This window comes from Capsella rubella, unplaced genomic scaffold (assembly GCF_000375325.1).
Source record: "Capsella rubella cultivar Monte Gargano unplaced genomic scaffold, Caprub1_0 scaffold_5, whole genome shotgun sequence".
Taxonomy (NCBI): domain Eukaryota; kingdom Viridiplantae; phylum Streptophyta; class Magnoliopsida; order Brassicales; family Brassicaceae; genus Capsella; species Capsella rubella.
In genome coordinates this window covers 11,819,811-11,938,923 of record NW_006238919.1, presented here as the reverse complement: position 1 = coordinate 11,938,923, position 119,113 = coordinate 11,819,811, and the positions used below count along the sequence as shown (strand labels likewise).

General features: G+C 36.4%; 38 protein-coding genes, 2 non-coding genes and 1 pseudogene across 53 annotated transcripts; 28 read left to right on the top strand and 13 right to left on the bottom strand.

Moving 5' to 3' along the window:
• Nucleotides 1-2,908: 2,908 nt before the first annotated feature.
• On the top strand, nt 2,909-4,159 carry LOC17884728 (putative F-box protein At4g21240). The gene has a single exon (XM_006292473.2). It carries the CDS (start codon nt 2,909-2,911, stop codon nt 4,157-4,159), a length of 1,251 nt encoding a protein of 416 aa, XP_006292535.2.
• A 110-nt stretch (nt 4,160-4,269) lies between these two features.
• LOC17887438 (TPR repeat-containing thioredoxin TTL4) lies at nt 4,270-7,213 on the bottom strand. 2 transcript variants are annotated; one of them, XM_006290613.2, is made up of 7 exons: nt 6,221-7,213; nt 5,941-6,136; nt 5,660-5,844; nt 5,217-5,553; nt 4,933-5,134; nt 4,736-4,842; nt 4,270-4,627 (listed from the first exon to the last, which is right to left on the bottom strand). In XM_006290613.2, the coding sequence occupies exons 1-7, from the start codon at nt 7,117-7,119 to the stop codon at nt 4,475-4,477; spliced, it is 2,079 nt and encodes a 692-aa protein (XP_006290675.1). In that variant the 5' UTR covers nt 7,120-7,213; the 3' UTR covers nt 4,270-4,474. The 2 variants fall into 2 exon arrangements, with proteins under 2 accessions (XP_006290675.1, XP_023639155.1); XM_023783387.1 differs by having other exon boundaries at nt 4,541-4,627; nt 4,976-5,134.
• A 6,671-nt stretch (nt 7,214-13,884) lies between these two features.
• LOC17884982 (ketol-acid reductoisomerase, chloroplastic) lies at nt 13,885-16,996 on the bottom strand. The gene is made up of 10 exons (XM_006290737.2): nt 16,619-16,996; nt 16,432-16,524; nt 16,183-16,248; nt 15,929-16,069; nt 15,608-15,835; nt 15,371-15,488; nt 15,150-15,289; nt 14,912-15,079; nt 14,666-14,821; nt 13,885-14,437 (listed from the first exon to the last, which is right to left on the bottom strand). Exons 1-10 carry the CDS (start codon nt 16,913-16,915, stop codon nt 14,069-14,071), a joined length of 1,776 nt encoding a protein of 591 aa, XP_006290799.1. The 5' UTR covers nt 16,916-16,996; the 3' UTR covers nt 13,885-14,068.
• Nucleotides 16,997-17,338: 342 nt separating this feature from the next.
• Nucleotides 17,339-19,808, top strand: LOC17886535 (uncharacterized protein At1g03900). Its single transcript, XM_006291512.2, has 7 exons — nt 17,339-17,620; nt 18,252-18,283; nt 18,575-18,748; nt 18,838-18,869; nt 18,947-19,037; nt 19,138-19,249; nt 19,325-19,808. Exons 1-7 carry the CDS (start codon nt 17,483-17,485, stop codon nt 19,643-19,645), a joined length of 900 nt encoding a protein of 299 aa, XP_006291574.1. The 5' UTR covers nt 17,339-17,482; the 3' UTR covers nt 19,646-19,808.
• LOC17886258 (pentatricopeptide repeat-containing protein At3g58590) lies at nt 19,797-22,191 on the bottom strand. 2 transcript variants are annotated; one of them, XM_023782771.1, is made up of 2 exons: nt 20,632-22,191; nt 19,797-20,385 (listed from the first exon to the last, which is right to left on the bottom strand). In XM_023782771.1, exons 1-2 carry the CDS (start codon nt 22,106-22,108, stop codon nt 19,883-19,885), a joined length of 1,980 nt encoding a protein of 659 aa, XP_023638539.1. In that variant the 5' UTR covers nt 22,109-22,191; the 3' UTR covers nt 19,797-19,882. The 2 variants fall into 2 exon arrangements, with proteins under 2 accessions (XP_023638539.1, XP_006290415.1); XM_006290353.2 differs by having other exon boundaries at nt 19,797-22,191.
• A 2,117-nt stretch (nt 22,192-24,308) lies between these two features.
• Nucleotides 24,309-27,838, top strand: LOC17885440 (carbon catabolite repressor protein 4 homolog 2). The gene is made up of 11 exons (XM_006290719.2): nt 24,309-24,862; nt 25,078-25,822; nt 25,912-25,998; nt 26,080-26,163; nt 26,239-26,325; nt 26,417-26,503; nt 26,619-26,672; nt 26,769-26,860; nt 26,968-27,082; nt 27,169-27,316; nt 27,411-27,838. The coding sequence occupies exons 1-11, from the start codon at nt 24,705-24,707 to the stop codon at nt 27,554-27,556; spliced, it is 1,803 nt and encodes a 600-aa protein (XP_006290781.1). The 5' UTR covers nt 24,309-24,704; the 3' UTR covers nt 27,557-27,838.
• An 81-nt stretch (nt 27,839-27,919) lies between these two features.
• On the bottom strand, nt 27,920-31,868 carry LOC17886538 (DEAD-box ATP-dependent RNA helicase 52). The gene is made up of 7 exons (XM_006290664.2): nt 31,696-31,868; nt 30,523-31,323; nt 30,345-30,428; nt 29,734-29,976; nt 29,075-29,242; nt 28,813-28,926; nt 27,920-28,718 (listed from the first exon to the last, which is right to left on the bottom strand). The coding sequence occupies exons 2-7, from the start codon at nt 31,231-31,233 to the stop codon at nt 28,107-28,109; spliced, it is 1,932 nt and encodes a 643-aa protein (XP_006290726.1). The 5' UTR covers nt 31,234-31,323; nt 31,696-31,868; the 3' UTR covers nt 27,920-28,106.
• Nucleotides 31,869-32,470: 602 nt separating this feature from the next.
• Nucleotides 32,471-36,121, top strand: LOC17885166 (carbon catabolite repressor protein 4 homolog 1). Its single transcript, XM_006290722.2, has 11 exons — nt 32,471-32,941; nt 33,186-33,924; nt 34,074-34,160; nt 34,257-34,340; nt 34,414-34,500; nt 34,590-34,676; nt 34,795-34,848; nt 34,936-35,027; nt 35,143-35,257; nt 35,360-35,507; nt 35,616-36,121. The coding sequence occupies exons 1-11, from the start codon at nt 32,784-32,786 to the stop codon at nt 35,759-35,761; spliced, it is 1,797 nt and encodes a 598-aa protein (XP_006290784.1). The 5' UTR covers nt 32,471-32,783; the 3' UTR covers nt 35,762-36,121.
• A 327-nt stretch (nt 36,122-36,448) lies between these two features.
• On the top strand, nt 36,449-37,523 carry LOC17886297 (protein YLS3). Of its 2 annotated transcripts, none has more exons than XM_023783399.1 (3): nt 36,449-36,817; nt 36,921-37,007; nt 37,100-37,300. In XM_023783399.1, the coding sequence occupies exons 1-3, from the start codon at nt 36,478-36,480 to the stop codon at nt 37,186-37,188; spliced, it is 516 nt and encodes a 171-aa protein (XP_023639167.1). In that variant the 5' UTR covers nt 36,449-36,477; the 3' UTR covers nt 37,189-37,300. The 2 variants fall into 2 exon arrangements, with proteins under 2 accessions (XP_023639167.1, XP_006292695.1); XM_006292633.2 differs by having other exon boundaries at nt 36,455-36,817; nt 36,924-37,007; nt 37,097-37,523.
• On the bottom strand, nt 37,316-38,062 carry LOC111830720. The gene is made up of 2 exons (XM_023783400.1): nt 37,979-38,062; nt 37,316-37,716 (listed from the first exon to the last, which is right to left on the bottom strand). Exon 2 carries the CDS (start codon nt 37,706-37,708, stop codon nt 37,508-37,510), a length of 201 nt encoding a protein of 66 aa, XP_023639168.1. The 5' UTR covers nt 37,709-37,716; nt 37,979-38,062; the 3' UTR covers nt 37,316-37,507.
• LOC17887272 (F-box protein At3g58530) lies at nt 37,980-41,807 on the bottom strand. 3 transcript variants are annotated; one of them, XM_023783398.1, is made up of 13 exons: nt 41,623-41,807; nt 41,477-41,536; nt 41,289-41,372; nt 41,039-41,169; nt 40,881-40,956; nt 40,661-40,731; nt 40,387-40,473; nt 40,226-40,298; nt 39,943-40,010; nt 39,790-39,858; nt 39,600-39,705; nt 39,389-39,485; nt 37,980-38,062 (listed from the first exon to the last, which is right to left on the bottom strand). In XM_023783398.1, exons 1-12 carry the CDS (start codon nt 41,791-41,793, stop codon nt 39,420-39,422), a joined length of 1,062 nt encoding a protein of 353 aa, XP_023639166.1. In that variant the 5' UTR covers nt 41,794-41,807; the 3' UTR covers nt 37,980-38,062; nt 39,389-39,419. The 3 variants fall into 3 exon arrangements, with proteins under 3 accessions (XP_023639166.1, XP_023639165.1, XP_023639164.1); XM_023783397.1 differs by having other exon boundaries at nt 38,027-38,111; XM_023783396.1 differs by lacking the exon at nt 37,980-38,062 and having other exon boundaries at nt 39,128-39,485.
• A 379-nt stretch (nt 41,808-42,186) lies between these two features.
• On the top strand, nt 42,187-43,966 carry LOC17886917 (protein WHAT'S THIS FACTOR 1). Its single transcript, XM_006292812.2, has 2 exons — nt 42,187-42,484; nt 42,570-43,966. The coding sequence occupies exons 1-2, from the start codon at nt 42,207-42,209 to the stop codon at nt 43,546-43,548; spliced, it is 1,257 nt and encodes a 418-aa protein (XP_006292874.1). The 5' UTR covers nt 42,187-42,206; the 3' UTR covers nt 43,549-43,966.
• Nucleotides 43,707-47,577, bottom strand: LOC17887408 (DEAD-box ATP-dependent RNA helicase 11). The gene is made up of 7 exons (XM_006292579.2): nt 47,396-47,577; nt 46,160-47,013; nt 45,971-46,054; nt 45,402-45,644; nt 44,941-45,102; nt 44,713-44,826; nt 43,707-44,498 (listed from the first exon to the last, which is right to left on the bottom strand). The coding sequence occupies exons 2-7, from the start codon at nt 46,880-46,882 to the stop codon at nt 43,995-43,997; spliced, it is 1,830 nt and encodes a 609-aa protein (XP_006292641.1). The 5' UTR covers nt 46,883-47,013; nt 47,396-47,577; the 3' UTR covers nt 43,707-43,994.
• Nucleotides 47,578-48,583: 1,006 nt separating this feature from the next.
• On the top strand, nt 48,584-52,426 carry LOC17886074 (serine/threonine-protein phosphatase PP2A-4 catalytic subunit). Its single transcript, XM_006291462.2, has 11 exons — nt 48,584-48,829; nt 49,519-49,575; nt 49,714-49,797; nt 50,073-50,144; nt 50,349-50,420; nt 50,676-50,716; nt 50,988-51,054; nt 51,409-51,600; nt 51,710-51,799; nt 51,888-51,995; nt 52,084-52,426. The coding sequence occupies exons 1-11, from the start codon at nt 48,737-48,739 to the stop codon at nt 52,147-52,149; spliced, it is 942 nt and encodes a 313-aa protein (XP_006291524.1). The 5' UTR covers nt 48,584-48,736; the 3' UTR covers nt 52,150-52,426.
• Nucleotides 52,427-52,525: 99 nt separating this feature from the next.
• On the bottom strand, nt 52,526-54,892 carry LOC17886756 (lipid phosphate phosphatase delta). Of its 2 annotated transcripts, XM_006291149.2 has the most exons (8): nt 54,466-54,892; nt 54,278-54,373; nt 54,111-54,185; nt 53,886-54,016; nt 53,469-53,572; nt 53,262-53,390; nt 53,070-53,185; nt 52,526-52,989 (listed from the first exon to the last, which is right to left on the bottom strand). In XM_006291149.2, the coding sequence occupies exons 1-8, from the start codon at nt 54,637-54,639 to the stop codon at nt 52,567-52,569; spliced, it is 1,248 nt and encodes a 415-aa protein (XP_006291211.1). In that variant the 5' UTR covers nt 54,640-54,892; the 3' UTR covers nt 52,526-52,566. The 2 variants fall into 2 exon arrangements, with proteins under 2 accessions (XP_006291211.1, XP_023637831.1); XM_023782063.1 differs by lacking the exon at nt 54,466-54,892 and having other exon boundaries at nt 54,111-54,171; nt 54,278-54,363.
• A 355-nt stretch (nt 54,893-55,247) lies between these two features.
• On the bottom strand, nt 55,248-59,138 carry LOC17886854 (eukaryotic translation initiation factor 3 subunit C). Of its 2 annotated transcripts, none has more exons than XM_006290519.2 (4): nt 59,071-59,138; nt 58,353-58,431; nt 56,515-58,269; nt 55,248-56,347 (listed from the first exon to the last, which is right to left on the bottom strand). In XM_006290519.2, exons 2-4 carry the CDS (start codon nt 58,374-58,376, stop codon nt 55,439-55,441), a joined length of 2,688 nt encoding a protein of 895 aa, XP_006290581.1. In that variant the 5' UTR covers nt 58,377-58,431; nt 59,071-59,138; the 3' UTR covers nt 55,248-55,438. The 2 variants fall into 2 exon arrangements, with proteins under 2 accessions (XP_006290581.1, XP_006290582.1); XM_006290520.2 differs by having other exon boundaries at nt 59,044-59,132.
• Nucleotides 59,139-59,461: 323 nt separating this feature from the next.
• Nucleotides 59,462-62,226, bottom strand: LOC17885253 (IQ domain-containing protein IQM6). The gene is made up of 9 exons (XM_006292785.2): nt 62,195-62,226; nt 61,729-62,101; nt 61,532-61,646; nt 61,363-61,428; nt 61,179-61,267; nt 60,994-61,081; nt 60,655-60,894; nt 60,431-60,532; nt 59,462-60,346 (listed from the first exon to the last, which is right to left on the bottom strand). The coding sequence occupies exons 1-9, from the start codon at nt 62,196-62,198 to the stop codon at nt 59,690-59,692; spliced, it is 1,734 nt and encodes a 577-aa protein (XP_006292847.1). The 5' UTR covers nt 62,199-62,226; the 3' UTR covers nt 59,462-59,689.
• A 1,020-nt stretch (nt 62,227-63,246) lies between these two features.
• LOC17885743 (EEF1A lysine methyltransferase 1) lies at nt 63,247-65,106 on the top strand. The gene is made up of 5 exons (XM_006291580.2): nt 63,247-63,648; nt 63,775-63,933; nt 64,427-64,508; nt 64,593-64,746; nt 64,847-65,106. The coding sequence occupies exons 1-4, from the start codon at nt 63,307-63,309 to the stop codon at nt 64,742-64,744; spliced, it is 735 nt and encodes a 244-aa protein (XP_006291642.2). The 5' UTR covers nt 63,247-63,306; the 3' UTR covers nt 64,745-64,746; nt 64,847-65,106.
• Nucleotides 65,107-65,317: 211 nt separating this feature from the next.
• Nucleotides 65,318-68,620, top strand: LOC17885244 (rhomboid-like protein 15). Of its 2 annotated transcripts, none has more exons than XM_023782487.1 (13): nt 65,318-65,452; nt 65,930-66,095; nt 66,298-66,601; nt 66,858-66,890; nt 66,980-67,071; nt 67,160-67,233; nt 67,431-67,525; nt 67,603-67,672; nt 67,758-67,927; nt 68,001-68,043; nt 68,136-68,201; nt 68,281-68,355; nt 68,446-68,620. In XM_023782487.1, the coding sequence occupies exons 1-13, from the start codon at nt 65,429-65,431 to the stop codon at nt 68,449-68,451; spliced, it is 1,218 nt and encodes a 405-aa protein (XP_023638255.1). In that variant the 5' UTR covers nt 65,318-65,428; the 3' UTR covers nt 68,452-68,620. The 2 variants fall into 2 exon arrangements, with proteins under 2 accessions (XP_023638255.1, XP_006291244.1); XM_006291182.2 differs by having other exon boundaries at nt 65,320-65,452; nt 68,142-68,201.
• A 103-nt stretch (nt 68,621-68,723) lies between these two features.
• Nucleotides 68,724-69,633, bottom strand: LOC17887055 (universal stress protein in QAH/OAS sulfhydrylase 3'region). 2 transcript variants are annotated; one of them, XM_006293185.2, is made up of 4 exons: nt 69,369-69,633; nt 69,147-69,256; nt 68,947-69,065; nt 68,724-68,857 (listed from the first exon to the last, which is right to left on the bottom strand). In XM_006293185.2, exons 1-4 carry the CDS (start codon nt 69,631-69,633, stop codon nt 68,740-68,742), a joined length of 612 nt encoding a protein of 203 aa, XP_006293247.1. In that variant the 3' UTR covers nt 68,724-68,739. The 2 variants fall into 2 exon arrangements, with proteins under 2 accessions (XP_006293247.1, XP_023638256.1); XM_023782488.1 differs by having other exon boundaries at nt 69,147-69,235.
• A 602-nt stretch (nt 69,634-70,235) lies between these two features.
• On the top strand, nt 70,236-72,176 carry LOC17887555 (MATH domain and coiled-coil domain-containing protein At3g58440). Its single transcript, XM_023783194.1, has 4 exons — nt 70,236-70,382; nt 70,455-70,618; nt 70,740-71,533; nt 71,629-72,176. The coding sequence occupies exons 1-4, from the start codon at nt 70,282-70,284 to the stop codon at nt 72,034-72,036; spliced, it is 1,467 nt and encodes a 488-aa protein (XP_023638962.1). The 5' UTR covers nt 70,236-70,281; the 3' UTR covers nt 72,037-72,176.
• A 1,243-nt stretch (nt 72,177-73,419) lies between these two features.
• LOC17886140 (MATH domain and coiled-coil domain-containing protein At3g58410) lies at nt 73,420-75,035 on the top strand. The gene is made up of 5 exons (XM_023783193.1): nt 73,420-73,526; nt 73,620-73,749; nt 74,128-74,146; nt 74,545-74,834; nt 74,913-75,035. The coding sequence occupies exons 1-5, from the start codon at nt 73,420-73,422 to the stop codon at nt 75,033-75,035; spliced, it is 669 nt and encodes a 222-aa protein (XP_023638961.1).
• A 1,249-nt stretch (nt 75,036-76,284) lies between these two features.
• On the top strand, nt 76,285-78,140 carry LOC17884725 (MATH domain and coiled-coil domain-containing protein At3g58380). 2 transcript variants are annotated; one of them, XM_006292414.2, is made up of 6 exons: nt 76,285-76,350; nt 76,461-76,578; nt 76,686-76,812; nt 76,931-77,094; nt 77,208-77,419; nt 77,585-78,140. In XM_006292414.2, exons 3-6 carry the CDS (start codon nt 76,706-76,708, stop codon nt 77,987-77,989), a joined length of 888 nt encoding a protein of 295 aa, XP_006292476.1. In that variant the 5' UTR covers nt 76,285-76,350; nt 76,461-76,578; nt 76,686-76,705; the 3' UTR covers nt 77,990-78,140. The 2 variants fall into 2 exon arrangements, with proteins under 2 accessions (XP_006292476.1, XP_023639211.1); XM_023783443.1 differs by having other exon boundaries at nt 76,299-76,346.
• Nucleotides 78,141-78,972: 832 nt separating this feature from the next.
• On the top strand, nt 78,973-80,533 carry LOC17887417 (MATH domain and coiled-coil domain-containing protein At3g58370). The gene is made up of 4 exons (XM_006293031.1): nt 78,973-79,100; nt 79,202-79,362; nt 79,541-79,839; nt 80,129-80,533. The coding sequence occupies exons 1-4, from the start codon at nt 78,973-78,975 to the stop codon at nt 80,531-80,533; spliced, it is 993 nt and encodes a 330-aa protein (XP_006293093.1).
• Nucleotides 80,534-81,412: 879 nt separating this feature from the next.
• On the top strand, nt 81,413-83,090 carry LOC17885264 (MATH domain and coiled-coil domain-containing protein At3g58360). 2 transcript variants are annotated; one of them, XM_023783442.1, is made up of 5 exons: nt 81,413-81,475; nt 81,547-81,696; nt 81,797-81,954; nt 82,234-82,460; nt 82,557-83,090. In XM_023783442.1, exons 2-5 carry the CDS (start codon nt 81,584-81,586, stop codon nt 82,959-82,961), a joined length of 903 nt encoding a protein of 300 aa, XP_023639210.1. In that variant the 5' UTR covers nt 81,413-81,475; nt 81,547-81,583; the 3' UTR covers nt 82,962-83,090. The 2 variants fall into 2 exon arrangements, with proteins under 2 accessions (XP_023639210.1, XP_006292664.2); XM_006292602.2 differs by having other exon boundaries at nt 81,428-81,696.
• Nucleotides 83,091-83,519: 429 nt separating this feature from the next.
• LOC17885680 (protein RESTRICTED TEV MOVEMENT 3) lies at nt 83,520-85,256 on the top strand. Its single transcript, XM_023782819.1, has 4 exons — nt 83,520-83,724; nt 83,802-83,968; nt 84,160-84,386; nt 84,522-85,256. The coding sequence occupies exons 1-4, from the start codon at nt 83,615-83,617 to the stop codon at nt 84,924-84,926; spliced, it is 909 nt and encodes a 302-aa protein (XP_023638587.1). The 5' UTR covers nt 83,520-83,614; the 3' UTR covers nt 84,927-85,256.
• A 296-nt stretch (nt 85,257-85,552) lies between these two features.
• Nucleotides 85,553-86,393, top strand: LOC17884948 (MATH domain and coiled-coil domain-containing protein At3g58280). The gene is given in 2 exon segments (XM_023782820.1): nt 85,553-85,762; nt 85,866-86,393. Coding segments are annotated over 2 exon segments (549 nt in total). The 5' UTR covers nt 85,553-85,633; the 3' UTR covers nt 86,286-86,393.
• Nucleotides 86,394-87,053: 660 nt separating this feature from the next.
• LOC111830756 lies at nt 87,054-87,162 on the top strand (annotated as a pseudogene).
• A 752-nt stretch (nt 87,163-87,914) lies between these two features.
• Nucleotides 87,915-89,251, top strand: LOC17885822 (MATH domain and coiled-coil domain-containing protein At3g58340). The gene is given in 5 exon segments (XM_023783294.1): nt 87,915-88,021; nt 88,104-88,261; nt 88,498-88,757; nt 88,867-88,911; nt 88,913-89,251. Coding segments are annotated over 5 exon segments (909 nt in total).
• A 433-nt stretch (nt 89,252-89,684) lies between these two features.
• Nucleotides 89,685-90,774, top strand: LOC17886293 (putative cysteine-rich repeat secretory protein 61). The gene is made up of 2 exons (XM_006292712.1): nt 89,685-90,023; nt 90,337-90,774. The coding sequence occupies exons 1-2, from the start codon at nt 89,685-89,687 to the stop codon at nt 90,772-90,774; spliced, it is 777 nt and encodes a 258-aa protein (XP_006292774.1).
• A 681-nt stretch (nt 90,775-91,455) lies between these two features.
• On the top strand, nt 91,456-92,093 carry LOC17886682 (MATH domain and coiled-coil domain-containing protein At3g58280). Its single transcript, XM_006292831.1, has 2 exons — nt 91,456-91,593; nt 91,689-92,093. The coding sequence occupies exons 1-2, from the start codon at nt 91,456-91,458 to the stop codon at nt 92,091-92,093; spliced, it is 543 nt and encodes a 180-aa protein (XP_006292893.1).
• A 633-nt stretch (nt 92,094-92,726) lies between these two features.
• On the top strand, nt 92,727-93,827 carry LOC17887522 (MATH domain and coiled-coil domain-containing protein At3g58280). Of its 2 annotated transcripts, XM_023783470.1 has the most exons (5): nt 92,727-92,845; nt 92,931-93,085; nt 93,222-93,283; nt 93,352-93,519; nt 93,615-93,827. In XM_023783470.1, exons 1-5 carry the CDS (start codon nt 92,727-92,729, stop codon nt 93,825-93,827), a joined length of 717 nt encoding a protein of 238 aa, XP_023639238.1. The 2 variants fall into 2 exon arrangements, with proteins under 2 accessions (XP_023639238.1, XP_006292234.1); XM_006292172.1 differs by having other exon boundaries at nt 93,245-93,519.
• Nucleotides 93,828-94,760: 933 nt separating this feature from the next.
• On the top strand, nt 94,761-96,019 carry LOC17886313 (MATH domain and coiled-coil domain-containing protein At3g58280). Its single transcript, XM_023783458.1, has 4 exons — nt 94,761-94,861; nt 94,987-95,141; nt 95,250-95,542; nt 95,639-96,019. The coding sequence occupies exons 1-4, from the start codon at nt 94,761-94,763 to the stop codon at nt 96,017-96,019; spliced, it is 930 nt and encodes a 309-aa protein (XP_023639226.1).
• A 768-nt stretch (nt 96,020-96,787) lies between these two features.
• On the top strand, nt 96,788-98,263 carry LOC17887339 (MATH domain and coiled-coil domain-containing protein At3g58270). 2 transcript variants are annotated; one of them, XM_006292135.1, is made up of 4 exons: nt 96,788-96,897; nt 96,977-97,134; nt 97,323-97,624; nt 97,859-98,263. In XM_006292135.1, exons 1-4 carry the CDS (start codon nt 96,788-96,790, stop codon nt 98,261-98,263), a joined length of 975 nt encoding a protein of 324 aa, XP_006292197.1. The 2 variants fall into 2 exon arrangements, with proteins under 2 accessions (XP_006292197.1, XP_023638456.1); XM_023782688.1 differs by lacking the exons at nt 96,788-96,897; nt 96,977-97,134 and having other exon boundaries at nt 97,331-97,493; nt 97,569-97,624.
• A 2,509-nt stretch (nt 98,264-100,772) lies between these two features.
• LOC17885776 (protein RESTRICTED TEV MOVEMENT 3) lies at nt 100,773-102,368 on the top strand. Its single transcript, XM_006290364.2, has 4 exons — nt 100,773-101,039; nt 101,145-101,305; nt 101,521-101,768; nt 101,843-102,368. Exons 1-4 carry the CDS (start codon nt 100,933-100,935, stop codon nt 102,248-102,250), a joined length of 924 nt encoding a protein of 307 aa, XP_006290426.1. The 5' UTR covers nt 100,773-100,932; the 3' UTR covers nt 102,251-102,368.
• Nucleotides 102,369-102,726: 358 nt separating this feature from the next.
• Nucleotides 102,727-105,090, top strand: LOC17886013 (MATH domain and coiled-coil domain-containing protein At3g58260). The gene is made up of 8 exons (XM_006292372.2): nt 102,727-102,836; nt 102,939-103,105; nt 103,259-103,476; nt 103,579-104,004; nt 104,135-104,212; nt 104,417-104,536; nt 104,662-104,869; nt 104,987-105,090. The coding sequence occupies exons 1-8, from the start codon at nt 102,727-102,729 to the stop codon at nt 105,088-105,090; spliced, it is 1,431 nt and encodes a 476-aa protein (XP_006292434.2).
• Nucleotides 105,091-105,482: 392 nt separating this feature from the next.
• Nucleotides 105,483-106,021, top strand: LOC17886060 (MATH domain and coiled-coil domain-containing protein At2g42465). Its single transcript, XM_006292961.1, has 2 exons — nt 105,483-105,539; nt 105,617-106,021. The coding sequence occupies exons 1-2, from the start codon at nt 105,483-105,485 to the stop codon at nt 106,019-106,021; spliced, it is 462 nt and encodes a 153-aa protein (XP_006293023.1).
• A 710-nt stretch (nt 106,022-106,731) lies between these two features.
• LOC17887543 (MATH domain and coiled-coil domain-containing protein At3g58210) lies at nt 106,732-107,851 on the top strand. Its single transcript, XM_006290238.2, has 2 exons — nt 106,732-107,191; nt 107,283-107,851. The coding sequence occupies exons 1-2, from the start codon at nt 106,790-106,792 to the stop codon at nt 107,688-107,690; spliced, it is 810 nt and encodes a 269-aa protein (XP_006290300.2). The 5' UTR covers nt 106,732-106,789; the 3' UTR covers nt 107,691-107,851.
• A 621-nt stretch (nt 107,852-108,472) lies between these two features.
• Nucleotides 108,473-109,785, top strand: LOC17885066 (MATH domain and coiled-coil domain-containing protein At3g58200). The gene is made up of 4 exons (XM_006292143.2): nt 108,473-108,579; nt 108,636-108,796; nt 108,945-109,237; nt 109,343-109,785. The coding sequence occupies exons 1-4, from the start codon at nt 108,473-108,475 to the stop codon at nt 109,751-109,753; spliced, it is 972 nt and encodes a 323-aa protein (XP_006292205.1). The 3' UTR covers nt 109,754-109,785.
• A 2,217-nt stretch (nt 109,786-112,002) lies between these two features.
• LOC111830776 lies at nt 112,003-112,090 on the bottom strand. Its single transcript, XR_002834118.1, has one exon. It is a non-coding gene; the product is annotated as a small nucleolar RNA Z102/R77 (small nucleolar RNA).
• Nucleotides 112,091-112,190: 100 nt separating this feature from the next.
• LOC111830775 lies at nt 112,191-112,277 on the bottom strand. Its single transcript, XR_002834117.1, has one exon. It is a non-coding gene; the product is annotated as a small nucleolar RNA Z102/R77 (small nucleolar RNA).
• Nucleotides 112,278-119,113: the final 6,836 nt, after the last annotated feature.

Below are 119,113 nucleotides of genomic sequence, written 5' to 3'. Positions count from 1 at the left end.
AAATATAGTTAATGCAAATTTATATTAAAGTGTGAGTTAAATGTAGAGATCTAATTAATTGTGTTTTAATTAAATATATAATTTTCAGTTTTAAAATTAAGGGGGAATCTCAAAAATACCCCTTTTCCAATACCACTTTTAAAAATACCCCTCTTTCTAATTTTATCAAAAAGTCACAATAAAAATTGAAATTTATCAATAAAATATGTATAAACTTATATTTATAGACACAAATTATCTTTACATGTGTGTAAATTTATATATATATTTCATAAGTACCGTATAAATACCTTTTAAAAATCATATAAAAAGCTTATAAAAAATGTGTAAACCTTTTAAAAACCTTATAAAAACCATATAAATGCCGTTTAGAACCTTTTAAAACCTTCTAAATATTTGGATTTAGTCTCCCAGTAGTAATGATGATCTTGATGTACCTTATCAACCATATAAAAGTTTATAATTTTTCATATTTGAAGAAGGGTATTTTTGAAAATGAATAGAAAAGAGGGGTATTTTTAAAAAGGGGTACACCAAAAGGGGTATTTCTCAAAAAATTTCTAAAAGTAAAGTGAGAGATCAATATATATGATCAATTGTGTTTTATTTGTGGTTTGTTTCACTTTCTTCTTATTGGTCTATTTTTCTATAAAATGTTATTTTTTTAAATTATGTTTTCAACTAAACCAAAAATAAAACACATTTAGATATATATATTAACTGACACTTTAATATAAACCTAATGAAAAAATTATTTTAATCAAACCATAAATAAGAAAAAATTTGATCATCTATATTTATATTCAATTAAAACACAATTAATTATATACTTTTATCTCACACTTTAATATAAAAACTGAAATAATATAAATTTGCATTCACTATATTTTTGTACTCAATTTTAGTCAACACTCAATAAATTAGAATTAATTCCTACAATTTGTTCTTCTAAATTGTAACTCTCGTCACTTCTCATCTTATAAATACTCATTTTCTCATTCTCTCATTCCCTCCTCCTCGTCACTCTCTCATCTTACAATTTGTTTTGTTTTCTGTTTTTTTTTTGTTGGTTGTTTTTTGTTGTATGAGTTAAAAAACAAAATTAATTTGCATTGTAAAAGTTTAATCTAAATTTTAATTTTAGTACTATATGATATATATTTACATTGTTTTATATGACACTATTTGGATTGTTCTTCCAAATATCTTGAGAGTAGGAACAACTGAAAAATAAATGCTCTAATGTTTCCTCATCTTGATTGCACCTCTTGCAGATATGAGAAATGCAAATACCCCATCTTTTTAACTCAGTAGTTGTAGCAAGAGCATTGGAAAGTATTCGCCAGAGAAAATGCTTAAGCTTAGGAGCCACTTTCATCTTATAATTAATCTCTCTCTCTCTCTCACATTCTCTTTCACTACATTCATGTATCTTAAATATTTTTCTATTTTTGTGTTGTTATATGGATTGAAAATCAATAAAAGTATCTTTCTAAGAATTTGATCTTAATTTGTTTTAGAAAGTATGATATATATCAAACATAGTTTCAATTTTTATTTCTAATGCCTTATTATGCATACTTTTTCAATTTTTATTTCTAATGCCTTATTATACATATGTTTTCATACTTATGAGTATGAATGAAGAAAATATGATATAACACATAGGTAAAATAAAAGTTTTGATTGTTATATAAATAAAAGTTTCAATTTAAACCTTTAACAAATAACTTCTTCTATTTTTTGAAAATTTCAAATAATATTTTGTAATTCATTTCAATATATGTATAATTATATTTAGTTTTGATCCAATAGATTATTATAATATTTAATTTATTAAAAATTTGAGGTCTAACTGTTTAAAAATAAACAAAAAGTACTTGGTTTTAAAAAATTGGTCTTTATTTTTTTTTATCATATAGTTCATAAAAGTTAAATTTTGTTTAATTCATTCATCAGTTGAACAAGGTTTTTTCTAACTTTTCACCACGTTACTACATTTGGGGCACTTTGTTGATGACACGTGTTATCCTTTATTTTTAATTAATTATTTTCATTTTTATTTCTAACTAAACATTTATGTCAATCTTATTTCCAAATAATCATATAATTAGGTAACAATTAAAATAAAATTTTTATGAAAAAGTTTTTATGAGTAAAATTATTAATTGGGATCCAAAATTCATTTGTGTAAAGCAAAAGATATAACTAAAGTTATTTTCCTATAAATATAACTTGACATCTACTTATGAATCCAATTTTTAATACCTAAAGTTCTTTTGCCAAAAAAAAACAGATTATTTTATAATAAAATTTCATATTGCATATATATATATATATATATATATGACTTACAATCACATAATTAAAACATCTATTTTACATAACTTTTTACATTTTATAACAAATTTTTCATATCAAACAATGATATATATATATATATATATATATATTAACTATAGATATAATTCTTTTGTAACATGTGTTTATTATATAAGCCCATATAATATATATAGGATCATGACAATTATCGGCTCATATATAGTATATAATTAAAATTAATTAGATTCACCTATGATAGATTTCCTCTTTTCTTTACCACTAAAAAAATAAAATATATATCCTCTTTTTCCTAACAATAAATAGATTTCTTTTAATATCTAATTAGATGTATAGAAAAATATATACAAAATAACAAAAGATCCCGTACAAAATCTTATGATAAAGAAAAATATATACTTTCATTAAAAATTTTACAAATCTAATACTTATAAAAAATTCTCACATAAACTAAGTTTGAACATACATATCATATATCTTAGGCCATCAACATTTTCTGGGTTTATATATATCTACCTAAGATTGTTAAACGACACCGCAAACTATATTAAGACTATAACGAGTCATGATGGAAATAAGAGGAGATAAGAAGACAAAACAGATCCAAGCAGTAACAAGGCAAGAAGAAGCATCACTTGGCGGCTATTGGATTCCGTTCGATCTGACGAGGGAGATACTTGTGAGTCTGCCCTCAAAATCTTTGATGAGGTTTCGATGCGTCTCAAAGCAATGGGCGTCTATCACCTCCGATCCAGACTTCATCTACTCTTTCACGAAACAGTCGACATCATCGTCATCAACTACTTGTCTTAGCATGCTAAACTTCCAAAAACATGACAAACTATTGTTCTTGTCTTTTCGGGCGCAACAAAAGAATGATCATAATCTCTTTTCAGAAACTCACGTGGAAAAATATCGGCTCACTCTTCAGAAAAGAGATAGATACGCACCTAATTTTCAGTTTCAGTCCGTCCATGGTTTGATCTCTTTCCATTACTTTGACCATGTTGTACTTTGGAATCCTACCATTAGACAATACGTTACCTTTCACAAACCAGGGAATCCGGAGCTAGGTATACAAGTGTTAACAAAAAGCTATTTAGGATACGATCCTATTGGAAATACGTATAAACTACTGAGCATGACATATGGCAGCATTGATGCTGATCCTCGTGTTCTGACATTGGGAGCTGGTGAATCATGGAGACATGTCAAAGATTATCCTAACCGTTTTTTGTCATCTAAAGGGTTATGCATCAATGGCATCTTGTTTATTATTGTAAAGAATTATGAGATTCATAGGAAAGAAATTATGAGTTTTGATGTGAGGACTGAACAGTTCAAGATTATCCAAACCCACACTTGTATGCGGTGCCCGTGCATTGAAGTGGAGACTAACCCTTCACTAGTTAGCTACAAGGGAAAACTTGCTTGGCTTATCTCAGAATCAGCGTTTTACAAATTATGGATTCTTGAAGATACTGAAAAAGAAGAATGGTCGTGCCAAGATTTTCATATACCATCTCCTCTTGAAGTTCCTAGTACTGTGAAAGGCAATTACTTTTTAAGTGACGTCACAGAGGATGGTGAATTTATTTATGTTTCGGTGTCATGGCAAGACAAAGAGATTTATGTGTCCTACTACGATCCCAAGAGAAAAACTAACAGGAGGATCAAAATTATTGAAGATTTTGATGATGATTTTTGGCTCCGTAAGGGATCAGCATGTCCTCACGAATGGGAATTCCTTGGAACTTTTCCGAATCACATTGAGAATCTCTTGCCTGTAAACAAAATTACTTGCTCACCTTCTCTGTGATTCTCTATTTCTCTCTTGAATAAATGTGTTAGATTTTGTTGTGCCCATTTTTAACTCATTGAGCTTTTGTCCTATAATAATGCTTTGTCTTACTATATTTCTATCTGATCTATTAAAGAAAATTAATCCTTTGCAAAATAAGTAAACCCAAACGAACCATTTCAATTGGGCCAATTTTTGAGAAACATTTTCCTCAGATTGATACAATCGGAGCAGGTTTCAATAGAGTAGAACAAAAACAAAAGAATGAAAAATTTCAATTAACATATGGCTCTTTTGGATCAATTTACGTTCGTGAATGAGAAGAGAGATGTGTTATAAGAGGAAATGAGTAACCGAGTCCTCTAGTAACTGATGACTAGGACATACCATTTCCTTCACTTTCTCTCCCTCCTTATAAATTTTAAAGGTTGGAACTTTCTTGATGCTCTCTGCTTTCGCCAATGCCAAGCTCTCCTCCACGTCCACCTATAGATTATACCCGCGTTAGACCAGAATCGAAAACCTTTTTTTTTTTGCGGTAAATGCTACCGCAAATGCAATGGGAATGTACTAGCATAAGAATAAGTGTCTTGCCTTGAAGAAATGTACTAATGGATACCGTAAGCATAAGGTGTTGACAAATGGAGATATTGCTTCGCTTTGTCGGTTTGATGATGATTTGAAATGAAACACAGAGATTCCTGAAAAACGTTACCATTTACCTATTTTTAAAGCAATGAAAGGAATTTTTGAAACTTGAATTTGCAATGAGTTACTTAATTCCTTTATACCGGGAAGTGATGTTGCAGTCTTGAACTTATCTAAAGTCGATACCTCTTCAACTTCGTTATTGAATCCCAGGTATTTAGGCTCTTCGGATTTGTTCGATAGAGCGGTCTTTGCTCTCTGTAAAGAATCAGCAACCTCGCTGTCTCCTGGAAGTTCATTTCTCAATACTTCATAATCTCTAACCGCATCCTCCCACCGGCCAAGCTGCATTAAACATAAGCTAACATCGTCAACTAATAGTACTTGGAACCTCAGTTTGAAACCTATTCAGTTACTTTAATCAAACCTTTCCATATGAAGTAGCTCTTCGGAGAAGAGCCTTGGTGTAACTAGGCTGGATTCTTAGCGCTTGATTACAATCATCAACGGATTTCTCCCACATACCAAGTTTAAACCAACATGCCGCCCTATTACAATACAAAACCGAGTTGAAAGCATCAAAGTTGAGTCCTTCCCCATAAGCCACACTCGCTTCCGAGTATCTCCCTGAACTAAAGAGCTCGTTTCCGCTGGTACGAGCTTTCGCCACATTTTTCACATTGTTTAAGACCGATACTACCTCAGGATTATTGCTAAGATCAATTGTGATGGCTCCCTCCGCCTTTACAACTGCATTCTCAAATCTGCAACAAACCTATCATCTCTAAATCACTCACCCAAGAACCATACAACACTACTACTAATAAAGAATCAAAACACCTTTCGAAGTTTAAGTATTTCGAAGCTCACCTTCCTAACGCCATATCAACTTGAGCCTGAACACATAGCACATAAGCATTGCATATTATACCGAACAGTTTGGCAGGAGATTGAGTACTATGACGATGTTCCAATCTCGGAATGCTGGATAGACACAAATCCGAATCCTTAATCTGATGAAGCCGCAAAAAGGCTTCTGCTTTACAAGCTACAAGCTGCACAAGATCAAACCTCATTGTTTTTAAAGATCCAAGTCTATTGGCCGAGGATGGAAACACAAAAAGAGGCAATGCCGCATTTCGATCTCTAACCTGAGGAGAAGAATCAGCTCCATTTGCAATGGCTGCATCGATTTCGCTAATTACCGTTCTCCAGTCTCCAATCTTTCGAGCCTCGGTACACAGCCTGAGCTGCTTCTCAAGCGTCTGCAACCGCTGCAAATCGGCCTGATCGGGACATTGCCCGGAAAAACAAAGATGACGTCTCGCATTTTCAGCTTCCCCCAATCTAACACCAAAACAATCAAAGATTACTCCTTTTTCGATCAAAACAATTGGTTTCGAAATTGAAAGTAAAGATTTTTATTTAGACCTGAGATAGAGAGAAGCGAGTCTCTGGTGAGCTCTAGCGTAAGAAGGATCAAGTCTGACAGCTTCAAGGCATTCTTTAACAGCTTCCTCTAACCTCCCTGACGCAGCCAACGCCGCCGCACGATTGCTCCTGTAAGCTGGATTTTCCGGCGACAGTGAGATTGCTCTGTCGTAAAGAGCCAATGCCTCGGCGTAGTTCCCTTTCCTATACATTTCGTTACCGGCCTTCTTCACGTCCTCTGAGTCACTCATCCCCGGCGCTCTAGTAGCGTGGTTCGTCTTGCCGACACCGCTGCTGCGTATGATGTTGCCGTGGCCGTAATTGGCTGTCCCCGCGCATAGAGTCTCGGGTCTAACGGAGGCTCTTGTAGCCATTCCTGTTTTTAAGATCCTTCCCGACGGACAAATGTTTCCGGTAGGTAAAACGCCGGGATTCGGCGACGTGGCACCGCTCCCACCACCGCGAGAACCGTTATTGCTGACCGGAGAGAAGCCTAAACCGGAATAAATCAAGGGCGTTCCAGCAGAAGCGGATCTTCGGTGACCCTGTCTCGAACTCCGGTTCACGTTTCCGGATCCGGGTTTAACCGTACTGGTCTCGGTCAAACCGGAAAGCTCGCCGGAGTGACTCCGTCTAGCAGAAAACTGAGAAGTGACAGCGGGTTTACCGGAGGCAGAACCAGAGGAGCTAGAGCTGCTGCCACTGGCGGCGGGAGTGGCTGCGGCGGAGGCTGAGCCACGTGGCCGCAAAGGAGAGACCGGGGAACCGAAATCGAGTTCTCGGAAGTCGGGTTTGTCGATGACGTCATCGTCTCGTTGGAAACTCAAAGAATCGCGGAATGTACGGGAAATGGAGTCAATGGAAGGTTCTAAAGAATGTCTTCTATAATGTGACGACATCTTTGGTTAACCCAAAAAATAAATCGTCTCACACAGAGATAGGCTAAAAGAAGGAAGAAGGAAGAAGAAGAGTTATAGTGAAGAGAGAAAGAAGAGAGATCTTGTGATATATAAAAGGAAGCGGAAGAATGAGAATGAGAAGGAGGAAGATGATGGTGAAAACCACAAAAATAATTAATATTTTAGATTACCGTTAAAATATCTGATTAATTAACCAAAACGACTAATTCTGTGTTTATTTTTTTAAAATAAATAGTGAGAGACATTGATCTTCTAGTTTCCTAGAGCTTCTGTTTGTATATCACGCACGAGCCTCTCTCTTATCCTCCCCTGCCTTCCGTGTCTTTCACGGCTGCTTCTCCCTAATAAAATTACACTTAAATTTTTATGAAATTTTCATTTTCAAATTTTAATTTATTTAGTACTCCATATTATTAAATTTAGTGGTACTCTATATATATATATATAGATAGAGACTAATGTGTCTGTATGTAAGTTTGAATTTTAAGTATTAATTATATGTTTGAACAGAATCTAGATGAAACTTGTATTTGCCGACCACGAAATTCGTTAAAAAGTCAAAATATAATTAGTACTATTGTATGGTTTTTCGGGTAAATGCTTTTAATTTCTTACAGTCAATACTCATTACATGTTTATGATAAAGGACAATCAGAAAATATAATACACAATACGTGATAATAATAATAATACGGTTGTTATTATGTGTAATGAGAAATATATATACTGTAGCTTGAAATGAAAAATGCCACCTCGGATTTTAAAACCCAGGTACGTGTCAGAGTCAGAGACAACAAAAACTGAGGGTTAAAATCGTCTTTTGAGGCATGTTGTATAGGCAATTTTACTTCGGTACCGTACTGGCTCTAAGAAAAATTATGAATATAAGGAGTTTTGAATTCTATAAGCATTTCTTACATACGTATACACAATATTTTTTGTATTATACATTAAGACGAAAATGAAAGAAAGATAAAGAGAGCAAAAAAAAAAAAAGAGAAAGAAGACAAAATAAAGCAAAAGAGAGACCGAAGAAGGCTCATATCATTTACTACAGATGCATAGCTGGCAGTGTTGGATTAATAAGACAAAAATAATAATATAATTTAATTAAAAAACATCAATCAATGTTCTGATCTAATATTACCCCTCATTGCCATCTATAATACGGTGGTTCTGATATACTGTAGTGGTACTTAGGAAACGGTAAATAAGGGGGAGGGGGGGGGGGGGGGGCAAAAGAGTAAAAGAAAAGGAGGACGCTGGCCACGTGCAGTGTGACCATGCCAGGTGCCAGCTGGTTTCGCCTACAGTTTTGCCAGCTAAGCACGCCGAATGCATTTAACGGAACCGGACGGAATATAAATATATTATTACCCAAAGGGGCAGACAGATGCATTCGGTCCCCCACTCCCGCCGAACCGATATGGGCTGGTTTATACATTACACACCCCTTTCTCCATACCGGATTTTCCTTTTTCTGCCTCCAATTTTTTGGATCAATCGAACCGGCTTTTTCTAAAATTTTATTTTCTTCCTTCAAACCTTTGACCAAAACTAGCATGTATGTGATATAAGTAGAGAGAAACATCAAAGTACACACATACATATTCATAAGCAATTCAATTATATATGTATTGGTCCCCGACTGAAGAAGAAAATATACTCCAGAAAGAACAATATCACCATTTATACTCTCAAATATATGAACATAAAGTATGTACGTATATACAGTATTCTACACATGATTACAGTGTACAGATTTAAAAGCTAAAAAGGAAACTTAAAATCAAACTAAATTGGAACACTAGTATTATGTTAACAGTCACAAACCCAACTAGAAGCAAGACAACAAATTCAATATATACTGGAAAAAATATACAAAATTGCACATCAGATCAGAATTTATAATTCTATGCATGTTGACCATCACATAATACATATAGATATATAACAGTTTCTAGTTGCTAGCACATAACTAATTTGACGCTAGTTAGCATCAAACTTTGTTTCTTCCAATAATTGTTTCACATATATTACCACTCCCTCTCTCTCTCTCTCTCTCTCTCTCTCTCTCTCTCTCTCTCTCTCTCTCTCAACATGCATTCTTCTTCTTTCTAAAAAAAAGAGTTTCTCCTTAGTAGGAAAAGGTAGCAAAGTAGTACGTACCGATGTTGGCCGCAACATTTGACCCAATGAGAAAACGACAAAATACGAAGGAAATGGAAGAGTAAAAATATTTCACAGTGCAAATTGAGTAGTAATTTAATTAATTAGCTGGTAATTACGGTGCTTTACATCCTATGCTTTTATTGCTTGTTTATTATACTCAGTACAGTACAGTATGTAGTAAATATAATAACAAGAGATTTAGGGTCAAAAGGAGAAGGCAACAAAAAAAAAAAAAAGAAGAAGAGAAAATCTCCTATTCCTCCTGTTGGGGAACATAACTTTTATTATACTGTACACAAATTTTTATTTTTTTTTGGTTTTTTAAAGGAGAATTAAAATCAAAGTTGTAATCGATCGTAATTTCTCTCAAGGCAAATTATGTCCCCTTAATTATTGTTGGTGGTGCTGTGCTGGACGAATATAGATAGACCCACACTTGCAGTGAACTTATCTTTAAATAATTCGAACGTGACGTGTGTGTGTCTCTTACCCTGATTTTTTCACACTATACATAAAACTTAAAATTACAAAATTTTAAGCTAATCACTATTTAATTGGGGGGGGGGGGGGGTAAAATAAAACACAAACCGTACGTCACACATTATCAGATTATCAAATCTTTTAGAAGAAAATATTGATATGATTTCTAAGCAAAGCCAATAAAAGTTTCAGACAACATACAAATATGCTTCTATTTCTTCAATCAATAATATCACGTAATTATATACACAAACGACACACATGCATGCATGGGTTTATATTTCTCAAAAATTACTTTCATGCAAATCCCTTTATTACATTTGAACGGCACCGGCACATCACCAAAGCTGTTCCTAAACTCACGTACATCGGTACATGAAACATCGATCTCGGATGAATGTAGTTGTAATAGTTGCATTGGTTAAAACTTTCCCCTAATCGTCGTAAGAAATCTATTTTAACTGGACGTACGTATATGCTTTTGCTTTGGTCACCAAACGACTATATATGTTTTATTATAGTTATGAAATCCGTATAGTTTGTCAATTCGATTTTTCTTTACTAAAAAACACTCACATATGTATAGGAAGTGTTGAACAAAAAAAAAAAAATATGTATAGGAAGTGGTGTACAACATATATGCATACCCTAGCTATAATTGGGTCATCAAGGAGAAAACTATTTCGAATGCGTGAGTTGGAGACAATTTTATTATTATTAATTAGTCCGAAAAATCATCTACTTGTTTAATTCAAAGAATTATTCAGACATTACAACGATCTAGCTAGACACTTAACAATAATAAAAAAACAAATAGTTCTAGCAATTATTTATGTAAGCATATCACATTATTTGTATATATTATGTTTTGGTCTAACGGTATCCTTAATTAATTATATGTAAATTAATAGAGAGTAAATAAACACAATGATTCTCGATATACCACAATTAATGATTCTCGATATATACCACGACAAATAAACCACGTATGGGTATTATCTGTTTTTCTATTTCTTACTATTATCTTTTTTTTTTTTTTTGTCAACATCTGTGGTTTTCTAATTAATCTTTTTTTTTTTTAACGACAAACGACGCTTGGTTAAGCTCGATCTTAATTAATGGGTCATTAAGAGTATCCAATGTTTCATATTTTAGCTTTTCATAATCCAAATGATGTCAGCGAATACACAGTAAGCAATAATATATGTAGATCGCATTACCGTCCAACTCGCATTTTTCTTCAATAAAAATGTTGCACGTTTCATCGAGAGAGACTGCTAATTATACAGAATTATATATTAATCTGATTCTAATAAGATTTACTTTTTTCATGTACAGTACAAGACTACAAGGTATGCGAAGACAAAATACATATAATATCATGTTGATTTGTTCCAAAGATGTCGTTCGAATTGAACATTTTCTATTACTCTATTGTTAACCAATTGAATTGTATTAATTATATTGTTTTAGTAGTCTTACCCTTACGTCATGGTTGATGGAAGACAAAACGTCAATAAGTTTTTCTATAACTCAAAACGAAGATCGATTTTATACGATTTTTAATTTTGTGCAATTCTCATGTTGCATGTATATATATATATAAATATATATATTTTCTAAACATAATCTGTTGTATTTATATTATTATATATATCATTATATATTTACGTATAGTCGAGAAGTTTTGGATTTAAATTTCCAATTTTCTTAAACCAGAAACTAATTTGTATCATGATTATTCGATGCATGTTGAAACTAGCTCGTAGTATTCATTTTATCGTGGTAATTAAGTGACGTATGCGAAACTTAGACCTAATGTAAATAGTAATATTTTGCATCTATAGTCATATGAAATAGAAATAATATTAGCAAGTTGATTGGTTTATAATCCTAAATTATGCAATTATATAAGTACTTAAAAACAAAATAATCAGAGTAACAACATTATTAGAAATACTTCTTATTGGTTGCCACCTGAGGCTATATGCTCGAGCATGTGTGAGCATATGCCCCCAAGCTGTGAATTATCTCCTTTATCTGCATCATCGATCATCGCCATCATGATCAATATTAACAGATTAATTATAAGAAGTTTATTAAAATGTTTTTATTTAATTCATTTTTGGTTACTTATAATGATCATGAACGAGGAAAAAGTTCAAGAGCTTTTAGTACAGTATGCACGATTTATGTGCTGTTTATTTAACATCTCACATGCTAGTTTATTGGTTTTTTAAGAAAAGTTTTTATCTATATGAAGTTTACTTAATTAAACAGGAAATATCTATGAAGAGTATTAAATGAAGTTTCGAGGATATTAACCATCTTAAATATGATCATCACGTCTGTTTTTTTTTGTTTCTTTTAAATATAGTTTATATATATAGGTTTTTATTTGTATATATGGTGAAAATGATGGGTCATATATACTGTACTCTTGTGGTTTGATCAAAATCATGGTTGAATTGGTATTAACAGAAATAATCACAAGACATTGGTGTCAAATCAATATCATATATGATAATGATTTCACACTAAACACCAAGATTTGTTTTGTCTTTTTAACAAAAACAAAACGCAAAGATTTTGTCTTATAACAAAACTAAAAGTTAATAAATTGAAAGAGCGTATTGGTCCAGTCGTGGGATTCCACGACTAAGTTACTACTCATTAAAGCATTTTTTGTCCTTCCAAAAATAACTAAGTTTATCATAATTAGAATCATGCATTTTAACATCTTAACAATAATAAATGTAGCAGTTAATCCTTTCTAACATCTTAAGTTTTTTTCTTTCTTTACTAATTGGTATGCCTAGAAATAAGAGATGCATTACTCAGTATACGATATCGATCTGTATTTTGGTTAAACCTAAAGCATAAATGCTTATGACAATTGGAAGACAAGTTTGAAGTTAGAAGATAGAAGTTTGTTTTTAGTGTTTTAATTCTTTTTTTTTTGTGTGTGTGTTGGTGTTGTTGGGATAAATGAACATGAAATGTGGGAAAAGAGTTATACAATATGATTGGATACACATGTTGGTCTTGTCTTTCTCTAGTTCTTGAAACCACACTACCATATGATTGCAGAATTTTTTGTTATTTCTATATTCTGATTCTTTCTCTCTTTGTTTTCTTTTTATCAAGCATTCTGGATTTATATATAGCTCTCTCTCTCTCTCTTTTTTGTTTTGTGAAGAGGGAAAGGGAAAAAGACTTGACATATAATGAAAATGTGCAGAAGGAGGGAGAGCACATGTCATTACATGTGATTCTAATAATTTAGATTCTTTCATTTCACTGTAAAAAAAAAAGATAGACAAAAGCATTTTCCTCTGCCAAGTTCCTCCTCTTTATCTTTAAATTTGGAAAAAAAAAAGAAAAAAAAAACACAAATTATTTTTCCTTGCAAGAATAGCTATATTTATTTGAAATTGGAGACTTGCTAGTGAGAGTAGTGTGGCTACATAGTATAAAAAGATATATTTAATCAATTAAAATCTATCTGGCAATTGCAGTGAAACTTGTACAGTTTTATACGACCTCCCTCCTTTATTCTATGTTTCAATCATTCAACATAGAGGAGATACAGGTTTCAACCAAAGTTTCAAAGTCTTCTTTCTATTGAAACCTGCAGGGATCAAGTTCTTTTTAAAATCTACGAAGCAGCTAAACCAAAAAATTATTATTCTAATCTCAAACTCTCTCAAGTCTCAACTATAGATCCAAAAACATTACACGAGATTTAGCCAAATGTTGTAATATCTACTACAGCTTGGGTTATGGGAATGTAAAACATATCTTCCTATTTAGCTCAAACTTCAAAAGCGTTGAATTTGAAGATTAAATCTCTCAACAATATTAAAAACAGTAAATCAGACAGATTAACATCATCAAATCCTAAACTCTTTTTAAATCCGACATGACAAGGGACGCTGATGAGAAGCATTGTTCCCATCTCAGTTATCGAATGAATTTGGAAGCACAATCACATGTAGCCCAGTGGATAAAAGAAGAAATAAAAAACTATCCCAACTCGAAATGACCCTATTGGGGTACCTAACTAGGCTTGCAAGTTGGTTTACAAGAATATAGTAGAAAAGGAAGTTTCATCTTTATTGATTTAAGTAGATTTAAGCAAAGAGACATAAAGTTATTCAAATCCTTGAAACAAAACAGTCACGACTCACGCCTAAAACATCCCAAACTCAGCAGACTTACTTAAAACTCAGCAGATTACAAAGTAGAGACTCTGACAGACTTTTCAACTCTTCACTTAGTTGCTAGATTGACGCAACTCAGGTCGAACAAAGTCTGCATCAGCTGGCACAGAGATATCAACGGTAGGCCTCAACTGTGCGCAGACCTCTATGGCACCATGGACTGGGTCTGAGAAGAAGTTGCTGATCAGGTCTCTGTTGATCGCTGCACCACTGTCCACAGCCACAAGCGCTTGTTGGGTCAGGATGTAGTCAAACCGTGGGGCCCATTTCCTCGAACCCAATCTCGCTGTGGTCGAGCAGTTGTCAACCATGAAGGACACTCCCCTGGCGTGCATAAATGGGTTCAGAGAGTCCACAGATTCTATCACACTCTCGTTGATAATTTCTGAGTAAGAGTGACCTTTCTTTCTCAAGATCTCAATCTACACAAAACCCAGTAGAAACCATGATTTATATATTCTGAGAAACGAATCCAGAACAATCCAAGTTGACGATAAATATATTAAAAGCAAATTCTTGTTTATAAGAACTTTTGATTAAAAATATATATTATAAAATCTGAATGAAAATTGAAACTGAACCTACTCTGCATGAAAATCCAAACCAAATCAAAACAATGGTGGGCACACCAGATATAAACGCAAACATACCTGAGCCATCATAAGTGCTACATAAACTCCAGCGGTGAAGGGATATAGTGGACCCAAGTCACCGGCGGGTCTGGACTTCCTGACGCTTTCACCCACCTTCCACATTCTTGTCTGATCAATATTTCCCATTGGGAATGCTGGCAAGCCTTCTTTTTCCTGTTACAAGTTAGAGAATCCATCAAAATTCCTGCACAAACTGTGTTTTTGACTAAACGCACCAAAAGGAAGGTTCAGAAGAGTCATTACATAGAAGCGACGACCGGCTAAGACAACACTTCGGATTTCACTGCCACTTTGTACATCCTCGTAACATTCATAGAGAATCTCCATACAAGGATAGAAGGATGCGCTGTATGCAGTCTCAAAATCTTTTTTACCTTCTTCAGACAAGGAGTTGTACACAGCCAACATTCCCTGATGTTCACAATTCATCAGAAACAGATATCAATTTTTTTATTCCGATTCGGTCTCTACAGATACTAACCTGGGTAGAGATAGTCCTTGAAATTGTTCCTGTGATACATTCTACTGTGTTCTTGTAAGCCAAGTCTTCGCTCATCCCATTTTCGGTGTACCTTCTAAATAGGGACTCCACAATTCCATGAACAGCACCAAGCAATATGCCTTTTAACAGAAAAGAAGAAGATATGTTTAAGTATGGGATTTGAGCGATAGAAAGACAGTTCTACTAGAGGCCCAACTCACCTCTTTCTCCAAAGATGTCACTCCTGTACTCTTGTTCAAGAGTAGTAGCAAAAGTAAAAGGAGAACCAAGAGCTACAGACCATCCCAGTGCAACATCTGCGGCTCTACCATCAACATCCTGCCAACAGAATAACATAAGTAGTGGTGAAACAAATGTAACACATGAGGTATCAGAGCTTTCGCACCATTGAAACATAAAAAAATAGATTTTGCAGTGGATATAAAGAGATAGAAAACCTGGTGGACTGCAAAACTGGCGTTAATTCCAGCACCGTTGATTTCTTTTCCTTGGACGTATAGCCTCCTCACAGAAGGACCCATTCCCTTAGGGCACACAGCGACCACACTGAAGTTCTTTGGGAAATCAAGTCCCAAGGACTGTAAATGCCCTAGTAGAAACCCGTGTGATAAACCAAGAATGCTATTTGGCTTCATGTGAGCGAATATTTTCTCATAGTTATCAGCCTGCAAAAACAGGATACAGTAAATTCAATGTATACAGCTAAGAAAGCAATACCTCAACAAGTTTAAGATATATTTGTAGCAAATTGTAATTACCTGAGCAGCATCAGAGATCAACAACAATACAAGATCGCTGCCAGAGATAGTTTCCCAGATATCACCCAAAGTACCACTTTCTTCAGTGAAGCCAGCGCTACGTGCCTCCTCAAATGAGCGAGACCCTTTTCTGAGTCCAATCTACGTTAAAGTAGAAAAAAACAAGAAACCATGTCAGAGCATAGCCTTTCAAGTAACAGCATAAAGCCAAATAAATAAAAGCAAGGAGTCAACTCGGCAGTTGAAAGAAATACCTTAACAACAATGTCAGACTTTGCCTCTACAAGTGAATCTCTCAAATTCTGAGCTTGGGCAGGTCCCTGTACATAGATTACGAGCTTAGTACAACAGATGTAGGAAAAAGAACTTGCAATATGAAAATGAACACATTTATTTCCTTTTTCTGACCAATTTCACTTTACATGCCGTAACCAAGATTCCATATCCACAATCAAAAGTACAGAACACACGCACAAAATAAAGAGACCCAAAAAAGTAAATACCTGAGATCCCCAACCAATCACACCAATCTGCTTAACCCCCTTGAAAGCATCTGGAAGATGCTTGAATAAATCCCTTCCTCCTCTCACAATGTACTAAACAATCATTAGCAACAAAAATACAAACATTAGCAACAATCCAAAAACACATCAGCCAATCATTATAGAATTCCCACACAAATTCGAATACCTCTTCGTAACCAGCAAGGGATACTTTCTCCTTTTTGAAGACAGATGTCTCGAAGTCGAGCGCGAGAGGGGCCTTGACCGCTGACGAAGAAACCATACGAGCGGCAAGGGAGGAACCAGTGGCGGAACCGACACCATTTCCAGCGACGGTAGCAGTTAACGACCTCAGCGACTTGGAAGAAGATGAAAGGAAACCAATATTGGGCAGAGCCAAGGTTCTAGCTTTGGAAGACCTTAGGGTTTTGGATGAAGATGGACATGAAAGGGAAGGAGCGATGGATGAAGTCGCAGCCGCCATTTTCTCAGAGGTAGCAAATTGACTGCGCAAAGAGAAGAGAGCTCTCAAATTAGGGTCACACACTCACAACTCACAAGTGGAGAAATTTATTAATAAGCACACACATGTTCACCTACTCGTCACCACCAAGAGGCAGATATTGCTACTAAAAAAACAAAATATCAAAACTAAAATTATAGTGGGCTATGGCCCATTATTTAAGGCCCATTAAGGGTAACTTATAATTGCTCTTTCTCTATTGGTTGGTTGATCCATCAACTGCTTCTATGTTGACTTCCTAGCGGCAGACGAAGCACACGTGTCTGGTGTCTACTCAAGGTTTAGGAAAGTCAATGTAATGGACGGTTGAGATTAAAAGTAATTAATAAGATCGGATGGTTTTGAGGTAGCTCAGATCGGAGTTATGGTACACTAACAAAAACACACCTAACGCGAAACCTCTACGTTTCTTCGTCTTCGCGACTTGTGAGATTGTTGTAATAATCACAGTTTGGCAAAGACTTCCATTAAGGATTTTACGGGTGTGTTTGATCGATTCAGTCATCTGGGTTTCTCTCTATTTCTGAGATGGATCAAGCTTCGTCTTCTTCGAGTATGAAGGAAGACACGAAATCTTCCACTGATCCTGTGACCGTCGATGATAACGAGGAGAGAGAAGCTATAGAGATTGCTCTGTTCCAAGTGCCTGAATGCTATGTTTATTTGGTAAATTTTCCAACTTTATTAGGTTATAATGAGATGGGTTTTTTGGATAATTTGATCGATTTTGCAACTTTTATGCTCAAGTTAAATCCTTTCTTTGTAAGTTCACTTGTTGATGATTTTTGGAGAGGGTTTTGGATCTGATCATAAGTTAGAACGTAATTTTGAATCTGGTGGTATAGATTTCTTTCAATGGTGTTGAGAAAAATGATCTTAATCTGTGCATTTGTTGAAGTTGATTACTTGATCGCCCAAAATTTTGTCTCAAGCTGGTTTAAGGGCGTGATGTATTGCACATTTTTAACTATCAGAAAGATTTTTGTAAAAGAGTGTGATGAGAAGTTATCTATGGCATGCTAAGTGGTTTCTTGATGAGGTCTCTGAAACAGTAGATATAATCTTGAAATTGTTACATGTTCATTCCGTTACAAGATGTTTAGAGATCCCACATTTGGTTGCCTTGGACTCATTAGACATTGCGAAGTGCTGTTATTTAGATTTGCTAAAAAAAGCTTTTGACGATAATGCGCTCGTTTTTACATATCCTACCTTTGAACTATCTCTGTTTACTTTATGGGACTGTTACAGATAGTAAGCTCCTCTTCCTTTTTCTTTTGTTTGTGTGTCTATGCAGATACCTCCAAGGAAAAGCGCAGCTTCCTACAGGTTCTTTCTTGCCTTCATTACAGAAAATCTCTAAAGTATTCTGATCTCTGTAGTTAGGAGATTCTTACAAAACCAGTTTTCCTGCAAACCCTTTTGGCTTAGCAAATGATCTAAAAAGCTTGGGATAAATCTTATTGAATCAAGATGGTCATTTTTCTAGTTACATTCACTTTTTATCAACTCAACTGGGCTTGCTATGCTAAATATTTTTTGAAATAGTGTATTGAGTGATCCATTGGAAGATGGAGATAGACATCAGCTGATACGTTTTATAAAATTTGATTCTTGCAGAGCAGATGAGTGGGACGTGAACAAATGGGCATGGGAAGGAGCTTTGAAAGTGGTGAGCAAAGGAGAAGAATGCATTATTAAACTTGTAGATAAGACCACAGGGGAACTTTACGCTCAGGCTTTTCTACGAGAGGGCGATCTTCATCCAGTAGAAGCCGTAATCGACAGTAGCAGGTAACAAAGTTGACCTTAGAACTTAACTTGGTCTTCTTAATTGTTCTCATGATCTGCAGATAGTCTAACAAAAACAATCTGTCTTGCAGATATTTTGTTCTCCGTGTTGAAGAAAAGATAGGTACTCACTTACCATGTAGATATAGAGATGTTAACTTGTAGTACTTGTTTTGAGTTTCATTCTTTGAAGCAATGCAGATGGTCGTGTTCGCCATGCTTTTATCGGGATCGGTTTCCGGGAAAGAACAGAAGCATATGATTTCCAAGCAGCACTCCATGACCATATGAAGTAACATTCCACTTCCAATTTTCAAGTGTTCTCTTAGAATCTTTCTGTTGAAACAACTAAATCACGTCTGGAATCTGATCTCCCTCTCTCTTTACTAAAGGTATTTGAACAAGAAGAAAACAGCAGAAGAAATGGAACAACACTTTCAAAACACTTCTTCTGTCGATTACAGCTTAAAGGAAGGAGAAACAATTGTTCTCCAACTTAAAAATGTAAGATTGACAGTTATTATCTGGATACATTTTCCAAAAGTAGTTTGTTTGTTCACATCAAAATGAATAAAACAGAGAAGCGACAAGGATACAAAGTCGAAAATGGTAGAGAAGAGTCTGAGCAATCTTTCCTTGGAGGATAAAGGCAAGTCAACAGAAACCATTCCTTCAATCATCCCGCCACCTCCACCTCCTGGACCGCTTTCCCCTGTCACAACTGCTCAGAAGTCCCCGTCAAGTCTACCACCAAGCCTCAGCCTCCAAAGATCGCCTAAGCAACAAGATTTAGATACAAAGCGTGAAGAAGAAGGGATAAATGAAGACCAAGAAGGCAAACATGGAGGCGTTGAAGATGCACCAGATGATGACTTCGGAGATTTCCAAGCTGCGGGTTAAACTTGTTATCTTTTTAACATACGCAAAGAATCGTTTTATAAGTAATGTGGCTGATCAAGTTTGGATTGCTTGCTACTGAGAGAGGTCATTTTCTGTATAATTGCAAAAGTCAAGTTTATTTCTATGAACTTGTGATTAGATAGATAAACTCTTGAAATTTTCATTTTGACCATATAAAAATATGAACGTTGCAAGAGAAACAAAGAAATATCAAAATTTACACTTCTCTTGCTTAAACTACTGAAAAGAGACGACATTGAGAGTGCTTTTCTGTTCTTCTGCAAATCTATTGCAACCATCAAGAAACGTACGCCATACAGGCGCATCTGCAGGGAATGGCATTCCATGAATCAGATGCTCGGCTTCCTTTAGGTAACCATTTCTAGCCAAAAGATCAACAGCACAACGATAGTGATCCATTTCCGGTTCAACACCATAACGCTTCATTTTCTGAAACAAATCCATTCCTTCTTTTACCATTCCACCATGTCTACAAGCAGTTAGGATAGAGATGAAAGAGACACGATCTGGCTTAAAACCTAGAGATAGCGATTCCTTAAACATTTTAAATGCCTCATGTCCATATCCATGGATGCCAAGAGATGAAATCAATGTCGTCCATGTAATGATATTCTTCTCTCTTGTTTCTTCAAAGACTTTGATTACACTCCTAATGCTTCCGCATTTCCCGTACATGTCAATCAATACATTGCAAACAAATGTGTCGGCGCGGCTGAAATCTGTTTTGATGATTACACTGTGAATAGAACTCCCAAGCGTAAGGTCACAAAGCTTAGAACTCAAACTTAAGATACTAACATATGTGTAATTATCAGGGAGAATGTTTGATTGAAGCATGTGTTTGAAAAGTTCAATAACTTCTCTGTAATTATCAGAACGGGAGCAAGCTGCTATTGCAATGTTCCAAGATACAGTGTCGGGTTGTTCTAGTGTCAAAATCAGCTTCACAGATTCATGGTACTGACCTATTCTGCTATACATTCCGGCAACAATGTTGAGTGGGATGACAGAAGATAGCCCGCTAGAACAATCCAGCAGAAGAAGAGCATCATTCATCAGTTGATTCTTGGCGTAGGATCTCATAAGAGTGTTTAACACATAGACATTATCTTCATATCCCATTCTCACAATTACAGAGTGCAGCTGTTGTAACTCTATGACACAACATGGTTTAAGGGCTGTTGAAAGAGTATACTCAGTTGGCCTGAAACCCATTTGAAGCATTTGAAGAAACAAGGAGAGACAAATGGAACCATCTTTATTGGCATAACCCCAAAGCAATGTATTCCAACAAACAATATTCTTATCACGGACAGAATCGAAGCAGAAGCGGGCATCTTCCAGACTACCACATTTAACATAAAAGTCGATTAATGCATTCCCTAAAAGTATGTCAGTTTCACAGCCATTCTTGATTAGCGTGCCATGGATCTGGCGTCCAAAACTAAAAATCTGCATATGAGAAGACGCACTAAGAACACTAACATATGTACCTTGGTTAGGGGAAAACCCATGCTCTGGCATACTTACAAATAGTTTGAGAGCTTTTAACGGGTTCTCACCTTTGGCTGTTGCACCAATTATGGAGTTCCATGAAACTACATCCCAGGAACCTGCCTCCTCAAATATTCTCTCTGCCATATGCGTATTGCCACATTTTCCATATCTACTGATGAGAGAGTTAACGACGGAAATTTCACAAGCTAACCCTCTTTTCATTGCTGAGCAATGCAACTGTTTGCTAATTTCCAAGTCATTTTCACAAGATACACCTGACAATACACCCAAGAAAGAGCAATCAGATAAACAAGCCCTCATCCTAACAAGCTCACGGAATAGAAACATGCATTCTTTGAGAAAACCACGATGCCCAAACAAAGACATCATATGGTTCCATGTTTGCAAGCTCTTAAACGGCATATCTTCAAAAAGCTGTTTCGCCATTTCCAGCAACTCAAGCCTCCCATACAAACACAGCAAACCAGTACCAACAAATGCATCAGCCATAAACAAGCCATACTTAAAGCTCAAACCGTGTAACTGAGTTCCAGCATAAACATCCAACGATGGGCAGGACAATAAACCACTCACTGTTGACTGATTTGGCAAATATCCAAAATATCTCATATCAGAGAATACATCCCAGGATTTCTCTGCATCCCCGCATCTGCTGTACCCTCTAATGATCGTGTTGAAAGACACCTTGTTTCTCTCAGGCATTTGATCAAACACTTTGCCTGCAAAAGACACCTCGCCCAGCTTCTCATAAAGACAGATAATGTTGTTGGAGATAAAAACAGGCTGCTGAAGGGCAGAGCATAATGTGATGGAGAGAGCGTGAAGAGCTTTGGTCCTTGCAAAGGAAGGAGCTTTTCTGCAGACATTGAGTAAACTAACTAGACGGTCGTTGTGATTGACGAGATCTCTACAGCTGAGGCTCATGCAGAGGATACTGAAAACAGAGTACTTCCCAGATCGATCTCAGTTCTAAAAAGGAACTACTTTTTCTGCATCATGAAGAAAGTTGTGAAGTTTTCTTTTAAAAGGATTACCAAGAACAAAAGTTTCAAGTTCAGAAATCAGAACCAGAGGGAACTCTAAACCAATACCGGCTGGTTCAACTCAACCACAAGATCACGGTTTGATTTGACTATTTTGAACATGGTATAGATTGAGACATATAGAAATTTTAATATTCCATATATACTACTAAGTTGCTGACCAAAAAAAAAAAAAAAAAATAAAATATATATATATATATATACTACTAAGTTTTCTTTTTTTGTTTTTTTCAAAATTTGAGATGCAAAGTTTAAATGTTATTTTCAGGAGAAAATATTAAAAAAAAAATTATTTTAATACCATAATTCAACTTATTTATCATTTCCAATGATATGTATCAATTTTTAAAAAGCTGTTCTTACTTCCCTTCTATCTTCTTCTTACATTTCTTAGATACCTAATATCTGTATAAGATTGGTTTACATATCAGATATAAATTCGGTAAAAGAAATAGAAGATAAGAGCAATTAAACTGAGACATCGCAACCCAACAACTTTTGAATCTTATCACATATTTTTTTAAAATCGATCAAGTTGTTTTCCAGATACACTTGAATCCACTCCAGATTGGCGTCCTTTTTTACTTTCTCTTTCGGACCCATAGTCCTCAAGATTTTTGCTGTCCTATACGCCTCCCAATGTAGTTTGTTGTGTACCATTTCCAAAGACTTCTTCTCTTCCATTGTTAAATCAATTTTCAATTCTTGTATGCCTTTGACGGCTTTCTTCAGATCTACCATAGAAAGATTAACAATATCAATCATAAACATTCACTACAAAGAACAAAAGAACAAAAGAACAAAACAAATTGTTAATTACCATCATATCTCAATCGGAATTCAGCTTCCACAACGCTTTCGAAAAGTTGTGTGCGTTCTTTATTTGCGCTCATCTTAATCGCTTTTTTACTTCAAAATATATATTTCTTTTTGCTAAAAGTTTGAGGTGTTATCTTGTAGCGTCTTTCTTTTACTAGTTATATAGAGCCTTTGAGGCTTCTCAAAGAAAACTGGGTTATCAATCATGCGCCGAACCACAAAGAATGGAAACTATAGCCTCTCATAGTCAAAATAGAAAAAAATATATTGGATGCATAAAGATAGAAAAAAATCTTCAAATTTGATTTAGTGTGTATACATTATTTGTTTATTTCTTTACTTTGTTCAAAATTTTAAATTCTTAATAGTTGTCTAAAAAAAGATAAAAGTTTTCCTAGTTGAGATTTGAAAAGTATTCAATGAGAGTTGAACCTTATCAATTCATTACCTATCTTAAAACTAGTCAAGTCAAATAAAACAAAAGTTATATAGAAACCCTGTAAATTTAATATTTTTAAATTCGAGTAAACCTTATAGAAAGTGAACTTAGTAAATCCACATTTTAAGAAAACCAAACCAAAGTTTTCACAAGTCAAACAAATATTAATTTGGTTTTTGATCCCGTGATAGCTTAGCAAACCAATACGAAAGTTAAAATTAACATGACAATTCGGACGATGTTCAAATGTGCTTCTTTCATCAACTTCATCAATGTTTAAATTAAATTGATAAACGAAAGTACCCAATGCTTTTCTCTTTTGTTTTGGGGTAAGTTGTTGTAAGTATCACATCTTAGAAGAACAAAATATGTTTAGTCCAAAAATAATATGAAGAAGAAGAAGAAAATATGTTAATTTTGAAGTAATCACACCTCTCCTATTGGGGTTTGTCAATTAACAACGTTTTTTTTTTTGGTTTTAAGTCATCAATCTTATTTTCCTAAGGCTTAAGACGAGTCCATAAATCTTTGATTTGTCTCTTGTTAGTAAAGATTTGTAGATTTGCCTTATTATACTATATGTTACACCAAAGGAACCGAAAAAACTCAAACAAAAAAACTTTCATTCTTTGAGCGCCAAAACCAATTTTTTCATGAGGAAGAGAAAATCAATTTTAATATTCTACAATGTACATAAATATTTTATTCTTATTTGTCTTCGAAGAAAAATAAAAATATTAAAGAAAAAAATAAAAATCGATGTTTTGATTGATTTTTTCCATATTCTGAGCGTAAGAATCGATCTTTTAAAGAGGATTCCTCCAAGATCTCTCCTCCCACATCTCTTAATTCTACAAACTTAGATTTCTCGATTCCATCTTCTTCTTTTTTGTTAATTCGATTTTGGATCCAACTTTGGTTTTACTACGACTACTACTACTACTACGACTATAGTTTATATATATATATATATTTATATATATTTTTGGTTTGGGTTGTGAAGAAGAAGAAGAAGAAGAAGACATTTCATTTCTAGGGTTTCTAGAGATTCGACGGGTTTTTGGGTCAAGTAAATGGTGGATCAGCCAATCGTACGCTCCACTTCATTAGGTCTACAAGGAGAATATACATCTAATCAAGGTCTTGGTTCGATTCTGAATCTCTGCTGCTGCTGCTTCGTTAGTGTGCGACGACCATTACCAGGTGTTATTGAAAAGCAATGCTGAGCGTGATCCGAGTGCATCTACCTTCTGAAATTCCCATTGTGGGCTGTGAATTGACTCCTTACGTTCTTGTTCGTCGCCCCGATAAGACCCAGGCCACGGATGATATCCCTGAATCGGCTCCTCTTGAAGGCTACTTCTTGAGATACAGATGGTTTGTTTTCTTCATTTCCCTCAGCTTTCTTCGATCCTTTTGGCGAATTGGGGTTTATCAAAGATTGAATTTTGATCCGAATTTCAAGTCTTGTGATGTATACTTTTCTGATTTAGGTCGTCAAAAGATATTATTATAGTCGGAATTCTTGCTTCTTTTGAACAGAAAAGTTCTGATCTTGTTGTAGATTCATTCTTTGGATTTCTTTCTTGTAGGTATCGTGTACAGAGCGATAAGAAAGTAACGATTTGCAGTGTGCATCCAACAGAACAAGCCACTTTGCAATGTGTTTTCTGTTCCAAGCGTAGAGCCCTTGTTCCAAAAAGCTATCACTGTTCGCCAAAATGCTTTACGGATGCGTGGCAGCATCACAGGACTTTGCACGAGCGAGCAACTGCTGAAAACGGAAACGAGGAAGATGACTTGGGCCGGCATAACAGCGCGGGTTCTGGGGCTCTCGCTGGGACCTTATCTGGGTCTATGACAAATCTCAATATTGCCAACAATGGTCCAGCTCCGTTTTATCCTTCTAATATTACTCAGAAAAATGGAGGAGAGACGTTAGTTGAGGTCGGGGTTTGCAAAACGTACACTCCAACAGCTGATGACATTGGCCACGTTTTGAAGTTTGAGTGTGTTGTGGCTAATGCTGAGACTAAACAGTCTGTAGGACATCCTAGTACCATTTTGACTTCACGGGTTATTCCTGCTCCTTCTCCAAGTCCCCGTAAGCTAATCCCTGTTAACGGAGCTGATGTGATGGGTCACTTAGATCAAGATGGTCGGATTCAGTCTGCAGGATCATTCACTGTTCTTTCATATAATATTTTGTCTGATACTTCTGCAAGCAGCGACCTCTACAGTTACTGTCCTCCTTGGGCTCTTTCTTGGCCATACCGCAGACAGAATTTGTTGAGGGAGATTGTTGGGTATCGAGCCGATGTAGTTTGCCTGCAAGAAGTATGTTGTTCGTGTGGACTTGGTAAAGATTTAAAAAATTTTGTCATTAAAATCTAGATCTAATGTGTTCTTATATGGTTATCTGGCAGGTACAAAGTGATCATTTCCTTGAAATTTTTGCTCCTGAGTTGGATAAGCATGGGTATCAAGCTCTCTACAAGAGGAAGACTAATGAGGTTTGGTCATTGATCCCACACACTCCTTCCTTCAGTGATTTATGTTTTGAAATCTCTTAACCGTGAATTTCTTGTTGCTAGGTTCTCAGCGGAAGTACAAGTGCCATTGACGGCTGTGCAACATTTTTCCGACGGGATAGATTTTCGCATGTCAAGAAATATGATGTTCGTATCAGTTCAGTATGTTTGCTCGCTCGATCTATTTAGATCTTTATACTAATCCATGGACTGTAAATTCAGGTTGAATTCAACAAGGCTGCTCAGTCTTTGACGGAGGCTCTAATCCCTCAGGCGCAGAAGAGAACTGCTTTAAACCGACTGGTTAAGGTATTTTTGACATGCTATATAACTTTTTTTCTGGTCAAAGCTGATAAACAGAGAGCTATTGTTTACAAACTGCTTCCAATGATTGTTATAGGATAACATTGCGTTGATAGTTGTTCTCGAAGCCAAGTTTGGTAATCAAGCTACTGATTCCTCTGGGAAGCGCCAGCTTATTTGTGTGGTACAGTTTCCTTTTTTCTTTCCAGTCAATTGACTCTTCTCATGAGATCTTTTAGTTTTTGGTTTAGTGAAAGCCAACTAATTTTTTTTGGTTGTGATAACTTGCTGGAGTTTAGGCAAACACACATGTAAATGTTCAACAAGATCTGAAAGATGTGAAGCTCTGGCAGGTTTGTGTATCTTTATATCCGAAATAACTCAAATTTTAGTTAACTTGAAAAGAATTAGTATTGACCTCAAGAACTGTTTTATTCTTTTGAGTTTAGGTTCATACCTTATTAAAGGGACTTGAGAAAATAGCTGCTAGTGCCGATATTCCCATGCTCGTGTGTGGAGACTTTAATACGCTTCCCGGGAGGTTTGTTGATTCATAAATTCTTTTGACATGATGTATGAAATGCAGAATTCTCTTATGATTAGTGGTGTAGGAAGCTAAAGCTTTGCTTTTTGGAAATTTTATTACAGTGCTCCTCATTCACTTCTTGTAATGGGAAAGATTGATTCAATGCACCCAGATCTGTCAGTAGATCCCCTTAATATCCTGCGTCCTCACACTAAATTGACTCATCAATTACCTCTGGTAACCTTTCATTTCTTGGAGTTAAGTAAATTTATACCTTTTTTTGGCATCTCTTTTGGATATTTTGATAAGTGAATTGGTTTCAGGTGAGTGCGTACTCATCTTTTGCGAGGCAGGGAATGGGTCTTGGATTGGAACAACACAGAAGGAGAATGGATCTTAATACAAACGAGCCTTTGTTTACCAATTGTACAAGGGACTTCATCGGCACTCATGACTACATATTCTACACAGGTTTCACCATTTGTAATTCCCTTGTCCTATTTGAAACCACAACAGGAAAAATAAGTTAACTGAACAGGAAGAGTTTTTGTTTGTTTGGTTACAGCGGATACGTTAATGGTGGAATCTCTATTGGAATTACTGGATGAAGATGGATTAAGAAAGGACACAGCTCTTCCATCCCCAGAATGGTCTTCTAATCACATTGCACTCTTAGCTGAATTTCGATGCATGCCTAGGACCAGACGCTAACCGCCTTCACCACCCATCAGCATTTGCTTACAGATAGGTTTTTTTTTGTTCCGGGCTTCTTTCTTTCTTTTTTTTTTTTTTGTTTATTATCAGATTATGACATCAACTGCTTAGACAAAAACCTTTTACCAAATCTGTGATAGAGATGACACAAAAGATCAAAAGTGGTTCTGAGTAAGGCAAATCACTTCCGGAAGTTGGTCATTTTTATTATGACCTCTGTGTGGCTTTGTCTAACCTCATTTATTTCTCTCTCAATCTTAGTAAAACTTTCTTTTGCTTTTTCTTTTCCGTGCATTTTTAATAAGAGTTTGGGTTTAGTAGATTAAAATTTTTACATGCTTGGTAAGTGTAAGACAATAATTCATGAAAATAAAATAATAGTCGACTAGGAGTTTTCTTTTTTCACAGTGAACAAAGAGAGACGAGTCGTGTCTACATAACCATTTAAAGAGCAAACCTACACATCGGTGGCTGCCCCTAATAATAAACAATAGAGATAAGTAAGAGATTGAACGTAATCGGTTCTTGAAGAATTAAAGTTAGAGCTTTAGTCCCAGGCACTAGCCACTCCAGGACCATATCCTTGGCTAGGAACGGGTCCATATCCTCCACCATAGTAAGCACCACCGCCTCTACCATAGGGTGCATAACCACCACCGGGAACATTCCCATATCCACCACCTGGTACGGTTCCATACCCACCAGGCATTGCTCCATAGCCACCACCAGGAACGCCTCCATACCCACCCCCACCACCATAATAGTCAGCACCACCACCGCCTCGGCTAAAAGATTCTCTCCTGAAATCACGGCCACCGAACCGTCCACCCGACCGCCGGTTCTTACCACCTCCAAATGAAGCACGAGATGCGTATCGAGTAAGCCAGTCAGGGACCTCCTGGTTTGCTTCTTGCATTAGCTCAGCCAGTGGTTTGGCCATTGATGTGTTGTTGTCATTGAAAAAAGCAGTTGCTAGTCCTGAATTGCCTGCACGGCCTGTTCTTCCGATACGGTGGACATAGTCATCAATGTCGTTTGGTAGATCAAAATTCACTACATGAGCCACGTGCGGAATGTCAAGACCACGTGCTGCCACATCCGTTGCAACCAAAATAGGTGTCCGTCCAGTCTTGAATGATCTCAGTGCTACTTCTCTTTCCTGTATGCATAAAAAACACAATACGGTTTTAGGTTTTGGTTCCACTGAACTATACTCTACAATCTTCTCTTTTTGATATCAAAAACTCACTTACCTGTTGGGACCTATCACCGTGAATGGTCGTTGCTGGGAAACCATTGGTGCACAACCAATTCTCCAAAGAGTCAGCGCCCTTCTTTGTCTCCACGAAAACTAGAGTCAAAGCTTGCTGTAGGGTAAAATAAACAGGATCATCAAGGTGCTCTTGAACCACAATGCATCATTTAGAACAAAGAGACAATGAAAAAGAACCATGAGACCAAAAGGAGCACTAGTATTGACTATGTACACTTTAATCAAGATATCAATCATATTACCTTTCCTTGGTTACCATTCTCCCTCTGAGCATGAAGAAGGTCCATTAGATGGCTTCTTTTGTCAGAATCATGGACAAACTCTACTCTTTGGACAATTAAATCCGTACTTGAACCCACTCTTCCAACAGCCAGAAATATGTAATTTGAAAGAAAATCAGATGCCAGTCTCTGCACACAAAAAGAAAATCAGACCTATGTGCATGTGGTATGGAAAAAGATCATTTGTTGCACAGTACACAACTTCTAAGAGCCAAACTTTTGGAAGTTTAAACTTAAACAATAAACATTAATAAGACAATGAAATGAGACCTCCAACAATAAAGAAAAACAAGATCATGTACCGGTCATCTTATCATTTCCCAGACCTACCAAATCTCACTCTTTACTACAGTTATAGGCACAATTCACGGAACTACAGCAAGCAGATGAATCACTATCTTGTTCTTTCATATCACTAGCATAAGAACTAATATATCCTTCCTTACTCCATGGAAATATCAGATCATTTACACAAGTAAAGGATAATTGGTCAGTCAGATTTATCCAAGTTAATAAAAAGACAGTTATTCTCAGAACAAGGAGAGCTGATGATAGAGTTAGCTGAATCTCCTCCGGAATGGAGAAAACATAGAAAAAGGCATGTGAAGAGTTCCACCAACCTGTATCTCCCTAGGAAATGTAGCACTGAACAACATTGTCTGCCGGACACCAGGAGGAGGCATGTCCATCTGCTGAACGATCTTCCTGATTTGTGGTTCAAAACCCATGTCCAGCATTCTGTCCGCCTCATCAAGCGCCAAAAATCTTACCATCTGTAATGAGACTCTACCTCTCTCAAGCAAATCATTTAATCTCCCAGGAGTTGCAACAAGAATATCAACTCCTCTTTCAAGCTCCCTAATCTGTAAAACAGCAAAACAAGAACAAATTAGCAAGAGCACCAGACTTACTATCATGAAATGTAGTTGATTTCTGCAGCTTTTCATTGTAAGGAAATAGTAGTAAATATCATAAACCCACATATACAGGAGGAGTAATGGTATGTTACAGAGCAAAGAATAGCCACGGCATGTCATCAACTAAACTAAGAGCTAAAGAAACAGTCTGAAAATAATTTAACAAGGCGCACTAGAAAATTTTAGTATAATTACAGCTTGGTAAAGCAAAACTAATCTCTCTCTCTCTCTCACTCTCACTCTCTCTCTCTCTCACACACACACACACACAAAAATACAGAGCCATGAAGCAGTAATCAAATAGTAAAAGAAACCTGTTGGTTGACAGGTGTTCCTCCGTAAGCAACCACAACTTTCACTCCAGTTTGATATGAGAACTTTCTTGCTTCATCGTGTATCTGCCAAATAATCATAAAACAGATGTCTTTTCATGAAATCTTCATTTGACCTACGAATGCACATAAACTATGATATTATACCAGTGATTCAGACCTGGCAAGCCAACTCCCTTGTTGGTGAGAGGATGACAGCAAGAGGATAGACTCCCCGAACTCCACGTGGTCTCTCTATATTCTGATCTTTCATAATCCCACTAATAATCGGAAAACAAAAGGCAGCTGTCTTCCCTGACCCTGTTTGAGCACAAGCCATCAAATCCCTTCCGGCAGCCAATATGGGAATTGCATTACGCTGCACAGGGGTCGGCTTCACGTATTTGCACCTCTGGATATTTAGATTCAGAGCTTCTCCGAGGTCTATCTCTGCAAATGTATTAACAGGGGGTGGTACATTATCCCCACTTGTCTCGATGGGAATATCTTCATACGCCTCAAAGTTAATGACTGTGTTGTCCTGCTCATTAACAGCCGGGTCAGCATTTCCATCATTACCAAACGGGTTAGTTTCAGTATCCCTACGGTCCCAACCTCCACTTCTGGAATTCCAACCACCACCACCACCTCCTCTACCTCCATAGCCCGAACCTCGACCAGCATAACCTTGGCCTCGACCACCATAACCACTATGTGCACCACCATATCCCCCACGATCATTACCAGGTGAAGGAGCAGCAAACTCGGAAGATGGCGTACGACTCCTAAGATGTGGAGGAACATAGTTGGTACGCGATGGACGAGAATAACCCCAACCACCAGATGGTGCCCTCTCCGATTCAGAAACATCAGCCCATGAATTTGAACTCATAATTGCAAATTAAAACCTCCCAGAAAGAACAACTGATTTTGGCCTTACCAGAATCCTCCAACTTCTTGGTTTTGAGTTTGATCAAAAGCCCTAATAAGATGGTAATAAATTTCAGTTAGAACAAGTTCATTCCCCAGAAATAAGTTGCAGCAGTGCATGTAAGAAATAAGAGAAACAGACAACAAATCAAAAATACTGGAAAAGAAGTAAAAAATGCAGATCGATTCGAGAGAACTATCTCTAGAAAAAATCTTTAGAAAACCTCAGCTAATCGAATAATCTAACAATAGGAGGCCGTAACAAAACAAAATCACGATGAACTAACACAAAAATGAGAACAATCAATTTCTGAAACCAACAAATGCACAAATCATTAAACCCTAGAAGCTAAACGAAATCGAACAGGACAACGCTGCATAGATTTAGCGACACCATGCACATAGAAGATATGTAAAGCCAGACCTTCAGAAACTCGAATAGAAGAAAAAATCTAGATCAAGGATCAATGGTGTTCGAAAAAGCTTGAGAATATAAACCCTAATTTTTTCTTTTGCCTTCTTCTCGCGATCGCACACGAAGCAAAACGAAACAAAGGTTTCTGGGAAATAAGCAAAAAGAGAAAAAGATGAAGAGATATTTGTATTTCGTCGATGGAACTTTTTATTAGTTATTTTCCAACAAGGCTTTCTCGTTTTTTTTCTAATTTCTTTCAGACTGCTTGCCGCTTTCCAATAACGAAACGCGTGCCGACTTAGCTATAGCGAAGTAAACTGTGTGTCGGCATTAATTAACCTTAGCGCGTGATATACACGAAGAGCAAGGATTGGATAGAGACGAATATTTATTGTGGTCTGGACAAAAGTAATTACTGACAAATTTCGAAAATTAATTGCCAGCAAAAGTATTTTTACATACCAACTTATGTATGAGTCTGTGCTATCACTATTTTAGATATTAATGATTTTCTAAATTGTATACTAAATTATCTCTAGTCTCTACCCAATATTGAATAATATATTACAATGATAATCTGAAAAAGGCAAATAAATGATGTAATTTTAAAAAACAAGTTAATAGATCCTTGTCAGTAATTAGTGTAAATAGTATACTATTTGTGTATAAAAATAAAAATAAAAATAAAATGAAAAACTCGTAGTTATTATTGCAGCCTTTTTAATAAAAATAAAATAAAAATACGGCGTATTTTGGGTCCTTGTCTGTCTTTGGAAATTAAATTTTAATCGTAGCGAAAATTATCGATCCCACTTTCGGATTCAATTTCATATTTTCTAGGTCGTAAAAATTGCGGTTGGAGAAACTTGTTATTGAGAAATTTTGGGGGATATAATCTAGGGTTCTGGAAGAATTAGGGTTCATCCATGCTTGCGGGGTTTAGGGTCAAGTAAAGGGCGGATCCGCTAGGGATCCGCTTTATCTCTGCTTCTGCTCTCTTTTAATCAATTTATTTATATATCTCTCTGAAAGTCTCAACCTTTGGGCTTCGTTAGTGTTGATTTGCTTTGAGAACTACAGTTAGTTAGGAAAAAGCAATGCTTAGCGTTATACGGGTGCATCTACCGTCGGAGATACCTATTGTTGGCTGCGAACTTACCCCTTACGTGCTTCTTCGGCGGCCGGATAAGACACCCACCTCCGATGATGTGCCGGAATCTGCTCCGCTTGAAGGTCACTTCTTGAAGTACAGATGGTTAGTTATAGCCTCTGGCTTTCTTTACTCTGCTTCTTTTTACTAGTTTTTGCTCCAGTTTCTCATGGGTTAGCTTGTTTCGACGAAAGTTTGAGAATTTTGTTTGATATCCCCTGATGTGATTTATGTATCTGTTTCTTAGTAAGTTCAAGTCTTTGCTCGTATGCAAATGATATAAATGGGGTTTATTAGTTTCCAGTCTGTCTCTTTGGTTCTGTATTTAAAGATGCATCATCTGTCACAGGTATAGAGTACAGAGTGATAAGAAAGTTGCGATTTGTAGTGTGCATCCATCTGAGCCGGCCACATTGCAGTGTCTAGGCTGTCTAAAGTCTAAGGTTCCTCTTTCCAAAAGCTACCACTGTTCTACCAAGTGCTTTTCAGATGCGTGGCAACACCACCGTGTGTTGCACGAGCGTGCTGCCAGTGCTGCTACAGAAGGAAATGATGAAGAAGAGTTGCTTCGCTTGAATAGCTCAGGGTCTGGATCTGGCATTCTCAGCACCAGTGGTAGTTTAACGAATGGTTCATCATCAGTTTATCCCGCATCTATAACTCAAAAGACAGGTGCTGGAGGAGAAACACTTGTTGAGGTTGGATGCTCTAAGACATACACACCAATGGCTGATGATATTGGCCATGTTTTGAAGTTTGAATGTGTAGTGGTCAATGCCGAGACAAAACAGAATGTGGGCCTTTCTTGTACCATATTGACCTCCCGTGTTATTCCAGCTCCATCACCTTCTCCGCGAAGGCTGATCCCTGTTAGTGGAGCTGATGTTATCGGACACCTGGATTCTAATGGGCGACCTTTGTCTATGGGATCATTCACTGTGCTCTCCTACAATATATTGGCTGATACATATGCTAGCAGCGACTTATACAGTTACTGCCCCACATGGGCTCTCACTTGGACATACCGTAGACAAAATTTATTACGGGAAATTGTGAAGTACCGTGCAGATATAGTTTGTCTACAAGAGGTATGTTAAATATTTTTTTGGCACAGGTTGACAGACTTGGAGACGTTGCAGTTGCTTTCTGTTTTATTATGATCATGTGCACTCATGAATAACTAGTTAGTTTATGGATAAATACCTCTCCAATTTTTATTTTTTTTTCCATTTTGCAGGTACAGAATGATCATTTCGACGAGTTTTTCGCTCCTGAGCTGGATAAGCATGGATATCAAGCTCTTTTCAAGAGGAAAACAAATGAGGTTTGTTTGGACGCATCACCTAGACCCCTCATAACCTTTTGCTGGTCACTTATGTGACTAGATGTACTGACCATAACATATTCTCAATAATCTTAGGTTTTCGTTGGTAATACGAACACAATCGATGGATGTGCTACTTTTTTTAGAAGAGACAGGTTTTCTCATGTTAAAAAATACGAGGTATATCTTAGTTTTCCTCTTGATTACCTATCTATGTATGTCCTTTTGCTAAATCATCACGCTTCTCATTTAGGTTGAGTTCAATAAGGCTGCCCAGTCTTTGACTGAAGCCCTTATTCCTATTTCTCAGAAGAAAGCTGCTTTGAATCGTTTGGTTAAGGTACTCAGAGATGCCAAATCGATTCCTGTTTCCACACGTTCTTTGTGTTAGTCTTTCATATAAAACTAATTTAGACTCTTTCTTTTTAGGACAATGTCGCCTTAATAGTTGTATTGGAAGCAAAATTTGGCAACCAGGCTGCAGAAAATCCTGGGAAGCGCCAGCTACTTTGTGTAGTGAGTTTTCCATCTATTTTGTTGTAAAAGATGATGCTACAGTTGAATTTTATGTGTTTCCACCTTCTCTTCTGCCTTAAAGATCTCGTGGTGATATTTATATATTTGATGGGTGCAGGCTAACACGCATGTAAATGTTTCTCATGAACTGAAGGATGTAAAGCTCTGGCAGGTTGGTCTTTATTTCTCATTGTAAAAGAACTCTCCGATTTCAGTCCCAACACCACTACTAATTAATAATCATTCTTGCTCAAATTAGGTTCACACATTATTGAAGGGACTGGAGAAAATAGCTGCCAGTGCAGATATTCCAATGCTTGTTTGTGGAGATTTCAACACAGTACCAGCAAGGTCTGGCTGTTTTTCATTAATTGCTATGCCCAAATTGCAAAAATGTCAAAGTCTATTAAATTATGATTATGGTCTCTAACCGAATTAACTTAAGAGTTCCTTCTAAATCTTTCAGTGCTCCTCATTCACTTCTTGCGATGGGAAAGATCGATCCATTACACCCAGATTTGATGGTCGATCCTCTTGGAATTTTGCGTCCTCACACCAAGCTAACTCATCAGCTACCACTGGTAATTATCTTTCCCAAAAACGGGAAAGTGATGCAAAAGACATGCGTTTAAACTTTAAAATTGGAACTTATGGATAATTGTCTCATCTTGTGAGCAATGCAGGTTAGTGCTTACTCATCATTTGCAAGAATGGGAGGCAGCCATATTGCTGAGCAGCAAAGGAGAAAAATGGATCCTGCATCAAATGAACCACTGTTTACCAACTGTACCAGAGACTTTATAGGCACACTTGATTACATATTTTACACAGGTTAACTTAAGCAATAACTTTCTGGCTTCACAGCCAATGCCTGCTTTAAATTCAGATTTATTTGTCATGTAAACATTTTGCTCTGTATTTTTTTATTTTTTTTTCCAGCGGATACGCTAACGGTGGAATCATTATTGGAACTGTTGGATGAAGAGAGCTTGAGGAAGGACACAGCTCTTCCATCTCCCGAATGGTCTTCTGATCACATTGCACTTTTGGCTGAATTCCGCTGCATGCCTAGGGCCAGACGTTGATGCTGCAAACTCACAGATGAAACAATATTGCATAGAGATACTGCAGCTGTAATAAATGCCACTCAAAGATTGGTTCCAATGGAGATGGTTAAGCTACATGAAGAAGAACGCATGCCATGTCCCAGGATTTTCTCCTGCTGGGTTTTTCGCTTGCGTTCTACTCTGTATCTCAGTTTTATTTACTTTGATCTCAGTGTAAGAAGTATGATATCTTTTTTGGTTCGTTTGGTTTTTCTTTTTATAGTTATTCCTCTTTGCCAGTAGGTTTTGTCTTCACTGGCTTGCCTCATTGTAACATTGTAAACATTAGATTCTTCAAGAAATGGTGACTGAAGTTTACAGTCAATTCAGCTTAAAGCATATAAACTGTGTCTTATATGGTTGTTGCCTCATAAAACTTTAATCCTAGAGCGTTAACTATCAGTGTCCTACTCTCTGTACTAGTGGGATATCTTGCAGAGACTGTGAAAACGAACTGTGAACAACTTACTATATTTATATGTAAGCCTCCAATGACACAAACTCAAATTTCAATTAAGACACGAGACATATCAACTAGTACTCATTATATTAGCTTTTTAAATCAAGTTTCTTGCAGAAATAGAACTCTTGAGTAATCAATCAATCCAACAGGGGAAACATATGCGAGCAAGAAACAAGTCTGTAGATAGGCTTATAAAAAGCCATATTGAGTTCTTAATCTGCTGAATAAACTGATGGCTTATAAAAATCCTCAAATGTTGGCTCTATGCATAACAGTAGCAGTAATGTTTCTTGGTGTGAGATCAGACCTGAAGCAGGACCTAAAGGGATGTCAGGATGCCATGTCTGATCTCTACTCGTGTCTTCCTTTCGTAACAAACAAAGCTAAAGCTCCAGACTCAACATGTTGCAGCACACTCAAGGTAAACATAGACAAAGGGCAGACCAAGAAATGTCTATGTACTCTTGTCAAGGACAGAGATGATCCTGGTTTAGGGTTCAAAGTTGATGCCAATCGTGCAATGAGCCTCCCTTCCGCTTGTCACGTCCCTGCAAATATCTCAAAATGCCCAGGTGAGAGATTTCATAACCAGATACCTTGTAAAATGTTTTGTTGAATAATTCATCAGTTTTTTTTGCATGGTGTCAACCTCATTGCTTCATTTTTGTTTGCAAGAAGAGCTTTTACATTTGCCTCTAGATTCACCAGCCTCTCAGATATTTAAGCAGTTCACTGAATCGTCTCAGAATGTTGGACATAAAGGTACTACTAGTACTAGCACGAATTTTACAGTTTTGATTCCTGCTAGCCTTCTCGGAACTAAAAGAAAAACAAATAAAATAATATTGCAGCAGTGTCGAAAAGTACAAGCATCAAAGGAAGTGGTAAGAAGCAATTTGGTATAGTGATGGCTGGAGCTCTCTCAATATGGTGTTTAGTGTAAAAATCATCTCTGTATTCTGAGCGAATAAATAAACACATCCATACGAATCATATAATCTAATCTGAAGCAGATGTATTTATCATGGCTTGTTAATAAAACTTATTGAAAAACTCATAGCATCTGACTAGAGATATATAACGAGAGATTAGAACTCTTTGAAGCATATGTCATATACAAAGAGTTATTTAGTTTTCCTGTTCATAGAAACCCTTTGGCAAAAAAAAGAAAGAAAAGCTAAAACAGCAGCAAATTCACAGTCACAGACATGGGGCTATCATCAGCAATTATTATTATTCATTTCAAATCAGCGACGGATCGATCAATCACTCTTTGTCTCCTCCATGAATCTGATGGTTCCTTTAGCAACGTAGTCATCAATCAAAAGCTTACGCTGCTCTCTCACACGATCGAGTTGCCTTTTCTGTAGTAGTAATACGCAACCCATGACTGGTAATGATATCAACTTCAATCGATCCCAAACATCAAGTTTTTTCACGAATCTTGCTACTGCACCCGCCATGACTGGATCTGGATCCAATGATCAAAAGATTGCAAACAAAATTACCAACAAAAACAAAAATTAAAAAAACCTCATCAAAAATTCCAAAATCGAGAACAAGAAAATTTGGTGACTGTTTGCGCAGATCTACTTTCATCACAAAACTTATTTTCCTTCATGAAGCTAAAACATCAGATTCAATCGAAAACGAATTTGTAATCTATTTACGAAACAAGGAAATCAGAATGACGAAGACGATGGAAAAGATAAAAGAGAAGAAAACAGCAGTACCTCTCCTGATACGAACAAAGAAAAGCTTCGAAACTTGGTAGCTATGTGATGTGAAACTGAGAGAGACGATGTTGCAGAGTAAAACTGAGAAACGAAGAAGCGCCAAGGAAGAGAGGTTTAGGGGTATTTATATCTGTACACAAACCCAACCCAAGTGGGTCATTAACAAAAAAAAATATCTGATTCCGTTATAGATATTTCTTTTTTTTGCTCGTCGAGTACTAATCCGCTGTGTATTAGGCGTATTTTTATTATTGTGTGTACTAATCCATCAAATAAATTCGACACGTGTAATATGGGTTAATCTTATTTTGAGGATTTATGATCGCTCGTACTTATCTGTTTCATTTTCAATTTTTGCCTATTTTATCAGATTTACTTACGGAGTTACGGTATATTAAAAAATATTTATATTGGGCTTTGTCCATAATGTGTTCCGGGCTTGGAAAATGGAAGCCCATATTTAAACGAATAATTGGGTCTCTACAAGTTCAACTAGTGTCACAGGAAGAGAGAAGTCAAGGGTCAAACTTGGTTTAGTGAAACTTATATTTTTTTTTGTTTTTTTTTGACAAACTTATAATTGTACAAGTGAATGTATTTAATGTACCATGGCTAGGTATGTCAATCGGACTATCCCGGCCCAGCCCGGTCCGAAATCCGTAAAGCCCTCATATATGTGAGCCCGGCCCGGCCCTAACAGAGGTACAGGGCTTTTCGGATTTTTTTGGGCTTTATTTACCGATAAAAAAAATCAATTTCTAAGTTCATCATAGTTTTTTAAAAACTATATTTAAAGGTCTACTATAAAAATAAGGCATCAAATTTTAAATAACTTATCAATATTCAATAAAACTAACTTAATTTAAGAGAAAACAATAAAAGCCAAATAAATTATTTACACTTTAACCTAATAAAACATGGAACTAAAATACTTTAAAGTATAAGATAGAGTCAAAATTTAATAGATATTTTGATGATTTCAAAATCATGATACTTATATATATATATTTAGTTTTAGCTTTGTATAAAGATTTTAAAAGTAATAAGTAAGACTAGTAAGTAAATATGAAAACTATAACATTAATCAAATCTTTCAATCAAACTAAAATATTCAAAAAATTCAAAATATATTTGTATAAGGGCTTTTCGGGACGGCCCGAGCCCGACCGGGCTAAGCCCAAAAAACCCTTTAGCCCGAATGGACTTAGCCCAAAAAGCCCGGTTTTTTCTGGACATATATATTTAAGCCCGAACCCGATGTTTTTCAAGGCCGGGCCAAACTAGCTCGCGGGCTTTAGCCCTTATTGACATGCCTAACCATGGCTTGTTAATAAAACATACCGCGACTGATTAAGACAAGAGTAATGTGACTGGAAGCCATTATAACTAATGGTAGAATTACGACACCTGTTGAGAATCGTGACATAATGAGAGCAAATTAGCTGTGTACTTTGAAGCATGTCAGACGAGGGAACATCTGAAGCAACGCTTCACGGCTTCGTCTCTGCAAAATTACCATGTGTTTTCACAACAGTGAAGAGAAAAGTGTTTAGTCTAGAGCATCGCCACAACATAGAAACTTAAATATTTTCTGTAGAAAAAAGTCAACAGTACACACCTTGATGCCGATGCAGCCATTGACATCAAGAGTGGTCAGTGTACTAGAGCATCTCTGCGAGAGAGTCTCCAGACATCTATCAGTCACTCCTACTATTCCAAACAAGCTGCATTTTTTCGGAATGGTGTTAGCAACAAAGATTCATTGTCAAAACAACAAAGCAAATAGTTCTAGAACTGGAATAAAATACCTGAGAAATTCGAGGGAAGTACAACTATTAGCCATTGTAATCACACCTGCATCTGTGATACGCACACACCTGCCATGTTTAAGAAGCATTTTAAATGAAAACGCAGCTCTTTGCTTGTTATCTTTCTTGAAAGGGGGAGACGACTTAGCTTACCATGTCAAGTTGAGAGACTCTAGCTTGTCGCATTTAGCTATGTCACCAAGCCCCTCGTCAGATAGATTCTGGCAACCAAAGCCGCACTCTTAGTTACAGATTTCTATCAAAGATATGAAAACCATTTTCAACGTATATAATCTGTACTATGGTTTGCTAGCAATCAATCCCTAAGTTATAATCTTCAAGACAGTGAAAGATATCCAAGATCTCAAATAAACTCAACCATCCACAAGGGAAAAAGGATAGTGCAACCATGTAATTGGGATACACCGACTCCTACCTGAGCACCACATAGATCTAAGAACCTTAGATCAGCTAGAAGTGATATTTTCTTGTAGGCCTTGTCAGTCAAGCTGCAAGAAATTGCGATATCAGTTCCAGAACTCAAAACAGCTGGCTTATCAATGTAGCGAGAAACAAATAAATGTGCCGATTATATACCCTGAAAGAGCATAGAGGTTTAAGGTCTGGAGAGAGGAACATTTCTGTAGCACTTCAAGTAAACCATCATCTGCAATCTTAACACACCTGGCGGCATCGTGAAGAACCAAAACCAAACACCATAAGTCTTTAATTAAAATGTATAGAAATAAAGCTTCCATCTTTATAAACAATCAACAAACAAAGAATGATATTATGCAACAATGTTATGGATTTTTTATCACCAGGAAAAATAGTATTTGAAAAGTAAAGACTTCAGCATTTTTCAACTTACCTGGTGATATTCAGTGACTGTAATTCTTGATAACTCTCAGCTACTAGCTCCATACTTTTGTCCGTTAGGCTCTGCATCAATTAGTGCACATCCAATTCATATTATTCACTTAATACAAACAGAGAACATCGAAGAGAAAGGGGCGTCCATATGTGTAAGACACTGCCATAATCACAGCTATCCATCAGAAATAAAACTCGAACGACATATATAAAGATACCTTGCAGCCACTTAGGTTCAAATCAATGATATGTCTGCAATTCTTCACTAGATGTTTAATGCCAGCATCGGTCACCCTGAGAATTATATCTAGAATTAGGCTCGTCTGATGTAATAAAATCAAGAAGAGTGACACAAATGAGTCAGACAGTATACTACCTCACGTTCCAGTAGATAGAGAAAACTTTTAACTTTGGACATATGCTAGTTATATCTTCGATTCCACTGTCCGAAATCTTTTGGCACCCATTAAGATTCAAGGATTTTAAACTTAAGAGAGCATCTGGGCACTGTAATACAGCAGCCAATAGAATATTTCAGAAGTTCAAATGGCTAGAATGATCTATGTAGTCAAATTTTCATAAATTCACATAAAAGTCGTAGTGGTAGAGTCTGCCAAAAAAGTTACCCGGGCTTTCACAAGATTAAGATGACTGTCCACAATACCCTGGGAAAATTCAAGATTGATATGCTTCACTTGCCGATATCTTGGCTACACAATTTGAAAATACGATGAGTTACTTCTGCTCAAACTTTCCAAACACTCAAATCAAGCACTGACCAGTATCAAAGTATCAAACTTTATGCTTAACTAACCAAGGACAGCGCAGCTAAAAGCCGATCCCCTGCATTGGTCATCTCGCGCAAATCAATGTTCTAAGAGACAACAATCAACACTTTGTATCAGATAAGTATAATACAGAAAACTTGGAAGACCTGAGAACAAGTCAAAGTTTTGTTACCAGCCAAATAGAAGGATAGGAGACGAGGGTGCGATAGAGCCAAGGGCTAACAAGAAGTAGAGAGATTAGATCTGTCTGAGGCAATCTCGTGCTCACTAATCTCATCACGCTTGTTACTATCTCTCTCCTCCATCTCTCCTCTTCCTCTTCTGTCACTTTCTTCGCTTCCATGATTCCTAATACAAGCTTTGCGTTTATTTCTACCAATCAGCCTCAGTACTAGAGTCTAGGATAAGCCTGAACCTTTAAACGAGCCAAGTCTTCCCGAGTCACGCGAGTCGAGAAGTCTCGACGAGTTGGAGAACTAGTTTCGTAAATTTGATTGTATCGCAGACGAAGGTTCGAAGTTTTTTTTAGGTTCTGTGCACAAAAACATTTCGCAAAGCCACACTTAAAAGGCTTACCTGTGGGCCTAGAGTTAGAAGTCGAAAATCTCGCTTTTAGATGCCTTCAGGAATTTCGTCGAGCACATTGTCTGCACTACTCTTTCTCACTTCTCTCTATTTCTTTCAGTGATAAAAAACCCATTTAGCAGTTTCAATTACAGATCATCAAGTTTTCGCATTTTCATCAGATCACTATAGATGTTCGCCAAATCCCAAAGCTTTCTCTCCTCAGTTAGTAAGCTGTTTCAGCAGCATCAACAATGGCGAGGAATGGGTGGAATGGCGAAAGTGAGACTGAAGTGGGTGAAGAACAAGAACCTTGATCACGTCATTGATACCGAGACCGATCTTAAAGCAGCTTGCATTCTCAAAGATGCCATAAAGCGATCTCCTACCGGTTTCCTCACCGCAAAATCTGTCGCCGATTGGCAAAAACTCCTCGGTCTCACCGTCCCTGTTCTCCGCTTCTTGCGCAGGTATCAAATCCTAGAAATTTCATAATCGTTGCTGGTAATATAGAAACTCGTAAGACTGCTATTGAAAGTCAGACATTATATGCAGGTATCCGACTCTGTTTCACGAGTTTCCGCATGCGCGTTACGCGAGCTTACCATGTTTCAAGCTAACGGACACAGCACTAATGCTTGACTCACAGGAAGAGATTATTCATCAAAGCCACGAGGCTGATACAGTGGAGAGACTCTGTCGAGTTTTGATGATGATGAGAACAAAAACCGTCTCTCTCAGATCACTACATTCTCTCAAGTTTGATCTCGGGTTACCAGATAACTACGAAAAGACGCTAGTCATGAAATACCCTGATCATTTCTGCTTCGTCAAGGCCTCTAATGGAAACCCGTGTCTCAAGCTTGTAAAATGGCATGATGAATTCGCATTCTCCGCGCTGCAGAAGCGGAACGAGAGCAATGTTGTTACCGGGGATGACTCTAGTTACCGCGACTTTAAAAGAGGTCAGTCCACGTTGACGTTCCCTATGAGTTTTCCTAGAGGATATGGAGCACAGAAGAAGGTCAAAGCATGGATGGATGAGTTTCAAAAACTTCCTTACATTTCTCCTTACGATGACTCAAGTAACATAGACCCAGAAAGCGATCTCATGGAGAAACGAGCTGTGGGAGTTTTGCACGAGCTACTCAGCTTGACTATCCACAAGAAAACCAAGAGGAACTACTTGAGAAGCATGAGAGCGGAGCTCAATATTCCGCATAAGTTCACTCGTCTATTCACTCGATATCCCGGGATTTTCTACCTCTCATTGAAGTGTAAGACAACAACTGTGATTCTCAAAGAAGGATATCGTCGAGGAAAGCTAGTGAACCCGCATCCTCTCACTCGTCTTCGAGATAAGTTCTATCATGTGATGAGAACAGGGTTTCTTTACCGCGCTAGAGGGATAGGCATGGTCTCTCAAGAGGAACTCTTGCTTGATAAACCAGAGGATGACCTTACGGAAGAAGGCTCTGAAGAAGAAGAGATTGTGGAAGGAAGTGAGCTTGAAGAAGATTCCGAAGATGAATAGCAATAGTTGTTGAATTTATTTACACACAGCACCAATTCAACTGCATTTTGTCTCTTAAGTACTGGAATGGAGTTTGAACTATGTACGCATAAAATCATTAAAAGGATATAAAGAGAGATTGTATTTCACCAAGAAAGATTGTCAACAACAACAAAGGGAAACAAAAAGGCAATTTGGATTTCAAACTAACAAGTGAATTTGTTAGAAGAAACCGTTAACAAGATCAAAATCGGAAAAAAAACTACCGTCTATCTTTTAGGACAAACCCTAAAAATAGCCTGAAAAAAAAACAGAGAGATTCACCTAATAGCAAGATTAGTTAAATCCATCTCTTGAATGAGAGATCTCAAAGGTGGGGGAAAATACATGTGCTCTCTTGGGAATGTCGAAGATAAGAAATAAATAGTCAGGTTAAAAAGAGAAAAAAAATGGGGGAGCCTAGTCGGCTAATCCCAAGCACTGGTCACTCCAGCACCATACCCACCACTTGGAGCACCACCGTATCCACCGCCACCATAGCCTCCTCCACCATAGTAATCATTGCCGCCGCCTCCTCCTCCTCCTCCTCCTCCTCTACTGTAAGAACCTTCCCTTCTGAAGTCACGGCCACCAAACCGACCACCAGACCGTTTCTTACCACCACCAAATGAAGCACGAGAAGCGTATCGTGTGAGCCACTCAGGCACCTCTTGATTGGCTTCTTGCATCAGCTCAGCAAGCGGCCTAGCCAGTGATGCATTGTTCTCGTTAAAGAAAGCAGTTGCTACTCCAGATTTGCCTGCACGTCCTGTTCGTCCGATACGGTGGACATAGTCATCAATGTCATTTGGTAGATCAAAGTTTACAACATGAGCCACGTGGGGAATATCAAGACCACGTGCTGCCACGTCTGTTGCAACCAAAATGGGTGTCCTCCCACTTTTGAAGGACCTCAGCGCCACTTCTCTTTCCTTTGAACGCATAACAACACAAAATTTAGTCAGCTATAGTCAACAAAGAACACATTTATTGATGAAGAACTTGAAAGAGTTCATTTCAGCAAATATAATCCACAGGTTTTTTTGTAACAATAGTTTGGTTTTAGTTTTAGTGGGAGTGAAGCATATAGTATGGTTTGATGTTCACAATTACATCAACAAATTCAACTTCAATAAATCAACGAACCTGTTGTGTTCTATCCCCGTGAATGGAGGTTGCTGGAAACTCATTCATGCACAGCCAATTTTCCAAAGTGTCAGCCCCCCTCTTTGTCTCCACAAAAACCAATGTCAATGATTGCTGTTAATAAAAAGAGAAGAAAGCCAGCATTGGTCAGAGCGTGACGAATTATGATCATGTGACATGATAATAAATCTTGGATAAGTAAACAACAGATGGTAACTATCGCATTACCTTGTCTTGAGTCTCTCTCTGCGCGTGAAGCAGGTCCATGAGATGGCTTCTCTTGTCAGACTCCTGGACAAACTCAACCCTTTGGGCAATTAAATCAGTGCTTGAACCCACCCTTCCCACAGCCAAAAATATATAGTTTGACATGAAATCAGCTGCAAGTCTCTGTACAAGAACAAATAAAGTATTAATAAACGAACGTTAAGAATTGATCATTCCTGAGCGTGCTGAATTTTATGCAGCAGTTCTCACATACGAAATATAACACTCATAAGGCATTTGAGCATTTTGCCACTCTAAAACTAAATCATCAAAGGTTTTCCCATCATGATCTGGTTAGGAACAAAGTTACAAATACAAAAGAAAGACCCCTTTTATCCTCTTGACACATAACTACCATGCTAGTTCAATAAAATAGAATTTAAGAGCAAGGAAAGGGTGTTTCGTGGACAAGTAAAACCAACCTGGATCTCCCTTGGAAATGTAGCACTGAACAACATTGTCTGTCTCACTCCACGTGGAGGCATGTCCATCTGTTCAACAATCTTTCTGATTTGTGGTTCAAAACCCATGTCCAGCATCCTGTCTGCCTCATCAAGAGCTAAAAATTTAATCATCTGCATGGAGACTCTAGCTCTCTCTAGCAAATCATTTAACCGGCCAGGAGTTGCTACAAGGATATCAACTCCCCTCTCAAGTTCCCTGAGCTGTATAAACAATGAAAAATGAGAACATCAAATCAATGCTTTTAAAATTATTTGACTAACACCTGCAAATTCCAACTCTTCTGAATGTAAAGATGATACACGCAATATGGCAGAGTTAACTATCATTGGGAAAAAGGTGTGAAAGATACATGATTTGTTTCTTTGTCGGTATTATGCACTGCTGACTTCAAAATAAAAATATTTTCACAAAGGAGACTGGCATTATTACGAAGGAAAGAGCTAGCAGAACCCAATATCAGTAAGCATAAGCTTCTATAATCATATAACAATAGCCAAATAGAATAAAATAACTGTATGATAATTACCTGTTGGTTAATAGGTGTTCCTCCATACGCAACAACAACCTTCACACCAGTTTGATAGGAGAATTTTTTGGCTTCATCATGTATCTGTCAAAAAATCACAGAATAAAAACGTGTGTATATTATATATATGGAAAATTTCCCAAAAAGAAACTCTACTCTATGAGGGAAAAAGTTGATTCTCAGTGTTACCTGGCATGCCAACTCCCTTGTTGGTGAGAGGATGACTGCAAGAGGGTAAACCGTCCGTGAACCACGGGGTCTCTGTACATGCTGGTCTTTCATGATTCCACTAATTATTGGAAAGCAAAAAGCAGCTGTCTTCCCAGACCCTGTCTGGGCACATGCCATCAAATCCCTCTCTGCAAGCAGTATTGGTATAGCATGACGCTGTACGGGTGTTGGCTTCACGTATTTGCACCTCCGAATGTTCAGATTTAATGCATCCCCAAGATCGATGTCTGCAAATGTGTTAACAGGAGGAGGTACGTCTCCCCCACTGGTCTCAACTGGAATATCTTCATAGGCATCAAAATTAATGCCAGTATTCTCCTGCTCAGTAAAGACTGGTTCTAGCTCAACATCATCTCCAAATGGGTTTACTTCACGTTCTCTACGGTCCCATCCTCCACTCCTGTTGTTCCAGCCACCACCTCCTCCTCCACCATAACCACCATATCCGGGGCGCCCTCCATCATTCCTGTAGCCGCCGCCGCCACCAGCACCACCCCCACTGGTAGGAGGAGCCCATCGAGACCCAGCTGGTTGAGCACCATACCCAGGACGATCATTTTGTGGCAAGGGAGCAGCAACAGGCTCTGATGGCCTGTTCCGTAGATGAGGGGGAACATAAGCAGGTTTAGGCCTAGAACCGGCCTTCTCTGAATCAGCCACATCAGCCCATGATGCACTCATAATTGAAATTTGTGACGTCCTAAAACTAGAAAAAAGTTGCAGCTTCCCAGCAGAAATCTTATCCAATAAACGAAAGAAATATCAAGCTGCTACGGTGACTTGTATCCTTCTTATCCGCGAAAATAAAGAACCTGGCAAATATACAAAACAAGTCTATAGTTAGCACAAACGCAATCATAGAAATCAACAACAAACAACTGCGTAATGTAAGAACCAAAAAAACTGGGATTTATCGGAACTCCATAAGCTTGGAAACCCCAGAATCCCAAATCAAATCTACCAAACAACTCAAAAAGACGAATTTAGAGAAGAGAAACAAAATCAAGCCATCTGATAAGAGAAGAGAACCCAAGCAACGCAAATTACAAAATCGAAAGGGTTTTATATCACCTCAAACCAAATGCATGGAGCAATGAAGGAACCCTAGCTAGCTACAAACTCGAAATCGAGAGAGATAACCAAAAACAACAACAACAAAAAAAAGAAGGAGAGGATACAGAGAAAAGAAGGAACCTCAAAAATCGGTAGAGAGAATCGAATCGAATCAAAACGAAGAAATCAACGGTAGTCGTTCGTTCACCCAACGGAAAAGCTCGGGCAAGGAGAGAAAAACCCTAAATTCGATGTTTCCTTTTGGATCGGACACAACGCGAGAAAATAGTGAGAGATGTTAATAATAATAACTATACTCTTCTTTTATTAATCTTCGATATGAGACCAAAACTATTAGATTAGAAACATCAGCTTCTTTTATATTTGGCTCATCAAGATCTAAAAATCTAATTATAAAACCTATAATAAAAGATTTAGGCCCAAAAAACAAAGAATGCCTTTAGTCCTATAATTTTTTTTCTTTTAAATAGGTTCCAAATTATTTTATTTTAATTTATTGTAACTCTATTAATAAGAATAGAATTAGTAGCATGTACTTATTTTTAATTTTTCAACATAATTATATTTGAGCTTCCAACCACTTGAACCCATGATTTTTTTTCTAAAATTGGATGTTGGAAGAGCCTAAATTTACAATGTTTCAACTTTCAACATCTTTCGATTGCTGGAATTTTTTTCGTTGCCTAAGTAAGTCTAAAACTATAATTTTAAAAAGTAAAAGTTTGGTTTACCAAAAAAAAAAAAAAAAAAGTAAAAGTTTAAGTGGTTATAACATATAGGATAAACAAATCGAATTGCAGATGATACCAATTCCTATATTTTTAATGCATTATGTTGATGAAAAAAAAAATTAACAACTCAACATCTACCAATTTTAGTCAAAAAATTATGAAAAATAAATTAGTTTGCTTTAAATGGTTATGTGGCTAAAAAAATAAATAATATAATTTGTTGATGTATTTCTTCATAGCTACCATCTTTTGTTAAAGTTGATGATGTATCTGCATTTTAATGTATGAAATAGATTGATAACAAAGAAGTTTTTAATGTTTAAAAAATAAATTGACCACTCTTTTATTTTCAAAGGTTGATTTTAAATAGTCGTAGTTTTTGGTTTAATTGAGGAATAAAACGTTATTACAAATATTTTAGGTACTATTTGAAGACTTTAGAAAGTAGAGGGGGGTTTTTTTTTTGTCATCTTGTCATTTAGATCTCAAAAGAGAGGGTATTATCGTAAATTAAAGAAACGGCTCGAAAGGTACAAACCCACTCGCCCCATTCCCTCACGCGCCTCTCTCATTTCGATTTCCTCTCACTCTTCTTCTGCGCTTCTTCACGAGAGAGAGAGAGAAGAGGAAAACGCGAAGAATACGCAGAATCCATCCAATTTAGGGTTAGGGCTGCCCCTAATCTGGAAGCCTGTTCCTGGTTTCTGATCTGTTTTCCGGATCCAAAAAGATGGGCGCCAATTCGCTTCCGACGGATGCAACCCTCGATCTAGATGAGCAGATCTCGCAGCTCATGCAGTGCAAACCTCTTTCCGAGCAACAGGTACTAGACTCTTTCGATTATAGCTTTCCTCGCACCTTTTCCTTTTTCTCCTCTTAAGTTGGATCTGCAAATTAAGTTTTTTTTTTTTTTTTTTGTATTCTCGGGTGAGCTTAGACTGTTTCGATGATTGGATCTCAGATTTTGTATCGAATGAAAGGGTGGGATTTTTTTTTGTGGGTATCTAATTTGCCGATTTGATGTTTCATTTTGATGGAGTTGTTCATTTTCATGTTAGTTGTATGGGTTGAAAAACAATTCGATCGCAGATTTATTGTTTCAACGTGAATTTTGGGTTCTGAATAGGCCAATTAACTCGCATTTGATATGACCCTCAGCCAAAATTATCATTTTGGATAGGTGAAAAAGTTCTCATCAGTTAGATGCATTACTGGATTTTCAATCGGGGAAAAATATTTAAAATGATGAATAGTTTTAGCTTGTGTGTGTGTGTGAGAGAGAGAGAGAGAGAGAGTGAGGATTCAGCTTGATTAAAGACCATCTGGAACTAATATCGGGGGAAAACTGATCAATAGCTGTAACATATCTTCTTGGCTGTGAAGATTATTCTTTCTGTTTACTGCTTGTGCCAAATTGATAATGGATATTACTTTTAGTCCTGTATCTCTCTTTAGGATGTAAAGTGAGAAAAGATGAATTTTTCATGTGTAGTATTGTTCTATTTGATTTAGGTTAGAGCATTATGTGAGAAAGCTAAGGAGATCTTGATGGATGAAAGCAATGTTCAGGTCAGTTCTTGTTCTTGTATCTCTTGGCATTTATAATTACAATCTGATAGGTTGTGTAACTAGCCTCTATTATTTAAGGACCCATTCATTCGTTTTGTTTAAGTAGACTTATTATTTATATTTTTTTCCTATATGCAGCCTGTTAAAAGCCCTGTGACAATTTGTGGTGATATTCATGGACAGTTCCATGATCTTGCAGAGCTTTTCCGTATAGGGGGAAAGGTAACATCTATAACACTTACTGATGCACAATGAACGAATAGATGAAAGTTTTGATTTTTATTCAGCGTCCATCTTTCTAGCAATTATTAGTTCTGGCTGGGGAATACAAAGTCTGTGTGGATGCTCACTGAATAATCAGAATATATTGGAGCCTTTTCTCAGGGGTCATATTTGAAAGTAGTGCTGAAGTTTCGTTTCTGGTTCTAATTTTTGTTATTCATCTGCCACCAGCTTTCGGAAAACCTGATAAATGTTCATTTTGGCTCTTTTTGCAGTGCCCTGATACCAACTATCTGTTTATGGGAGACTATGTTGACCGTGGATATTATTCTGTCGAAACTGTTACGGTATTAAGTTTATACCTTCTGCATACTTCTTTTTTGTTCAATAGTAATATTCTGATTTCCAAGTAGGATGACATCTCCTGTCTTATTATACATACTGCTGTTAAATCGAATATACTGTCCATACTGGAGTTTTCAAATCTTAATGTTTATGTACGTTCGTTAGATTTACCTTTCTCATACTATTTCTTTCAATCCCATTTGCAGCTGTTAGTTGGCTTAAAAGTACGGTATCCGCAGCGAATCACTATTCTGAGAGGAAACCATGAAAGTCGTCAGGTATTAACTTTTTTGTCCATTTGTCTCTCTACTTGTATGTTCACCTTCTGAGGTGTACGGCAGTGAGTCTATTGACATAGTCTGTCTGCTATCTGTTATTGAAATCTTTGATGAGACCCTCTTACAATTAAAATGTTGTAAAAACATTTTGCAAGTCAACTATGGTTTTCTTATAGTTTGTTTGCTTGCAAATTTTTGTCCTCCCAAGTTTTTATCTGACTCATGGTTTAATACACTGTTTGTTCGTTCTGGCAGATTACTCAGGTTTATGGATTTTATGATGAATGCCTGCGAAAGTGAGTCCCCTGGCAAACACCCTTATGTTGTATAACCTGCTAACTTGCTTTATTCATGTCCTGATATATCTTTAACTAAATCTCTGCATGTCTTCCTGATTAATACTGCTTTACTCAGTTGACTGTTCTCATGGTATTTTTCATACCTTAGTTATTAATTACTGCTACTCAAACAGTGAACTTGATAAGACATGTCTCCTTCTATGCCTGTAGGAAATATATTCTTGGTTATTTCGTTTGCATTTTGCTTAAATCTTGTTTCTACTTGCAGGTATGGCAATGCAAATGTTTGGAAAATATTTACAGACCTCTTTGACTATTTCCCACTGACAGCCTTGGTTAGTACTTAGTATATACACTGCATCGTTTTTTCCACTTTTATGAAGTTCAATCTGAAATCTTACTCCTACAATATAGATGACCCATTGTCTGGTTTAGCGCTCTTAATATCCAATTCATTGAGAAGATTGAATTTTTTAATGCATTCTTGCGTGTGTTAGCGCCCTTGGTTGGCATGTTTCACTTTTATTTGAGATGGTTTATATTTTGGAAGCTGTGAATGAAAATATAAATTGCAATTGTTACTTGTATTTCAATATAACTTGTCGGATCAAACTGATGGTTTCTTAAGAGTTTTTCATTTCGAAAAATATGGAGGCTGTTCTGGTCATGTTGTATGTCCTTGTGTTCAGGTGGAGTCGGAAATATTCTGTCTTCATGGTGGATTGTCACCATCTATTGAGACACTTGACAACATTAGGAACTTCGATCGAGTTCAAGAAGTTCCGCATGAAGGACCTATGTGTGACTTGTTATGGTCTGATCCTGATGACAGATGTGGCTGGGGAATCTCTCCTCGTGGTGCTGGATATACATTTGGTCAGGTATTGATTTATGAAGCCTCAGTTTCAGAAGCTGTCCTGAATCTCTCTTTTTTTGGGTTTCCAAATAAGTGTGTAATTGACTTCTTTTTTTTCAATTTTGTTTCCATAGGACATTTCCGAACAATTCAATCACACTAACAACTTAAAGCTGATCGCCCGAGCGCATCAGCTGGTTATGGATGGATTCAACTGGGCACATGTAATACAATCAAACTCATCTTCCTTGCATAGATTTGCCAAATCTAAGATTCTTAGCTCACTATGTAAAAATGTATTCCTGTTGACAGGAGCAAAAGGTGGTTACTATATTCAGTGCACCAAACTATTGCTATCGCTGTGGAAACATGGCCTCGATTCTTGAGGTCGATGACTGCAGGAACCACACGTTCATTCAGGTCTTTTTCCCAAACTACGTTCTGAAATCTTTGTTTTGACTGCATTTCTGGGGAATGAAAACTAACATGAGTCTAATTTTTGCAACAGTTCGAACCAGCACCGAGGAGAGGAGAGCCAGATGTGACTCGAAGGACACCCGACTACTTCCTATGAAGACACTCAGCTCCTCCTGCAGCGGCAAAGTCCAGTTGTTGGTTTTTGAAGATCTCTGCTTATTCCATTTGGTTCAACGCATTTGTGTTCCAGGTTGCTTAAAATCAATTTAGCCATTTCCCTTGGAATAGTGTAATATAGGCAAAGAGGTCAATGAACTTTAAAACCTCTTATGAACATGTGTTTGGCTGAACTTATTTAGCTCCCTTCTGCATCAGAATATGTTTATTGTGAGATATTATTCCGATTTATTTCACGTTATCCCCTTTGTTCCATATTTTCGTTTTGGCACCCTTTTCATTGAAATCTAACCTAATTAAATCCACATTGGAGATTTTTTGTATGGTCAAGTGATTACGAGCGATGAACAATGGTATGTCGAAGCACTGATTTTATATAACCACACTGGAGTTGTAACTACAAGTTAATATAAGAAAATATGGAAGGAACAAGGTCAACGACGGACCAGGCAAGGCCTGCATATTGGAAGAACCTAATTCCAGTGTCTATGTCAAATGAATCCTGACACAAGAACTCGCATATCCTGTGCAAATACCCAACGGAGAACTTGGTTTCGTCTGTCTTCTTCCCATTTGCATGCCCACTGTTGAGCTTGAGCTTAGGAATGTATGTGCTAGATCTTATTGGAATCCCAAGTGCACTGGAAACTGTTGGTAAGATCCATTTTGCAAGGGATTTACTGCAGAATTTCACTAAGAGTATTGTTGGTATTCCTACCATAACTCTCCCAATGTAGGCTGATAGTAGGAGCTCTGGTGAGAAGACTCGTGGGGCTGCCTCATGGTGAAATTGGCTGTACGTTTGTTGGACTCCAGTCACCTATCACAAGTAAAACCGCCATTTTAAGGTCATTGTCTGCATTAACCATTTACACGATATAACATTTCTTGATGGCTTACGATTCCTAGTGTAACCCCGTTAAAGGCGGTATGATACTCGTAGCTTGGAGTTGGGTGCTCAGGAGTTGGATAAGCAAAGAGCAATAAAAAACTCAGAGCAGTCCAGAAGGAGCTAACTGCACAATCCATAGTTATAGCTTCTTTGTTATTCAGTGTTTCGTTTGTAGAAAAACTAAGAGCAATGATGCTTACTGTTCTGTTTTGAGGTAATAAAATCATCTATTTGGTCAGTGACGGATAGCCATAGACCTAGAATTAGGACTCCTATGGCAAGACCACCAACGATATCGACCACGCTGTGCATACCCAAGTAAATCCTTCCTAAGAAGAAAAAAATGAGGTTAATTGAGGAATCAAAAACTTGTTAAGAAATGTATGTTTTCTCTAGTAGAATCTTACCAAAGGCTATTAGGGCTACCAACAGACAAGCAAGGGCAAATCCATAGTATTGGATAGACACATTTTCGAATCCAACAGATGATGACACATAGTAAAGTAGATATCTGAAACACCAACGAACGAGGAGACGAGTGTTAAGAACTCCAATACCCACAATAACATTTGTATTACCAAAGAGCCCCCTGATGGAAAGCAGATTACACTAAATGCTTCACATTTGTACTATCAGACTGATAGTATCAGTAAGCATCAGTTGATCCATCAATATTACTATGGTTTCCATACCGGGTTATAGCATTTAGACAAATTTGTTGTCTTCATTGCATTGTAGTACGAAGAACAAACATTCTCTGCTAGGTAATAATAATAACAATGGGATTCTACAACAAAAAGTGTCAGAGTTCAGAGACAAGATACCCGGATAAACAAACAGTGTTAAGAGTATGTGAAGAAGGCAAGCCATATTCCATTGCATTGTCTTGCTCATCTTTGGTGGCAGTAATCCTTCTAACCGGTGGGCAGCTTGGCCTAGGAGCTGATATCACATCCTAGATACAGAAGGCCGTATAAAACTAACAGTTGATTGTCTTGAACTAAGAGAATGTGTAATAGAACACCCAATAGTTAGTTAATAAATAATACCTTGATGCAGTTCCCAAAGTAATCACAAAACGCTATTAATAGAGTCATCTGCCTAGCCAATCTACCATGTCCACTCTGCAATCACACTCATTGGTTACAATCATATCCACATTTAAAAAGCCACAACTTAGACTACAAACTTTTGATGTTGAACAAGAAGTTATTACCCAGAAAAGCAAAGGCAAGAAAGCAGTGTAAAAGGGCACAGAGACAACACACGATAGCGCTGAGAAGAAAGCATCCAACACTCCATTCTGACATTTCTGCAAAAAAATAAAATCAGCTTCAATTCGTTTCTACTACATACATTAGTTGGGATTTGTAAACTTTTAATTGGCTCATTGAATAGGCACACCTGGATACTGAGAATGAGAGGAACGCCACCAAGGACATGACGAGCGACCCATGGTTGTAAGAGAGATCTAAGTTTGTAGGTAAAATTGAGATAGGAAGAAACACAGATCCATGTGACAATACCCACAAGGATCAATCCTTGCCATGACCCCGAGCCTGATCCTGAGCTTTCCATTGAGAATCTTCTTCTTCCCTCCCTCTTTCCCAAGAGGTCAAGAAGAAAGAGGAGAGAGTAGAAAATTTAGAGGCAGTGAGTAAATTTTTCTGGGTTTCAAAAACCTCAGAAGAGAGGATTAGAGGACCAATTATCAAATTTATCTTTGTTTGCTAAAAATTAAGGATAATCTCTCTCTCTCCCTCCCTCCTAAGGCGAGCAGTGAGGAGCTCCAATGGACGTTCGCTGGCAAAGCGAGAGAGAGAGAAAGAGAGCGAAGAATAAATTATAGACGTTTTTTATTTTAATTATAGCAGTATATAGAGATTTTGAGAACCTTAAGAGTTGTTTATAAAAAATTTCATAGCCACCAGTTTTGATCCACCACTTTAAGAAAGTGACGTCTACGTGTGGTTTGGTTTCCCTGACTTTAGTCAACGCATTATTTATTTTATAAGTTTTTTTAACTTTTTGATTGTGATTTGCCATTTATTTGATTTTGTGCTGCCAAATGTTTCGTATCCCTTTTTTGTTTTCTTTTAATATTCTTAAAGTTAAAAAAATACCGAAACGAAAAAAATGCTATTAAGAAATGAAACGTAGAAGACACAAACTAAACAAACGATTAGTGTAGACGATAATAAGTTAATAACTAATTATAAAACGTTTGTTTTCAAAATTAATATTTTTGTAAAATAGAACAACAGAGTCAACTAAAAGTCAAGAAGGCTCTTCGAGCAGTAAGAACAACAAATAAGTCTAACGAGAGATATCCTTTTTAATTTGGGTTTATGTCTTAAAATGTAAAGCCAAGTCAGGTTTACGCACGAGCGCCTCGGTTAAGACTTACCATACGGCTTGTGCCATCCATCTGCATTCCTCTGTTCCCTATTCCACCTCTTCCTCCATATCCACCAGTCCCTCGGTTCTGCGCACCATGCCCAGATGATCTGCTACCACCATAACCAGATCTACCACCACTGCTGTAACTTTGTCTTCCTTGTGTGTAAGCCATGTTGTCTTGCCACTTTCCTCCTCCATAGTCTTGATTGTTGTCTCTTCTCCTTGAACTTAGATCCAGACCACCACCACCGGTTTTAGCCTCCATTGCTCGCTCGTTGCTCTCTGCAAGAACAGCAAGCTTCTCAGTCAACTGGAAAGCCAAGGTTTGCAATCTGTTGTGTTGGACATCATGGAAGACGATGCAACGTGTAGGCTGGTCCCAGCTTGCATGAAGTTCTTCATTGATCATCATCTTGCTCACGATGCCGTGGACTAGGTTCTCAGAGAGATCAAACATCTTCGCAAGCTGATCTAGACTTAGGGACTCATAAGAGGCCGAGTACGTGAAGAGGTAAGTCCTCAAAGCCTCTTCTTTGATTCTATCCTTCACCATATCAAGAATGGTTTCCCTATTCTTGAACAGTCTCCAGACATCAAGAGAGTTCACAACTTCAAAAGCCTTTTGAAAATCTCCTTTAGTGAGAGCTCGGGTTGCTGCCATGGCATGGTCACGAACGTTCTCAGGAGGAGCAGTGAATGCTTGCCTCTCGCTGATCTCGAGCAGGCGACGGAAATTCCTGCTTATCACCTTGCGTTTCACATCATGAGAACTGGCTGCCATGTTGGGGACCTCTAGTAGCATGGCACATATGAGATGAACAGCTTCGAGAAGCTCAAGGTTTATGTGCATGTGATATGGCATCTGTCGTCTCCTTTCCAATCTTTCCTGGTCGGACCAAAAGGTTGCAAACCGTTAGCTCCATTCTCGATATAAATATACTGATGAATGAATACACCAGGAACATCACAAACCCAATTAAACAAGATTGGAAATAGTTTTATGAACCTAAGATGCAAAAGAAGATGCTATGCAATAATAACAAAAATATGTACTTGCTCAGGAGTTTTCTCATGGTATCGGCTTTGGGATACACCTTGAGCAAGCAGCTCTCGCACCCTTTGACCAGAGTAGAGTTCAGAGAGGCAGCTGTGAGCTTCGGTAATCATTCCAACCCGGAACGCGCAGAGACCAAGCTGTGCCATGGACCTGTTAAAGAGAATTTGGGTTGAGATGTCCATGTGCTGAATATTGTCTTGCAGATGACTCATCAGCAACAAATCCCTAGCAGAAACAAACTCGTCCACTAAAGCATGGTGATAGATATCACATAACATCGCACGAGCTTTGGTCCGTTCATCTCCATATTTGTAAATAAGGGAGACGAGAACATCCATCATAGCTCGACTACTCTCTGGGAAGGTTGGCTTACGAGGAACTACCTCTGGAACTACAATGAATGAAGCATGAGCTCCAGCTTCCTCTTTGGGGATATCGCTATATTCTTCTTCTTCTTCCACCACCAGCTCAGCCAGTTTCCTCATGGCATCATAGACTTCCTGCGGTTTGTAGTAAATTAACTCAACTTGTCTTAAGGCCACCTTTGCCGCAGCTTTATTGTCACCAGACCGCTCAAAGTAGTCCTGGATGTTTTGAGCAAGAGCTAAGAACATCGGCTCATCTCTCAATCTTTCCACATACTCACGTGTGTGAGGGTCTATGCACTGCAAACTCTTGAAAAATTCAGTGTCTATCCTCTCCAAAAATGCAACAAGGTTACCCCAGACCCGAATTTTTCCATCAAAATCTTCTGGTTTTGAAGTTTCATTCTCATCAGGCTCAATTGTGTCATCGACAATGATGTTATCATATTTGACAAGAACGTCGAGTATCGTAAGTATGTTACCCACACACTTCTTCCAGACATTGATAGGCATGTGTCCGCTGAGACCAGGATTCACATCAAATTGTGCAGATATAACACTAAACAAGATTTCAAGTTTCTGTGCTGGAGTTTTGGCAATCCTTGTCAGGTGTGTAAGCTGATCAACAAGTTCAAATCGTGCAGTTCCCTTCCTGCCACGGGAAGCCACAACTTCTTTGAACTTTTGGTTAACCCAGTCCCATGTGATCTCTTTAGGATCTTTATTATACAACTTCTCCATAAGCTTATCTTTCTTGCTCAGCATCTTCTCCCAAGAGGGATCATCTTTATCGTTGTCTTCCTTCTCGCCAGAATCAGAGTCATCATCAATGTCATCCTCAAATTCATCCTCCTCGTCTTCATCTTCCGCATCTTCATCCTCTGATTCCTTCACTTCCTCGATTTCTGGCGACTCCCTATATTTGTTAATTTCGTCTTCATAGAGCTTGTTGTTCTTCTTCAATCTCTGCCTCATTGAATTCAAGGCCTTGGAGTTGCTACTGCTCATCTTTTTCTTGGCTTCTTTGTTTGCCAGAGTCTCGTTTAGGAAATCCTCCAACATCACAAGGGTTTTGATGTACAAGATTGGAGCCTTCACAGCCTCTGTAATCCTCATAACTTTCTCCAACTGCTTGTTAATTTTATCAAAGTTCTCTTGTAGACTAACCCAGTCATTGATCCTCATGCCATTCTTCATCAGCTCTGCAGTACTGACCATCTCTTCAAAACGCTTGTCTTTGGTTGGCTGAACAACACGTTTATGGAGATCTTCGTCATCACTCTCATTGCCACCTGCAAGGTAACGCGAGGCACCAGCAGCATTGGTATCTTGAACCTCCTCCAACCGATCATCAACATCACTCTCATATTCACTGTCACTTCCACTCTGGTGAACAAGATACAATGAGAAAATTGAAGTAAGTAAAACCAATACACCATACTAAAGATACAAAGGGTTCAAGGGAAAACCTGAGGACCAAAGAACTTAGACATCTTTCTTAGTAGAAGAGGTAAACGTTTGCAATGGAAGTAATGATAACCTGCAGTCCTGCATTCCACAAAGAAAAAAAATGGAAAAAGAAACTAGCTGAAAAGATGAAGTAACTCTGAAAAACACATTTTGCCAATCCAATGACTTCTAAACAGGACAGGACTTGATCGAACCAATAAATAAACAAAAGAACTAATTTTTTACAATCATCTATACCTAAGAGGTTAAGTAGTTGTCACATGACAACATCTACCAAACCAATATGGTTCGATTATCTTATAAGTTGGTTCCACATGCTAACATGTTAATACAAATTCAGAGGAAGAAAGCTACAAGTCTATAACCAAATCAATATCTGAAATACTCATAATTAACGAAGATAGACGTAATCCACAAATTAAAGGAGCAGTAACCCCATAGTTCATTTAGAGTTTCAGTGAAAACAGAGTAAAGCAAAAATTTCAAAAAAAAATTCCAATCAAGCAGAGATTTTGATAATCATAGAATTACGAAAAACTTAGAAATCAAACCCAGAAAAATCATAATCCAGTAAATAACATTAGATCCGAAGCAGAATACTTTTCTTCAGGAAAAAATCAAATAAGCTATTGAGTGCAAAAACTAATCTCAATCAACATCAAACAAACAAAGACTAATAGATTTCGAAACCTGAACCAACGAAATTCGGATATGTACCGAGCGAGAACGTAAGACAAGGATTAAAATCCCAAAATCCCCAGACGAGGAACTGTGCCAAGTATTTCTAGGACTTTTGCTTTTGCAATTTAGGAATTACTTCTTATAAAATTCCTGTTTTACCCCTATATGGCGGTGTTTGTTTTACCCCTTTTTGGGGTAGCAATATCGCTCGGTTTGTTGGAGAAAAAACATTGATTCACTTTCCGGTTAAACATTATAAACCGGACTAAAGTTTTGACTAGTTTTGGTTAATTTAAACCAAATTTGTTTGATTGACATTTGGATTAGTATTCTTTGTGAAGATTAAGAATACAGTGGATTACAAAAATAATCACACGAAAGAATCATTATACTGTACCAGTAAAATCAATACAAAAAAAAAAAGAAAAATAACAATTAAATTTCTGTTTATCAAATTATGTATGTAGAGTTGCAGACATATACTTGAACAAAAGAATAATGAATAGTTGACTTGAAGAACAAGGAAGACACATAGTAAGTAAGAAGACCATTCTTCAATTAATCCCTAGTTTTGTATCTTGCGTAACAAAACCCAAAAAAAAGAAATATTCAAGCCGATCAGTTCATCACATGAGCAGTTGCGTCACATATCGACCTAAAGCTTTTCAAGTTCATCAGCCAAAGGACTTCTCCCAAGACTTGTTCCTCGTGATCTAACCGGCCGGGCAAAAGGAGATGGGTTAGGAAAGCGTGAAGCTCTTGGCGATAAATGAGCTTGCTCAAGAACCCTAAATTGAAGCTCTGAAGGGTAATCTCTCATGCAACTGATTCTAGGGCCTGCACCAGTACTCCATCTTGAATGTAGCCGCTCAGCTAACTGGTATGATTTGATTCCTTTGTGTGAATCTATCCGTTTCATTATCTTCTCCTTGAGGACAGGTTTCTCGTATTCTTCAATGTCTTCATCGAACAGATTTGATTTTGGGAATGTGAACTCTTCCTCAGCTATGAATGTCTCTTCTGCTGTCTCATATCCTTGTTCTGAAGGGGTTTCAGGTTCTTCTTCATCATCCTCATCATCCTCAATCATGTTTTCCTCGTCTTTGTTAAGAATCTCGGCCGGTCTTGACAATTTTGAACTGAACCTTGTTAATATTTCTAGCTCTGAATGATTGCAGGGCTTAGAGTTCGGACTTTCGCCGGTCTCAGCATCCACAAAGTCACAATGTTCTTCTTCTGTCGTCTCTTTAATTCTCGAAGGCATCCTCTTGACCTTAGCATGAGCTTCTCCATCTTCTTCATCCGGACTCTTCTGTAGAACATGAAAAACAAAATTATAACTCCGTAAATCATAGAACACAAACCAGAGCCAAAACTATGACCAGAATGGACTTACCTTTACATTGGTGAGGTCTACATTGTTCTCTCGAAGGAACGACATGAACGCCTGAAAATTCTCTTCTGTTGGGAGATAATGTCCACTGTGAGGCCAAACTGCCTGAAAAGATCATCCAAAGAACTCAAACTTAACACACAAAGTTTTAACAATCCCTTGCTTCTCAGCTTCTGCAGTACAAGTGTAAACGAGGAACAGCTCAAGTTAAAAAAAAATGATTTCACCTTAAGAACACCGTCGTCAACCACAATTCTTCCAGCAGATAATGTAGCCCCGCCGGCTAGAAAACTCGAGTGTTGAAAGTTACCCTTTTTCTTCATTGCAACGTACAATATTCTAGATACACTTAGGACAAAGATCCACTTTGCATCAGGTGGACCTTCTTTTGTGTCGAGGACTATCCCACTTTGTCTATACATTAGTAACCCATTCTCAATTACAACTTCGTATGCCTCCCTTTCGGTCTGTTTATAAGAATGAATAAAGCATTACAAAATGGTATCTAACAAGCAATGTCAAGAATATTGGTCTACCAAGCACATAAACTAGAGGGTAGAACTCACCGGACCAAGATACTTGATGCTTTGTTGGTAGAGTTTTGATCTTGGACATCTTTCGTGGTTCAATTCTTTCCCTTCTCCTATGTCAAGCCTAAAATTGATATGTCCAAAGTTGAACGTTAGCTCGTAAATCCTATGTACGTACTCTTGATATTGTCATACTTTTTATTTTGTAATAGGAAGCTTACCAATAGAAAAATGGTTGTTTACTGTCACAGTGGAGCCAAGCATGATAATAGAATTGCAGATTGTGTCCATACCGATGTCGAGGATCAATCTGTTAATAAGCTAGAAAAGTAAGATCACATGGCTTTACACAAAATTTATAGCAACAAAGAAAGACATATATATATTGTACAAGAATATTCTTACTGCCTCAAGCCAGTGCTGCAAAGCCAATTTCCTAGCTTTCTCGTCTTTTGACAAGCCTTTACCCACCTAAGGGGTAAAAATGGTCAAATCAGTAAATAAAGATAAGTGCACAAGAAGAAAATGGGTGCATTAATCAAGCCAACATGTTTGATGGTGGGTTTAATGTTACCTTAGCAGCTCTTGTTCTCGCTCTAGACCAGCGTGAAACTGCAGTCTCTTGCTTCTCAATTTCGAAAAACGATATAGAACTCCTTTTAAGCTCAGCAAAGTCAAGTACCTTCCACCTGAAAATGATCTATTGAGTCACACTAGAACAGATAACACCTAGAATATACAATGCCAACAATTATAGCACTAAGCACGAACCATCTTTGCTCAACGACTACAGCACAATCAGCAAGCCGTCTTCGAGTTCGGAAGCTTCTATAAACCTTCTGCAACTTCAAGGCAGCTTGATATCTTCCGTCACCTAATAACAAGGCTAAGAATTCTTTGGCATGATCGTTTTCGGAAACAGGCTTCCATCTCCGCATTTTATATCTGTCATCTTCTTTCATAAAAGTTAAAGGCTTAACAGAGAAATTAATCTCCACATCAGCTGGAGAGATTCTTGAACGTTGTGTCCCTTTACCGCTAAGGGATCTGCTGTACAGGGTCTTCTTAGTTTCAGGTGATTCAGAGATGGTTGAATCCGAGTCCTTGTCATTAAAACTGATTGATCGAAGAATGGTCTTCATTTCTGCAGAACCAAACACAAAAAAAATATATCTCAAAGTTTCAATATATATACACCAAATCAAATAATCATAGAATCTTGTCAAAAAATACTAACCCATTTTCAGTTGAAACCAGGTTCAAGCAGTTCCTTACGATGAAAGTCCTGAAAATGTCAGATATACAATACGATCATCTGTCAAACCACACCAGACCAAAAAGAAAACATGTAGGAGATTTCCTAAATTGTTGTATTTCAGGAGAAAGAAAAAACAAAAGGGTAAAAGAAGAAACAGACCTGGAAGTCAGACAAAACCCATGAGACAGAAGAGATTCTTTTAATGGAAGAAAAGAACAGAGCCAAAAAGGAAACGAGGAGGTTTTGAATAGGGAGGGGACTTTGGTGTCTAGGATTAGATGATGGGAACGTGAGAGAGAACGATAATGGCGGCCATTTCTCATCTATGAGATTCTTATCAAATCTCATTCTATCAATGCCAATGTGTTCCATTGGCGGTGGATAAATTAGAATCCTCTGTTTTTTTTTTTTTTCTTTCTAACTTCCTAAACATAGAGAAAGAGAGAGCTTTCACGATCTCACTGTAACTTTTTTGTTGGCTCCTCCTCAGTTTTTTTCCTAATTTTGGCGTCGATGTTATGGAAATATAAACAAGAATTTAGTTTTTAAAACTTGGTCCCTATAAAATTCAAAATTAGTAGTTTCACCCGAGTCTAAAATCCATAAGAGATAATCATCAACTTTAAAAGTTTCTCTTTTCCACAAATACAATTTTTTTATTTTAAATAACATATATATATATATATATATATATATATATATATATATAAAAGATCACAAGCTTTATTTAATTTATCTTGATAAAAACACAAATTAATTTGAATGTTTTTTACAAGTTAAATAAAAATACAATTTTTAGCTTTATTTAACTTATTTTGATAAAAAAAATTACAAGTCTAATTTGAATGCTTATTACAAGTTTTGTTTCAAATAAAATATAGTTTTTAACGTAATGTATATACAGTATTTATATAGTGATCCTTTTTAGTCTCAATAAAAAAGGTACATGTCTCAATAAGAAAACGTTCAAAAGTTGGTGACCTTTTATGAAATTTCTCTATAAACGCAAGCCGAATCGAAAAGCCCTAAACATTCAATTGGCCGTGTCCGTTAAATTCTACTTTACTCCGGTACTCCGACGCCGAAGCTCAATGGAAAAAGAAGATGAGCTCCAGAGGCTACACGGCAAAGTTTCAGTTCCACGAGACGGAGATGTAGAAGACGACGATCCGCTAGTGTTGAGCTCTCAAGCATTGGCGGCTCTCCAGGAATTTCTAGCCGACCAAAACAAGCCTACCGAGAGCACGCCCGAAGCCGGAGGTGATGAATCCGAGAAAGTGGAGCTGGTTACAGAGGATTGGAGACTCAGCCAGTTCTGGTACGAACCTGAAACCGCGGAGACTGTAGCTGAGGAAGTGGTCACTCTCTCTCAAAGATTCTCAGGCTGCAGAGTCGCTTGCATTGCTTGCCCTACTCTCTACGTTTATCTCAAGGTTCAACTACTATTGATTAGTTTTGTTAAGTACCCTTAATTTGTATCGAATCCGTTTTGCTAAAAATCGGTACTTTTGGTTGCTGTTGATGCTAAATTCCCGGGTTTTTATTTTGTGATGAGTCAGAAAAGGGATCCGAGTCTCCATGTGCAACTGCTGGAGTACGATATGAGGTTCGAGAGATATGGAAGTGAGTTCACGTTTTATGATTACAACGAACCTGAAGATCTGCCGCTTCAGCTGAAACATTGCTTCCATATAATCGTTGCAGATCCTCCCTACTTGGTAAATTTTGTTAAAAGTTGTTTACTTTCTTTGTTCATGCAATCATGTAATGGTAATGTTCGAGTATTTTTAGCCTGCCACTCGATAAGATTGGATTAGAGATTGATATGTAGGATGCATATAGATAGAGTTACGGTTTATTGGCCTCTCAATCGTGGAGTTCGATTGAATATAGTTCAAAATCAGTAAGAACAAGGTGAAAGTAGAAGTGTAAGCTTTTGCCAAACTCCTACAACTGGAGTTTTATCAGTTAGTTTATGGTCATGGCTTAATTCTTCCCACTTCTTTAAGATAAATACGTTGTGTATCTATGCTGCGGTTTGGTTATCATCCAAAATATTTCCCAGATAAGAGTATTTGTGGCTTGCTAGGACCACATTAATCTGTGATGTTTTTGTGTGCCTATATTGCTCGCTGTTCTTCAAAACATAAAATGTCTTTAAGTAACTTCTAGTTAGCGTTTTAATGATCTTGATTTGTTTATGTTTGGCAGAGTAGGGAGTGCCTGGAAAGAGTTAGTCAGACAATTTCGTTCCTCGCAAGCCCGGTAGATTCATTGTTGCTTCTTCTCACAGGTACTACGATGACTTATGTTTTCTTCAAGTCGATTTCATTGGATCTTATGGTTTATCAACTGGGTGAGATTTTACCTCTTGCAGGAGAGGTGCAAAGAGAACATGCAGCTGAACTATTGGGTGTTCGTCCTTGTGTCTTTAAGCCTCTTCACTCTAGCAAACTCGGAAACGAGTTTCGACTGTTTATAAGCTATGATCCAGGTACCAGATTAGGAGGCTTGGAAGAGGACAGCTAGTTGTGAGTAGTACATGTTTTCATCTAAGCATCTATCTACACTTGTTCATGTCTTCTTCCCCTTTTGCTGTTCGCTTACTGTTAAATTCTTAACCAATCTCAGGTTTCCTACATTTCAAGTCCTTAACCCCCTAGCAGGGAGGATGGTTTGCGGCGGGTAACGCTCATGTGTGGTGCTTCCCACTCATCCTATTTCTCAGCTCTCTGATCTTTTTTCGTCAATGTTCTCTTGGTGATCTCAACGTGTTAAATGGTTCTCTGTTCTGTATTTTTTGCAACCGCAGATTTCAAGTCTGTTGATCGATTGAAGAGTTTTTGAGTATTTATATGCTTTACGTTATCAATTGATATATTGCTTCATGAATCAACATGAAATACGGAATTAGCTCATCACAAACAAATTCAATCCGTAACATTCCAAAACCACAACAAATGCATCAAATTTTTATACTTTCTCTCAGCAAAAAAAAAAAAAAAAGAAAAATAAAGAAAGAAGAAGCTGGTTCGACCCGGTTTGCCAAACTTTACCAGAATCAAAGTGCTAAACCGGGAGAAGAAGTTAAGATCTCGAGAAGTCTTACGGTGGGAGAGAAACGACGAGAGTAGTTCTTCTTCTTCCATGGTCATTGAAATTCAAAAACACGCAAGCATCATCAGAGAAGAAGACTAATTCGCGACTTCGATAATGAGGCCAAACATTGTTACCGAGGTGAGATCTGTTCGATTTTCCCTTCTGCTTGCTCTTTCTCCCTGATCTTAACCAGAAATTGCTGAGGTTTTCACTTAATTTGATTACCGAGAAACTCCTAGTGAGAACGAGCTATGGCTGATAGCAAAATCAGTACGAGTGTGTGTTAATTCGGTAGAGTTAACTAATTAGCTGTTCGATTCGGCATAGCTTCACTTTAATGGCCGAGTCTTATACCAGCCTCTGCTTCTTCTGTTGTCTCATTAGTTCGTCGAATTATAAACCTTCACCATTCTATTATAGAACTGTGATTCTGGATCATACTATTGTAAATCCCTCCTTTTGAACGGATTCTGAATTAAGTCAAAAGGTTGAATGTATTTATGTTAGTGTTCTTGGACTAGATAATCAGGTATTTTTATGTCTGGCACAATGTCTAGTTATAAACTAAACTAGTAAAGGTTTTTGATTAGTTATGGATTTCTCATTTCCTCGTAGGCTGGGGTTCAGACTAGAGTTGGACAGTGGTGGAATGCCATACCGTTCCTCACGTCATCGGTGGTGGCAGTTTGTGGGGTCATTTACGTGATATGCCTCTTAACTGGATATGACACTTTCTATGAAGTGTGCTTCTTACCCTCAGCGATTATCTCGCGCTTCCAAGGTAATCTTCTCATATTATTGAGGGTTGCATTTCATTTTCATGTAGCTTTGCTAACTTTTGTTCTTGAAAAATAATAATTGTCCATGTTTGATATTCCTATCGTCTTGTAAACTGGTAAATTCATTGCATTTGAATGAGATGCCTGAAATCTCCTGATTCTTTTTTTCTCTTGTTCATCCTATTCCTGTCATCTGTTGTGCAGTTTATAGGTTCTATACAGCCATTATTTTCCATGGATCACTGCTTCATGTCCTCTTCAACATGATGGCATTGGTTCCTATGGGCTCTGAGCTGGAGAGAATCATGGGATCCGTCCGTTTGCTCTACCTGACATTTTTGCTGGCAACGACCAATGCCATATTGCATCTTCTTATAGCATCCTTGGCTGGATATAATCCCTTCTATCAATATGATCATCTCCTGAATGAATGCGCGATTGGATTTTCTGGAATCTTGTTTTCTATGATTGTCATAGAGACAAGTCTCAGTGGAGTTACCTCTAGGAGGTAAGAATTTTTAATGGTTACTTAAATAATTTAGTTATCTCTGGAAGTTTAATGTGTAAGTAAATATGAGGTTGTCGTTATAGCTCAGAAACATTCTCAAACATTTTAAGCTGCACATGCATGTGAAAACACCTTCTGCACATGTGAATGTAAGATATGCGTGTAATGTCTTCCGAGTGTGGGCTGTTTTTCCAATCCTTTGTATTCACTAAGCATTTCATATAATCTTCATTTGCTACTTTCTTTCTCTGTGCAGTGTGTTTGGTGTCTTCAACGTACCAGCTAAATTGTAAGCTCATTGTCTTGCTTGTTGGCATCTTAATGTCCTCCTGCATTTCTTGTTATTCATATGATGTAAAAATTTGTATCCATGTGTAGGTATCCGTGGATCTTATTAATAGTATTCCAGCTTCTCATGACAAATGTTTCACTGCTTGGGCACCTATGCGGTATCCTGTCTGGATTTTCATGTATGATTTTTGACCTGTTTCATTCCCATCTTCTTTCTAAGCCTGCATTTACATGGGAAGCTAATTTGCTAGTCGCTTTGGATTTCAGATTCTTATGGCCTCTTCAATTTCTTGATGCCTAGCTCTTCTTTTTTTACCACCATTGAGTCAGCTTCCTGGATGGTAAGTACTTCAGTAGCCACCAAGATCCAAAATTTGTACTCCCTTATGTTCAGCTACTCACTCACTACAACGTTGATAGCCATTAGCCAACCACTTTCTTGTTTTGCTGTTATTTTGATATGAGGTTCTGAGTGGTGCAATAGACATAGTTTCTCTGCATAAGTCATAGCTCATCCATATTCATTGTCCTTTTCCAGTCTAGCTTTGTAAGGCGGCCCAAGTTCATCATGTGTACTGGTGGGAATCCTTCCAGTTACATTCCCACTTACTCTGCACAAAATACAACATCCAGGTCTGTTTTCCTAAGAACATATGAAAGACTGAATTATTTTCATAGAGAACATTGGAATGACATATTTCCTTGAACAGTGGCTTCTCTACTGGAAATGCTTGGAGATCCTTGTCTTCATGGTTGCCCCAGAGGGAAGCATCTAGTCAGGTACGTCCATGCTAATCTTGTCACTTTCTTTTCCTTGTCTTAGTGGATGAGTTCACATCTGACCATCATACTACTTTACATGCAGTCTTCGGAGGACAGTAGATTTCCGGGAAGAGGTAGAACTCTTAGCACTGCCCGTGATCCAACCGCCCCAGCTGGAGAAACAGATCCAAACCTTCACGCTAGACTGCTGGAAGATAGCAGCACCCCAGACCGCCTTTCTGATGCAACTATCACCACCATGGCGGAGCCAAGGTATTTAATGTCTACATTATCAGCTTTATATGCACCTTCTTTCAACCTCACCCTCATATTTGATCGTGTGCAGACAGGTGCCAATAGCTAATGCAGCAGTCCTGCCCCAATCCCAGGTAAGTTACTTCTCTTAGATATTCGCCTAAGACCCAAAGTCCCAAACCCGTGTAAGGCTTCTAGAAGATTTTTTTCTTATTGAGTTGTCAAGATACAGGGTCGTGTTGCTGCTCCAGAAGAACAAATCCAGAAACTCGTCGCCATGGGCTTTGATAGGGTATGTTTCTTGATTCATACCAACCTTGACAGAAACAAAATAGTGAAAAGATGTCATAAAAGTCTCTGGGTTTGTGCAGACACAAGTGGAAGTGGCGCTTGCTGCTGCCGACGATGATCTCACCGTAGCAGTGGAGATCCTAATGAGCCAACAGGTATAAACTTGTCCTAACGAGGATTCTAATTTTAGTACCTTTCTAGTTTGGTCACGACTAACAAAGAAGTCATTGTGATCTAACTTGCAGGCTTGACAACACAACTCGCAAAATACAACTCTGGCGTGTATTGTAACGTTTGTTTCTCAATCCATCTTTTACTTGCATTTAGAAACTGTATAGCTTTAACCAGATGACTAAACCAGTTTTCTGGTTTAGAACCTATAGAAACGAAAGGTTTAATTATTTTAGTTTTGGTGCACAATCTCTAGCTAAATTCAGAAAACTCTTCGACGTACACTTTTTATTCTTTATTGGCTCACTTTTTTCTCTACGAAGTACAAACGGAATGAAAAAGAACTGATCATAACAAGGTTCCCTTCCTCACTTGCTCTTGTGTTCCTTCGTGCTACTAGTTGAGGTTTCTCTAGGCGGTCGCACTATGAGAATTGGACATCTCGCATGCTGGGCACAGTAGTCACTTACACTCCCTAAAAACGCCCTGCATATCCCCAGACACCACAAATTGGTGGATAGTCGCACTTGAAATTTCATTTTTTATTTGCTTAAGACCAAAATGAACTTTGTAACCTTTTGATCATGCCGAGTCCACGGCTACCAACCACAAGAAGATCAATGTGGGTTTGCTCGACCGCTTGGCATATCATCTCCTTAGGATCTCCTTCCAATATCATAGTCTCTGTCTTCACCTACAACATGCACCAAAAACTCAAAAGGGAGACAAAAGACAATTCGAAAACGTTGTTCACACATATATACACATCACGCACCATTTTGCCTCGGCATATCTCCAATGCCCGTGTGAATAAGTTAGTCGTACTCTCTTCTCGTGCTTTTCTCACTTGTTCGGGCACTGAATCTGTGGCATACACCGCCGAAGCTAAAAGTTTTCAAACTCTCTCAATATTGTATATAGCCATTTCCGATATATCATAGGGATAGAAAATAAACTCAAAAGAGAAAAACAAAAAAGAGAAGCGTTTTTTATTCACCAGTGCCACCAGAAGGGTAAATATATTGAAGGTAGGTAGGGTGAACATGAACCAACGTAAGTAAGCCGCCTTCTTGATTGGTTTCGGGTTCGGCGCTAATAACATCTCTGAGATGTTCCACTGCCCATTGCAACGCATCGAAGCTGTTCTTGCTTTCATCAATCGCAACCATCACTTTCAATTTTTTCTTGTGCTTTTCAGCCGCTGTCTCCGTCGTCATGGCTGCAGTCTCGTCCACACCAATCGCATCAACGTAAGTCTCCATTTTTTTTAATTTCTGTAAGTATGTTTTTTTTTGTTACTTATTCGGCTTTAGCCAACTACAATCTGATATGCATGTTCGTATGAATTATTAATGATTCTATACGTATGAATCTTGAGTAGGTGGAAGATGGAGAGTATTAACAGATGTATATGATGGATTTTGGATTGACACATAACGTAACATGTCCTGCACACGTATCTTGCTTCTAACGTGGACAACTGTTTATTTTCACATTGGAGGGAAGCTCCTTTTTGAATATCCATTGTATGATGGTGTATCTCTAGCTTTGAAGCTAAAAGCTAAAAAAGATTTTTGGTCCAGTCAGCATTGACTTTGGTTCGATTACCATGACGATCTTGTTTTTGATTGGATCGCAGCTCGGTTTAGTTTGTCAATTTAGTTTTGGTTCGATTGAGAAACAAAAGGAAGAAGTTAAACCGAGTAAAATTAAATACAGGCCCATTAAAATATGGTTTGGTTAATCCTAGTAACGTCACATACTCACATCTATATAATTTTTCTGTCCTTAAACAGCAAACCCTAGGACACTGGATTTGGAAGCACGTTATTGTTCACGAACTTGGGAATTAGGGGTTTTCACTTTTCTTGCTCTGGCAGTAACTTAAGATTATATTGCTAGGCCTGAAGATGCAAGAGAAATTCACTTGGGTTTTGGGAAATTTCTCATCTTTGAAAGACTGGGAGTCCAACCGCTACTCTCTCCCCTTCACGGTCGGCAGCTTCAGTTGGTAAAGCAAGAAACCATATTTATTATTGTGGAATGTTTTTGATGCCATTCTTAATCAGATGCTTTGGAACAGGCGTCTTAATGCTTATCGCAGAGGAGTTTATTATGATCGTTCTTATGTTGACTTAGCCGTGTATCTTTATTTTACGCCTGGATCTCCCCTACCAGAACGGGGAACGATAGTCAAGCATCGCATTACTCTTGTCAATGTTTCCCCTCGATATAACAAAGTCTTAGGTAATATACGAATCTCTCTCTATATATACATGTAGTAGTAGCAATCTCTGAATCTTATCCGTTAAATATTATATCATTCGATGTAACCAAAATGTTTTTGTTTCTTTGGAAATAATGACAGGAGAGAGATGTTTTTTGAATGACGAATACATCTCCAGCTTTGAAGACTTCTTGCCCCTTGACCAACTCAGTAATCCTTTGGGAGGATTTTTAGTGAATGACAGGCTCACTATCGTCGCTGAAGTAGATGTTCTACCAGATATTGTTGTACCTGCGGAGGTTACTGCATCTGTGAATAGCAAAGAAGCTTCTCTCAGTAAATCTCAGGGGGACTCTCCTAGTCATCAAGTGGCGCAAGATAATGCTACATCTCAAGATAAGTTAGATAATGATGACGCCTCTGAAGATGGTACGGATAATGATGATGATGCATCCCAAGAGAGTTCAGATTATGATTATGATGATGATGATGATGATGATGATGATGATGCATCTGAAGAGAGTTTGGATGATGATGAAGACGATTATGAAGAGAGTTCGGATGATGATGATGATGCTGATGATGGAGGTAGTGGCATTACTCCTTTGAACCAATTGAATGCCTTAGAGGATCTTTCTCTTAAGGAAGAAAATAATGGTATAAGTTATAACACTGTGGTGGCTGTGGCCGAGTCTGATCAGGTTTCCAAAGGTGAAAATGACGATGCATCTAAAGAAGATGTTGATGATGAGTCTTCATCTCTCGTTTTGAATGTAAACCAAGTGAAGTCCTTGCAGGATGTCTCTCAGACAATGGAAAATAGTGGTAAGGGGATTAACACCGTGGCATCTGAGACTTGTGATAATGTGCTTATGGAGATTCAACCAGTAAAGGAAACAATGGATATCAATGGTTTTGAGGTTGTTTCTTCCAAGGTAAGAAGGCGTGTTGTTATCTGTAATATAAGGTACAGAGTATGTTTCGTAATCCCCAAAGAATGCTCTGTTTTTTCATATCTTTTGACTCGCAGGTGGAATCTGTGAGACGTATATTCGAAAATCACCCAGACATTGCTGTGGAGTTTCGTGTAAAGAACCAACATCTGAGGAACGCGTGTATGAATTTTCTGCTCAGCTTAATCGAGACAATGTGCCAGTCACTCGAGGAGCTTTCCAATGAAGATCTTGTGGAAGCAGACATTGCGCTGACATACTTGAGAGATGCAGGGTTTAAGGTGGATTGGTTGGAGAAGAAGCTGGACCAAGTAAAGGAAAAGAAGGAGGAAGAGCAGTCTGGTTTGGCCCGGCTCCACGAAATAGAGGAAAATCTTATGATATTGAAGCAGAAGTGGTCAGACCTGGATGCTCTTGCCGAGAAGGAGAAGACAGAGTTGTCGGCCACCAGAAGTGCTCTGTCTTTCGATGATCTTGTTTGCTGACCACAGTTGTTTAGGCATTTGGTGTTCTTGATATCTTCTTTAATTTTTTTTTAACTTTGGCCTTTAATTATTGAACTTATGACTTGAGTTGTTAAGCATTTGTTGTTCTGGGTTCAAAAGAATTTGTGGTTTAGTTTGTATATTGCCTCCATGGTCTACCAAAAATGTCAGGTGTCTTAACGACAAAACTAAATCACTTGCTCTTGTGTTCCTTTATATCTTCCGTGCTAGTTGAGGGAAGTTGGCTTTTGAATATTTCATAGATTTGTCGATTTACTACTACAAATTCGAGGGAAAAATTAACTGATGATCAAGAACTAAAACCTGAATTAATTTTGATAATTCGGCCTAAAATTGTTTGAATTTGATTAATACTATATGGTTTGGTTTATATCGGTTTTAGCTAACCAGTAATTTTGTAGAGACATCATCATCTTCCACTATCTCTTCCCTAAAACCCTTGCCAGACTAGATTTGGAAGCACATTGTCGCGATTCGTATACTAGTTTACAGAGAGCTAATGATTGTTGCTGAGGTTCTCGGCACATCAGATGTTTTTGATGATTCCATTCCCCTGAGAAAAATAGAGGTCAATGGGTTTCATGTTCTTCCTTCACAGGTAAGAAGTTAAGATTAGATCTCAACTCTGTATTCTTTATTTTCAAGAAAATCTCAAACCTGAATACATTAGGTACGACCATGTGTTCTACATAAGATGGTGTGTTTTGTTGGGAAGACTGTTTCGTTTTATGTTTTGAAGATAATCTCTGTAAGATTGGTTAGTTTCTGGAGTTACATGAAATTAGTTACATAGAGGCCACAAACTTGTATGATATGGTTTAGATATCCTTTCACTTGTAGGTTCAATTGTGAAGCGTATATTTGAAAGACACCCTAACATTGCTGCTTTAACATATATTGATATTTTCTATAATTTAATTCGTAGTTTTGGCTGATTATTAAGTCACGAGGAGTCAAGGCTGTTCATATTCCCGCATGATATAAATGCAGCAAGAAATTCAAGGATGTACTTTTATGCCCCTGCGCTTACGTAGACTCCTTTAATACTCACCTGAGCCGCAATGTGTTAATTCGTAATTATTGAAGAGTATCAAGTCACGAAGGACGAAGACCGTTTTCATTCGCGCACATCAATCGAGACTCATGCATTTTTCATCATATAGTATCTATCAACTGCTGATAAAAATCCCCTCAAAAAAAAAAAACAGAACTCCCTCACCGACTCTGTAAGGTATGCATAGCTTTCTTAGTTTTTTTTTTTTTTTTTTTTTTTTTTTGCCTCCAATCACTTTGTTCAGAGAAAACTTAGTTTTTCTTCTCCAGGTCTTCTAGTTATATCAGGAAGAATCTTATATTGCATCAATGACAAAGAAAGTTGGTAAGAAGTTCGCTTGGGTGATAAAGAACTTCTCCTCTTTGCAATGTGACAAGTTTTATTCTGTTCCATTCCAGATTGATGACTGCAAATGGTATAAAGTAATTTTACTTTTTAAAATGCTTTTGTCTATCTGATATATCGGAGATATGGGTTTTGTTGACTCGTTTCTTCTTGTTTTCTTCAGGCGTATTCTCGCCTATCCAAAGGGAGACAACTGTGATCACTTGTCTCTGTTTCTGGAAATTGCTGATGTTGCATCACTGCCTTCTGGATGGAGAAGATACGTAAAGCTTCGGCTATCTGTAGTAAAACAGGTTTCAGAAGAACACTCAGTACTGAAATGTGATTTTCACTTCAGTCTTCTATAACTAGTTGATTGATTTATGATTAGCTAAGTCAGTAACATACACAGAGTAACCATCGTTAAGTTGTGATTGCAAGATACTTTCTGTAGACAAAAGTATAGACAAAAGTATTTCATTAATTTTTTTACTGAGAGGTATACGTTGTGCATTTATGCTGTGTGCTGTACAAAGTCTTGATCAGCGACTGCAAATGGTAAAGCAAAAAATGGACCTTTTCGTCTACTTAGATTATAAAGTGACATATATAGTCTAACGGTTTATAATACTGTTCTTTGGGTTTTCTTGCAGGCGTCTCCTTACCTTTCCCAAAGGAAATAACAGTGATTACTTGTCTCTCTATCTGGAAGTCAATGAAGCTGAATCATTGCCTTGTGGATGGAGAACGCTTGTAAAACTACGCTTTAGTATTGTAAATCAACTGTCACAACATCTCTCCATAGTGAAAGTTGATGACTTTTACCAATCTCTGCTCACTATTTGATTACATATAGTTGAATAATCCTGCTTTGTGTCAGTAGCACTTGCTCATATCAAACATTTTGACAATAACAAACTCATATAATCCTTCGACTCTTCCAGCAATAGATATAAATATAGAAAGTTTCATGTTTTATGAATCTTGCACTCTTGAACTTGTTTGGATTGGAATTATATGTTGGTCAAGGGTGTGATGTGTTGGTTTTGGGAGTTTCTACGGATCAGTTTTGAGATATTTACTAACACTAGTTGGTCGAATTGTTACAGAAACAGAGCACTGTTTTGATGGCAAGTCAACCATTTGGGGTTTTCCAGCAATGCTTCCCCTTACCAACCTTCATGACAAAGATGGTGGATTTCTTGTGAACGGAGAACTCATGATTGTTGCAGAGTTGGATGTTCTGGATGTCATTGGAACATTAGTTGCATTAGAGAACCCTGAAGACGCATCTAAACTTGTGAGCAAGAAAAAGGAGAATGTTGGTGTTGAGTCTAATGATTTGCTCAAGAAAACTTCACCACCAAATGAAAGCAACAATGTCAATGGGATTAAACAGGTAAAAAAAATAAAGTAGGACTAGGAGTTTCTGTGGTTTGTTTTTCAAGTCTTTAAAGGATGATGTTTTTACTCGCAGATGCAAAATTCTGTGAAAACAAATCCGAAGAAGAAACGTATGTGGATAGCTTTTCTGATGATCGTCTGGTTTCTAAATTATTCTCATGATATGGCGCGTGACGTGAGGAACGCTAGGCTGTAAAAAAAGTAGGTTTCTTGTTTAGAACAATTGTTGCAGAAGTCAAATCATCATAAGACCTAAGCTTTTGGAACAAGTCGTCTGATGCTCGTTGATAAGTACTACTCTTTGGTATTTTCCGTCTATTGTTTTTCCCTCTGTTTTTGTTTCAAGAAACGAGTCTTCTTCTTGTAAGGTTGGTGCAACTCAAATCACGGCTGATACCAAAAAAAGCTCAAATCCCGGTTTCATTAGTTTTGGTTTAACTTGGCTCAATTAGTTTTGGTTTCAACCGATTTGCTTTTATTTTGTCTGGCTCAGATTATACGGTTCTTTGACTTGTTTTGAAAGTTAACCACAAAGACACAACCACTTTGAAAGACGAGTGTTGTCGGTACTCTCGCCCCTTCGTTGTTCGCCGGCTGGAACTTAATTAACATCACATCAGTCATCATCATGCACCAATAGTTATTATTGCGTATACCATGCATGTTCCCCAAATTATATCACAAAGTGTTTTAGACATCAATGAGATCGTGAAGGCAAAAGCTATTCAGATTCTATCTCCTCGCTCGAGTAATCAGATCGTTTTGCATTCCTTTTTTCTCTCTCTCTCTCTCTAACCCCTCTTTATGATCAAGAAATAGGAGAAAAGTGAATCAAAATCCGTCTTTACGATCAAGAAACAGAGTACTCTGTTTTAGATTTGTGCGATATCATTATGTCTCTCCTCCATTCTATGTTAAAGCCACTGCTAAGGCTCGGCTGCAACGAATTGAGGATGAGCTGCAGAAACTCAATCAGAAATAGGTTGATCTGAAAGATCTTCTAGAGAAGGATCATGCAAATGTGTCAGCTGCCAATGATGTTCCTTTCTCGTTTGATGTTCTTAAGTTCTCAGAAATGCGTTGGTGTTCTTGTTGTGGCTTGGGTCAGCTCATCTATAAACTTCGGATGATTAATATCGTATTCCTAATTTTCCTGTAGTTATTTGTAATGGAGTGAGTCCCTTGGTTTTGGTTGTTCTAAAATAAGTTACTTGATCAAAAAGTAATTGCTCTGTATCTGAACAGAGTGTTGTGAATTAGAGAAATGAATTTGTTGTCAAGAATAAAGCGTAAATATTTTAATTGACTGAAAAAATATATTATTAGATTTCATGATTTTACTTTAAAATATTTGTATGCTTTAAGTTACTAAAATATTATAAAAATCTTAGTAGAAAACGTTTGGTATCCTTGTGTCTATCTCTTTTCAATGCATCCTCCAAGGACTTTGCCCTGGAAAATTGTCTTCAGCTAAGAAAAAAATCTCAAGTCCAAAAGTCTAATAGGAGTGAGTGAGTAGTTTATTTCCTTATTGCAATCGGATTTCTCTTTCCGTTTCTTTTCCTTGTTTGGTTTTTATTTTAGGTTAATTTTTCTCGTATATATGTGAACTTGAGTCCAGGAATAGTTTGGTTTTTCAATTGGGTTCTCCACTCTGATCAGAAGACTTGTGTAAGAGTTCTGACATCTCGTCCGTCCGTGTGTGTGTCTCTCTCTCTCTACTTCATCTCTTAAGAAGGGTAATCGCTTTGTTGCCTTAATCCGTTGATATGTCTTAGTAGGTTTATGAATTAGGTTGTTGGCGACCTCTCTGTTCTTCTAGGGTTTGATATACTCGCTCCTGTAGGTAATTAAGTCACACATTCAATGGAGAAGCAAGTTGAAAAGAATTTCGTATGGGTGATAAAGAATCTCAGCATCTGCAACCCTAAGCTGAGTCATTCCGATCCATTCGTGATTGCTGGCAGTAAATGGTATAAATTGAATCAATCTTTGTTCTAATAATTAAGCGCTGAGTCATACTCATATCATATGTTTTCGCCTTATTAAACAAACTTGTGGTTCATTATTTTTTTCTTTTTTGCCTTGTAGGAGTCTTGTTGCCATACCCAAGGGAACTAACTTTGAGTTCTTCTATCAGTATATGGGAGTTGCTGATGATTGTTGTCAGTCACTTACTTCTACATGTAGAAGACATGTAAAGCTTCGCTTAACAATAGTTAATGGGATTTCTCAAAAACGCTCCCTTGTCACAGGTTATTCTATATTTCTCAAAAACGCTCCCTTAACAATAAGTTGTTTTTATTCACTACTATAACTTATACCTACTCACTCGACACAATACTACCTGTCCTGATCGATGCTACAGATTCAGACATCTACTTTGATGAGAATCTTCCCACTCGTCGTTATCCAACAGTAGCACCCCCTTCCAACCTTCTCGAAAGAGATGCCGGATATCTGGTTCGCGGACAAGTAACAGTTGTTGTTGAGGTTGTTGCTCTTGAGTTTATTGGCACTTCAGGTAAATCAGACAAGCAAAGCATTGATGTCAATGGGTTTCAAGTTCTTCCATCACAGGTAAGAAACTTAAGATTTGTGCACAACTACTAGAGTATAGTATACTTCTTAAGGAGACTTTTGTGGTTTTCAGTTTTGAAATAATCTCTCATGTATTAGGGCCTCCCTTCTATATATGATATCTTTTTCTTTCTTTCTTTTCTTTTTTTTTTCCTTCTTTCACAGGTAAAATCTGTGATACGTATATTTGAAAAATACCCAGACATTGCATCAGAAGTCCGCGTCAAGAACCCATGTTTGAGGACAACCTACATGAATGTAGTACTCGGAATAATTGAGACGCTGTGCCAATTGCCTATGGAGCTCTCTGATAATGATCTGGATGAAGCATCCGCTTCGGTTTCGTACGTGGCACAATGTGGCTTTAAAGTGGATTGGTTGAAGAAGAAGCTCGCAGCAGTCAAGGCAAAGAAGCACCAGGCGGATACTAGTAAGGCTTGTCTGCAAGACATGGAGGAAAACATGCAACTATTGAATGAAAAATACTTAGAACTGAAAGGTTTGATGGAGAAGGTGAATGCGAGTTTGTTGGACACCAATGTTGCTCTCTCTTTCAATGATGTTGTTTGATGTTCTTTTAAGTCCTCCTTAACTTTTATTTTGATTTTTATACTTGGTGTTTCTGGTGGTGTCCTGGCTCAAAAATACATAATTACTCTTCTTTAAACTTTGGAAGGCTATATTATTGTTTGTCGGATGTTTTTAAACAATATTTTTCTAATGGTGTCCCTTGGTTTTGGTGAACAAATGGTTCTTAAATTCTTATGTCTGAACAAGTATCATGCATAGAACAAACCCTTTTTGGAGATCTGGAATTTGGCCTATGTTATTATCTGTTTTCAGAGTTTTTGTCTGCCAAAAAGTCCTCTATAGTTTGATACTTTGATGTCTTGAGTTATGAGATATATGCTATCCCTTGAATATAGGAGCTAAACTCTAACCTTTGATCTTCATATCCAAACTAATATTGTATGACCTTATCCGGAATAATAAAAGTGTTTAGGTAAAGTACAACCTAAGTGTTGCGCAGGGAAATTTTGGAAGCTGAGTGACAAGAGAAACAGAGTATGAATATCCTTGTATTACCTATTTTAGCGATTTATAATCCTGGTAAATCATCATGGTTGGGGAAAGTATTGATCATTAACTTATATTTACACCAATAGTTACTCTAGCTTTCAATTCATGTTTCCTAAGCCATATAAAAAGTTATTTACTTTCCTACTCAAAATGGATTTGCATTCATGTTTCCCTCTCTCTCTATCTGTCATAGCTAGATGTTTTGAAGTAGTGCTGCAGTGTTAGAGTTCAGAATTTAAAACCTTTTTAAATTTACATTTTTCAAGTTTTGTTTATGATTTCAAAGCGTTTGGTTCAACCTTGACATGGCGACTACGTGTTAATAGTGGAATTTAAGTTAAACTAACTGTGGAGTTTTAGGTTTGGTTTTGATTTTGTTACTCGAGATGTGTTTCCTTTGGTATAATATATATTACATGAATCTGGGTGTATGAAATTTGTTTTAAAGGTAGTTTGGTTGCTAGGAGTCTTCAATGGAGAGTGGAGAAGTTGATTACAAAAAAGAAGTTGATAACAAGTACACTTGGGTGATTAAGAATTTCTCCTCTTTACAATATGATAAAATGTATTCTGAGCCATTCGTGATTGATGGCTGCAAATGGTACGTAAGTCAATAGACTCTCTTGTTTTTCAAACTATTGTAGTCCAATTTTGATGTTTATGAGGACATCCACTTTTGTCAATTGTGTTTTTAATTTGCAGGCATCTTCTGGCCTATCCCAAGGGAAACAAATTTAATAATAGCTTGTCTCTGTATCTGGTGGTTGATGACTCTAGAGCATTGCCTTCTGGATGGAAAAGATACGCTCAGTTCTCTTTAACTATAGTGAATCAACTTGCGGAGAACCTCTCCCAACGAGGAGGTGAATCTTTCTACACTCGCTACTTTGTGATATGTTGATGGGTGAAAAGTTCATATTTTATGGTTCTACTTCATGTGACTTGTGCTGCTGCTGCAGAGGTTCTTGTTATGCATTGTGCATTTCTGCAGATATTGCTTTGTTGGTTTTGACTAGAGTTGTATAAATCTTTCGTGAACAGAGAAACAACATTGGTTTAATCAGAGAAATCTTGGCTCGGGTTTTACATCCATGATTCCCCTTCCCAACCTTCATGCCAAGCACGGTGGATTTCTTGTGAACGGCGAAGTCAAGATTGTTGTGGAGATTGATGTTCTTGAAGTTATTGGAAAATTAGATGTATCAGAAGAATCTGATCAAGAGGCAAACCCACCTCTGAAAAGGATCAAGCTTGATGATGATAATGATGATTTGCTCAATGAGACTTCACTAACAAAGGAAAGCATCGATGTCAACGGGTTTCAAGTTCTTCCATCACAGGTAAGAAGACTTAAAGATTAGTACTCAACTCTGTATCATTTCTAGAAATCTCAAAGAGAATTCAAGAGTCTTGATCATATATGTTCTACATTAGAGTGTTTGTTCTCAAGTATCAGAAAACCCACCTCTGAAAAGTATAATTTTACATTATTTTCCAAACAAAAATAAAAGAGAAGAAAAATCAGTTATGGATAACCAAATTGTAGATGTCCATCAGCTTTTGGATATATCTAAAACAATTTTGGACAAAACAGTATGTCAGTCATGTATCTAAAAACTTCCATGACAGGTAGAATCTGTGAAGTGTATATTTGAAAGACATCCAGACTTTGCATCAAGATTCCGTCCAAAGAACCGGCACCTGAAGTCAACATACATGACTGTCCTCCTAGGACTAATTAAGACGTTGTGCCAGTTGCCTGATGAGCTCTCTGATGATGATATGGACGAAGCATCCGTTGCAGTGTCATACGTGGAAAAAGGAGGGTTTAAATTGGATTGGTTGGAGAAGAAGCTCGCTGAAGTTAAGGCAAAGAAGAAAAAAGTGGAGACTAGTAAGGCTCGACTGAAACAAACGGAGGAAGAGTTGCACAGATTAAACCAGAGATGCTTGGACCTGAAAGCTGTTCTGGAGAAAGAGAACGCAGACGTTTCAAAGGCCAATGTTCCACTCTCGTTCGATGATATCGTTTGATGTTCTTACCGTTATCAATTTCTTTCAGTTTGATTCAATACTTGGTGAGTTGGCGTTTTTGGTTGTTGCTTAGCTCCGAATGGTTTAGTCTTTTTAAACTTTGGAAGTCATTTTATCTTTTGTTGTAGTGACAAAAAGTTTTTAAAATAAGTTACTTGATTAAAAAGTAATTGCTCTGTATCTGAACAGTATGGTGAGTAAGGCTTGGGCCTCTTGGCTGCTTGTGCGATCAGAGGATTAGGCAATTAAAGAGTTCACTTAGTTAATTTCATTTTTTTTTCCTTCCAATTTCATTGATATCAAATCAAGATTACAAAGTCATACAGAAACTTTTGAAAAACAAATTATTTACTTAAGCAGATATATGCTTACATTGAGAAAGATACACAAAAAGAAGTGAATTTGACTATGCTTGAAGACTCTCTTATTCTATTAATTTTCTTTAGAAAATTATATTCAGAGAAATTTTATATTTATTTCATACCAAAAAAAGAAAAAAATTATGTTTCTTTTTTTAACCAACCAAGTTCAAATCATCAGACAAGACCATGAAATAAAATAAAAAACCGAAAGGAAAATAAAACCAAGAGAACAAAATGACGAGAACCCAAACATTGCTCAAACACCTCCTTGACGTTCCTTCTCGATCTGATAAAAAGGAAAGAAAACAAATTATGTTTAGTGTTTTTATCTATAAAGAATTTTTTATAGTTAATTGTATTTATATATGTTTTAATACTAATTAATTTGTTTATCAATGTTTTTAGTTATGGGCTCTATAAACTATAAGGACTTCCCTCAGTCAAACACAAATTAAATTGAATTTCACCAATAAAGAAACATTAATTAAATCGATGTTTTACATTTTTTTCTTAGGGATTTCCTAAATAAAAGAAGAGTTATAAACCCTAAGGAGCCAAAGCGGACTCTGTTGGTTTTCAGGTCGAGATTGTTTGTCGAATCACAAGTTGTTTTGTGCGTACGAATCTGATGATTTTTTCTTTCCCTGCTAGGTTTGATTGCTTAGAAATTTGTCGTCAAAATCAATCAATGGGGAAACAAGTTGCTAAGAAGATCACTTGGGTGATTAAGAATTTCTCATCTTATTCTTCCAAAACCGAGCAAATTTGCTCAGATCAGTTCATCGTCGGTGGATGCAAGTGGTTAGGTTTCCATCAACTGTTAATTTTGGTCCTATGTAGAATGATTTTGGACAATTCAATTCACAGTGTGTTTGCTGATTAATTCATGTTTCATGTGCAGGCGCTTAATTGTCTACCCCAAGGGAAATAACGTCGATTATTTGTTTATGTATTTGGAAGTAGCTGATTACGGATCACTGTCACCTGGTTGGAGAAGACACGTTCGTTATCTCCTCAATATTGTAAATCAAAACTCCGTTAAACGTTCCAAGCAAAATGGTCCTTATCTCTTCCCACTACTCTCTTTGTCTCCAATTTTTTACAGTATCATAACCACAATATAATCAAATTAGAACGTTCACTTCTTACTATTAAATACAAAGGATATAATAGGGACGGATGTTGCTAAAAGGTGTTTGTGTTGGGTGGCTTTTAGATTAGTTTAACCGAGTTGTGAGCAACATTGTCTTTTCAAACCACAACAGCATATAGTTCATGTAGTGTTTTTTATTGGGTGTAAAAATGAAGTGATTATTCTAAGTGTTTGTGATTTCACAGAAGAACAAAAGTGGTTTGATGTGCGGTCTCCCCGTTGGGGTCGCCTGTCCATGTTTCCACTAAATGAAATCCGTGCCAAAGATAGCGGGTTCCTCGTGAATGGAGAACTCAGAATTGTTGCTGAGATAGAGGTTCTTGAAGTTATTGGGAAGTTAGATGTATCAGAGGAAACTTCAACTATTATGGAAACCATGGATTTCAATGGCTTTCAACTTCTTCCCTCACAGGTAAGAAGAGACAATGTGAAGTGTTCAATATTTATATATGGTGCTTTTGTGTTGTCTCCAAAAACTGCTCCCGACTACTTTTGAATTCCTTCTCAGGTGGAATTTGTGAGTCATATCTTTGAAAGACACCCAGAGTTTGCATCTGAATTCCGTTTAAAGAACCCAAATCTTAGGACAGGTTACATGAGTTTGTTACTCAGTCTGATTGAGACTCTGCGCCAGTCGCCTCACGAGCTCCACAAGGATGATCTGGACGAGGCATATGTTGCACTCAGATCCATGACTGACGCTGGATTTAATGTTGAGTGGCTGGAGAAGAAACTTGCGGAGCTGTCTGAAAAGAAGGAGAAAGAAGAGGCTAGTGAAACTCGGATGCAAGAAGTAAAAAAAGAGCTGAAAGGTTTGAAACAGAAATGCTTAGACTTGGAAGCTCAGCTGGAGAAGGAGAAAGCTGAGGTTTTAGCTGCAAAAGCTCCTCTATCATTCGCTGATGTGTTTTAGTATTTGTTTCAGTTCATAGGCATGGTCGCTGTTCGCTTGCAGATAGACTTGGCTTTGTGGTGTTGTTTAGATACTTTGCTACGTTATTTCGATTTATAATATTTGACTGGAACAATTTTTATGCAGTTATATATTGTGTTTCAGCAAATGCTTTTTCTCTGAGTTTTTAAAACAGAATGTTACAAGCTGAGTCAGTGAGGCAAATGAAAAGACAAGTTAAACGTATGAGTTACGTATCAGGGAAAGAAAGAAGTAGCTGAGAGAGAGTCTCAAGAATCTGGTCGATATAAGAAAGGAGGAGAAAAAAGAATCGAGCAAGAGTCAACCTCAGAACCCAAAGATAGAATCCAGAATGCCCATGTTCCAAGTAACCCTAAAAGGAGTCTAAAGTGATTCGTATTCCTCGTGTATCGTAAACTAAACGATTGACATTTTCATTAAACTGTAACGTAGCACTCAAACTATCTCATAGGATTTGATTCCATATATATATATATATAGGAATCCTAAATTTTGAAATTTGGATATGCTGCTAGAGATTGTTATTTGTTTCTCAGCTTGGATTAATTCTAGGTTTTTTCTCTCTTCATGCTCTGCTAGTATTTTTCTTTTTCTTTGTTTGCAGAGGAAGCTTCATCAAGAATTCAAGATCAATGGGGAAGCAACTTGATAAAAAGAAGATCACTTGGACGATTAAAAACTTCTCCTCTTTACCAGCCGGCGTTATTTACTCTGATCCTTTTGTCGTCGGTGGATGCAAATGGTAACTACTTTTCTAAAAAAAATTCGTCTATTTTGGGTTTGCATGATTTGTTTTCTTTGGTGTTTTTTTTTGTTCAGGCATCTACAGGCCTATCCCAAGGGATATAATAATGTTAATAGCTTGTCCCTGTTTCTTGGTGTTCATAATTGTACTTCTTTGCCTCTTGGATGGAGAAGACACGCTAAATTTCGTCTGAGTATAGTAAATCATTTATCAGATAAACTCTCTCAATCAAAACTTAAAGGTAAACCCAAAAATATTCACTTTATACTCAGACGGGGGTTATGTGTTGCTCAGGGTCGTTTTAGAGTAGCTTAAAAGTTTTTTTTGCCAAGTTGTGAACATTGTTGCTCAAACCACAGGTGCATAGTTTATTTAGGGCTTTTATTCAAACCCAATTGATGCATGAGTTTTGTTTTTTGTGTGATTTTACAGAACTAGAACACTGGTTTGATGAGAAGACTACTAATTGGGGTCTTCTATCCATGTGTCCCCTAATTGAAATTCATGCCAAAGATAGTGGATTTCTATTAAACGGGCAAGTAAAAGTTGTTGTGGAGATAGATGTTCTTGAAACTATTGGCAAAGTTGACGTAACAGAGGAAACTTCAACAATAACGGAAATCGTAGATGTTAATGGCTTTCAACTTCTTCCTTCACAGGTAAGAGAGTTAAGAATAATAACAAACTTTATGTGAATAGAAATTTCAGGCACGAGAGAGGTATTATGATGTGGTCCTATATGACATATGGTGCTTTTGTGGTTCTAATTTTTTAACCTTTCTTTTCAAAAACAGGCAAAATCTGTGAGATGTATGTTTGAAAGACACCCAGATATTGCATCTGATTTCCGTCCAAAGAACCCGATTCTCAGGACGGGTTACATGAGTCTGCTACTCAGTCTGGTTGAGACTATGAGACAGTTACCTCAGGATATTTCCAAGGATGATCTGTTTGATGCTTATGCTGCATTGGGAACCATGAAAGATGCTGGATTTAAACTGGATTGGTTGGAGAATAAACTTCATCAAGTGTCAGAAAAGAAGGAAAATGAGGAGGCTAGTGAGACTGTGCTGCAAGAAATGGAAGAAGAGTTGAAGGACATGAAGCAGAAGTGTTCAGACATGGAAGCTTTGTTGGAGAAGGAGAAGGCAAAAGTGTCGAGCTCAAAAGCTCCTATCTCATTCGATGATATTGTTTAATGGCACTTGGAGTTTGGTTCTACCTGGGATGTTCTTGCTAATGATCGAGTCTTCTTAAAACTTAGGAATTTAAAAGAGACCCATGTCTTGGGAATATACACAATGTTGTAAAATGTAAATCTCTTCATTTCTGTAAAGGTGATTGATCATTTAGTATAGAATCAATATGAACTCAAAACAATTTCCACAGGATGACTTGTACACCAAATGCGCCAATGTCTGAATGAAGTAGCAATGAGATGAAGTTGTAGGAGATTTTATCATAGGAGTGACTCAGTTTTAGTGTTTTGCCTTAGTTTCTCTCATTTTTATTCAATGCCTTGATGATAAAGTAATGTCGTTGTATATGGACATATTATTTATTCTTTTCTCTGATAAAGGGGTTTTTTTTTGGTCAACGATAAAGCCATAAAGTGTAAATTAAAAACTTAGTTTGTGATACGAAGAGTCGGTACCAAACAAGCGTCTCAGTTGCATGCAGTTCAATATCTGTCGTTGTTTACCAATGGAGTATTTTTTTTTGGTGAAAGTTTACCAATGGAGTATTTACTTTATTGATAGTAATTATATATGCCAAATAGTATCAAGTCACGAGGAGTCAAGGTTCGTATTTATGTTAGCGTTTTCTTTACATATGTGATCACCTGACTTCAACTCTGCTTCATCCTAAACTAAAGTTTGAAAGCTGAGGAATTCTCATCTTAAAAATGTCGAAGAAAGAAAATAGTCATGTGCCTGTTGATAGCAATGACGATGATTTGTCTCCGTCTGAAGATTTGTCGTCGGAAGATGAAGATACTGTTTACGTCAATGGGTTTCAACTTCTTTCGTCACAAGTAAGCACGACAATGTTCAATTATCTGTTCTCTAACAGAACATGAAAAATAGATTTTGATGATCCGATTTGACTTTTTCAGTTTGCGTTTTTCTGGTTCACAGGAAAAACAGGTGAAGGAAATTTTTAAAAACCATCCAGAACTCACTTCAGATTTCAAGTTTAAGAATCAACAGCTCAAGAATGCTATGATGGATGCCCTCCTAGACCTTATCAACGTATTGTGAAAGTCGACAAAAGAGCTTTCTTTGGAAGAGCTAAACGAAGCAGAGAATACGCTATTTGATCTTACTAGAGCAGGCTTGAAAGTTGGTTGGTTGCGTCAGAAATGGGAGGAAGCTTACTTGAAAAAGGAGAAACAGAGAGTTGTAAGGGCCAGGATCATAGAACTCGAGGAACAGGTCAAGAAGCGAAAGCTGGCTTTGTCCGACTTGGAATCCGACCTTATGAAAGAGAAAGCTGCGGTTCTGGCTGCTAACTTTCCTTTGTTTCAGCAAATTTCCTTTCTGTTGGAGACTTTTTAGTTTGCTTGATCAAGTCTCAAATATGATTTTAGAGCTTGTTTAATTTTTATTTGAATTATCTAAGCAAATCTAATTAATTAGTAGGAACCTTTTTATTTCCGGGTTTAATTAAGCTTATATAATGCGGTACAAAGGTCCTAAAGAGTATTTACTTATTCACCAACAGTAACCCTAGCATCTCGCTATCAAATTTCAAGTGGTGAATCCTTTTAGTACCTTACGATTCCCTCGACTTTGTTCGTGTATATGGTTGTTTTTATGATTTATGTTGGTTTTTGTTTATCGAGATTGGTATTAGTACTTGTTAATTGTTAAATTAGGGCTTGTTATGGGCTTCCAACTCAAAACCAATTGGCAATGAGTGGATTGACCCTAACCCTTCATATATTACTCAAGTCCCATCACATCTTCCGATGTGGGATCTTTTCTCCACACGCCCCCTCGAGATAATGGCTCTTTTAGCCATTAATCTCGACAGAATCCATCACGCCCCCTCGAGATAATGCTCTTCTAGCTATCTCAATGGAATTGGGCCTTCTTTTGGGCCATCAATTAATGGGGTGATCGGGCCTCTTTCTGGGCCGGATTAATTAATGGGTTAGCGTGTATTCGGGCTCTGATACCATGTTAAATTAGGGTTTGTTATAGGCTTCCAACTCAAAACCAATTGGCAATGAGTGGAGAGGTCCATATATCTTATATACTAGTCAGGATCCTACTCAACTTCCAATGTGTGATATTGTATCCCTAATACGCCCCCTCGAGATGATGGCTCTTTTGGCCATAGATCTCGGTATGTTCGGGCATAAATCGGTGGACCAACTATTGGGCCAGACCGATTGTGGATTGGTTTGAGTTTGTGCGGACCGGGCTCTGATACCATATTAGATTGTGGGCTTCCAACCTAAAACCAATTGGCAATGAGTGGAGAGGCCCATATCTTATATATACCACTTAAGATCCTACTCAACTTCCAATGTGGGATATTGTTATCCCTAATACGCCCCCTCGAGATGATGGCTTTTTTTTGCCATAAATCTCGGTATGCTCGGGCATGAATCGGTAGACCAACTATTGGGCCAGACCGATTGTGGATTGGGTTGAGTTTGTGCAGACCGGGCTCTGATACCATATTAGATTGTGGGCTTCCAAGCTAAAACCAATTGGCAATGAGTGGAGAGGCCCATATCTTATATATACCACTTAAGATCCTACTCAACTTCCAATGTGGGATATTGTATCCCTAATATTAATTGATTGTTCGATGTACATAATTTTGGGTTGTGTACGTGTTTGTGACATTCAGGTTCTAGGGGTTTTTTTTTTTTTTTGTCTTCAGACTTCTTGTTGCTTGATCGCGAGACGCATTCTAGAACTTTGTCTTCGTTAAACATTGAAACATAATCTTCAACTAAGGATTGCACTCTTTAGTCTAGAGCGTGTCAACTGTGTTTCGATTTCAAAAATATATGTGGAATCTTAGTTACGTCTTATGTTGTATGTAGAGAGTGTGTTTCAGTTTTATGAATTACCAGCTGAGTGTGACATTCATTTAAACGAGGCTTTCTTCTTTTATTTTCCAGATTCAGGTAACTTTGATTGCAAGGAAACATTTATAAGCAAAATTTAATGGCCAACGGAGTTGATAAGAAGTTTTGTTGGGAGATTAAGAATTTCTCCTCTTTGAACTCTGAGAGGTCTTATTCTGTTCCTGTCTTGATCGGTGACTCCAGATGGTAAGAATAAAAGTTAACTAGTTATTAGATGTAGGTGATGATCAGTTTGATACAATTTTTCTTGTTTGGGTTTTTCTTGCAGGCGTCTTTGTGCTTTTCCAAAGGGATATAGAGCAGATTACTTTTCTCTGTATCTAGAAGTTGCTGATTTTCAATCATTGCCTTCTGGATGGAGAAGATACGTCAAACTTCGTATGACTATTCAAAACCAGCGTTCCCTACAACTCTCTGTACAAGAAGGTGATCATTCTTACTTACTTAACATTAACAATCCTATATATATATATATATATATATATATATATATACTGCATGCAAGATTGTTTTAATGCAATTCTTATTTCCGCTTGATCAGTTCTCAGCTGGTTTGTGTGTAGATGAGTTGTTTAGATCTTACTTACTTTAATGGTGCATATAGTTCATGCAGAGCGCTATATTTGTATTTGATTAACTAATGAGGGTTAAATAAGTTACAGAAACGCAGCGTTGGTTTGATCAGAGTGCTCCTGGATGGGGTTTTGAAGAAATGATTCCGCTTACCAAACTTAATGCCATCGATGGTGGTTTTTTGGTAAATGGAAGAGTCATGATTGTTGCTGAGGTAGAAGTTCTTCAAGTTGTTGGCACACTAGATGAAACAGAGGAATCTGTACATTCTAATGATGATTTACTCATCAAGACTCAAGAAGTGAAGGAAAGCATTGATGTTAATGGGTTTCAAGTTCTTCCTTCACAGGTAAGAACTTTAAAATTTAATGGTTAGATCATGTCTTCTTGTGTTTTCAGATCTCTAAAGCATGGTATCTCTTATATGCTTTTTACATTTTCTTTTTTCCCACTCGCAGGCAGAATGTGTGAGACGTATATTTGAAAAACACCCTGAAATTGCAGAAAAATTTCCAAGTAAAGAACCAACATCTGAGGAAAACATTCATGAATTTCCTGGTCAACGTAATTGAGACGCTGTGCCAATCTCTTCAGGAGCTATCCATTGAAGACCTTGTGGAAGTAGACATTGCACTGACATACTTGAAGGATTCGGGGTTTAAGGTGGATTGGTTGGAGAAGAAGCTGGACCAAGTAAAAGAAAAGAAGGAGAAAGAACAGTCTGGTTTGGTCATACTCCAAGGTATAGAGCAACAGCTTCATGACTTGATGCACAACTGCGAGACGAAGAAGTCAGAGGTTTTGTCCATTGGAGCTCCTTTAAAGTTCAATGATGTTGTTTGATCACTTTACATGCATTTTTTTTTTTGTGTTTCATGATTTTTATTTCTATTTTTCTTTTCATGCTTTTTATTTCTGGCTCCAACTGTTAAATAAAGAAACGATTAAAATAGTAAAAAAGTCGTCATACTCTATTTTATAAAAAGTTTTAACTCAGTCAAACCTTTAAATTTTGACTTTTTCATCGGCCCTTCACTCGCCGCATATACCAAGTCACAACCCAACTCTTCTCTCGTATCCATTACAGAACCGAATAAAACAGCTCTTCTAAATAAACCGAGTTTTGTAAGGTAAAACACACACAAAAAATCGTTTCACATAATCATTTCATCTAACTATGAAAGCCAAATCAGCTATTAAATCCCTCGACTCTACCACTTTATAATAAAGCATCCATTCTTCTGCATAAGAAAGGAAAATCAAGAATCCAAAAATAATGTCTTCATCCTCCATATCGAAAAGTATCTTTTTGGTCCTTAACTTGGCCGTGGTAGCCATACAAGCTTTCCTTATACATAGTGTTTCTTCTATGAACAAGACCAATGCGTATCTATACCACACATGCTCCGAGACTGAAGGGAAATACAAGCCGAAGAGCCCATACGAAGGAAACTTCAACTTTCTCATAAGTGATATGTCTAAAGACACTTTTGTAAGAGGTTTCGTCTATTCCTATCATGGTGACGATCCCAATACTGTCTACATCTTGCTCCAGTGCCGCGGTGACTCCTACGGCTCCAAGTGTGGTTCCTGCCTCACCACCGCTACCTCGGAGGTAACGTCACACACACGTCAATGTTTATTTTTTCCACAGATAACATAAAACATTTGTCAAAAATGCCACAAGTTTTTTATAAAACTGATTTTCGAAAGCTTTGTCTAGAAGTATTTTTTACCACAGAAAAAAAACCTAGTGATTTCTGATGATTTTCCACAACCAGTTTTTTTTTTTTTTTTTTTCACAACCAGTTTATTAAATGAACTAATATTATAGGCTTTTAATACCTATACGCAGTTACGCACATACGTAAATTGGTGCGTGCAATCTTTGTTTTTAACTGTGGTATATATTGTTATGTATATGATAGCTACGTAGAAGATGTCCGATGAGCAAGGCCGGAATAGTATGGTTTGACAAATGTCTTCTCAAGATTTCTCCAACAGCTTTCTTCGAGAAGATCGATTACAAGAACAAGTTCTATATGTACAGTACAAAGAAAGTAAGCGATCCGGGGTCTTTTAATGCGAAGACAAAGGCTCTACTCACTGAGTTGGCCGCAAAAGCTACTCGCAGATCGGATAAGTTACTGTTGTACGAGAAGGGGGAGATGAATCTCGGGAAGATGAAGCTGTACGGAATGGTTCAGTGTACACGGAACTTATGGTTTACAGTTTGTAAGACGTGTCTTGATAAAATTATTGGGGAGCTTCCTAATTGCTGCAATGGTAAAGAAGGAGGGAGAGTTGTGAGTGGTAGTTGTAACTTTAGGTATGAGATTTACCCTTTTCTTGACACTGTTCAATGAGATTAATCTCTCCAAATTTTTTTTATTTTTTCAACCTGACCTGAAGCTCCATATTAAAAGGGGTTGATTGGTCACCATATTAGTAACTGCAGAAATTTCAATAAATAAACATTTAGGGATGTAATAAACGGGCAAAAAAAAATTTACTTACGCAGCACATATATATGAAGACGACTTGCGCACATTTATGGACAAAACGTTTTTAAAGAATTACGCAGCACATTGATTTGTGTTCGATTTCGTTAAATTTGTAACAAAAGATAAAAATCGAATTCTCTTTCTTAAAAATTAAACTCCATGTAATTATACATGCAGTTGAATTCGGTTTTGGTTGATTTTGTGTATAGACTTTAAATCTTATGTGTGCTCATGTTGTATAGAGTTTTTTTGGTGTTGGTTGATTACTCTTCTCTAGGTTCTTTTAGCATTAAACTCATTGATGTAGAAGTAATGCGTTTGAGTGTGTATAAAGTGACTCGATTAGATGAACAGAATAAATATAGATTGGTTCTTTAACTTAACCATTTAATATTTATGACAAGAGTCAAATATACATGCATTTTCTTAATACCAATCCCTTATAACTCCACAAATATAAATATCCTCTCTGGTCACCATTCCTAGCTGCAACACTGAAAGTTTAATTAATCCTCAGCTATCTATCTCCATTCTTCGTAAGCAATGGTGAGAAAGAGAGAAAGTAGTGAATCTAGCGATGATGAGCAGAGATACTCGTCTTCATCTGAAGAATGGTCGGAGTCCTCAGAGGATGTTAATGAAGTTGTTGAAGTCAATGGGTTTCAGATTCTTGATTCGCAGGTAATAAAAGCATATGACATTTCACAAATAAAAACTCTTAATTTCAGTTCGAGTGAGTAAGAAAATGATTCGACCGTTTCTTGTTTCACTCACAGTTAAGCCAGGTGAATGAAATCTTTGAAAAACATCCAGACATTGCATCAGATTTCAAAATAGAAAACCAACAGCTCAAAAATGCGTACATGGGTGTTCTTCTCGACCTAATTATGACACTGTGCCAATCGCCAAAGGATCTCACAATGGAGAATTTAAACAAAGCTGACCGAACAGTTTTGGATCTGACAAAAGCTGGCTTGAAGTTGCACTGGTTGCGTCAGAAACTTGACGAAGCTTTCCTGAAGAAGGAGAGAAAACGCGCCATTGGGGTACGCATCAGAGAACTTGAGGAACAAGTCAAGAAGAGAAAGCTGAATTTGTCGGATTTAGAATCTGATCTGAAGAAACAGAAAGCTGCGGCTTTGGCTGTTGAAACTCCTTTTGATTTCAGCCACGTTGTTTGAAACTCCGTCTGATATACATATATCCGCACTGATTGATGCTTTAACTTTCTTGTTTTCCTCTGTTTCTTGTTTTCTTATAACTTTCCTCTGTTTCTTGTTTTCTTATAACTTTCCTCTGTTTTAGGTGAAGTTCCTCTGTTTCTATTTTTTTCTTCTTTTAATTTCCTTAATAAATAATTTCTTATTCAAGTATGAAATATGTACATAACCAATCAGAGACAGAGTATTAAACTCAATAAGAAGAGTCATAGCGATTGAAAGTCAACACATACTTTGAGATAGGTTAAAAATTAGGTTATTGTAAATCTATTTTAAAAAAAAAAAAAAAGAGGAATAATTCCGACTTATAAGCTAAGAAAATATCCCTAGAAAATCTATATGTTGAATTTTTAGTTTGTTGGAAAATGTCTCGTGTCTATCTAACAAATATCTGTTACAAAACTAAAAGAGCTAGATATATTCTCATAGACAAATATGATTTTACGTTAGGTTACGCTTAAAAAGGATTTAATATAACCTTCTTCGTCGTCTCCGTTCCATTTCTATAAAAACCCTCTTGTCTACTCCAATTCATATGACGTCGTTGTAAACTATCAAAAGAGTTTTGTACCTTATTTGAAACGAAGAATCTTCATGACATTAATAGTGAACCCATTTGATAAGAAGTTTGTTTGGGTTATAAAGAATTTTTCATCTTTGCAATTACAAGATTGTTATGTTTCTGTTCCAGTTCTGATCCGTGACGTCAAATGGTAAATAAGATATTTTTCTTTCCAAGTATGTTCCCGTCCATATTTAAACCTATGTTGTGTGTTAATCATCTATATTTTCTGGCAGGCGTCTATTTGTCTACCCTGAGGAAAATACTGGTGATCACTTGTCTCTGTATCTGCAAGTTGATTTCGCATCAATGTCTTGTGGGTGGAGACAATATACACAATTCCACTTAACTGTGGTTAATCAACTATCCGAGCAACTCTCGGTAAAGAAAGGTAAATCTATCTAGCTAATTAATTTTGATGAGTGTTACCTAACACTTTATGAATGGTACGTAGTCACAGCTGAAACAAGTTTTTTTTGAAGTCAATAAGTGAACACCTATTCATCTATTATATGTTGATTAACCAGTTAATGGGGTGGAAATGTTACAGAGGGACGAAAGTGGTTTGATAAGAAAGCTCCTGATTGGGGTTGGGAAGACATGATTCCTCTAACAAAACTTAATGATACAAAGAGTGGCTTCTTGGTGAACGGAGAGCTGATGATTGTTGCTGAAGTAGAAACTTTTGAAGCTATTAGCACATCACAAGTTGCAAATATTAGTGATGATAGTGAATGGACAGTTCTTGATTACTATTCTTCATCTGAAGATGACAAGGAGGATCTAACTGTTGTGATCAAGGGCTTCCATGTTCTTGATTCACAAGTAATTGAGCTTGACAATGATTTTAACTCTTGTTTCAATATTTGATACAAACTGATATGGCCTTTGTTTATGTTGTTTGCACCATCTTCACACAGGTTAATCAAGTGAAGGAAATCTTTGAGAAACATCCAGATCTTGCATCGAATCTCAATTCAAAGAATCAAAATCTCAAGAATGTTTACATGAGCTTTCTTCTTGAGTTAACCAAGACACTGAGCAAGTCACCTAAGGACTTCACTAAGGATGACATAAATTTGGCAGTTAGTATGATTTTTGATCTGTCAAAAGCAGGCTTCATGTTGGATTAGTTGCGTGAGAAGCTGGATAAGGCTTTGGAGAAACAAATAGCTTGTGACGCACGCTAATATCCTCGTAATATTAAAACTCTCGTTCGGAACTTCCTGAACTAAGAAATTTCTTTGGTAACTCTTCCTCGTCGTCCTGGCGTTTTGGATGCGAAATTTTCCCCATTTAATTGTATTTTGTTTTAAAAGTCTCATTTTGTTCAATGTGGAAGGTAGCTTTTCTGGTTTTAATCACTACTGATAGCTTGCTGCTTATACATTGTTATTGAGTGGAGTCCATTATACAACAGTGCACTTAGACTATCCTCATTGGGGTATCTTAGGGGGCTAAGATACCCCCACTTTTTCAAAGAAAATATCTTATATAAGAATTTTCTTTGGAAAAATGGGGTATCTCAGAGTAGGACTTCTTATAGTGTGTACTTTCTAATTATATTTGTTTTGTAATTATTAATTTATTTTTTACTTTATTATATTAAATATGATGTAAATATACCTCAATTTCCAAAATAATGTAAAACCACTTGAAATATAAAGACAGATTATGCATTGAATTCATTCTTTCTCAAGATATGATGGTTTTCCATGCAATAAACCTTAATGTTGATTGAAACAATTTGTTCAACCTTAGGAAGATTGAACCGGTTTAATTAAGTTCAAAGCACCGTACGCAGTAACGCAACACAAAAGTCTAGCTATCTGGTTCAACGAGTTAAACCGGATAAAAATAGAGCCAACATCCAACACACTAGACGCAATTTGTAAACCTCTCCGCATTATCTGATCGCACGCACAACCGCATCTCCCGTACCAACAAAAAAAAAACGTCTTCTCCATTCTTTTATCAGTGCGTCTGATTAGGGTTTTGAATTTAAAAAAGGGTTTTCTTCTTTATTGTCTCTAGCTAGAAGCTAGAATCTTCATTCAATTACTTCAATGGCAGATCAAGGTGGTTATAAGAGGTTTGGTTGGGTGATAAAAGACATGCAATGTGAGTGGTGTTTCTCTGTTCCAGTCTTAATTGGTGACTCGAAATGGTAATTGTTTTTTTTTCCAAGTGTTTTCTCGACAATAATTAGAACGTGATGGCATAATATATATAAATGATGAATCATCCATATACATACTGTAATAGTTTTTGGTTATTCTTGATTTGTGGCAGGCGTCTTGTTGCTCATCCCACCGGAATCTATTCCGGATACTTTTCTCTGTTTCTGGAAGTTGCTCCGGGATTATTGCCTCTCCGATGGAGAAGATACGTTGACTATCGCTTCACTCTAGTCAATCACCTCTCTGAGACATATTCCATACATAAAAGTATATATATTTCACAATTAATGGTTGTGATCATGATCCATGAGTGCTGGCTATATGTTAATAACGTCATATTGTTGTTATCTGTTGAAATACAACTATTTATTACAGGAGGATGGCACTGGTTTGATAAGGACGCTGTGATTTGGGGATTTAGAGACATGATTCCCGTAATCAGCCTTATTGCCCTAAATAGTGGCTTCTTGTTAAATGGGGAGCTTCTGATTATTGCTGAAGTAGATGTTCTTGAAGTTACTGACACATTAAGTACACCACTATATGTTGCAGAGATTAGTGATAATAACGAACAGAGAACTCCTGATGATTCCTCTTCATCTGAAGATTTGCAGAACAAAGATGATGTAACTATTGAAGTCAACGGCTTTCAGGTTCTTAGTTCGCAGGTACTAAATATATAATAAAGCTTGACAACCTCTTGTTTTCAATATTCTGAATTTTTGACCCTTTTGGCTTCTTGCTAAACATCGTCATCATCACAGGTTGATCAGGTGAAGGCAATCTTTGAGAAACATCCAGATCTCACATGGGACTTCAGTTTAAAGAATCAACAGATCAAGAATGCATACATGAATGCTCTTCTTGAGCTAATCAAGACACTGTGCAAATCTTCTAAGGAGCTCACCGTGGAAGACCTGAAGAAAGCAGACAATACGCTTTCTGATCTGACAAAAGCAGGCTTGAATTTGAATTGGTTGCGTAAGAAGTTGGATCAGGCTTTGGAAAAGCAGATAGAGTACGACACACGGATCAGAGAACTAGAGAAACATGTCAAGAAGCGAAAGCTGGCATTGGCAGAAGTTGAAGCCGACCTGGAGAAAGAGAAAGCTGCAGCTTCGGCTTCACTTATGTCATTCGATTAAAAAAAATAAAAAATTAAGATTTGAAGTTGCGCTTCTTAATCTGAAAGTTCCCCATTGTTTAATTAGGAATAGTATTTTCTACTTGTAGTCTTTCTATTTGCGCTTTCCTTATTTTAATAACTTCCTTGTAGGGAGAGTTGAGGAAGCGAGGATATATCATATTTTAAACTTGAGAAGATTAAGAGATTTGAGTGTCTTGCGTAATAAGTAATGTTTCTTTCAGCAATTGTAACCTTCTCTGTTTTTGTTCCTTTTTGTCTTCTAAACTTGATTGTTTTTTAAGGATTTGATGCCGTTTCTAACTTTTGAAAAGACAACTGCCTGCCGTTTAGTGCTCCGTTTGTTAGACAACGTGTCGGTTTAAGAAAACGTAAACGCAAGTTAGTTAAAAGGTTTTAAAGATATCTAAAATATGACGCCGTCAGTAAAAGAAGTCAGTGTTGGTCGTCGTACCAAACAAGTTTCCTTGAGGGCTTGCGATTCAGACTCCGACTCTCTGGCTTCCAATTTCTTTCCACGCGTACGTGTTTCCCTTAAAGAAGGTAAAATCTTTCTTCTACTCTTTTGATTTCGTAAACTATATATATATATATGTCGATGATTATGCTACATTGTTTTTGATGTGTTAAGAGTGTTGTACCAAGGAGTTTGAATCTCTGTTTAGGTTTTGGTGGTTGCTTGATTGTTTGCAAATTTAATTAGGGTTTTGTTTTTTTTGTTTCGTTTAAGACTTGACTTGTTGTTGTGGTAGCTTGATTGCAAAGAAGAATGGGGAAAAAAGTTGATGCCAAAAAGTTCACTTGGGTAATTAAGGATATCTGCTCTCTCCAATCAAGGAAAATTTACTCGGATGAATTTGTCGTTGATGGCTGCAAGTGGTAACAAGTGAAGTTATTTTTCTGATGATTTCATCTATTTAGGGTTTGTTTTGTCCGATTGACTAGATTTTCTTTGCAGGCGTCTTCTAGCCTTTCCTAAAGGAAATGGTGTAGAGTATTTTTCCTTGTATCTAGCCGTTGCTGCTAGCAAATTTTTGCCTCATGGATGGAGAAGACACGCATATTTTCACTTTACTGTAGGGAATCAAGTCTATGGAGTCCTCTCTCAAGCTAGAGGTGATTGTTTCTGTACACAGACTGCTCATTACTTGATATGTTGTTTGAGTTGGGTTGGTATAAGGCTAGCTTCAAAGTTCCGTTCCGAGTTATATAATTGTCAGTCCATTATAAAGCATATAGCTCATGTATGGCTTTATTTGATGTGGAAATCAGTGATCAAAATGGTATTTATTTTGGGTTTACAGGTACAAAACACTGGTTTGATGCGAATGCTTCGGACTTTGGTTTTACATCAATGCTTCCCCTGGATAAAATTCACGAAAAAGATGGTGGATTGCTGGTTAATGGAGATCTCACGATTGTTGCCGAGGTAGCTGTTCTTGAAGTTATTGGCAAACTAGACGTACCAGAGGAATGTGAAGAGACAACCAAAGCTCTGAGCAATTTAGAGGAAAGTAATGGTGCGGAGTCTAATGATTCGCCCAAGGAAGCTTCATTGGAAAAGGAAAACATTGATGTCAATGGCTTTCGAGTCCTTCCTTCACAGGTATAAAATCAAGATGGTACAATTGCTTCTTAACATTAATACTCCAAACACTTGAGAACATATAAAACTTCTCTGTTTTGTGAATTGTTTTCTCAAGTAACAGAGAGCACTTATAGATTCAGTGAAATAGTAAATGTTTCTTATTATATGTCTCTGTGATGTGGTCTGTTCTGATAACTGCACCCTTTAAAATGTATTTTTTTTCTACTTAATTCATCTTTCTATCACTTTCAGGTGGGAACTGTGAGCTATATATTTGAAAGACACCCCGACATAGCATCAGAGTTCCGTCCGAAGAATCAGCATTTGAGGTCAGCTTGCATGAATGTCCTCCTCAGCCTAATCGAGACGATGTGCCAGCCCAGTCAAGAACTGTCCGAGGATGATCTGGCAGACGCAAATGCTGCTCTTGATTACTTGGCAGACACAGGGATGAATCTGAGTTGGTTGGATGAGAAACTGGACCTATTGTCAGAAAAGAAGAAGAAGGAGGAAGCTGGTGAGACTCGGGTGCAAGAAATAGAGGAAGAGTTGAAGAAATTGAAGCTCAAGTGCGCAGACCTTGAAGTTCAGCTCGAGAAGGAGAAAGCAGATGTGTCTGTAGCCAGAACTCCTTTCTCGTTCGAGGATGTTGTTTAACGGCTTCAGATTCGAGTTCTTTAATTATATATAGTTCTATCTGTTTGGATGTTAGTATTTCGAGGTTCTTTATGAGTCGTTTGGTTTACTTCAACTTCATTAAGGGAGTAGAGTACTATCCTTATGAGAGCAAACAGATGGGTTACGTTCACGTAAGGATAGAGTGTCACAATCGATTGTTTTTTAATATGTTACTAGGGATGGACCCGCACGTTTTTTGGATCATTTCAAAAAAGGTGGAAAGGTTAGGGGGATATGTAAAAGCTATTCGTTCTTTTCCATCACTTTGACATGTATAAAAAAAATATTGTGCCATTTCATTTCGTACCGTATTTTCAATTTTATCATTTTTTATATATCGGTTTGGTCGATTCCATCTTTTATAATCGAAAACTAGAGTTACAAATGGTTTTTCAAACCATAAAAAATGATCCTCTTTTTTTTTTATTTTGAAAAATTCTAAATTCGAATTTTCTTTATTTCCATCTAGATTTTCAGAAACAGTTTTATAGTATGTTCGAACGTGGAATTCATCATCCTTATTAATTTTGTCTTTTTCATTCACTCGGATTTCTTCCATTTCATCGATTTTGTCCAGATCTTCCCCTTCTTCCAAAAAAAACGTGCAGGTTGGTTGAAAAAGTTAAGTTTATCATAAAGTTTCAAAATATTTGAATCGACATGATAAGAGACCCGGATCGAGTTGTAAACCGAATGAGTGATAAGTTAGAAATTAATTAAATTTATGAACTATCACATCACATAAACCAATGAAAAACATTAAAACTTTAGAATAAAATAACATAAATATACATATATATATATTAGGAGAGTCAAACACGTTCACTATGCATGCCCTACACCAAATTGAACTGCTATTACTACACCATCAGTCAAACCCGTTAACTAATTAAATTACTCGTTCTCTTTCCGTATCCGTTATTTCTTGTCCCGATATTTGAAATATTTAAGTAATTTAAAACTTACTTTTTGCTATTTAAATAGTACTTACTTTTTCATTATACTAGGGTAATTTAAACTTACTTTTGAAATATTTAAGTAATGAAAAATAGTTTAGATAATTTATTTTTAGAATTACCCGTTCCCTTTTTGTATCCGTATTTTCCCTCTAAGATATGATTGTATATTTTTTATATAAATGAAATCATTAACAATTTTTTTAAAAACAATATTATATAGCTTGTAGTTAACTAATCAAATTACCCGTTCTTTTTGTATCCATTATTTCTTGTCCTGATATTTGAAATTATTAAGTAATTTGAAACTTACTTTTGCTATTTTATTTCATACTCATGTATCATACCTGTCATTTGATATTTCAAAGTTGAAATTGAATTGAAGTTTCCAGATTTTTTTATATCGTCTTGTTTTTGATGAAAAATAGTTATATATATTTTTTTTTGTATTACCCGTTTCTTTTTTGGAAATTGAAATAACTATTTTATTCAATTTTTTATCATAATTATTCGATTTTATTTATTTATTTGTAACATACATTAACTGTTTAATTCTTTTTGTGGACTGGCAATGTTATATTATATGGAAAATATAATAATCATGTGATATGATTTCCTGAACTTTCTTAAAACTATTAAATGATAATTCTATATTAGTTAATATCCAGCGAGATTGGGGAGTTAATATATTATTAAATTGATGTTAATAATAAGTAATGTTTATTTGACGATTTTATTTTTGGTCACATGTTATTTTGGTTTTTATTTTATTTCAAGGAAATATATAAATATCTTTTTTGCTAAACATTTTCAGTATGAAGATTTTTAATGTGAAAATAAGAGATTGTATGTGATGCAAAATATTTATTAGATTGATTTTTGAAAAAACAAAATTATTATTGATTTTTTAAAGATTTTTTTTACTAAAACATTTTAATTATTTATTTAAGACTTTAAGATAATATCAAATTTTTTTAATATTTCTCCAATTTTATGCTATTGTAAAATATATAACATATTTATTTTTCTTTTTATTTTTCTTTTTATTTTTCCTAAAATATCAATTTAAAACAAAATATATATGATGATTTTGTAACGCAAAATAAATATATATCATATCATAAGATTTATACAAAATACTAATAACATAAACACTTGAATAAAATCATTAAACCAAATACAAATACTATAAATTAGAATTTATTAAATATTAAATTATTGTTTAAAAAATATCCAAAAAATTTCAATATGTTATATATGGAGATTTTCAAATTTAATTGTCCACTTTTTTGGCAACAAAATTAGTATGATCCATAAATATAGATAGTTTCTGTTTTTTTATTATTTATTTTTTTAAAAAAAAAATGCTGTCTTTTATTCTGTTTGGCAACAGGTTTTAATTTTATGACATTTTTTTAAAACAATTGGGCCTGTTTGGACACAGCTTGTCCTTATGTTTTAATAGTATAGATTTTCACCTAAAATCTTACATATCCAAATATGTTTTACTATTTCGAGATTCAACACGACGCGATTCTTTTCTGAGTTGTTGGAGATTTTTAAGGCTTTGATTCGTAACTGAAATCTTTCTTCCTATTGCTCGAGAGTGTTGTTGTTTGATCGTTTTGATTTACAGATTTGGGTACAACTTTGGTTCTAGGATTTGATTGGCAGGACTCATCATCAAGATCAATGGAGAAGCAAGATGATAACAAGTTCACATGGGTGATTAAAAATTTCGATTCTTGGCCATCTGGTTATCTTCATTCTGATGAGTTCGTGGTTGGTGGCTGCAAATGGTGACGAACCTGTTTTCTAATTTTCGTCACTTGTAGGTTTATGTGATATAATTAATTCTCCTTGGTTTTGTTTGACTGTTTTCTTTGGTTTATTTTTGCTTGCAGGCGTCTTCGGGTTTACCCCAAGGGAAATAACAGCCTTAATAATATTTCTCTGTATCTAAAGGTTTCTGATTATGAATTATTGCCTGCTGGATGGGGAAGACACGTCAAATTTTCCTTTACTATCGTAAATCAAATCCAACCTAAATGCTCTTTCACGCGAGGTGTATATTTCTATGCACTCGTAATTAGTATTACTCTTATTTAGTTTTTTTTTTTTTAAAGAAATTAGTATTAGTATTTAAAGTTCAAAATTTCTGATTCATACTGGTTCGTCGTGGGACTTGTGATGCTACTACGTACGTGATTCTTTCTAGTTATGTGTTGAGCAAGAAATTTAGGGCTTGTTTGATCAGCTCTATGTTTCGTGGCTTTACAGAATTACAACACTGGCTTGATTCCAACTGTGTCTACTGGGGTTTCCCAGCAATGCTTCCTCTTATCATTCTTACGGGCTTAAATAGTGGGTTTTTGGTGAACGGAGAGTTAAAGATTGTTGTCAAAGTTGATGTTCTTGAAGTTATTGGCAAATTAGATGTTCCATCTAGTCCTCTGAAGAAAACAAAGCTTAATGACGATGGTGAGAAAACCTTGTCATTCAATGGGGTTCAGGTTCTTACTTCACAGGTAATAAACGATTTTGGGAAACAAAAAGATATGGCTATGTAAGTTTTTTATTCATTTCCTTTTTCCACCTGCAGTTGGAATACTGGAGCCGTATATTTGAAAAACATCCAGACATGGCATTGGAGTTCCGTTCAAAGAACCCGCATGTTAGGACAGGATACATGAATGTCCTCCTCAGCATAACCCAGACGCTATGCCAATCTCCTCAAGAGCTCTCCAATGATGATTTGTCTGATGCAGGCAATGCATTGGCATACATGACAGATGCAGGGTTTAAGATGGATTGGTTGGAAAAGAAATTGGAGGAGGTAAAGGAAAAGAAGACGAGAGTGGAGGCTTCTTTGGCCCGGCTGAAAGAAAAGGAGGATTTGCTTAAGCCATTGAAGCAGAAGTGCTTAGAACAGGAAGCTGAGATAGATAAGGAGAAGGCGGAGTTGTTGGCTGCTCGAGCTCCTTTCTCGTTTGATCACTTGAGTTTTTAGCTTTTATTTAGAGACCATTATAATGCATTGAGCTCACGCTTTTTAGACTACAATATCACATTTTCCCTCGGATATTTTCATTTCTTATCATTAAAATATCAGTTTAATGTTTTACTTGAAAAAATGATTTTTGAACAAATTACAGAAAACTAAGAAATTTTATTTTAAAAATGTTTTTTTATTAATAGATTAATTATTAGATCAGATAATTAAATGAAATTTTAAAAATCATCCAACCAAAAACAAACAAAAATAAAATAGTAAATAGCTAAACCAAACCTATTCAATAATTTTTTCCTTGTATTTAGAAGAAGCCGTGCAGGCGTGCAAAGATAAAACCCTAATTTTATTATGTTTTAAGAGGAGCAAAAGTCATTTCACATTCATAATCTCAATTTTGGTTTTGTTTGACGGCGTACTAATTTGAGGTTGATATTCTGGTAGCTTGATTACCAAGACTCTTCATCTAGATCAAAATGGGGAAGCAAGTTGATAACACGTTCACTTGGGTGATTAAGAATTTCTCCTCTATCCAATCTCAGAAAATTAGTTGGTCTAAAGAGTTCATCGTTGGTGGCTGCAAATGGTATAAGAAGAAGAGAATCTGTTTTCTAATGTCTCTTTCTACATATGTGAAGCTAATAAATATTCTCACTCATTCTTTACCTATTTTTTATTTGGCTTGCAGGCGTGTTGCTGCCTACCCCGAAGTTAACAATGTTACTAATTACTTATCCTTGTCTGTGTATCTGTGCGTTCCTAATTTTGAGTCGTTGCCTAGTGGTTGGCAAAGGCATGCCAAATATTCCCTAGCTATATTAAATCAACTTTCCGGAGACTTCTACCAACTGGAAGGTTATTATTTTTCTTCCAATGGCATTGTAAAGTTGATTTTTATTATTCTGATGGTATGCTAACTTGTTTTGCTCTCTCAAGTTGTGAACATGATGATATGGTTTATTTAAAAATTGTAACTTATGTGGTGAAATATGTTGTGTGGTTTCTTAGAAACACAACAATGGTTTGATCAGAGTATTCCCGGATGGGGTTTTCCACCAATGCTTAACCTTAACGAAATTTCTGGAAATGATGGAGGATTCCTGGTTAACGACCAAGTCATTATTGGTGTTGCGGTAGATGTTCTTGAAGTTATTGGCTCATTAGATGCATCAAAGACGTCTGATGATTGCATAGATGTCAAAGGGTTTCAAGTTCTTCCTTCACAGGTAAAACGTAACCGCTTTTACATGTTGCATAAATGGTTTGCAAATCTTTAAATTTTGCTATTTGAAATATATATAAACCATACTTTTTCTTTCCACCCGCAGGTGAAATCTGTGAACCGTTTGTTTGAGAGACACCCAGATATTGCGTCAAAGTTGAGTGTAAAGAACCAATCTTTGAAGACAGCGTACATGAATGTCCTGCTCAACTTGACGGAGACTCTGCACCAGTCACCTAAGGAAATCTCCAACGATGATCTGTCTGATGCAAAAACTACTCTAACATGCATGAAAAATGTAGGATTTAAGCTGGATTGGTTGGAGGATAAACTTGACGAGATATTGAAAAGGGAGAAAGAAGCTGGTGAGATTCGGATGGAAAAAATTGAGCAAGAGTATAAAGATTTGAAGCGGAAGTGTTCAAGCCTTGAAGCTCTTCTGAACAAGGAGAAGGCAGATGTTTTGGCTGCCAGAGCTCCTTTGTCGTTGTTTCATAACAGTGATGATCTAAAGTGGGTCTTACGATTGATGGCGTGCACCTTCATCATGTTTATGATTACGTCAATATAGATCTGTCAATGACGCAACGCATTGTTCTCTATGGACTTTTGCTATCGAGTTTTCAGTGGTTAGTTTTTGTGATTGAATTTTATTTGATTAGTTTGCTTATCTCGGGGTTTCGGCCAAGCAAGAGTGGATCTTTGCTAATAATATAGGTTATGTTGTTGGCGTTTTGCCAGTTCATTTTTCATGATTGGTTTTTGTGATCTACTTCCCCGGCCTTATCATTTGTTTTATGCAACAAAAGAATAAGGTTTAATTGTTGCGCAAGCAAAAGGAAAAAAGAAACAAAGGATGAAGAAAATTTGTTTATATTTTGATACAATTAAACAACTATATGAATTTAATCACCTAAATAACCCCACGGTGTGGTAATTTGTAGGAAAAGTCATCATCATCATCATCAAGATCAATGGAGAAACAAGTTGCTAATAGGTTCACTTGGGTGATAAAGAATTTTAAATCTGTGCAATCCAAGTATATCCGTTCTGACGTATTCGTGGTTAATGACTGCATCATATATGAATGTCAATGGGTTTCAAGTTGTTTCATCACAGGCAAGGAAACTTGATCAGTTTCTTGATAGTATATAGAGGTAAGTAATCATTATTTGTGTTTCACTCGCAGGTGAAATCTTTGAACCGTTTGCTTGAAAATCACCCCAAAACCGCAGAAAATGTCCGTACAAAAAACCAATATGTGAAGACAGGGTACATCAATGCCCTACTCATCCTGACTGAGACTGTGTGCCGGTCGCCTAAGGAAATCTCCAACGATGAACTGGCAGATGCATATGCTTTTCAGGAACCCATGAAAGAGATTGGGTTTATGTTGGGTTGGTTGGAGAAAAACTTGATCTAAGTGTCCGAAAAGAAGAAGAAAGAGGAAGCTGCTGAGACTCGGATTCAAGAAATTGAACAAGAGTGGAAGGATTTGAAGCGCAATTGTTCAGACCTCGAAGCTCAGTTGTGGAAGGAGAATGCAGAAGTTTTGGCTGCCGAAGCTCCCCTCTCGCTGTCTGATGATGATGATGAAGACGACGATGAAGATGTCTGAGTTTTAATTTAGGCAATTTAGCTTACAGATATTGTTTTAGAAGTTAGAATTTCTGTTCGCACGTTTTCAGTGTAATTAAGGGTTCGCAATGTGTCTTTAAAGCATATTGTTTTTCTATATATTGCACACTGTGTGTTTCTTGATGAAAAAATAAATGTCTTGGTGTGCATGAACAGAGTATATAGTCTTTGCCCAAACGAGTAGCTTGACGTGTTCCTTCTATTAATATTAATAAGTTATTAATTATGACAGTTTTATATAAGTTACGATTAGCTCACGCTTATTTGAGATTCATGCATCTTCTTCATTTATATATCAGTTACAGCAAGAAACTAGTCAAACACACAAAACTCCCTTTGCCAAATCTGTAGCGAAAGATTTTGATTGTATCAATGTGGAATGGTGATGGAACCGTGGAGGTCAATGGCTTTCGAGTTTACTATTCAGAGGTAAGCAAAAACAAAATTACATCATTTTAACTCACATAAAGTATAGTTTGTAGTTTATACGGCAATCTTGTTCTCAGGTGGATTGTGTGAGGAGAATATTTGAAAAACACCCAGAAACCGCAATGAATATTCGTCCAAAGAACCAAATGGTGAAGAATGCTTACATGAACAACCTCCTCGACCTCATCGACATAATATGCTTAGCTCCTCAGGAGCTTACAGAGGAGGAACTAAGAGATGCAGAGAGCACGCTTTTGGAACTGGAAGAGGTAGGTTTCGAGTTGGATTGGTTGAAGAAGAAGCTGGATGAGCTTTGCGTGAGGAAGAAGAAAATGGAAACGCGTGGGGCTCGGATGAGAGAGCTAGATGGGATGATCGTGGAACAGAGGCGTGTTTTGTGGGCTCTTGAAACCGAACGAAAGAATGAAGAGAACGAAGCTAGATCCGACAGTGCTCGACTTGGGTTCGAGGATGTTGTTTGAATGAAATAAAGTCATCAGTCATGAACCCTAACGTTCTTAAGCATATGTGGCGTCATATAATTACTGGGATGATTGAATAAATTAAAAAGACCAGATCTTTGTTTCTTGGTATGGTCTTCTCCGATTAAGAGTTTCTTATTATTCAGAAACAGAGGGTGTCAACCGCAAAAGTCATCAAGTATTCTTCAGATTAATGAAATGTATAACAAACCTTTTTTTCAATATATACTAATGTTTTATATTTTCATTATTAAAAAACTACAGTAGTCAAGTAATTAATATAAATTGTTTGATTATCCCGTGGTCCACTAATTTCTTTTTTTTCGTGGCAATTAAGCACTCTGTTTACTGGATCTGAGAAAAATCTGTGAAGAGTCCAACAAAGTCTATTAAGAGCTCGTACCGAAAATATAATTTGGGCCGGAATAGCTTGTAAACACACTCTGTTTCCAAATCACAAATGCAATCAAAGTTTTAGATTTTTCTTATTATGGTCGCCTATCTCCACTCTAGATAACGGTTGAACAATTGTAAATTGGGCCGAAGTCCATAAGTAAAACCCATGTAATGGAGAAGCGGGGTTGCTACTTATCAGTTCAGGGTTTATCTCACTGTAACTGGGGTTTAGTGGTTTCGGATCGAATCAAACGTGAAGAGTTAGGGTTTGAAGAATTTGGGGGAATAAACAGAAGATTAAAGATGGTGAAGGAGTTTATTGTGGAGGTTCCGGTGTTTACTGGTTACGGTTTGCGGCCATGGATTGATTGGATGGAGCAATACTTTGCTCAGTATGATGATTTCACAGATTTGCAGAAACAGGCGATGGCTTATGGAGTCATCGAAGGGGAAGCATTATCTTGGTATCATCAGAGACAGAAGATGTTACTTTTTCGATCTTGGGAAGATTTGAGAGATTGTTTGCTGCTGAGGTTTGGTGACAGAGACGATCCACAACTAATCAAATTGCTTGCCAAGCAATGGAGAGACGAGGCAAATCTCCCGAGGATGACGACAACTGATCTGAGGGATACTGATCTGAGGAAAGTGAATTCGGTGTTGGCAAATGTGGAACCTGTGATGCTAAACAATGCTTTGGAGCAACCATCTAAAGAGACTCCACCAGTAAGAGAGCTCATGGACGTCAATGGTTTTCAAGTTCTTTCTTCGCAGGTTAGAAAACTTTAGAAAGATGATAATTTTGTAGAAATTTCAACCTCAGGAGAGTTAGTCATTATCTTGTCTTGATATGTCTCGCATGCAGGTGGATTTTCTGAATGTTATTTTTGAAAAACATCCGGACATTGCAATAGAGTTCCGTCCAAAGAACCCACATCTCAGGAAGGCATGCATGACTCTCTTGCTCAGCCTAATCGAGACATTGTGCCAACCACCTCAGAATCTCTCCAATGAAGATCTCGTAGAAGCAGACAATGCACTAACATACGTGAAAGCTTCGGGCTTTAAAGTGGATTGGTTGGAGAAAAGGCTAGAGGAAGTAAAGGAAAAGAAGGTGGAAGAGCAGAATGGTGAGATTCGGATTCAAGAATTAGAGGAGGGATTGAATGAGCTTAAGCAGAAGTGTTTAGACATGGAAGCTATGCTGGAGAAAGAGAAGGCAAAGGTGTTGGCCGCTAGAGCTTCTCTGAAATTGGAAGACGTCCTCTTATGACTTGGCATGTTGTGGTGTTTGTTCGTTTGAGTCTAGGATTCCAAATTAGACTCCTGTTAAAACTTTGGAAGCTAGAGAGACATGTGTCTTATGTTTTGTTTTTGTATTTGGCGTATGGTTAATACTACAGTAAATCTATAAATAAAATTTTGTACCAGAGAGACCTCAGAGAAGAATGGCTAATAGTATTGAACAAAAAAATCGATGTCTTCATTTTCAGCTATCAAATCAATAGGGATGAGACATATTTTCAGTTGCCATTATCATACCTTTTTAATTCTCTTCAACGAGAATGTGAGCTCATTTAAAAACCTTAATCGCATGCGAATCTTAATCATCCAATGGGGAATCAGAGTTTCTCCTTTTTGTCTCGTTCAAGAGTTACTAGTGAGAAGTTACGGACACACCTTTTGCTTCTTGCGATAAATGGGCCTGACTAAGTCCAGAAATTTGTGACCTTGATATGGGCCGACAAATATCCCGAATGTTACGTAAGCTGTAGTATTTACTTAGCCAGCCACTCTACAAGCTTATGCGTCTTGGTGAAGTGAGCTTTCGACACTTAATGTTTGGTTACTATATCTGGCTGCCACTTGACAAATATCCCGAATGTTACGTAAGCTGTAGTATTTACTTAGCCAGCCACTCTACAAGCTTATGCGTCTTGGTGAAGTGAGCTTTCGACACTTAATGTTTGGTTACTATATCTGGCTGCCACTTGGGTTCTAGGGTTCCGCTCCTTCTACATATTCCAACTATTCGATTGCAGAGAGTAGTCTTGAATGGGGAGAGAAGCTGATAACAAGTTCACATGGGTGATTAAGAACTTCTCATCTTTGCAATCCGAGAGGGTCTTTTCTGATATATTTGTGATCGGTTCTTGCAAATGGTAAGAAACTAACTTCATTCATATTGGACAACGAACATTAGAGAACATTAGGATAGGCGTCTTATGGCCTATCCCAAAGGAGTCAGGGATAATAGATGTTTCTCTCTATTTCTGGTGGTTGCTGATATCAAAACTTTGCCTTTTGGCTGGAAACGACACACAAAATTTCGCCTTAACGTTGTAAATCAGCTTTCGGAACATCTTTCCAAACTCAAATGTAAGAGCTTTATGATATTTTCTTTTCAAGATTGCGCCTAAATGTTGACAAACGGAAGTTTAAGTTTTTATGATTACAAAGATTCTGTTTTTTTTTTTGTTTTTTTTTCATTTTTATAACTAGAGTTTCACGTTTCGTGATGCGACAGCAACACAAATGTGGTTTGATATGAAGTCTCCGGGTTGGGGGTTCTCAGAAATGCTTCCTCTTGACGAAATTAAGGCTGAAAATGGTGGGTTTCTGGTGAATGAAGAAGTCAAAATTGTTGTGGAGGTTGATGTTGTTGAAGCTCTTGGCAAATTAGAAGAATCTGAAGAGACAAACCAACCTCCGAAAAAGGTAAAGCTAGAGGCTTGTGTGGAATCGAAAGATTTGCTTAAGGAAACTTCATTGGTAAAAGAAGAAAGCATTGATGTCAATGGGTTTCATGCTCCTTCCCAGGTAAAGAAGTTAATAAAGATGCAAAAATTCAAACTTTATTATTTGGGAACATCATGCATGTATACTTGTGGGATTTTATGTTTGTTCATCCTTTTTCATTTGCAGATGGAATTTGTTTGCCGTGTTTTTGAAAGATACCCAGAAATTGCAACAGTATTCCAAGCAAAGAACCAACATTTGAGAACAGCATGCATGCATGTGCTCTTCAGCATAATCCAGACACTGTGCAAGTCAGTGGAAGAGCTCTCAAATGATGATCTTGTGGAAGGAGACAATGCATTACAATACCTGAAATTTTCAGGCTTTAAGGTTGATTGGTTGGAGAAGAAGCTGGAGGAAACTAAGGAAAAGAAGAAGGAAGAACAGATTGTTGAAGCTCGTATGCAAGAATTAGAGGAAGAATTGAAGATATTCCAGCAGAAGTGCTCAGATGCAAAAGCACTATTGGAGAAAGAGAAGACAAAGTTGTTGGCCACCATGGCTTCTCCTTTAACATTGGATGAGCTTCTCCTTTAAACTTGGATGATGTTCTTTGAATCCTTAGGAACTGCTGTGTCTTTGTTATCTAGGTTTGATATTAGAGTCACAGCCTAAGACCATCATTATAGGCAAGATCTTACATAGATCTTAGGATTATTTATGATTTAATTAAATCAAAAATACATCAAATTGACTAAGAAGCTATCTTATTTAAGATCTAACTATTGTGCTAAGAAGCGTACATGTGGCAAGATTTTATTGGGTAGTAGAATAAATAAATAAATAAATATATATATATATATATATATAATTTTATCAAAAAGTCATTATAAAATTTGAAATTTTATCAAAAATATATGTGTAAGTTTATATGTATAGACACAAATTATTTTTATATGTGTGTAAATTTATATATATATATATATATTCATAAATACCGTATAAAAACCTTTTAAAAATCATTTAAAAACCTTATAAAAAATTTGTAAACCTTTTAAAAACCTGATAAATGCCGTTTAGAACATTTTAAAACCTTATAATTATTTGGATTTAGTCTTTCAGTAGTAATGATGATCTTGATGTACCTTATCAACCATATAAAAGTTTATAATTTTTCATACTTGAAAAGGGATATTTTTAAAATGGATAGAAAAATGGTATTTTTAAAAAAGGATACACTAAATGAGGCATTCCTCAAAAATTCACTAGGATATATATATAAAAGGGGAAAAAATCAATTTTCTTAATTTTCTCTTCTTTCTTTCATTCCTTAACTTTATCTTATGTATGTTTTAAATTTTTAAATTTTTCAATAATTATAAAGTTTTCTCAAATTATAAATTTTAATTTAATTTAATTTTTATATAAATTTTCTTTTTTTAAGATCCCCAACCTAAGATACTACCAATAAAGATGTCTCAAAACAAAAAACACAAATACAACTCTTAACCCTTACTTTTTCAAATTTATTATTAAACTAATTATAAGATTAAAATGTAAGATACCATTGATAATCTTGCTCTAAGAGCAAGATTATCAAGGGAATCTTGCTCTAAGAGCAAGATTATTAAGGGAATCTTAAATTTTAATCTTAGCATTAGTTTAATAATAAATTTGAAAAAGTAAGGTGTAAAAGTTGTTTTTGTGATTTTAGTATTGAGAAATTTTTATTGGTAGACTCTTAGTTTGGGGATCTTACAAAAAAAATATTTATTTAAAAATTAAATTAAATTAAATTTGTTATTTTTAGAAAACTTTATAATTATTGCAAATTTAAAATTTTAAAACATACATATAATGTCTAACATAAAGTACAATAGTAGTAAGTTTGTAAGAACAAAAAAAATATAAAATTGGTGTAAAAATAAATATAAAAACTTGAACTTAAAAGAGAATGACTAAAAATATAAAAAAAAATCATTTAGAGAAGGAAAAAGAGAGAAAAACAGAAAGAGAGAGATAGAAAGAGAGAGAGAGAGTAAAAGAAAGAGAGGGAGAGAGAGGAAAATGAGATAATTGCCACGTCGACGTATCTTATCATCCTATGTGTATCTTAAGCAAGATACGTCTGTTACATAATAATGCTAATTTTGATTTATTTTTTTATCTTAATTCATCTAAGATCTGGGTAAAAATCGCCCGATAATGATGGTCTAAGATGGAGACTTTCCTCGTAAAATAACTTGCCAGATTTTGAAAGATCTAAAGTTTTTTGTCGAATCTTCGTTACTCCACGAAAAAGCTAAGCTTTGCTTGTAAACTGGTTATTGAGCCGATACAAATCATCAGGGGACTCTTTATTGTCTAATAGACCGTAGAATTGGAAATAATGTCCAATAAACCAATTTTTGAGTCGCTTCATCGACATTAGTAGTTTCGATGTCCTACTGATCACGAATCAGAGTTTTGAGTTCTAAACGTTCAAGTTTGAAAACTATAAGCGCAAGACCTTTCAATTCAGAGTGGTAAGTTTTATCATGTGCGATAAAGTCAAGTTTTATGTGGTTGAAACTTGCAATTGCTCAAGGGGATTGAATTCTTCATATCTTAATGGAAATTTGTTCCGTCAAGTTAGACAATTAAAGACGTGAAAATTATGACTCATCTCAAAAGCAAACTGATGGACAATATTAACTACGAATCACAGTTTACAATGCTGATTTAGAGTTTTCGTGTAAATATCTATCTCTATCACAGTAAATAGATTGGAAACACGAATCCGATACTAAGTAGATATTAGCTGTATAATTAGCAACTCAATTTTAAAATTCAGAGAGGATTGAAGAGAATGATCAGATAGAGCTAATACGTAAGATGCCATCATATCGGCGATCAAACCAATAGGGAAACAAAGTTCGTTCATCATATCCATTCTCTTCTCACCCTCTCATTATGACCCGAATCAGATTTTAACAAAAACGAAGACTAACAATGTAAAATTGAAGAACATGATAGATGAAGAAGAGAAGAAGAAAAGAGATCAGATAGAGCTAATACGTAAGATGCCATCATATCGGCTATCAAACCAATAGGGAAATCAAATTCCATCATCATATCTCTCTTCAAACCAAAAAAATCTCATAAAAATCGATCCTTTTAAAAATCACAAATAATTCAGAAAAACAGAGTATCTAAAGAACACTATAAACGAAACGAACTAAAGTAGCAGCCTTTTTAATCGCAAATTTTGAAGGTGCAGAGACGGCGAGAATGTAAGTTCTGAGATGACAAGATTGGCTTGGAGGAATCTATTTATATATACACACAATTACAAACGAACGACACAACTAGGGTTCTTTGGGGTTCATCCTAAAAAGACGTAACTACCCCCAATTGTTTCTTTCGGTTTACCCAACATTTATGGGCCGAAAAATGAGCCCAATTAAGTCCAGAGGTTTTTAAACTATGGAATCTTTTAAGTACGGGCCGATAAATCAGCGCAATTAAGTCCAGAGGTTTCTAACCATGGAAAGTACTGGCCGACAATGAGCTCCAGGGTCTTGGTGCAGTGTGCTTTTCACTCTTTTTTATGTTATGTTTCTGTTTTTATGACGGTTTTCCAAATTTGTAATCAAAGAATTTCAATAGTATCTGGACTTGGAGAATTCGATATCTGTTGGAAACCATTGCTAGCATTCAGTATAAGGAGTACTTCTCAATGTCACAAGTTCGAGCCTCAACATAAGGCTGTAGACTAATTTTTTCTGTTCTTTCTATCCCTCCAATTAGATAATGAATTATGAACCAAAAGTTCAAAAACTTTGGTAACTAAAAATGGAGTTTAGGGTTCTTGTTTGCAGAAAAATTGTTCCAGTTTTATTTATTTAGGTGAAGTAATTCCTCTTGTCACGTTTTTCATTGAGGAAATGATCTCTTGTCGAAACTTTTACATGATATGGTCTTGAGAACTTATGTATGAGACCACCGTTTTAGGATGAAAATATACAGATACTTATATATATAAACACAGATTCTTGTGCAAGACTGAGGAATCGAATCCAGTTGGTTTGTTGAACTTTTCCTTTTTAACATAATTTAGATTACGGACAAATTTTAGGGAAATCTTCTTACATGTATTAAATTGTATGAAATATTATATATATGTTCTAGCTAGGAACATCCATTGAGATAAGGTCAAATGAAGGTATAGTTAGCTGCTTCTTTAAGGTTACTTGTTTCCAGTCAACACTTCTAGAGTTCTGAAATTGTATGAAAACCATAAGCCTTAGGGTTTTTAAAGTACCTAATCTAACACCAACACCACACTCATCCAATCGTAATTAGCTAATTAATTAAGCATCATCATAGTTTCTGTAAAGGAGAAAATATAATTATAAGTTGCCTTGGTTATTGGTTCTTCTTTTTAAAGAAATATAAACATATGAATCATGTTGATTTGTGTTAACTAAGTGTTATGCATTATGTCCCATATACAAATCTCTATCTTAAAAAATAATCTCCAACTTGTGTGCATCACATAACATAAAGTCGTTATCTTTTATCAGACAAAATTAAGTGTGTCTTTGTAGTATTATTTTATACTATTACAAAGTTTTTCTTTCTAGCTACAGTTCTCCTATTTGTCGGTCTTAATTTATAGTCACACATATTTTTATGTTATCCCCATTTTTCCCCCACCCAAAAATTATTATCCGATTCAAATCCAGTAGATATTGTGTATATTTGTGTTATCGACAATTGAAAGAATCCAAATGTGCTCATCAGATATGTTACATGGATATATGTTTGTAGACGATCGTATTAGAATCTCATATTGCAAGTTAGAAGACCCAATGGATATATGTAATATAAACATAAATTAAGAGTTATCATATTGATCCGGTGTGTTATTTCACATTGAAGATCCGGAGATACATAAAATAATATGCAAGCGAATTGGTCTATCTACAATGAACATCATTACATTTTAAATATATATTTTCCAAAGAGCCAACTTTAAACTATATATTTGATAAACAAATAGAGAAAAAATATAAAAACACCCTTATGTAAGGTTGAATGTGTTTTTGCCCTAACTTTTTTTGTTTTGTCTCCACTCAAGGTTAAATTTAATGGTAAGAATGGAACAGGGTTATATAGCTCGCAGTAGCTAGTAGGGTTATATAGCTCGCAGTCGCAAGAAGAGTTAAAAAAATCTAGTAGAAAGCATGCAATTACATTTACATATATAAAGCAACCTCTTAGTGTTATGTGCTCTACTAGCTAGTGTCCCACCAATATTTACCTCACGTACGATACTTAATATAAAGTTTCGATGTTGAGAGTTGAGACCACCGAGTGAGTGGCTTAGAACTTTAGATTACCAAATTTATTTCAAACGTCCATTTGTGTGGTATATTTCTGAAAAAGGAAAATAAAGATCATAATTCACTTACAAATAGAAACTGTGTTTGTCAACCAAAACTTTCCTTTTTCCTAATTATTTTGTGCAAACATATATTATTATCTATTAAAAAAACATACATGTCCACAAGGGATCCTAATACATAGAATTATAATATATAATTTTAATTATTTTTGCAAAGTGCATGTCCAATCCCACACCATATTCTGATTAATACGCTTTTGTTGAATTTTCGTTTGATGGTTTTCGTTTATATTACCAAACAAAAATTTATTTAAGATGTTTAAGGTTGTGGATTCGCTAAATAAACTACACACAATATGCAAAACAAATGCAACAGAACCAAAATAAAGCTAAATAAAGCATGGTCAGTCTATATATAACTAGCGTACAGAGTATAATTTATTATTTTGTTACTATTTCCCAAGTTTATGTTTGTACATCCAAACTCCAAAGTCTTTCCACGTTAAAATCAGAAAAACATAAAAGTAAAAAATTTGGGTTCAGTTTGAATTAGCTTAACACTTTCGTTCGTATACTAATTATAGTAAGTTTTCTATTTGAAAAAGGAATTTTACATATGAAATTATTTGATTTATTTGAAATTTTCAAGCACACATAAAATTGTATACTTATCATTTAGGGATACTATATAGGGATATATATATTATATAGTGCATATTCCTCGTTAATTTGTATTTTGTTTTTTGGTGGATAATATACTGTAGGGTTGCGCATTATATCCTTACGGTTTAATTATTCTTATATACATATACTTGTCTATATATTTAAGAAAATAAAAAATTGGTAACGCGTCTTAAAAATATATATCAATTGCACCGATCGGTTATATTCACACAAAAATACAAACATTAATCTTCACTAGTTTATCTTCTAAAAGACAACTTTGTTTGTCACACTCTCCCTAACTTAATTGATTTGAGTAAACCATCTCCTTATATTGTGGTCTAGACTTTGAATATTGTTGCTTTTCCGTCAAAGAACATATTTATTTACACGTCTTCAACTTAATCATATATATATAGACTAAAACTACTGTTATTACAGAATTTATATATAATATATACCTTTTTTGGGTTTAATTGATTTTTATTGCAATTGTCACTTGTGTGATTGTAAAAAGTATCATCTCTACATATATATACAAAACAATAATCATTTTGTTAAGTTATTGTTCTAGCTCATCGATCGTTTCTTGTTTGTTTGGAGTTAATTTAGTTTTACTAATCAGATAGTAGTTGAGAAAAGAAATATACCTAGATATATATATGGATTGTTAATTAACGTATGAGATGTTTATTAATGTACATATATCAAAGGAACCCACACGCACCAAAGAGATCATACTATTACTACGTGCCAACTATAAATGAATACACCTATGGATGGCTTTATCATTTATGTGTGTTCATCTTGCTGGCATGTCGTATTTTTTAGATTTGAAGTTTTCTTTCAATACTCAAATAGTTTGTAAAATTAAATGATTTAAAATCGTAGACACGTGTGATGGACCTACGTGAGGGCATATTTTGTCGGGTTGACCCTCGTCAGGGTCAGATAGGTCAGCATCATTTTCCAACATTTTAATTAGTTCTATATATACTCAAAAACAAAACTATACTTACTACACATTTTTCGTCTAAACTTAATCATACCAACAAGTCATATTATAGATGTACATTAAGCTTCAAACGAATGAGGCTCTTTGTATTATGCACAGAGTACACATAATTAATGAGGCTAAGCCTAATTCATACAATTCTATAATTTGTCTCATTAGCTTTTTTTTTTTCTTTTTTTTAATGCTGTCATCATTTGTCTCATTAGCTGTATCTCAATATTGCGATATATTAAGCTACCGTAGAAATTGAATAACGACTAATATTTTTCTTAACGCCACAATGACTAATATCGTACACAATATTATTGTTTACGGTTAGGGTTTTCGTCCAGACAAGATGATATATATAAAACTCCTCAAACACTAAAAAAAAACTATGTTTTAGAAGTCAGGGTTCAAATCAATCTGTTCTATAGATTGAGATTAAATTAGGAATATAATGATTGTATAAACGCAAAAAAATAGTTGGGTACTAAACTACTAGTGCTGATTATAAAGTGAAAATGGGATGGACAATGGATGAGTTGTTAAAAAGGAGAAAGCGCGTGACGTGGACAGATGGTCAAAGCAGGACCAACATATAAAGAACTGTTCACCCGTGCGGCGATATGTTTTTTTGGCCTTTCTCGTTTTCTTATTATTTTTTAACTTTACGGTCTCCGGTTTTTTTTTTTTTTTTTTTTTTTTTTTTTGCTATGAACGAACAATTGTATATGAAACCTTTCTCTCTCTTTTTTTATGAATAGGTTTTTTTTTTTGAGGTTTCTAATTCGAATTTCCTTTTTTCTCTTCTTTTTATTTTAATTTACCTAGAATTATTCTTGGTCGATTAGCATAATTGACCATCATTATGGGTTTTCGTAAATTAAAGTTATTTCTAAGAATTTATCCCCAGCTTTATGGAAACAATCAACACGAAGAATTATGTAAAACATAAGTTTGTATAAAGTTTTTTGTCGAAAGTTTGTTCTGCCTTTAGCTAATTGGAAACGTGACACTGAAAAACTGTAATTTTGACAAATAACACATCACACGATTATTAGATGGAGAACTATACACAACATGTTATTTTTATCCAAATTTATAAATAGCTCACTGTTAAGAAATCAAATCTCAAATTTAGGCACTTAAACGAGAACGATACAACTATGGCACCTGATGTTTTTCTTTGAACTACCGCAAACATGATTTTTAATTCGCCGACATTCACCAAATTCAGTACTTGTGTACATTACTACGTTACCCTATAAATATGCTGCGAAAAAAAGTTCGGTGATTATTTAGAGAAGATGTATTCGTATAGCGTATACATAATACACACACACACGCACGTATATAATGCCATTTTTAACATTTTTGGTTGATTAGTATTTTAAAAATTTGAGTTATCCCAAATCGGTCAAACAAAGTTTGCATATTCGCAAACACAAACATGATATTTACTACCACATTATATTGTATTTACTAGGAGTTTTTTCCTCATTAAGCCTTAGAACATATACTACCGTATAATCAGAGAGAATGGCTCGAACATGAACCCCTTCAATAATTTTTGACTAATCATCAATCACCAAGGATTAGTATTCAATTAATATCTGACTAAGAAACAAATTTTGCAGATAATTAACTTAATCAAAATAAGTTAACAAAATATTTTTTTATATATAAACATATATATAGTTAATATTGGTGGAGAACTAGAGTAGAGAAGGTGAAAGGAAATGTTGCGCGAGAACACGAAAAGTTGTCTGCTTACACATATAATGCTGACAAAAGCTCATTTGCTGTCGTCTTAATTAAAATGGAAGATGACTTAATCAGGTTTTTGTTCTGTCTAATTGTTTTCTTAAACTTTAAAGTTACGTACAAAATGATCGTAGGAAGAAACAAAATTAAGTCCTTTCGATACACCAAGAGGCCTCACTAGTCACACTACACGTATATGTAATTTATATTATATACGCTAAAAAACTACAAGTATATATAGAGAAACATACCAAGTATTTTTAATAAATCATAGTGCAGAAAGAGTCTTTACATTAAAAGAGTTAATCGTCCTGACCAACTTTTTGAATCCACATCCCCACCAAAGTTTGGTTACGTATTGTATATATTCACTATTTTGTGTTGGCAATTTACGAAAACTAACAATGTTTAGAATCTCCTTAAAGAAAAAGATAATATTTTCTACTAGAACATATTTTCATAACGAGGTGATTCTAAATCCAAGCCCTGTTTAATATCACATATATTGAAGTCTTCTGCTGTTTATTAATCGGTATAGAATTACGAAGATAAAATCACAATACAGATGATTTAAACGTTGATCTTGGTTATAGCAATTGAAGAGTTTCTAGACCGGTTTTGATCACTACGGGTTCCTTTCTGTTCCTCGTGTGTTATATATTATTATATACTAGTAACTTGAGGGTAGTGGTAGGACAAGAGAGATTTATGGGATTAATTAGTGTCATTATTGGAGCTAGCTCTTGGGTGTGAGAACTGATTAATTTGCCACCTGAGAACGGGTCTACATGTTGGTTTCTATGCGTGACACATCTAATTAGTATATTGAAGCATTTACTTGATAACATATCAGTTTTAATTATAAAGTAATTATATTATTTTAAGGTTTATCAAGATTTTAATTCTCAATATTGCTCGACAACCCCTGACCCTACTGTTCAAATATATCATATACCAGACGTTGTGTCCATTGTCTCTCTATCGTTGGCACATTATAATTTCTTTGGTATTAAAAATATAAGTTAATTAAATGCCTAATTAATATATACATTTCTATAACATCATGTAATGTATGGTGTTTCTATATATAATCTCTTACTTGAACTTCAAAATGCTGACATGCGTATGCATAGATTAACAAAGA

What these genes read in the sequence shown, in the direction of transcription:
- LOC17884728 (XM_006292473.2), top strand. Translation starts at nt 2,909, where the DNA reads ATGGAAATAAGAGGAGATAAGAAGACAAAACAGATCCAAGCAGTAACA.
- LOC17887438 (XM_006290613.2), bottom strand. Translation starts at nt 7,119, where the DNA reads ATGTCGTCACATTATAGAAGACATTCTTTAGAACCTTCCATTGACTCC. An exon ending in GAGCTACTTCATATGGAAAG is followed by an intron (nt 5,135 to 5,216) that starts GTTTGATTAAAG and finishes TGTTTAATGCAG; the next exon opens with CTTGGCCGGTGGGAGGATGC. An exon ending in GACTGCAACATCACTTCCCG is followed by an intron (nt 4,843 to 4,932) that starts GTATAAAGGAAT and finishes AACGTTTTTCAG; the next exon opens with GAATCTCTGTGTTTCATTTC.
- LOC17884982 (XM_006290737.2), bottom strand. Translation starts at nt 16,915, where the DNA reads ATGGCGGCTGCGACTTCATCCATCGCTCCTTCCCTTTCATGTCCATCT. An exon ending in CCCTTGCTGGTTACGAAGAG is followed by an intron (nt 16,525 to 16,618) that starts GTATTCGAATTT and finishes ATGATTGTTTAG; the next exon opens with TACATTGTGAGAGGAGGAAG. An exon ending in TAGCCGGTCGTCGCTTCTAT is followed by an intron (nt 14,822 to 14,911) that starts GTAATGACTCTT and finishes AACTTGTAACAG; the next exon opens with GAAAAAGAAGGCTTGCCAGC.
- LOC17886535 (XM_006291512.2), top strand. Translation starts at nt 17,483, where the DNA reads ATGGATCAAGCTTCGTCTTCTTCGAGTATGAAGGAAGACACGAAATCT. An exon ending in CCGTGTTGAAGAAAAGATAG is followed by an intron (nt 18,870 to 18,946) that starts GTACTCACTTAC and finishes GAAGCAATGCAG; the next exon opens with ATGGTCGTGTTCGCCATGCT. An exon ending in GCACTCCATGACCATATGAA is followed by an intron (nt 19,038 to 19,137) that starts GTAACATTCCAC and finishes TCTTTACTAAAG; the next exon opens with GTATTTGAACAAGAAGAAAA.
- LOC17886258 (XM_006290353.2), bottom strand. Translation starts at nt 22,108, where the DNA reads ATGAGCCTCAGCTGTAGAGATCTCGTCAATCACAACGACCGTCTAGTT.
- LOC17885440 (XM_006290719.2), top strand. Translation starts at nt 24,705, where the DNA reads ATGCTGAGCGTGATCCGAGTGCATCTACCTTCTGAAATTCCCATTGTG. An exon ending in AGCGCCAGCTTATTTGTGTG is followed by an intron (nt 26,504 to 26,618) that starts GTACAGTTTCCT and finishes GCTGGAGTTTAG; the next exon opens with GCAAACACACATGTAAATGT. An exon ending in TGACTCATCAATTACCTCTG is followed by an intron (nt 27,083 to 27,168) that starts GTAACCTTTCAT and finishes AATTGGTTTCAG; the next exon opens with GTGAGTGCGTACTCATCTTT.
- LOC17886538 (XM_006290664.2), bottom strand. Translation starts at nt 31,233, where the DNA reads ATGAGTTCAAATTCATGGGCTGATGTTTCTGAATCGGAGAGGGCACCA. An exon ending in CAAGGGAGTTGGCTTGCCAG is followed by an intron (nt 30,429 to 30,522) that starts GTCTGAATCACT and finishes ATTATTTGGCAG; the next exon opens with ATACACGATGAAGCAAGAAA. An exon ending in ACGGTGATAGGTCCCAACAG is followed by an intron (nt 28,719 to 28,812) that starts GTAAGTGAGTTT and finishes TTATGCATACAG; the next exon opens with GAAAGAGAAGTAGCACTGAG.
- LOC17885166 (XM_006290722.2), top strand. Translation starts at nt 32,784, where the DNA reads ATGCTTAGCGTTATACGGGTGCATCTACCGTCGGAGATACCTATTGTT. An exon ending in ATATAGTTTGTCTACAAGAG is followed by an intron (nt 33,925 to 34,073) that starts GTATGTTAAATA and finishes TCCATTTTGCAG; the next exon opens with GTACAGAATGATCATTTCGA. An exon ending in CTTTGAATCGTTTGGTTAAG is followed by an intron (nt 34,501 to 34,589) that starts GTACTCAGAGAT and finishes CTTTCTTTTTAG; the next exon opens with GACAATGTCGCCTTAATAGT.
- LOC17886297 (XM_006292633.2), top strand. Translation starts at nt 36,478, where the DNA reads ATGGCTTATAAAAATCCTCAAATGTTGGCTCTATGCATAACAGTAGCA. An exon ending in AAATATCTCAAAATGCCCAG is followed by an intron (nt 36,818 to 36,923) that starts GTGAGAGATTTC and finishes GTTTGCAAGAAG; the next exon opens with AGCTTTTACATTTGCCTCTA. An exon ending in TCAGAATGTTGGACATAAAG is followed by an intron (nt 37,008 to 37,096) that starts GTACTACTAGTA and finishes ATAATATTGCAG; the next exon opens with CAGTGTCGAAAAGTACAAGC.
- LOC111830720 (XM_023783400.1), bottom strand. Translation starts at nt 37,708, where the DNA reads ATGGCGGGTGCAGTAGCAAGATTCGTGAAAAAACTTGATGTTTGGGAT.
- LOC17887272 (XM_023783398.1), bottom strand. Translation starts at nt 41,793, where the DNA reads ATGGAAGCGAAGAAAGTGACAGAAGAGGAAGAGGAGAGATGGAGGAGA. An exon ending in ACTTCCCTCGAATTTCTCAG is followed by an intron (nt 39,706 to 39,789) that starts GTATTTTATTCC and finishes GAAAAAATGCAG; the next exon opens with CTTGTTTGGAATAGTAGGAG. An exon ending in ATGGCTGCATCGGCATCAAG is followed by an intron (nt 39,486 to 39,599) that starts GTGTGTACTGTT and finishes GTAATTTTGCAG; the next exon opens with AGACGAAGCCGTGAAGCGTT.
- LOC17886917 (XM_006292812.2), top strand. Translation starts at nt 42,207, where the DNA reads ATGTTCGCCAAATCCCAAAGCTTTCTCTCCTCAGTTAGTAAGCTGTTT. An exon ending in GTTCTCCGCTTCTTGCGCAG is followed by an intron (nt 42,485 to 42,569) that starts GTATCAAATCCT and finishes CATTATATGCAG; the next exon opens with GTATCCGACTCTGTTTCACG.
- LOC17887408 (XM_006292579.2), bottom strand. Translation starts at nt 46,882, where the DNA reads ATGAGTGCATCATGGGCTGATGTGGCTGATTCAGAGAAGGCCGGTTCT. An exon ending in CATTTCCAAGGGAGATCCAG is followed by an intron (nt 45,103 to 45,401) that starts GTTGGTTTTACT and finishes GTTCTTGTACAG; the next exon opens with AGACTTGCAGCTGATTTCAT. An exon ending in AGAGAGAGACTCAAGACAAG is followed by an intron (nt 44,827 to 44,940) that starts GTAATGCGATAG and finishes TTTTATTAACAG; the next exon opens with CAATCATTGACATTGGTTTT.
- LOC17886074 (XM_006291462.2), top strand. Translation starts at nt 48,737, where the DNA reads ATGGGCGCCAATTCGCTTCCGACGGATGCAACCCTCGATCTAGATGAG. An exon ending in AACCTCTTTCCGAGCAACAG is followed by an intron (nt 48,830 to 49,518) that starts GTACTAGACTCT and finishes TATTTGATTTAG; the next exon opens with GTTAGAGCATTATGTGAGAA. An exon ending in ATTCTGTCGAAACTGTTACG is followed by an intron (nt 50,145 to 50,348) that starts GTATTAAGTTTA and finishes TCCCATTTGCAG; the next exon opens with CTGTTAGTTGGCTTAAAAGT.
- LOC17886756 (XM_006291149.2), bottom strand. Translation starts at nt 54,639, where the DNA reads ATGGAAAGCTCAGGATCAGGCTCGGGGTCATGGCAAGGATTGATCCTT. An exon ending in CTCTCATTCTCAGTATCCAG is followed by an intron (nt 54,374 to 54,465) that starts GTGTGCCTATTC and finishes ATTTTTTTGCAG; the next exon opens with AAATGTCAGAATGGAGTGTT. An exon ending in TATTACCTCAAAACAGAACA is followed by an intron (nt 53,186 to 53,261) that starts GTAAGCATCATT and finishes TGGATTGTGCAG; the next exon opens with TTAGCTCCTTCTGGACTGCT.
- LOC17886854 (XM_006290519.2), bottom strand. Translation starts at nt 58,376, where the DNA reads ATGTCTAAGTTCTTTGGTCCTCAG. An exon ending in CTAAGTTCTTTGGTCCTCAG is followed by an intron (nt 58,270 to 58,352) that starts GTTTTCCCTTGA and finishes CTTGTTCACCAG; the next exon opens with AGTGGAAGTGACAGTGAATA. An exon ending in ATGAGAAAACTCCTGAGCAA is followed by an intron (nt 56,348 to 56,514) that starts GTACATATTTTT and finishes TGGTCCGACCAG; the next exon opens with GAAAGATTGGAAAGGAGACG.
- LOC17885253 (XM_006292785.2), bottom strand. An exon ending in AAACAACCATTTTTCTATTG is followed by an intron (nt 61,082 to 61,178) that starts GTAAGCTTCCTA and finishes TATCAATTTTAG; the next exon opens with GCTTGACATAGGAGAAGGGA. An exon ending in TAGACCTCACCAATGTAAAG is followed by an intron (nt 60,347 to 60,430) that starts GTAAGTCCATTC and finishes CATGTTCTACAG; the next exon opens with AAGAGTCCGGATGAAGAAGA.
- LOC17885743 (XM_006291580.2), top strand. Translation starts at nt 63,307, where the DNA reads ATGGAAAAAGAAGATGAGCTCCAGAGGCTACACGGCAAAGTTTCAGTT. An exon ending in CTCTCTACGTTTATCTCAAG is followed by an intron (nt 63,649 to 63,774) that starts GTTCAACTACTA and finishes GTGATGAGTCAG; the next exon opens with AAAAGGGATCCGAGTCTCCA. An exon ending in ATTGTTGCTTCTTCTCACAG is followed by an intron (nt 64,509 to 64,592) that starts GTACTACGATGA and finishes TACCTCTTGCAG; the next exon opens with GAGAGGTGCAAAGAGAACAT.
- LOC17885244 (XM_023782487.1), top strand. Translation starts at nt 65,429, where the DNA reads ATGAGGCCAAACATTGTTACCGAG. An exon ending in CAGTCCTGCCCCAATCCCAG is followed by an intron (nt 68,044 to 68,135) that starts GTAAGTTACTTC and finishes TGAGTTGTCAAG; the next exon opens with ATACAGGGTCGTGTTGCTGC. An exon ending in TCGCCATGGGCTTTGATAGG is followed by an intron (nt 68,202 to 68,280) that starts GTATGTTTCTTG and finishes GGGTTTGTGCAG; the next exon opens with ACACAAGTGGAAGTGGCGCT.
- LOC17887055 (XM_006293185.2), bottom strand. Translation starts at nt 69,633, where the DNA reads ATGGAGACTTACGTTGATGCGATTGGTGTGGACGAGACTGCAGCCATG. An exon ending in AGATATGCCGAGGCAAAATG is followed by an intron (nt 69,066 to 69,146) that starts GTGCGTGATGTG and finishes TGCATGTTGTAG; the next exon opens with GTGAAGACAGAGACTATGAT. An exon ending in GGACTCGGCATGATCAAAAG is followed by an intron (nt 68,858 to 68,946) that starts GTTACAAAGTTC and finishes GGGGATATGCAG; the next exon opens with GGCGTTTTTAGGGAGTGTAA.
- LOC17887555 (XM_023783194.1), top strand. Translation starts at nt 70,282, where the DNA reads ATGCAAGAGAAATTCACTTGGGTTTTGGGAAATTTCTCATCTTTGAAA. An exon ending in TCGATATAACAAAGTCTTAG is followed by an intron (nt 70,619 to 70,739) that starts GTAATATACGAA and finishes AAATAATGACAG; the next exon opens with GAGAGAGATGTTTTTTGAAT. An exon ending in TTGAGGTTGTTTCTTCCAAG is followed by an intron (nt 71,534 to 71,628) that starts GTAAGAAGGCGT and finishes TTTGACTCGCAG; the next exon opens with GTGGAATCTGTGAGACGTAT.
- LOC17886140 (XM_023783193.1), top strand. Translation starts at nt 73,420, where the DNA reads ATGACAAAGAAAGTTGGTAAGAAGTTCGCTTGGGTGATAAAGAACTTC. An exon ending in CAGATTGATGACTGCAAATG is followed by an intron (nt 73,527 to 73,619) that starts GTATAAAGTAAT and finishes TGTTTTCTTCAG; the next exon opens with GCGTATTCTCGCCTATCCAA. An exon ending in ATGTCAATGGGATTAAACAG is followed by an intron (nt 74,835 to 74,912) that starts GTAAAAAAAATA and finishes TTTTACTCGCAG; the next exon opens with ATGCAAAATTCTGTGAAAAC.
- LOC17884725 (XM_006292414.2), top strand. Translation starts at nt 76,706, where the DNA reads ATGGAGAAGCAAGTTGAAAAGAATTTCGTATGGGTGATAAAGAATCTC. An exon ending in AAAACGCTCCCTTGTCACAG is followed by an intron (nt 77,095 to 77,207) that starts GTTATTCTATAT and finishes TCGATGCTACAG; the next exon opens with ATTCAGACATCTACTTTGAT. An exon ending in TTCAAGTTCTTCCATCACAG is followed by an intron (nt 77,420 to 77,584) that starts GTAAGAAACTTA and finishes CTTCTTTCACAG; the next exon opens with GTAAAATCTGTGATACGTAT.
- LOC17887417 (XM_006293031.1), top strand. Translation starts at nt 78,973, where the DNA reads ATGGAGAGTGGAGAAGTTGATTACAAAAAAGAAGTTGATAACAAGTAC. An exon ending in GTGATTGATGGCTGCAAATG is followed by an intron (nt 79,101 to 79,201) that starts GTACGTAAGTCA and finishes TTTAATTTGCAG; the next exon opens with GCATCTTCTGGCCTATCCCA. An exon ending in TTCAAGTTCTTCCATCACAG is followed by an intron (nt 79,840 to 80,128) that starts GTAAGAAGACTT and finishes CTTCCATGACAG; the next exon opens with GTAGAATCTGTGAAGTGTAT.
- LOC17885264 (XM_006292602.2), top strand. Translation starts at nt 81,524, where the DNA reads ATGATTTTTTCTTTCCCTGCTAGGTTTGATTGCTTAGAAATTTGTCGT. An exon ending in TAAACGTTCCAAGCAAAATG is followed by an intron (nt 81,955 to 82,233) that starts GTCCTTATCTCT and finishes GTGATTTCACAG; the next exon opens with AAGAACAAAAGTGGTTTGAT. An exon ending in TTCAACTTCTTCCCTCACAG is followed by an intron (nt 82,461 to 82,556) that starts GTAAGAAGAGAC and finishes ATTCCTTCTCAG; the next exon opens with GTGGAATTTGTGAGTCATAT.
- LOC17885680 (XM_023782819.1), top strand. Translation starts at nt 83,615, where the DNA reads ATGGGGAAGCAACTTGATAAAAAGAAGATCACTTGGACGATTAAAAAC. An exon ending in GTCGTCGGTGGATGCAAATG is followed by an intron (nt 83,725 to 83,801) that starts GTAACTACTTTT and finishes TTTTTTGTTCAG; the next exon opens with GCATCTACAGGCCTATCCCA. An exon ending in CTCTCAATCAAAACTTAAAG is followed by an intron (nt 83,969 to 84,159) that starts GTAAACCCAAAA and finishes GTGATTTTACAG; the next exon opens with AACTAGAACACTGGTTTGAT.
- LOC17886293 (XM_006292712.1), top strand. Translation starts at nt 89,685, where the DNA reads ATGTCTTCATCCTCCATATCGAAAAGTATCTTTTTGGTCCTTAACTTG. An exon ending in TCACCACCGCTACCTCGGAG is followed by an intron (nt 90,024 to 90,336) that starts GTAACGTCACAC and finishes TGTATATGATAG; the next exon opens with CTACGTAGAAGATGTCCGAT.
- LOC17886682 (XM_006292831.1), top strand. Translation starts at nt 91,456, where the DNA reads ATGGTGAGAAAGAGAGAAAGTAGTGAATCTAGCGATGATGAGCAGAGA. An exon ending in TTCAGATTCTTGATTCGCAG is followed by an intron (nt 91,594 to 91,688) that starts GTAATAAAAGCA and finishes TTTCACTCACAG; the next exon opens with TTAAGCCAGGTGAATGAAAT.
- LOC17887522 (XM_006292172.1), top strand. Translation starts at nt 92,727, where the DNA reads ATGACATTAATAGTGAACCCATTTGATAAGAAGTTTGTTTGGGTTATA. An exon ending in CTGATCCGTGACGTCAAATG is followed by an intron (nt 92,846 to 92,930) that starts GTAAATAAGATA and finishes ATTTTCTGGCAG; the next exon opens with GCGTCTATTTGTCTACCCTG. An exon ending in GCAACTCTCGGTAAAGAAAG is followed by an intron (nt 93,086 to 93,244) that starts GTAAATCTATCT and finishes GAAATGTTACAG; the next exon opens with AGGGACGAAAGTGGTTTGAT.
- LOC17886313 (XM_023783458.1), top strand. Translation starts at nt 94,761, where the DNA reads ATGGCAGATCAAGGTGGTTATAAGAGGTTTGGTTGGGTGATAAAAGAC. An exon ending in GACATATTCCATACATAAAA is followed by an intron (nt 95,142 to 95,249) that starts GTATATATATTT and finishes TATTTATTACAG; the next exon opens with GAGGATGGCACTGGTTTGAT. An exon ending in TTCAGGTTCTTAGTTCGCAG is followed by an intron (nt 95,543 to 95,638) that starts GTACTAAATATA and finishes TCATCATCACAG; the next exon opens with GTTGATCAGGTGAAGGCAAT.
- LOC17887339 (XM_006292135.1), top strand. Translation starts at nt 96,788, where the DNA reads ATGGGGAAAAAAGTTGATGCCAAAAAGTTCACTTGGGTAATTAAGGAT. An exon ending in GTCGTTGATGGCTGCAAGTG is followed by an intron (nt 96,898 to 96,976) that starts GTAACAAGTGAA and finishes TTTTCTTTGCAG; the next exon opens with GCGTCTTCTAGCCTTTCCTA. An exon ending in AGTCCTCTCTCAAGCTAGAG is followed by an intron (nt 97,135 to 97,322) that starts GTGATTGTTTCT and finishes TTGGGTTTACAG; the next exon opens with GTACAAAACACTGGTTTGAT.
- LOC17885776 (XM_006290364.2), top strand. Translation starts at nt 100,933, where the DNA reads ATGGAGAAGCAAGATGATAACAAGTTCACATGGGTGATTAAAAATTTC. An exon ending in TAAATGCTCTTTCACGCGAG is followed by an intron (nt 101,306 to 101,520) that starts GTGTATATTTCT and finishes GTGGCTTTACAG; the next exon opens with AATTACAACACTGGCTTGAT. An exon ending in TTCAGGTTCTTACTTCACAG is followed by an intron (nt 101,769 to 101,842) that starts GTAATAAACGAT and finishes TTCCACCTGCAG; the next exon opens with TTGGAATACTGGAGCCGTAT.
- LOC17886013 (XM_006292372.2), top strand. Translation starts at nt 102,727, where the DNA reads ATGGGGAAGCAAGTTGATAACACGTTCACTTGGGTGATTAAGAATTTC. An exon ending in AGACTTCTACCAACTGGAAG is followed by an intron (nt 103,106 to 103,258) that starts GTTATTATTTTT and finishes GTGGTTTCTTAG; the next exon opens with AAACACAACAATGGTTTGAT. An exon ending in TCCGTTCTGACGTATTCGTG is followed by an intron (nt 104,537 to 104,661) that starts GTTAATGACTGC and finishes TTTCACTCGCAG; the next exon opens with GTGAAATCTTTGAACCGTTT.
- LOC17886060 (XM_006292961.1), top strand. Translation starts at nt 105,483, where the DNA reads ATGTGGAATGGTGATGGAACCGTGGAGGTCAATGGCTTTCGAGTTTAC. An exon ending in TTCGAGTTTACTATTCAGAG is followed by an intron (nt 105,540 to 105,616) that starts GTAAGCAAAAAC and finishes TCTTGTTCTCAG; the next exon opens with GTGGATTGTGTGAGGAGAAT.
- LOC17887543 (XM_006290238.2), top strand. Translation starts at nt 106,790, where the DNA reads ATGGAGCAATACTTTGCTCAGTATGATGATTTCACAGATTTGCAGAAA. An exon ending in TTCAAGTTCTTTCTTCGCAG is followed by an intron (nt 107,192 to 107,282) that starts GTTAGAAAACTT and finishes TCTCGCATGCAG; the next exon opens with GTGGATTTTCTGAATGTTAT.
- LOC17885066 (XM_006292143.2), top strand. Translation starts at nt 108,473, where the DNA reads ATGGGGAGAGAAGCTGATAACAAGTTCACATGGGTGATTAAGAACTTC. An exon ending in GTGATCGGTTCTTGCAAATG is followed by an intron (nt 108,580 to 108,635) that starts GTAAGAAACTAA and finishes ACATTAGGATAG; the next exon opens with GCGTCTTATGGCCTATCCCA. An exon ending in GGTTTCATGCTCCTTCCCAG is followed by an intron (nt 109,238 to 109,342) that starts GTAAAGAAGTTA and finishes TTTCATTTGCAG; the next exon opens with ATGGAATTTGTTTGCCGTGT.